A 144,179-nucleotide genomic window follows, 5' to 3' on the forward strand; every position below is an offset into this window, starting at 1 on the left:
CATTAAACAAGAATGGTTACTCAAGTGAATGAGATGATAATTTTGCTTACATTGTTTTGCTAGCATAATATTCTTGCCTCCAAAAAACCAAAAAAGCGGTGCACCACATCCATGTGGTAGTGTTCACACAATTGTACTAATTCTAAGGACCTATGTTTTAGATTTTCATGAACAAATTGCATATTATAGTTAATTTACATCCTCCAAGAGGTTTGCATGAACTATTATATACCAGGACCATGGAACCATCTTAATTCTAACCTCAACCCATAACCAAACCCATAACCATCTAGGCTATCACTTTGGGAACATACTCTTCCTTTTAAAAAAACCTAGTCTTCCCTTCATCTCTTCTTCCTGATGTATGCCTCAAAATCCTATGTTTAGTGCCAATATTGTCAAGGGATGTTTTTAACATTACAATCAAGCTTGATTTTTCAATTGCACCCTTACCCTTTAAAATTGAAACAAAAAACCAAGATCCATTATCTTTAATCTATTCAAGTCTCTATTTGGATTGCATACCCAAAATTCTTGAAGTAGTCAATACAAATCGACCTCATCACAATGGCATCACTAATGAATTTTTATAGTTAAACAAGTATTAGCTTCCTTCCTTCAAAAAGTAAACCAAAAGCTTCACCTCAAATGTAAAGATTTGGAGGAAGGTTAGAAATTAACTGAGGTAGTAAGCTTATGGCCTACTTGCATTGATGTTACCTGCCATCGGAACTTTGAAACCAACATAATTCTCCCAGTCTACTTTACAGCTATGAGTAAATCCACCGTGTGTGCTTCCAAACCTAAACCTGTCATCCCAAAGCTGCAAAAATTGTATGACTATACTGGAAGCAATCAGCAAGGTTTACCTTTATTTGATGATTAAATCAGAGAATCTGCGGGAGAGACATTCAATCAGGGAACTTGCAGGAGAGAAATTCAACCTATGCATCATGTTACTCCATGAAGTGACAACCTGTAAGATGGTTTCACATGTACCTAATGAGCAGTGTGATTTAGGCTTGTTCTCAGTCAACTTAATCATTCATCAACACAAAATATTGTCGTGCATGTGGGTGGGTGTATGAGAGAGAGAGAGAGAGAGAGCTCTAGATAAGTATAAACAGTGCCATTGGCAGATTCATGAAGCTTTCTTTGTGACCCTCAAAGGAGCATGCAATGCTCATGTCAATTGAAGGAACGTAATAATATGAACTTGTATTCAACCATTGTGCGAAAATGATTCACTTTTCACTCAACTTAATGCAATGTAAATTGGTAATCAAGGGCGGACTCTATCTATTCTCCATTCTTATACAGTTTGGCTATGTACAGCTTGCTGAAGAATGTCTTCCACCCCTTTAACTGACATGTGCGCTATATATGGAGAAAGAGATGGGCTCAAGTGATGTTATGTTCTCCTTAGCTGTTCACTTTGCATCACAGGTGCAAGACCTTCTGGAGCAGCTGAAACCTTGACATCCTCTGATTTTTTAAACAGGGTGGTGAAAATCTCACGATGGCACTGATCACAGAACCAAAAGTAGGAGTAATGGCCCTCCCCTTCCAGTTTGTGGAGCACCGCCTGTGGCACCATCCGAACTGCGAACTCGTTGATTGCAAGTGGCACCATCTGATCTTCAGTGCCCTGCAAAACAAAACTAGAAGTTTAGTGCTGTGTGTGTGGGGGTGTGTGTGTGTGTGTACACATCAACTCACCACACCAAAAAAGTGTGTATGTTCATGAAGGATTTTAAAATAAGAATAGAAATATTTACAAAGTGCCTTCTGGTCAACCAGACAGTGTCAAAGATGGGAAGAAAACATAGGAAGCCACAAGGCTACAATGACAATAAGTGGAAATCACAAAATAGGTACAGCTGGGATGGAATGGATAATCTCCATCCAATAAGTAGCCACCTCTATGAGGACTATACCAGCAGAAATCATGGAACTCACTTGCCACAACAAAAATCCTTGAACACAGCTTACATGACCATAAATACCCAAGGTCAAATAAAAAATGGTGCTGCATGTCCTCCAGATATGTAATAGACCACTCCAACACAGAAAATGAAAGAGATGGGGATGCTCCAACAGTGAAGCAGCTGTAGGTGGCATCTTGACCAAAACCCAGGAATAGATGACCGAACGTTGCCATGTCACTGAAGTCCATAATTGGGAAATGAAGCCTGTGACCTATCTAACCACTAGGCAAGAAATGAAGACATGCACAAGAGTCTCATCACATGTGGTGCAAAAGGCACATCTACCGCGAGATCTTGCGCCATCACAGCATATCACGGGTGAGGATACTCTCTATAAGAAACCTTTAGATAAAGGCTGCTCCCTAATAGGGAAGTGTAGACCACAACTGAAACAGCCAATCACACCACTTAGCTTTACTATCCTTGAAAGACAAATTTGTTTACTTTCTCAATCACTATCCCATATCTTTAACTATCTTTTGCTAAACCAATTGGGCAATCGTTTTTTAATTAAATCCACTGCACACAAAGGCCCAATCCAAACATGGGGACAAATCCTTTAATACAAGCAAAGGGGAATGTTGTGTCAGAAGTGGTGCAGCAATGGAACCGTAAACATAAGCTGTAATAAACTGCCGAAACACAAAACAAAAGAGAAAGGGAAAAAAAGAACACGATACAGATGAGAACTCAGATGTATGTTCCGAAAATAGAATCCATATATCAGACACGAGACTGTCGCATACAACAGTGAGTGCTGGTTGCGTGGGCACTGGCACCGGCTCCTCTCTCCACGGGACCTCCAAGTGGTGAACTGACCAACTGAGGAGGAGCCCAGAATAAATAAGCACAAATAATGCCATAAAATATGTCAGGTCGGCCAGCAATAAATGCCCAATATGACCATAAAACGACAAAATAAAAAAATGCCTAAATAACCTAAATAATGTGACCAAGCCTCTGCAGCTCAGACTCACACATGAGTTGACATATCTGCTAACACCCTCTCTCAGATCATGGGTGATCTGATACAATACAATGGTACAATGAGAATGAATCATAAACCATACAACATAGAACCACCAAGTAGAACCATGGATACCCAAGTAATGGGTGATCAAGCTACCACCAAGGTGCCTCGGAGAGAACCTGATGTCGATGTCAATCGTACCAGCTCCGGAAAATAGAGAAGATCATAGAATATATTTGTGTCTATCCCAATGTCTCTCGGTAGTATACATGACCATCCTGTCAAAATTACCTTTGGAACATACGTGACCATGAATTCCCTGCCTTTGGTCAGACTACCAAAGTGTCCCCTCATGTGAGCTCCAAACGAAAGCCACCTGCTCTCTGTTAAAGAACTAGCCCATCATGAACCTAGATGTTAATTCTAGCTCCGGGATTTGTACCTGCCAGACTACGATCAATGTGTCAAGGATGTCCCCCTCTGGATGATCCTGTGCATCTGTATAGAAATATAGATGAGGCATGGCTAGGGCTGCCCCATCTCACCACCCTCTCACACTCCCTCTCTGGCACTGGAGAGTCGTGAGGGATGACCTCATCACCACCACTAGAAAGCAGCTAAGGCACCACTAGAAAGCAGTTGAGGAAGGGGCCAACAAGCCCTTCCCACGATCCAAAGAAGAGGATCCCTTCCGCGCCTTGGACTTCACCTTGATAATGAATCTAAGTCAGAATCTGAGGCAGATGATGACTCGTCAGAGGCGTCCACATCGCGCTTCGTCTTCTACTCCTTTTTCTTCCTGGAAGTCGCTAACTCTTTGCAATCCTTCCGTAAATGGCCCTTCTTGCCAAAGTGGTAACACTTGGCCTTCGACTTCTTTGTCTTCAAACCCCTCTCTAAAGCTGTAAGAGTCTCACCTGAACCTCCATGGAGCTCGTCATCAGTGGATGTGCATGGAGGAGCCATCTGTAGAGGATTTAAAAGAGAAGTAGAGAAGAGAAGGTATTTGGAGAGGGAACACAGCCAAAACACAAGCACAGACTGCAAAAAACAAGAGTTCACATACAGTATAACCCAAAATTTGACTGAAAGAAGACAAAAGCTGCTGCAAAAAGTCAAAAAGTCAGTCAAAAACTGCCAAAAACAGTAAAAACGGCCTAAAGGTACAGTCGTCCAGCTAGGAAGGAGTTAAGAACACCAAAACGCAAACTAAGTACTGCCACAAAAGGTTGGAAAACTGTCGCAGCAGCCTAATTACTGAAAACGCAGACAGCGGAGGGTCTGTTGATAGCAGGCGATGGCAAATCTGCAAAAAACGCAGGTAAAACAGGTCGCCTATATGGAGCAGCAATCACATGATCAGCAAGGGTGAAAACAGTCCTGAAATCAGCAAGAAAACACAAAAAAGACACAAATCTTGAAATCTGATACCATGTCAGAAGTGGTGCAGCAATGGAAGCGTAAACATAAGCTGTAATAAACTGTTGAAACACAAGACAAAAGAGAAAGGGAAAGAAAGAACACGATACAGATGAGAACTCAGATGTGTGCTTGGAAAATAAGATCCATATATCAAACACGAGACTATCGCTTACAACAGTGAGTCACTAGCTGCGTGGGCACCGGCACCGACTCCTCTCTCCATGGGACCTCCAGGTGGTGAACTGACCAACTGAGGAGGGATCCCAGAATAAATAAGCACAAATAATGCCATAAAATATGTCTGGTCGGCCAGCAATAAATGCCCAATATGACCATAAAATGACGCAATAAAAAAATGTCTAAATAACCTAAATAATGTGCCCAAGCCTCTACAACTCAAACTCACACATGAGCTGACATATCTGCTAACATGTTGGTGCTATTCTCTAAACTGGCTCAAAATCAATCAACAACCCCAAGAAGCCCAAATAGTAATAGTCCTAAAACCCAACCATGCAAACAGCCATCGTATTAAACTTATCACATTACATGTGCTTAGTGGGCCAGTGAGGCAACATAGAGATCACTAGTACCTTATCTTCGATGACATTAGCCTCCTTTCTTGAGTCAACAGAACACCAAGTAGAAACGTAGTATCTCCTATTGAGGAGCAATGAAATGGAGAGAGAAAAAGATTGTGGTATTTTGATTTCTTAAATCAAACTTGAGGCACACATGTAGAGGCCATCCTTTACATTTCTAGCACGTAAACTTAACCTGAATAATATTAATGGGATATCCCAAGCATCTAGTGACCTGTCACCTCTCCACAAGAAACAATCCGACCCTACCCACCCAACGCATGCAAGTCTCTTCTTGTAAAATTGGTAAGAATGGACTTGTTGGGAATAAAGGCCCTCGTGCCTTTTAATGTGCTCTGGTGTTAACACACCCTTAGCACTTGTACTTTCATATATATATCTATATCTAAAAACCTAAAGTGGTACACTTGTCATTGTATCCACAAATCTTGCACACTCTCTACTCTGCTCTCTCACTCTATGTCCCTCTCTGTTGCTAATAATCCATGTGTGCCTTGATCCTTGCGCTCCCCGTCACTACAAATTGGAATCAGAGTGGGCAAGAGACAGGTCAGGTGTTGCAGAAGTCCCAAGTGGACTAGACGATCAGCAGTCGGCAATCGACTAGTGCAGAAGCAACTGCAGCTAAAGAACAGCCAAGGCGACTAGCAGGGAGCAGGCAAAGTGACTGCAGCCGACGAACGTTCAGTGGACGACTGATGCGACAGTCCGGTGCAAGCGTAACGGGCCAAGCGACTGGTCAGGGATCCAACGTGGACCACAACGACAGCAATCTTTCTTGATGGGCGACCACACAACTGTCAACCAGCGGACAGGATGACTTCAGCGGGCGGCAGTTTGGCAAGCGACGTGTCACAGACCTAAACGGTCGTTGACCCACCATCTCTCCTCTTTTTCAAAAAAAATTGAGATTATTTTTGCCTCCTCTCCTCCAGGTGTTCGCGTGCGCAAGCCTAGTGCGCAAATCTGTGCAGGTTTAGGCCCAGAAACTTAGGGCTTTTCCCGAATTTGGTGACCTTAACACAGAACTGGACAATCTGACTCAGAAATTGCAAAATCGATGCACATTTACCCGGGAATTTTGGGGCTTTTCACATTTTGGTGAAATTCTTTCAATTTCACTGAAATTAGTGTACACCGGACTTGAGAAATTTGGGGATTTGTCCACATTTGGTGCGAGCAAGACACAACACTGATATTTGTCTTAGAAATTGCAGGAATTTGTGACATTTTGCCTCCGACATTTGGGGCTTTTCATGTATATGCAAGAATTGGGCTGAAATTTACCCAATTTCTCGACATTGATGCACATTGGACCCCGTGCAGTTTGGGGCTTTTGCAGTTTGTGCAAAATTTGTGCGCCGTTTGGTCATTTTATGTACATGCGGGTTTAATTCCATGCAATTTGGACATCTAGCACTTGAAAATTTTGGGGGTTTTGCTGAAATTGCTCTATTTTGGCAAAATTAGCATGTTCTATGCATGACAGAGAAATGCAGATGTGTGGTTGATGCTTTGAGCACAAAATTTTTGGGGCTTTTGACCGTGTGTGTCAAATTTTATGCCTATGGGTACATGTACAACAGAAATTGCAGCTAAAATTTGGAATTTCTCATGTAATGTGATGTATATGCCCTTGGAACAGCTGTAATCAGTTGTGGAATGCAGTAGCACATGGTTTGGTGCTTCTGAAAATTTAATTACAGATCTGAAATCTCTGCTTCTATGTGGTCATTTATTGCTGGTTGGTACTTGTTTGTACCTTGGTCACTTGTGTGACAATTTGGGCCTGCACTTGCTGAATTTTTTGGTCACATTTGGGCTGAAAATCATGGCTGGCAACAATGACAGCAGTAATCTCATGCACATAAAGAAGCTTGAAGGAGCACATAACTTCGCAGTTTGGCAAAAACAATGCTACAATATCTTGTTGCAAAAGAAGCAGGCAAAGCTGATTAAAACCAAAGGGGGCAAAGCCCACAGACATGGAACAGGAAGATTGGGATGAGTTACATGAGCTCAACCATCGAGCTATCGATTTCTGATGCCTTGTTGTTTAACATTGAAGGTTTGGATTCTGCATATGCTATATGGACTCAACTGGAAGAACTGTATGCACAGAAGAGTGCCGCAAGCAAAGTGTATTGGCTGAAAAAGCTTATGGATCTGCATATGAAAGAGTGTACAGCAATCTCTACTCACTTGAGTGAGTTTAACTCCATTTTCAACCAGGTGGTTGCTTCGAAGTTTTTGATTGATGAAGAATTTAAGGCTATGTTTTTGCTTTGCACTCTTCCAAAGAGTTGGGATACATTCAGGACTGCTATGACCAATTCCAATGCGATTCTTTTGTATGCTGATGTAGAGAGTACTCTACTCATGGAAGAAATGAATCGGCAAAACAATGCATCCAGTAAGTCTTCTAGTGCTTTGCATACTAGGGGCAGATCACAGCAGAAAGGCAAATCTGATAGCAAGGGACGCAGTAAATCACATGGCAAAGATGTTGAATGCCATCATTGTGGCAAGAAGGGTCACTTTAAACGTGACTACTACAAATGAAAGAAAGAGAAAGGAAAGGGCAAGAAGGCAAATGATAGCAAGGAAGAGAATAAAGAGGATCAACCCAAGAAGAGTAGTGTCAAAATTGAAGAGGTGAATGTAATCACTCATGACAGTGACATTGGAAATGACGTACTTTTGGTCTCTTGACACTTTGGCGCACATGCTTTACTTGCAGATGACAGATGATGAGATGCATACCTGGATTCTCGATTCAGGTGCTTCCTTTCATGTCACCCCTCATCGAGAGTGGTTCTCTACCTATACAAGGGCTCGATATGGTGTTGTCCATCTTTGGGACAACTATGCATGTGACATTGCAAGTATTGGCAATGTGCAGTTGCAGTTTCAGCATATTTCTGTCTTCACACTTCAGCATGCACGCCATGTACCTCAACTCAAGAAGAGCTTGATTAGCACAAGGCAGCTAGATGATGATGGATTTCATACCACCTTTGGTGATGGGAAATGGAAGATTCGTAAAAGGGATCTAGAGTGATTACCAGAGGTTGTAAAAGTGATACCTTGTATCCTCTCCATGTGTCTAGTGTGAGTGATCATGTTATTACCGTGACCAAGCAGCCAAGAATTTCTTTATGGCATGGCCGGTTGGGACACATGAGTCAAACTAGAATGAAAATACTTTCTCGTTTGGGTTACTTGTCTTGTCTTTGTTATGCTGATTTTGAGCATTGTGATCATTGTGTTTATGGTAAATATACACTGGAGTCTCATAAAAAGTCTCTTTCGCTGAAATCTTCTCCTCTAGAGTTAGTACATTCAGATGTATGTCAGATGCCAGGATTATCGTTAGGGAGAAAGAACTAATTTGTCACCTTTGTTGATGATGCTACACCGAAGGTATGGGTTTATCCTATTCATAGCAAGGATGAAGTGCTTGACAAATTTAAAAAATTCTTGGCATTGGCTGAAAATCAAATTGATAAGACACTTAAGTGTCTTCACTCTGACAATGGTGGGGAATATGTTTCCAAGGCCTTTTAGGCATTTTGTGACAGCAAAGGGATCAAGAGGAAGCTCACTACCCCTCATAATCCACCCCAAAATGGAGTTGCAGAGCGTATGAATCGAACCATACAGGATAAGGTCCGTACGATGCTATCTCAGGCTGCATACTCCATGGTTTTTGGGCAAAGGCTGTTATGGCAGCCGTACACTTAATTAATCGGTCACCAAACAGGTCTTTGTTGGGGGGGGGGGGGGGTTTGGTGTGTTGTTTCCCCAAGAAGCGTGGTCGGGCAAGCCACCTTCATATGCTCAATTGAAAGTGTTTGGCTGCAAGGCTTTTGTGCACATTCGTAAAAAAAAACCCAATAAACTTGAGCCAAAGTCCTGTAAATGCATTTTCCTAGGATATGGTGACGAGGGTGAAATGGGGTATAGATTATGGGATCCCGAGAAAAGGAAAGTAGTATGCAGCAATCATGTTATCTTTCGGGAAGATCGCATGCACAAACAGCCCGAAAGAACAGAGAAAGTCCTTTGGGTTGTATTCCGGGAAGAAATACCTTTTGGACAGTAAAATGTGCCCGCTGTACAGCAGCAAATACCTGCTGTAAATGAACTTGTAAATGCAAAAAATAATGCTGGAAATGATCAGCCAGCTATTGCCCATGATAATGAGTCACTACATATACAAGAACAGCCAAGACAGCAAGTTGTTAATGCTGATTTGCACGCTGAAATGCCAGGATAGCATGTTGAAAATGGAAATTTACACGAACAGCCAGCAAACAATGATCATTGGGTTAGAAGATCATCTAGGGCTACTAGACAACCTGATAGATTTGTTCTTGGTGCAAACAATATGGCTAATTATGTCATGTTGATAAACTGTGGTGAACCGTCTTGCTTCAAGGAAGCAATGGACAGACAGGACAGCAAGAAATGGTATAAAGCCATGTTGTCAAAAATGGAATCTCTTGAGAAAAATGGCACTTGGGACTTGGTGCAATTGCCTAAAGGGAGAAAACACTTCCATGCAAATGGGTTTACAAGATGAAGGTCACTTCTGATTCCTCACCAAAGTACAAAGCAAGATTGGTTGCGAAGGGGTACAAGTAAGAATATGGAATTGACTTTGATGGGATCTTCTCTCCTGTAGTCAAAATGACTACATTGAGAACCATTTTGGGCTTAGTTGCAACTGAAGATATGGAGTTCATACAGATGGATGTAAAGATTGCATTCTTACATCGTGATCTGCATGAAGACATAGATATGTAACACCCTGAAGGGTTTGTGGAAAAAGGAAAAGAGAAGATGGTATGTAAACTCAAAAGGAGTTTGTATGGGCTGAAACAAGCACCAAGAGAATGGTATCATAAGTTTGATACATTCATGCAGTCTCAAGATTTCCATAGAAGTCAAGTGGATCATTGCTTGTACACTAAGAAGGCAGCAAATGGTAGCCTGATTATCTTGGTTCTGTATGTAGATGACATGCTGATTGCTGGAAGGGATACTCATGCCTTGGACTCGTTGAAGCACAGTCTTCATATCGCCTTTGACATGAAGGATCTTGGTGATGCAAATCACATTTTTGGCATGCGAATACTCAGAGATGGATCGAAAGAATTACTCTATCTATCTCAGCATGAGTATATCTCCAAGTTTTTGCAGCGTTTCAATATGGAGGGGGGAAAACAATTGGCGTTCCATTGCCTCCATACGTGAAACTCAGTGCAGAGGATAGTCTTATATCTGATGATGAGAAGGTTGAAATGGCCAAGATACCATATGCTTCAGCTGTTGGCAGTTTGATGTATGCTATGGTCACTACACGTCCTGACATTGCCTTTGCAGTGGGAGTGGTTAGCACATACATGGCAAACCCTGGTAAAAAGCATTGGGAAGCAATAAAAGGTATTATGAGATACCTCAAAGGCACAAAGGAGTTGTGCATCTGCTTTGGAAAGCAGAAGGCATCTGTTGTTGGCTTTACGGATGCAGACTATGCTACATGCGGATTGCAAAAAGTCCACTTCTGGGTATGTGTTTACCTTCACAGGAGGAGTAGTCTCTTGGATCTCCAGGCTACAAAAGTGTGTTGCATTGTCTACTACAAAGGCAGAGTATGTGGCTTCCACTGAGGCATGCAAGGAGGCTTTATAGCTTTCACATCAGGTGGGAGAGCTTGGCATTACAGAGTTACCTGTTCTCCATTGTGATAGTCAGTGCTAGTGGAATCCCGTCTTTCATGCAAAGACGAAGCACATACAGGTGAAGTACCACTTCATTAGAGATGTACTTGACAGCAAGAGCATTGAGCTTGTCAAAGTGCATATAGATGATCATCCTGCAGACCTTCTCACGAAGGGTCTTCCAACAAAGTAGTTTGCTCATTGCTGACAGATGATAGGAGTTGGATAGATATATGTATTTCAGCTTTGTATATACCTAGACTTAGCTTATTCTTTTCGCCTCTTAAGGCACATTGCCTTTAGGTGGGTGGTTGTTGGGAATAAAGGCCCTCGTGCCTTCTAATGTGCTCAGTTGTGAACACACCCTTAGCACTTGTACTTACATATATATATCTATCTAAAAACCTAAAGTGGTACACTCGTCATTGTACCCACAAATCTTGCACACTCTCTACTCTGCTCTCTCTCACTCTCTGTCTCTCTCTGCTACTAACAATCCCTGCGTGTCTCGATCCTCGCGCCTCCCAACACTACAGGACTTTTGTCTGTTGATATAGAGATCCAAAGCCAAAACTAAACAATCTCCAAATGACTATTGCTCGATCCAACTTTGATCTTTTAGCCTTGAGAAACATAACAAAATCATCTCCAAGAGATTGGCTAACAAGCTTAGCCCCATTGGGAAGAGTTAGACCAAAGAGATCACCATCAACCGCTAGTTTATCCAATACAGGAAGGAATGGGGGAGTCACCAAGGCAAACAATGAAGGGCTAAACGGGAAACTCTCACAAAGGGCTAAGTAAGAGCAATACCTTCAGTTATGGCCCTATTAAGCATTATACGATGTACAACACCTGAGCTGATTGTATCAATGAGGGATGTCGTTCTAGGCCCAAAAACAAGGTAGACATTAATTGGCAAAGAAATTTCAAAAGACCCATTGACATGATTGAAGGCTTTTTCAAGTACCACTTGAATCATAATAACCTCCTTATCAAATGCTTTGGCACAATCAATCCCCAACTAAATGTTCAATATGTTGTGCATAATGTTCCTTCCCTTATTAATGAATCATGTTGCCTCAGGTGAATCAGCTTTGGGAAGATTTTCTTGAGCCTCTTTGCAATTACCTTGAAGAAGATTTCATACAACAGAAAAGCTTGAAGCCAAGAAACCTTAGGCAACAATTGAAGCATTGCAATTTTAGAATCACATGGCATCTAGCCAATTCTCCAAATTTACGAACAAAGGAGATTAAGTGGAGCCTCATCGACATAAGTTGAGAAGAGTTCATTTGACAAGCCATCCCATCCTCTCTCTCTCTCTCTCTCTCTCTCTCTCTCTCTCTCTCTCTCATGAAGAAGCTTAAATTTAATGAAAGTATTTACATCAAGCATTCTGACCAACCTAAGAAAATCCCAACAATCACAAGCGAAGCCAAAAGGCCACCAAAACACAACACACAAATATCATGTGGGCCGCACAACTAGAGTGGGGTGAACAATGTGCAACCAAGGGGTAGCCGCATTAGGGAGGACCGAGTCCACTGAAACCATTGAAGAGATTTGCCATAGTAGTAATCCTGGAATATCGGCTACATGGCCATGAATACCCAAGGTTAAATCAAACCCGAAGGCATTACAAGTGCGCGAAATATACCAAAGAGCCATCCATCTAAGAAAATGGAGGCAAGAATGATTTGACTGCAAAGTGGACAAAGAAGGCATCTTGCCCATGATCCGAGAACAAATGGGCATCCATTTGTTGAGTCACCACAATCCACACACAAGAAACAAAGCTCCAAACCTGTCTTGCGACAAGATGGGAGATAAAGAGATGATTTAGAGTCTCATCACATGTAGCGCAAAAGATACTATGGCCATGGGAGATCTTACAAGCATACAACATATCCCCAATGGGAAGATAATTCTTGTCTACAAATAATAAACAAAATCATACAACAAGGCATAGACTAATAAAATAACTCAATAGGGTTAGGGTAGCTGAGAGACAATGAACAATGAAGATGAATGAGTGAATAATTAATAAATATGATACTCAATGCAACAAACACACTATGCAAGGTATATATTGAACCTCAAATTCCCCGATCTCTAGAACTGTGACACACAATATTGGCCATAAAGAGTGTCATACTTTGATGGACCCCCAAGACTACCTCTAAATGCATTAAGTAGCAGTAAATGTAGATCAAGGAAGTCTCAAGCAGTGCTAGACAAAGTTGGACAGCTCAAAACAGTAGGCAACTGACTAGAAAAGTGTTTGATGATGAAGACAGCAGCAGTTGGAGTGAAAACACAGGCTGCAAATGCTAACATGGCAGGCTGGACAGCAAATGCAGGTGCTGATGATGATGTGGCAGGCTAGGCTCAAGGCTGAAAACATTGGCAGAAATTGGTCGTACAGCAGCAAACACAGCAAGGTGATCAGCAGTCGTCGCATGACAGAAGGTGTTTGGATGCAGGCCCCAGCAGTAGAGAGCAGTTCGAACTGAGATATCCTCCTTATAAACTACCTATACGATGACCCATCTAATTTTGCACTAGCAATACCCACGCTGAGAAATATGTGAAGGCATTTAATTTATACTTTAGAAAGTATTGCCACATAAAACTGAAGAAGTCATCAACTATAAAAAGAAGTACAATGCACAATTAATGGGGGTAGTGGATGCAAGCCCGCAAAAATCAGCATGGATCAACCTAAGGGGCACCTCAGTCCTCCACTTTATGATAAGTCTGCTGAGGGCATGGTGTGTGGTGCTATTCCCCAAGTTGACAACCTTTATAGACATCCTTGTTGAGCTACAATACACTTTACAGCTGATTAGAATCTTTAAACAGCCCCAAAACACGCTTAATTAATGAAAAACACAAATTTGGTGTGCGGTTCAAGAGAATTTTAGTGGGTTCCCCAAAACCCTAATTTTTGGGACACCCTTCAACATGTATAAATAGACAGGCTACCCACCATTCAATCTCATCTCTTTTGTACAAGTTCTCATCCCTTCTTTGCAGATTTCAGCCATCAGCCTTCATCCATGTGGTGGTCTACCCTTCGTGATTGCTGCCACTCCTTCCACACCTCCTCCAATGCTTGGCACCTTCTTCCTCAGCTATCGCCCAACCACTGTCTCTAGCACCCTCCCTCCAGTTGCATTCAGCATCATTGTCATCACCAATCCCTCTTGCTACTTGCATTTGGACTCAATAGTCCCTAGCGACAGGTGGCAACCCTTCTCCATCCATCAAGTGACCTTTTGCAGCCTACATTTGGTCTTCTCCTTGTTGAGCTAAAAATGCATTAGCTTTACTTAAACAACCCCAAAACATGCTTAATTAATGAAGAAACCTTGTTTATTTCAAAGAAACGCGATCCTAGAGAGTTTCTATGTCCCATAAGTACAAACCCACTTCGGAAACTTTCCATTAATACATATGTTGCCCTCCATTCAGCCCTTAATCTCGTTTTTACAGATTTCAAATGTTTCCGCTTGTTGCCCACACCCCGTTCATGGAGGACATCTCAATCAAAGCTATCCATTCCTGTCTCCATCAGTTGGTGCTTGATTTCAAGCCCTCTTCACGCAGTTTGCAGCTGATTCCAACCAAGCGACTGTTGTTCCTGTGCAGACCTGCTGCCATACAACTTGCCACATCATCACAATCCTAAAGTCTGCGTTTTTAGTCTTTCTCTCTCCTGCATGCTATCTTACCTGCGTTTTTTGTCTCTCTCTCCAGTGATCTATGTTTTTAGTCTTTCTCTCTCCTGCAAGCTATCCTGCCTGCGTTTTTAGCCTTTCTCTCACCTGCTGCCTGCATTTTTAGTATTTCTCTCTCCTCATTTGCTGTCTGCATCAGATCCAGCTTCTCACTGTTGTGTTTGCTGGTGTTCAACATCCGAAAGCTGCCTTGCTATGATTCGGAATCTGTTCAGAGTATGACACACTCTCCAGCTCATTATTCCTGCCCTGATCCTTGAGATACAAGAGTTCGAGGTACAATATTCATTCATTGTATAGTGTGTTTACTGCATGAGCATCGTATATTCAGTAGTCATATCACTTCATTCATTCACTGTGTTCATTGTCTCTCAGTTACCCTAATCCTAATTGGGTTCTTTTATCAGTCTGTGCTTTGTTGTACAGTTTCTATTTATGTTTCTGTGTTAGGGTATTTCTTTACACTCCTCACCTAGTGACAGTTGATGTGCTTCTCCATCCTTCTGTTAGCGCCTCCTCCATTGTTGCATTTGCAACTTTCTACTGTCGCTACCCTCCTAAGGCACCATCCTAGCAATTGCCTCAGTCTCCTAACTATGTGGTGATCAATGTTTGGTGTTTTTCTCACCTTCTATCACTCCAACTAGTGGTCACAACACTTGGGATCCGTCTCTCATAGATGTGACTCTCTGACACTCCATTGCTTTGTCCTTGGGGATTCTGTGCACTCTTACATTCATTTACAGCATTCATTCACTTCAAAGTTTCTCCTCTATGTATTTGTCTCTGTGTTTGAGTTTTGAGTTTTGCATTTGGATTTTGCGTTTTGCATTTAGGGTTTGAGTTTTGCTTGTCACTGTTTGATTCTTTGTGTTGTTGGGTGTAAAGGCCCTTACACTACTCCCGTGTATATATTTATTTACACATGTGAACACACCCTTGCGAGTGCAAGTGTACCATACCCTAAGTATAAATACATTCTTTTATTCTTTGTGTGTACCACACTAGTATACACCCATCCCTCAACTCTTCACCCTCACTGCACTCAACAGCTACACATCTCAATTGACACACACATTTGCTGAGTACTTTCTCTCGCACTCTTCAAACTGGTATTAGAGCTTCAACAATAGTGTGCGTGCTTCTCAAGGACTGGACAAGCCGGTCTTTGCGTGTGAGTGTGAGTCGACAGGTAGTTGAGCTCAAAAGTCGACAGGCATGACCAGTCTGAGATCAATTTCTGACCTGGTGACAACGTTTTACAAGTTGTTGACACCAGGCGACGAACAGGTCTGCAAGCGACAGGCACGTGATAGGTGATAGGCTGGCATGGCCAATAGATGGTAGGAATATCAGGCACAAGCACGAACAGCAACGAGCAGCACATCAAATGGACACACGACAGCAGGTGATGATCAACAGGCAACGACTGCTGCTCAACAACAACACTGCATCAGTTTTTTATTCGCCCATTTTCTTATTTTATTATGTTATGTGGTCTATCCCCTACTCATTGGCAAGGGGATTCACACGTGCAAGCACAAGGCCCAAATTTGTGCAAATTTACACCTGAAAATTTGGGGTTTTTCCCAAATTTGATGTTGGGCATGCAAAACAATGACATCTGACCCAGAAATTACAAACATTGTGTGCATTTCCTTCAAAAATTTGGGGCTTTTCTTATACAAGTGAAATTTTGCTCCATTGAGTCTTGTGCACATTTGGACCCCAAATTTTGGGGGTTTTGCAGAATTTGTGAAATTTCTGCAAGATTTTCCCATATTTGACACTCAAGATGATGTATTAGTGCAATTGGGGCAGATTTATTGCAAAAATTTTCGGGCTTTTTGCATCGGTGATGCATTTTAAGCAAATTTGTGCCTTGACACTGAAATTACAGCAGATCCACTGCTGAGTGGGAGAAATTAGGACTTGGGATGTATCAAATGTTATAAAAGGACAGCTTCTCTTGATATATGCATTGTTGAATGCTCATTATGCAGTGGAACACTGATACATACAGCACTTGGGTTATTGCATTTGGGCATTACGGTGATGTATTATTGAAGTGGGAGCTGTCATTTATGCAAATGTATCAGATTTGATTCATATACATGCTGTAATCAGCACTTGGGACTGAAATCGCAACAAAATAACTGCTTCGTGGACACCTTTGAAAGTACAAGCATGTGCACTTGCTGTTATATTCAGCAACCTTGCTATTGGCTGAAAGTATTCAGCATCTTATTGTAGTTTTTTACTGCTGAAGATGGCTGGCAATGCATCTACATTTGACACAAAGAATCTTTTTGAGATTCATAAATTTGACAGCAATGGCTTTGATCTTTGGAAAGATCATATGCAAGGTATACTCTTTCTGAAGGATTGTGATGATGTCTCGGTAGAACATAAGTATGTTGCTTTGTCATATGAGTATTGGGCTAAAATGAATAAGAAACCCATTACTTACATCAAAATGGCAGTCACAAATAATAACTTGGGTTGATATCAAGGGACTCACCACTGCATATGCAATTTGGGAGAAACTCAAGGCTACGTATGAGAATACTACTTCTATCAATCAAGTCCATCTCATGTGAAAGTTAGTCAACTTAAAGCTTGATGAGTCTAAGCCCGCCTCAGAGCATTTAAATGTAGTCACTGGTATTTTGAGTCAGTTATAAGATGCAGGCTTGCCAGTTTTTGATCCTAAGCTGAGGGCTATCTTCTTGCTCATGACTTTCCCAGATTCATGGGAAGCATTGGTTGTGTCATTGAGCAACAACCCCAACTTGACATTTGATGGTGTGTGTGATTCTATTCCTAATACAGAGATTAGACACAAGGCAAGTGGGGAAAATAGTGGATCAGCCTATAATGTAAGAGGACAAACTGAAAAGAGGTCAAATGCTGCAAACAAGAACAAAAATCGCAGCAAAAGCAAGGAAAAACAGCAAGATGTCACTTGCTATCAATGTGGATGCAAAGGGCATAAAAAGCCCAATTGCAGGTACTGTAAAAAGGAGCAAGAACACAAAAGGCAAGCTAATGCAAAAGGCAAGAAGAATGAGAAGGATAGCAGCTCTACCCCTAGAGAAACAGAAAAGGCAAATGTGGTATCTAATGTTGTTATTAAGGAGACAAAAGAAGATAAAGATGTTGATTTGTTGGTTGCATCTTCAAATCCACATGCTATGGCAATGGAAGACATGTATATCACTAAAAGGGATGTGATAGATGCCTTGCTATCTACTCATGATGTTTTGTCACAATCGTGGATTAATGACAGTGGTGCTTCATTTCATGTAACTCCATCTTTGGAGTGTTTCTCTTCTTATACAAAAGGTAACCTTGGGAAAGTCTATCTAGGCAACAACCATGCATGTGATATTGAAGGAATGGGCATTATACACTTGGCTCTTGAAAATGGTCAGGAATTGATCCTTCATGATGTTAGGTATGTACCTGGCATTAAGAAGAGCTTGCTTTTTGTTGAGCAAATAGAGAACAGGGATTACTTCACTACCTTTTGTGGTGAAATGTGGAAGATACAGAAAGAGTCTATGCTAGTCACTAGAGGTGGTAAAAAGGGAACTCTATATTATCTCCACTGCAAGGCACTTCCTAGAAAGTTTGTTGTAGTTGCTGGAGTTATGGCACAAGTGTCTTGGACACATGAGTCAAAAGGGTTTATAGGCACTTTCTTCACTTTGAAGAGTTGATGTGAAAAACTCAAAGCTTGACTTTTGTGATGACTGTGTTTTGGAAAAACATGTAAAGAGTTCATATTCTCATGGAGCCTGTAGGAAGGCATGCATCTTGGATTTAGTCTATTCTGATATATGTACAATGCCAATAAAAACTCATAGTGGTTTTTCGTTATTTTGTGTCTTTTATTGATGACCACTCTTAAAAGCTATGGGTTTACTTGCTTAAGCTGAAAAGCGAGGCATTGGATGCCTTTAAAAATTTTATGCATTTGTGAGTATCCAAAAGGGCTTAAAATTAAAATGCAAAAGAACAGACAACGGAAAAGAGTATGCATCTAAATAATTCAATAAGTTTCGTGATATTAATGGAATTAAACGAGAGCTTACAACTTCTTATAAGCCATCATCTAATGGTGTGGCTGAGCGAATGAATCGCAGCAACCGATCTCCACATTGTGCACTTGAAAGTGGCATCCATGAAGAGATTTGGTTTGGCAAACCTACTTCATATGACCACTTAAGGGTCTTTGGTTGCAAATGCTATATACATGTACCTATTGACAAACAGAACCAAACTTGACATGAAATCCCATAGAGGCATCTTCATGGGTTATGGAGATGGAGGTGAAATGAGCTATAGAGTTTGGGTTCCAAGCATGAAAAAGGTACTACACAGCCGAGATGTGGTTTTTAATGAGTCAAAGCTGCTAAAGGACTCCTATTCCTTCTTTGGAATTGCCATTCAGGTTGAGAGGGGGTTCCTACCCTTCTTGGTATTCTACACGCTTCGGCACTTGTCTTCAATATCCGTCTTCCCCCCTATTGAACCTTCCCCTATGCATTGCATAATTTTATCATCCTTATACTAGGGCGCCTGGGCAAGTGAACAATTTTTTCACAAGGAACACTATCCAAGTGGCACCTGTTGCATGAGCATTCTTCAACATGTAGCATACTATGCATCCCATTGGGGAGAGCACCACTAGACGGATCCTAAGTTGTTTCCACCTACAGATTACACCACCATCCTTCTTCACATGATACATTATCACCTCTTCCCTCATTATCAACAACCTCGAGTGGATGGGTCAATTTATACTTTTTTGTGATGTGTAGGGTGTACCATCCCTACTTCCGTCTTCTGGGTCATTGTTACTTAATCGGCCACCACCCATAGAATAAACTTTCCACACCCAAAAAAAACCAACAAAAACAAAAGTTCAATAAGGTTTCATCCGCCTTTGTAGGGCTTGGTAGGCCACTGGGCAACCAACGCACCCTCTATCCGATGCTTGACTACCCTCTCTAGGGTGATTGCTTGGACTCTATTGGTAAGATAGCCATCGCCTCTGCAGTCTTGGTAGGCCACTAGGCAGCCAATGTGCACCCTTTGTCCAATACCCTGGCTGCTTTGGGGTGGGACGCCTTGGAGTGAATATTGCAAGCCTTCCCTTTTCAGCTCAGTTTTGGGCCTAAAAGGAGATCTTGAGCTAAAACACGATTTACAACTGATTAGAAGTCTTAAACAGCCCCAAAACATGCTTAATTATTGAAAAACACAAATTTGATGCACAATTCGAGAGAGTTTCAGTGGTCCCCCAAAACCTAAATTTTAGGGTACCCTTCAACGTCTATAAATAGACAAGCTGCACACCATTCAACCTCATCCCTTTTGTGCAAGTTTTCGTCCCTTCTGTGCAGATTTCAGCCATCAGCCTTCATCCATGTGGCAGTCTACCCTTCATGGCTGTTGTCACTCCTTCCACAGCTCCTCTAGTGCCTCGCACCTTCTTCCTCAACTATAACCCACTGCCTAGTGTCCTCCCTCTAGCTGCGTACTGCATCATTGTCATCACCAGCCCCTCCTACTACTTGCATTTGGACTCTACAGTCCCTAGCAATATGTGGCAGCTCTACTCCATCCATCAACTGACCTTCTGCAGCCTACATTTGGTCTTCTCCTTAGTCCATCCTCTTGGCAGCTCCTCCATTGCTGCACTTGCAGCTTTCTACTATTGCCACCCTCCTCAAGCACCATGTTGGCAATCGCTTCAATCTCCTCACTCTTTGGTGATCGACCTTTGGTGTTTTTCTCGCCTTCTGTCACTCCAACTAGTAGCCACAACACTTGGGATCCCTCTTCGATGGACGCCATTCTCCAACACTCTATTGCTCTGCCTTGGACATTTTGTACACACTTACATTCATTTATAGCATTCATTCACTTCAGAGTTTTTTCTTTATGTGTTTGTCTCTGTGTTTGATTTTATGAATTTTGCTTGTCACTGTTTGAGTCTTTGCATTTCAATCTTGGTCATACATGCTATGTTTCCCCAGTGCAAACCCTAGCATATCTTTGCAATCCTTGGATACTTTTATGCATAGAAGGCCATCAACTATATGATGGTGCGACAATTCATAAAGAGACTCATACCAAAGTATCGAAAGCAAAAATATAGAAGCTTATCATTCATAAGCTCTTGTGTGGTGGCTAAAGCCTAGAAGCAATGGAACTCAAAGCCCTCAAAGAGGCCACTAGGCTCTGCCTCATTGCAAGCAATCACTAAACCAACCTAAGAGTCTGTGGCCTCAATTGTCGTTGCAATGAAGAAAACTGAAGTGACATCCCAACCCTTGTTAGTATCGAACTTGGCACAACCTAGACCATGGATCTTGACCAAGGAGTTGCTCCCACATCAAACATTCCCGACTCCAAGGGCTCAGGAGACAAAAATGTCCTAAATAGGGGTCATGTGGTGTATGGTTCCAATATCCACAATCCAAAAGCAGGTGAAGAAGTACTTGATCAGATAGACTAGGCCTCTACGATCACCTCGTCAAGAGGCAACTCACAAATATGCACTAAGCTCGTATCCTTTAATGTCTATACAAAGACAAGGTGAGCCTCTGGTCCAACAGGCCAATTAGACATGCCCTCTAAAGTTGTGAACAAAACTAGTTGTAATGACTGGCCAGTGGCAGTGTAGGATTGAGTCCTCCACAGTCCCTACTTTTGATCGCCACCACCCTACCTCCCTTGTTGGGGGTTACCCACCCAAGGGGTGAGGGTTCTTGGGTTTGCATTGTATACCTCTAGCCTTTGAGTAACACTTGTTGTCAAAGTGACCAACCTTTTGATAATGTTGGCAATACCTATTTTTCTTAGGCACATTCTGCTACCCAAGTCTAAGGATACATAGGATGTTCCCTAGCGATTCACTTGACTGGTTTTGTGTTTTGTTTTAAATTTGTTGTTTCTTGTATTTTCCTTACTGCCCCTTCTAAGAAGTGGTAACAAGAGCCCCCTCTGAAGAGTAAGTAGATGCACTTAATGGTGTCAATGGTGATGTAGCGAAAGAAGTGGGTGGAAAGGGTGGGTTTTGAATTTGAGGTGTGGATGAAGTGGTTGTGAATGCATTAAATTGATGTCCTGGTTTTAATGATTGAAATTGAAATGTGGAAGAAGATGGAATAGCTACACAGTATGGTTGCCATCTCCAATGGCATCCCAATTAGTATTGTCTGATACTAGTATTGTACCAATCAAACTAATTATGCTACCTTTGATGCAAAAATTTTGAGCATATAATTTTAAGGCCTATACTTAATGTTGGGACTTAATACACTTCAAAATTTTAGCGTCTTTACACTGGAATTTTACATGTGGAGAGCTTGAGGATAGAGAAAATGGAGAGCTTAAGAGCAGAGGTAGGTGGAGAGCTTGAGGAGGAGATAGAGAGGTTAAGGAGAGAGTTTGAGAGTAGAGAGCTTCAAAGGACGCGCGGCATTTTGGTCAAACACACACAGAATGATATATTGGTGATGTGTGCATGTATGTTGGAGGGGAGAGAGCCTAAACAACACCTGCAACTACCCCAAATGTTCACAAATAGGCATTTTAAACAATCGAACAGTTTGGATCGGATGCCGTCATACATGATCAAACATGTTGTACTAAATAGGACAGATCAAACTTGTCCATCCGTTTGTTGGATGTGAAAAACTAGGCTACAAAGGGAAAATTTTCAATAAATAATTAAATATATAAATTAATCAAAAGGATACAAATTCGTTTTTCATTGTGTTGTGACATCTCCACAGGGGCTACAAAGATATCTACATGTACTATATTCATATGCGCAGGATAGTGGACACTTGGCCAACCTTGGCAAGCCCAAGGTTATAGTGTTTAACACTACATCACCGTGGGTCAGGAAATCAGTACTGAGCTTTACCTATGGACAGCAGTTGGTGGAGTATGTTGACTCTTGCACACATTAGGGGATCTTATTTACAGGACCTACTTTCTCTTTGAGAGAGGGAGCAGAGACTAGACTTACATGAGGACATGCAGCACTTGAGGGCTAGAGAGGATGTGCTTGGAGACAGTTCCAAAAGCCTTGCACAAAGTTATGGCTATTTGATACTTTAGTTACATCCACACTCTTATATGGATTACAGATATTGGGGCCCAGTCTTGACCATCACAGCAGATCATGCCACACATATGATGGATAGAGATTGATGGAAAGGCCACTAGTTTCCATGATTTCCAGGATGTTCAGATGTAAGGCATCGGTTCCACAAGTTTCTCCTAAGGAGTTTACTAATAGATGTTTGCCTTCTTTGAGAAAAATAACGATGAACCCCAAAAAAAAAAGTCAAGTGAAAATTTTAGCTGTGAATTCAGGCAGATGTGTTTAAGTTCAGGTGATTGACCTGCCAAATATGAATGGGTGCACTAAAACCTTCCCATTCTTCTTCTGCTTTCCTCCAATAACTTGTAAAAAAATGTACAAGACCAGAAGGCGGTACTTTCTTTCGAATCCTGAAATCTGAAAGGTGAAATCCCCACGATCGAACTTGAACCACAAATTCCTGTGCCAGGGTAGCTGCATTGCCCTGCCGGACTGATTCTTCAATATCTTTGACTAGAGCATCCAAAAAGATCTTTTGAAGCAGCAGTTCCTGATCCTGTACGGTTACAATCCTTTTAGCTATTCTACATACCAAGTTAATGAACATTTCTTTGAACAGGAAGTTACAATGAACTTAAACTAGATTGATAAGTCCATAATCTAAGAAAGTAGATCCTAAAACAACTGAAGTGTTCCACCATTCTTTCCCTGCTGACATGAGCACTCATTGCATATGGCACTTACCTTCCCAGCAGTGACCAGAAAGTCATTGGGAACCTTCTCAATTTTCTTAATAAATGTTCCTTTGAGTATTGATGGAAGTAAGGATGGAATCCATCGAGCCAACATGTATACTACTCTTCTTCGTAAAGTCAAATTTCCCCAAACCCTGGTATTTTCTTGCTTGGTCATGTTTGGCGCATAGAAATTTCCCCCAGGTGCAAATAAGGCTACACCTGAAACATGTGTACAGCACAAAAATGGTTTAAACATAAAGAACATACTGGAACTGTAAGAAACAAAGTCCATCCTTACCCGCTAATCTTTCAGGTATATATTTCATTGCAGCCCAAGCATGTATTCCTCCAGTTGAATAGCCAAGAACCCAGAATTTTTCACCTGCCCCAAGAGCATCAGCAATGCTGGCCATGTCTTGGGCAGAAGATCGCAAACTTCTTCGTAAGTGTGTGTCACTTTCCCCAAACCCTGGTCGATCAAATGCAATAAGGCGAACACCAAACTCCTTCAACAAGCTAGCTTTAACACCAGGTATACCTGCCAAGAGAATCTTTTTCAACACCAGCTACCAAACCCAAAAAAACTTCCAAAACAGATATGAGTGGGTTACTAAAGCACAATAAAACAAAACCTACTGACCTGCAAGTCGAGAAGATGGAAATCCATGAACAACCAGAATCGTATGACTAGCAATGTCTTGGGAAACTCCTTGTTCACGATAAGCAAGACGACGCCCATCAGGTAGTGTAACATGTGGAGACTTAATAGGTGGCAGAATGACTGTCTTCTGAGTTTCAGCCCCACGTTTAAAATCTATTCTAAGAGCTGCACAACTAACACAAATTAATCTTCGTCTCTCTCTTTTTGTAAACAGTAATTGTATTAATTACAGCAAAAATGCTTTTTCTGTAATCACACTCTCTCTCCATAGAGGTTGCTGAAATAAAAGAAAAACCAGATATTCGAGAGGCTGTTCTGGCCAGCATGCAAAAGCCATATTCACCACTAGGTAAAACAAAACCCAAAAAAGTCAATAGGGTGAAACCAGGAAAGAAAGAACTTTTTGAAGCCCCTGAACAGTAACAATAGCTTGCACCAGCACGCACGAGTAGTGATTGAAGTAGTGCAAATAATCTGACCATGGATCTAAAGAGGGAGCAGACTATTGGGTACCTTGCCCCTGACCAGCATTTCTCTTAACCACTATCAACCAAGGTGCTTCCCCCAACTCCTCACTTTGAGCTTATTCCCTCCCTTCACATGAAAGTAAATGCTGACCTACCTCCTTTGAAAGTTGAAACCCAAATACCATCCAAATCAACATGTTATATGCTCTTTATTAATCCAACAGGTTTAAGTTATTGCATTAGTTGTGGGGTACCTTTCATAGGCACACCTCGCTGCTGTTGTTGAACCTCTTCCCAAGGACACACTAAAACAAAATGTCCCAATCGCCCACATCTAAAGCAATGCCCTGCAATTTGCAAAGGAACCCCATTTCAGCTCATACCACAAGCTCATCCATAGAACTTCAAGGTGCAACCTATTGGACCTAGGTTTCCCAATATCCCAAAACATACAAGCCCTATTCTGATTGCAAGAAGCCAACCGAAGCTCCACCAGCACCTATCTAAGAGGTCTCCAAACTACTGAAGGTAAATGTCATAGATAAGATGGAAAATTCACCATGTCCATCCAAATGGGACAGGCTTGTCAAAGCGCATCTTAAAATTCTTCCAAAGACCTCCATCTACAGACTGACCATCCAAGAATAGAGGTGCCCTTTGTAAAATCCCAACTCTTGCTTGCAGTGTATGGAACAAAAACTCAAAGAAACCCTTGGAACCATCAAAGATATCCTCCACTACAATGTTACCGCCACCCAAGGCTGCCTCAAGCCATGCCTGTATACATCCAATCATGGGAACTTGACCCATGAAATAGAAAATAGCAGCCATCTCATGAAAGGCAGCTATCCAATGCACCATCAAATCCACACCCAAAAATGCCTCCACATCATCCCCTTCAAGTAAAGAAGCTGCCTTTGCCAAATTGATGTGAACATAGCCCTGCATAATGACATTCACATGAGATAACATGTAGGCAAAAGCCACATGTCCTTCTTGTGATGGGGTATGGACAGCAACATGTGTATCCGAATCCCCCACTTGCAACTCCTCCTATGTCAACTTTTGACGCTTACCAACATCTTCTACTTCATTCTCAAAATCCTCTTCATGAGGACTTGATGACTTTGATGTCCCCAAGCTTTGAAAAGGGGGTAAAAACCCAATGCAATTGACGAGCCCTCTTCTACTTTCACCTCTCACTAAGGTGGAGAAGAAGACTCCTATCCCTATCCTACTACACGAAAGATCATGCACACTATCCTCACCTAAGCCTGTCATCGGCTACCTCATAGCACCAACCTATCACCTCGATGATCCAAAAATCTCTCTCTCTCTCTCTCTCTCTCTCTCTCTCTCTCTCTCTTTCATAAAAGGTAATTGTATTAATTACGAAAAAGGGTACAAGTTTACATGATTACAAGATACACAATGGCTCTACCCCATCATGTGTAAAGCACACAGTCTCTCTACAAGAACCAAACGACCAAAGAGTTACAAAGTCATGGCAAAGACGCAGAGGAAATTGCCATATGCCAGGGACGTAAGTCCTCCCGAGAGAGCATGTCAAAATGCCGGAGAAGATCTAGCTGCCAATACAAGAGTCCCTTAAGCTGAGCAATATGCTGCTGAACATTATAGGCGGAATCAAAAAGAAAAGCATTCCGAATGGTCCAATTATGCCAACAGCCCCAATCTTTTTTTTTTCGTAAAAGGTAATTATATTAATTACGAAAAAAATACAAGATTACTGGATTACAAGATACATGATGACACAAAGCCATCATGTGAAGAGGTTTTCTCTTTCTCTCTCTCTCTCTTTTTTCTGATTACAAAATACACGAGGGCCCTAGGCCAACGTGTGGGGAAGCCCCGTAGTAATGCACTGAAAAAGTTACACCAATCATGGCAACGACCCAGAGGCAATTGCCATATGCCACGGATGCAAATCCTCACGAGGGAGCAAGTCGGAGTGTCGGATGATATCCAGCTGCCAATGCAAGAGCCCTTTAAGCCTGGCAATATGTCGGGGTACATTAGAGGCCGAATCAAAGAGAAAAGCATTACGCGTGGTCCAAATGTGCCAGCATCCCCAATATCTGAAAAAGTGAAATAAGACCTTCTCATGCAACTGTGGCGGTGCGGAATACATCGGGCGCACAAAAACCCAATCGAAAGGAGTTAGCGAGGATCCCACCACCGCGCGCCAAATGTGCGACAAGAGTGACCAGATATTCTTGGCGAGCGGGCAAGAGAGAAAACGATGTCGGGCCGATTCCGCCGGTGTGGTACAGAAGAAACAATTGCCATTCGAGATGCGACGCTTGGCAAGGGCCGAGGCCAGAGGAAGACCACCAATCATTACCCGCCAAAGAAAAACCTTGCATTTGAAAGGTGTCTTATTTTGCCAGCCCTCCATCAGCGTTTTGTGCCACCATGACAGCGATTTCTGCAGTCCCCAAACAGTGTTAGCTTTCTCTCCCAGCCATTGGTGATCTTGAACAAGAAGATGATACACCTGATTAGTGGAGGCCTTTTCCAGACTCAAGCGGCCTGCAAGATCCCAGTCCTGCCAAGGGCGATCCACCGTCAAGGCAGGAAAGGGTTGCCGACCCTAAAGCTTCGACGAAAGCTGCTCCCACAAATCACGGTATCCACGCGGGATCTTAAAGAGTCGGCGAGCAGTCCGAAATGAGACGAGGACATTGCGAGTAGCAAGGGTAGCATCCGCAACCGACATCACACCTAAACGGGCCATGCGATTAAATCTTGGTCTGAGTTGATGTTTATCTTCCCATGAAAGGAGTCTCGACACTGCCAACAATTCCAGCTGAAAGGAGTTAGTCTGCAAGCGGTCCCCCACTGGGTGCCAGCGGGCCTTTTGGAGCACCACTTTCCAAGAGGCGACCAAGTGCAGTAACAAAGAGGAAGAGGGACTGGAAACACGAGAGTCAGCATTAAGGACATGCCACCAGGAGGCCCGAAGCCGTGTGTTGCCATGGCGGAGCCCACTGTCCTCAAGAAAATAACAGGCTATGATGGACCAAGGGTGGTGATCCACACACATGGCACGAAAAAGGGACCAACGAAGAGCTAACATATGAGTGTGTGCATCCAAAATCGCTCCACCACCCATGCGCTTAGGGGTACATGCGTGTGACCAAGAAATCCAGGAAATGCCGGCCTGCAGTGAGTCCTTCTTCCATAGCATGAAACGGATGGGCTGAGTGAGGGCCTTCAAAGTAGTAGGAGTCCATGGCAACAATGGCAGGAAATACGTTAGCATTGGAAGCATGATTGTCTGGGCCACTTTGAGGCGGACATGGAATGGCCACGCTTGCGACTTCCAATACATAAACTTTGCTGCCAGTTTTTGTGAAATCCACTCCAGCAGGGCTTTTGGCCGTACATCCACCCCCAATGGGTATCCAAGATGCCTGACAATGGAGCCACGGGAAACCACCCGGCCTTGCCAGCCTAAGGACTGCAAATCAGGCTCCGTGCAACTGAGAAGGGCTGACTTAAGGGCATTGATGCGAAGCCCAGAGGCCTGACCAAAGAGTGTCCAAACATCTAATGCCCTTCGAATGTTGTCCCTGTCCGCCTGCAAAATCATAAAGGTGTCATCCGCCAAAGATTGGCTAACGAAGTGCTGACCCAACGGAAGAGACAGACCGGCCAGCTGGGCAGAGGCTGCCATGGAGGATAACATTGAAAGGACCGGGTGAGTCGCCAGGGCAAAGAAGAGAGGGCTCAAAGGACAACCCTGTCGGACCGAGCGTGCAAGGACAAATGGCTCTGTAACTCCACCATTAAGCATAACTCTGGAGGAAGCCTCAGCACTAATGGTGTAGATCAATCGGGACATTCGGGTACCAAAGCCCATAGCCGACATGAGGTCTGCAATGAAAGACCAGTCCACATAATCAAATGCCTTTTCCAAGTCCAATTGGATCAATACCACTTCCTGACCGGAGTGCCGCGCATAGTCAATGGCCATTTGCACATTTAAGATATTATGCAGAATGTTGCGGCCCTTAATGAAACCATATTGGAGAGGATGCACAATAGCTGGAAGGTGCTTGTGGAGCCGATTCGCCAGCACTTTGGAGTAGATTTTATACATGGAGCCCATCAAAGAGATTGGTCGCCAGTGTTGCAACTTTGACGGCGAAGGGACCTTTGGAATTAGTTTGATAAGGCCTTCTTTCCATGAGGAGGGCATGACCCCCGTTTCCCACACCTGCTGAAACATGGCCACCAATGGCTTTGCCAACTGCGTGGCCGAGGTCTGAAAGAATTCATTAGTGAGACCATCCCAGCCAGGGCTTTTATCATTTGGCAGGTGCAACAAAACATCCATAACCTCGTCCTCGCAAATATCCGTCTCCAAAGCGGCTTGCATATCAACTGGAACCTGCTGGCGGACCAGATGATAGAAGACCGCACGGGCATGCGTAACTTGGCTAGAAGGCGAGGAAGAGGAACCAAGAAGATCCATAAAATAGTTTCTGCACATAGTGACAATGGTCTGCGGATCCATGACCATGCGACCTTCCGAATCCTGGAGTCTGGTCATATTTTCGCGGGGCGGAGATGCATGCAAGGCGCGAAAGAACTTATGAGACTGGCAGGTGCTATCTTGCATTGTGTCCATCAAGTTGTGCAGCTTGGCCTGTTGATAAGATTTCAGCTGAAACACTTGAATGAGATGGGCCAACCGCTTCTCCAAAGACAGCAGAAAATCATCATCAGGGGAATCCAGGAGCAAGGAACGGACCAAGGCCAGTAAGTCTTCTGCTGCATGTCGACGTCGGCGGCAAAGCGAGGCATGATGGATCCCATACTGGCGAGCAACCCGCTGCACATTAGAGAGCAGCCGTGCAAATGAAGGCCAGCCCTCAGAGGCGAAGTCCAATAAGAACCTCTCAATCAACTGCTGCATATAGCCCTGGAAAACTGAATGCTTCAGATAAGAGGAGTTGAAACGTAAAGGGAGCCTATCCAGGAATTGCACAAAAGGTGCAATAGAGTGTGCCCGCATCTCAAGCTGGAGGGGGAAATGGTCCGACAACGCATATTGCCGCAAGACCTTCATTTCCAGCATGTCGGGAAGAAAGTCATCGCCCTGCATGATATACATTCTGTCCAGCCGCGACCAGGTAGTTGCATATTGTGCGGAATGAAAAGTAAACCCTGAAAAAGAAGGGTGAAGCCACGACCAAAGATCTTGCTTGAGCACGTGCAAAGCAAAAGAACTCCACACCCGGCTTTCCGGCGTATCCATTACCGAATGCCCTGAAGTGGACTGAGAAGAGTCGACACACATATTGAAATCTCCCATCAAGAATCCCCTTCGGCCGAGTGACATGGAGCCCTGCAAAGTGGACCAAAGATTCCGCCGGGATGCGGGATCATTCGGAGCATAGAGGCCCAACAGCCATAAAATCTCGCCTTCAAATAAGACTTCGATCACCAGAAAGCGGCCCTGCACATCATTTTTAACAAGGACAGGCTGATATTTCTCATGGACAATCATCAGCACGCCCGAATAGTGCGTAGCATGGGACCCTGCATAAAACAGGCGGAATCCATGACAATCCATCACTCTTCCTGCTTCACCATGACTTTTGTGCTCAACTGCACACAATACATCCCACTGGTTCTCGTGCAAGACGGTCCACATGGCATGTTGCTTATGGCGAGAGCAAATGCCTCGCACATTCCACGTGGCTATCTTCATGTATCCTCAAAGAAGGAAGTCAGGAACGAGGCACCTGCTGCCTCGATTTCACCTTTTCCGCGAGAGCATCCAGGACACCCTCATCCAGAAAATCAGCCAGTACTGCAAAAGAATTCTGGCGACCTGCGTTGGAGGTAGAAGGGCAATCCACTGCCTTGGGAGAGGGGCGGGGATAACGCCGATCCCAGGGTGTAATAACATTTCCTTTGGCATCGAACGCCAGCTTGGCAGGTGGGCCTCTGCGGCCGTCGGTATAGGCTCTCCTTGGAGACTGATTGCGGGGGCCCGACGGGGCCCTAGGACGCGGAGCCTGCTGTGAAGTGGCCATTTCTTTCCGGCGCGTATACGTGCGCACGGAATCCTGGGAAGCAGAAGGCCCAGGATCCGCCAGGCCTGTATCCAACTTTTTACCTTTTTGAGGACGTGCCTCAATCCAGTCAGTACGACGGGAATCCACACTTCGGACCTGTTGTTTGCCTTTGTCCATGACATGAGGAGACTAGAGGGCTTCCTGGGACGTGGCATCAAGCACCATGTCATCCTTGGGCAGCACAACCTGCGCATCATCCGAAGACGATTGCTTTTCAGGGCATTCGGCCATGAAATGCCCCAATTTACCACATGAAAAGCAGTGGCCCGCAAAGTTGCCCCATTTTAAGCGAAAATACAAAGGATGCATGCCCGAACAATTGAGGCGAAGCCACGCAGGCCTTTTCCTGGCCGTGTCCCATAGCATGCATAAACGATTGCGGTTCATCGCCCTGAGGCTTGGGGGAACCAGCACTGTTCCCACAACTGCCATTGCATCCTTCAACATGGGCCAATAGACCGCCGGACAGTTTTCCACCTCTACCCACACCGGGCATTCGCGTTGAAGCAGACGCTGGAAGTCGGCCATGGGGCGCCATGGCACAACATGAACCAGGCGGCGATCAAAGAATAGCGGCAACTTGGACAGGAGCTCAGCGCGATGCGTTTCCGATTTCAGCAGGACCTCATAAAACCCGCGAGGTCCAAGGAAAATCTCCTCAACCGACTCCCCTTGCAATAGATGGTGCAGCCACTGGCGAATATGCGAAAGCATTGGGATCCTGCCAGTGAAGAAAAGAATAACTGCACGGTCATAGAACACGGAGAAGGATCGCAAGACTGATTTGGGGTCCACCGTGGCTTCCAGCACATCATCCGTTCCCGCAACAGAAAAAGATTCGGTATTATGCTGGACATAATCGCCAAGCAGAGTATTGGCGAAGTCCAGCAAATGCTCCCAGTCGATTTCCTGCAAATCCACCGGATCAGAGGCCACTTGCGCATAGGAGCGTTCCGGAGGACTCATGGGCTCATCAGGCGTAGGCTTGGAGCGTTTGCCGGCAGGCGGCTGTTCAGAACTCGGCGGCAACTCCTCCGTGCATGGCACCATATCTTCCGGCTCCTCTGCATCGGAATCAGGGCCAAGGGCTGCCACCGTCCGATCAAGAAAATCCAAATCCAGGCCAGCCATACTGCTGTCTTCACACAGAGGACGAACTCTCTCTCTGCTGAACCGTCAACCACAGACTTGCTGCGAAGCAGGGGCGACAGGAGATCGGGCACGCAGCCGAGGGCGACGGAGCCTGCAGACGGGGCCTGCAGACTAGGACGACGGGGCTCAGGCGGCGGGGCCTGCTGACGAGGGCGGAGGGCCTGCAGACGAGGGCGGGGCCAGCAGGCGCAGGCGGAGGGCCTGCTGACGAGGGCGGGGCCTGCTGACGAGGGCGGAGGGCCTGCAGACGCAGGCGGCGGGCCTGCAGACGCAGGCGGCGGACCTGCAGACGATGGCGGACGGGCAGGGCCTGCAGACGAGGGCGGGGCCAGCAGACGCAGGCGGAGGGCCTGCAGACGAGGGCGGGGCCTGCTGACGAGGGCGGAGGGCCTGCAGACGCAGGCGGCGGGCCTGCAGACGCCGGCGGCGGACCTGCAGACGATGGCGGACAGGCGCAGAGCCTGCGTGCAGAAACGGGGCAGAAGAAAGCAGGCGCAAGCTCGAACCAGGTCGCTACAGAAGACGGGTCACGGCAGGTCGCCATCGCTCCGTTCTCCACGCTCGATCCCCATCGCGACTCTTCTCTGTCTCTCTCTCTCTCTCTCTCTCTCTCTCTCTCTCTCTCTCTCTCTCTCTCTCTCTCTCTCTCTCTGTGTGTGCGCCCAACAGCCCCAATCTCTCTCTCTCTCTCTCTCTCTCTCTCTCTCTCTCTCTCTCTCTCTCTCTCTCTCTCTCTCTCTCTCTCTCTCTCTCTCTCTCTCTCTCTCTCTCTCTCTCTCTCTCTCTCTCTCTCTCTCTCTCTCTCTTTTTTTTCGTAAAAGGTAATTGTATTAATTACGAAAAAAATACAAGATTACTTGATTACAAGATACATGACGACAATCCAAGCCATCATGTGAAGAGGTGCTAAGTACTACAAGTTACAATTTCATGGCAAGGATGCGGAGGAAATTGCCATATGCCAAGGACGGAAGTCCTCCGTAGAGAGCAAATCAGAACGATGGAGAAGAGCTAACTGCCAATACAAGAGGCCCTTAAGCCTCACAATATGCCGCTGAACATTATGGGCAGAGTCAAACAGAAAAGCATTCTGAATGGTCCAGTTATGCCAACAGCCCCAGTATCGAAGAAAGTGATACATGAGCTTCATATGTGGCTGTGCGGGAGTAGGGTATTTGGGCTGGCCCAAAACCCAATCAAAGGGGCGCAGTGTGATACCAACCACCCCTCGCCAAACGGCCGACAAAAATAACCAGACTTTCTTAGCGACGGGGCAAGAAATAAATCGGTGGCGGGCGGATTCCATAGTAGTGGTGCAAAAGAAACAGGTGCCATTGGAGATTCGTCGCTTGGAAAGAGCCGAAGCAAGCGGAAGACCCCCAATCATCACTCTCCAAAGAAAGACTTTGTATTTAAAGGGTGTCTTGTTGACCCAACCCTCCATCACAGTTGCCCTTCACCATGACCGGGATTTACGCAATCCCCATAAAGCATTCGCTTTAGTAACTAGCCATTGATTATCTTTAATCAGAAGATGATACACTTGGTTAGCAGAAGCTTTGCTCAAATGCAGCCGGCCTTGTAGGTCCCAATCCTGCCAGGGATAATCCAAAGCAAGAGCAGGAAAGGGTTGTCTGCTCTGGAGCACCGTCAAAAGCTGTTCCCATAAAGGCCTATATCCACGAGGGATCCGGAAAAGCCTCCTAGCAGTACGAAACGATATAAGCACATTGCAACTGGCAAGGGTGGCATCCGCAACTGAAGACAAGCCCAAACGTGCCATCCGGTTGAATTGTGGTCTAAGCTCATGTTTACCTTCCCACAAAAGTAAACGCGAGACTACCAGTAATTCCAATTGAAAAGAGTTAGTAGCCAAGCGATCCTCCGTTGGGTGCCACTGAGCCTTTTGAAGGACGTGTTTCCAGGAACACACCAAATGAGTAAGCAGCGATGAAGAAGAACTGGAAAACTGCGAATCAGCATTAAGAACGTGCCACCAAGAACTCCGGAGTTGGGTATTGCCATGCCGAAGCCCATGGCCCTCGAGGAAATAACAGGCGATAGCGACCCACGGATGATGATCATCCGAGCGCATGGCGCGGAAAAGGGACCAACGAAGTGCCTGCATGTGAGTTTGGGCATCTAAAATAGCTCCACCACCCATGCGTTTGGGGGTGCACGCATGCGACCACGAGATCCAGGAAATACCTGCATGCAATGAGTCCTTCTTCCATAGCATGAAGCGAATAGACTGAGTGAGAGCATTCAGAGTCGTAGGAGTCCAGGGTAACAATGGCAAGAAATATGTGAGCATTGGCAACATAATTATCTGGGCTACTTTGAGGCGAACATGAAAAGGCCAAGCCTGAGACTTCCAATACATAAACTTGGCCACCATTTTCTGAGAAATCAACTGCAGAAGCTGCTTCGGGGGAACATCAACACCCAAAGGGTATCCAAGATGCCTGACAATGGAACCTCAAGGAACAACCAGACCCTGCCAGTCCAAGGACTGCAAATCCGACTCCGTGCAGCTTAGAATGGCTGATTTGAGCGCATTGATACGAAGGCCTGACGCCTGACCAAAGAGACCCCAAACATCCAATGCTTTTCGAAGGTTATCCTTGTCCGCACGCAAAATCATAAAAGTATCATCCGCCAGGGATTGGCTAATGAAGTGTTGTCCTGTAGGAAGCGACAGTCCGGCCAACTGGGAAGAGGCGGCCATATGTGATAACATGGAAAGAACTGGATGTGTCACAAGGGCAAAGAATAAAGGGCTCAAAGGACACCCCTGTTTGACAGAACGGGCAAGGACAAATGGCTCAGTAACACCTCCGTTCAGCATGATTCGCGAAGACGCCGCAGCACTAATGGTGTAGATCAGACGAGACATCCGAGCACCAAAGCCCATAGCAGACATAAGGTCAGCAACGAAAGACCAGTCCAGATAGTCAAAAGCCTTTTCCAGGTCCAGTTGAATCAGTACCACCTCTTGATTAGAATGCCGGGCATAATCAATGGCCAATTGGGCATTCAAAACATTGTGTAGAATATTTCGGCCCTTAATGAAACCATACTGGAGAGGGTGCACAAGGGCAGGGAGATGCTTATGGAGCCGATTCGCCATTACTTTGGAAAAGATTTTGTACATTGAACCCATCAAAGAAATGGGGCGCCACTGTGTCAACTTAGATGGCGAAGGAACTTTTGGAAGCAGTTTAATAAGTCCTTGTTTCCATGAGGGAGGCATGATCCCTGTTTTCCACACCTGCTGAAACAAAGCCTGCAATGGTTTCGCTAGTTGGGTAGCGAAAGCTTCAAAGAACTCATTGGTGAGACCATCCCAACCCGGACTTTTATCTTTGGGCAAGTGTAACAAGACATCCATAACCTCTGCTTCACCAATATCTGACTCCAGAGTAGCTTGCATGTCCTGCGGAAGCTGATTGCGGACCAGGTCATAAAAAACCGAACGGGCCTGAGTAATTTGGGCTGAAGGTGGAGAAGCGGAACCGAGAAGGTCACGGAAATAATTCCTGCACATATGCACAATAGTCTGTGGATCCAGGATAAGGTGGCCTTGTGCATCCTCGAGTCTGGTCATATTCTCTCGAGCAGGAGAGGCATGGAGAGCTCGAAAGAACTTATGGGTCTGACATGCACTATCTTGCAAAGTCTCTGTCAGATGTTGCAATTTGGCCTGCTGATACGATTTTAACTGGAATTCTTTAATAAGATCGGCCACCCGCATGGCCAGTGCAAGCAGAAATGCATCATCCGGAGTGTCCACCAGCAGGGAGCGAACCAAAACCAGCAGGTCCTCCGCTGCCTGTCGACGGCGCCGACAAAGAGAGGCATGATAGATCCCATATTGCCGAGCAACCCGCTGCACATTAGAGAGCAATCTTTCAAATGACGCGGTGCCCTGAGAGGAAAAGTCCAAGAAGAATCTGTCAAGCAATTGCTGCATATAGCCCTGAAAATTTGTATGCTTTAAGTAGGACGAGTTGAAACGCAAAGGGAGTCTCTCCAGAAATTGCTTGAAAGGGGCAATGGGTTGTGCAAGCAACTCGAACTGCAGAGGGAAATGGCCCGACAAGACATATTGCTGCAACACTTTTATTTCGAGCATCTCAGGCAGAAAATCATCATTCTGCATGATATATATACGGTCCAACCGCGACCATGTTGTGGCATACTGGGCCGAATGAAAAGTAAAGCCTGGAGAAGACGGGTGTAGCCAGGACCAAAGATCTTGCTTAAGAACAGCAAGAGCCAACTCTTGCCACATACGACTTTCCGGCGCATCCATGACCGAGTGCTCCGATGTAGATTGGGAAGAATCAACACACACATTGAAATCCCCCATGAAGAAGCCCCGTCTGCCAAGTGACAAGGAAGTCTGCAAAGTCTGCCAAAGCTCCCGGCGAGATAACGAATCATTCGGAGCATAGAGGCCAAGTAACCATAGGATTTCCCCTTTGAATAAGATTTCAACCACCAAAAAGCGGCCATGAACATCATTTTTAATAAGAACAGGCTGATATTTGGTATGTACAATCATGAGCACACCCGAATAATGCATGGCCTGTGTTCCTGCATAGAACAAACGAAAGCCATGGCAATCCATAACTTTACCGGCGTCACCGTGACTCTTGTGCTCAACAGCACACAGGACATCCCACTGATTCTCATACAATGCAGTCCACATGACATGTTGCTTGTGGCGAGAACAAATTCCTCGCACATTCCACGTGGCTATTTTCATGTGTATACAAAACACAATCAGGTACGAGGCACAGCTTGCCTCGATTTGACTTTGTCGGCGAGAATGTCCAGGACTCCCTCATCCAAGAAATCCGCCAACACCGCAAAAGAGTTCTGAGGACTAGATTTGGAAGTAGACGGCATATCTGCTTGCTTGGGGTTGGAATGTGGGTAACGACGATCCCACGGAGTAATGACGTTGCCTCTGGTAGCAAAAGCCAGCTGTGCAGGTGGACCCTTTAAACGATCCGAATACATTTTCCTGGCGGGCTGATGACGGGGAGCTGAAGAAACCATAGCAGGAGCAGAGCGCTCGGAAGACATCATTTCCTTCCTGCGCATATATGTTCGCATGGAATCTTGTGAGGTAGTAGGCACAGTACTCTCCATGCCAGCACCAATCCTGTTGCCTTTTTTGGCACGTACTTCAACCCAATCAGTGGCACGGGAATCCAGACCCGAAACCTGTTGTTTACCTTTGGCCAGAACTTGGGGCGGGTGGATAGTATCCAGCGACGGAGCATCACACACCATATCTTCCATGGGCGGAGCAACATGACCCGCATCTGAAACGTGTTGTTGCTCGGGGCATTCAGCCATAAAGTGCCCCAACTGTCCACAGGAAAAGCAATGGCCTGCAAAATTGCCCCATTTCAAACGAAAGTGTAACGGATGCATGCCAGAGCAATTGAGGCGTAACCAAGCAGGCCGTTTCCTTGCAGTATCCCATAACATGCACAAGCGGTTGCGATTCACAGCCCTGAGACTGGGAGGGACCAGAACCGTGCCCACAGCGGCCATAGCATCCTTCAATAGCGGCCAATAAACAGCCGGACAATTTTCCACTTCTACCCACACAGGGCATTCACGTTGCAGGAGGCGCTGGAAATCTGCCATCGGGCACCATGGAACCACATGAACCAACCGACGATCAAAAAACAAAGGCAGTTTAGACAGGAGAGCAGCACGGTGCGTCTCTGTTTTCAAGAGGACCTCAAAAAAACCTCGGGATCCAACAAAAATCCCTTCAACACATTCCCCTTGTAGCAAACTCTGCAGCCATTGGCGAATACGGGAAAGCAGCGGGATTCGACCAGTGAAGAAGAGTATCACCGCGCGATCATAAAATACCGAAAAGGAGCGTAGGACAGTTTTTGGGTCAACGGTAGCTTCCAGAACATCGTCTGGAGCAGAGTCAGAGAAGGCTTCCTGATTATGTTGAACATATTCACCAAGCAGAGTGTTGGCAAATTCCAACAGATGCTCCCAGTCCACCTCCTGAGAGTCCACAGAATCCGAAGCAACCTACGCATAGGAACGATCCGGAGTAACACCTATCTCTTCCGGGGTATGCTTGGTACGTTTACCCGCAGGCTGGATGTCAGGACCCGGGGGCAATTCTTCAGTGCACGAAACCATATCCTCCGGTTCCTCAGCATCAGAGTCCGGGCCAAGTGCTGCCACCGTTTGGTCTATGAAATCCAAATCCAAACCAGCCATCGTGTATGACGAGCTGATCTCGACGAAGGACTGACCGACAGTGCAGATCAGGACCGCTCTCTCTCTCTCTCCCTCTCTCTCTCTCTCTCTCTCTCTCTCTCTCTCTGTGTGTACAGAGCAGGGGGCACGCTATCCCGGACACTGCCTCTCTGACGATGGTCAGGTTTAGGGTTTTACAGGAGCTGGGCGCCTCTGCACGAAAGGAGGAGCACACGCAGGCGGAGCCTCGAACAGCAGCACAGGCGAAGTTGACGGGGCGGCTGCAGACGTTTCAGCGAGACAGGCAGTAGACAAGGCGGAACGAAACAGGGCGATGCGCAGGGCTGAGACGTAAGAGACGTGGGGCTACGTGACTGAAGGGCGACGGCAGGGGTCCCCGCCCCCAGGACAGACGACTGACAAGCGACGCTTACTCCGCCTGCACGCCTGTGGGAGCAGCCAACGGATGACGAAGTAGGGCAAGCGGCAGGTCGCGACCACGATGCGCCATCATCTCCTGCGCGTTTCCGTCTCTCTCATTCTCTCTCTCTCTCTCTCTCTCTCTCTCTCTCTCTCTCTCTCTCTCTCTCTCTCTCTCTCTCTCTCTCTCTCTCTCTCTCTCTCTCTCTCTCTCTCTCTCTCTCTCTCTCTCTCTCTCTCTCTCTCTCTCTTGACTAAATGTCTGAATTACTTTAAATTTTCTCTTGCAGCGAAGATGCTTTGACAACAGCATCAATGTCAAGCATAGAGCCTCCAATTAGAAAGTTTTTCTACATCTGAAATTAACACCAAGAAACCACACAGGACGGCCGATAGCCATGAGCAGAGCACTGGCCTGACCAATACGTCTTTTAGAACCAAAACGCAGCCTCAATGGTAAGACTTCTGGAAGCGGGCACGGGCACCTCTTCCTCCGAACTTCTTAGGCTCGCAACGACGGGGATCAGCAACGAGTAGAGTACGGTCATACCTGACTAAGATGTCCCTGATCTCCTTCTTGGACTGCTCATCCACGTACTTCTGGTAGAAGGCCACAAGCATCTTGGCGATACTCTGGCGGATGGCATAGATTTGCGAAGTGTGGCCTCCTCCCAGCACGCGGATGCGCATGTCGACAGTGGAGAACCTGTTACGGCCGAGTAGGAGCACCGACTCGAAGGCCTTGTAGCGCAGGATCTCCGGCTCGACGAGCTAGATCGGACAGCCATTGATCTTGCTGAGGCCTTGCCCCCGCTTGCAATAGTAGCAGATAGCCACGGCCGTCTTCTTGCGGCCGAAACATTGCACAGACTCGATGGCAGCCATGTCGGAGAGGCAGGTCTCGACCCAGCAAGGCGGCAGCAGAGGAACAACAAGTCCTTAACAGAAGGCCTCAATGGTCTCTCCCTCCCTCCCTCCCTCCCTCCCTCCCTCCCTCCCTCCCTCTCTCTCTCTCTCTCTCTCTCTCTCTCTCTCTCTCTCTCCCTCCGTAAAAGGTAATTGTATTAATTACGAAAAAAGGTACAAGTTAACATGATTACAAGATACACGATGGCTCTAAGCCGACGTGTGTAAACTGTCAGTACAAAACCAGGAAAGAGTTACACAAGTCATGGCAAAGACGCAGAGGAAATTGCCATATGCCAGGGAAGTAAGTCTTCCCGAGGGAGCAAGTCAGAGTGCCGAATGAGATCTATCTGCCAAAGCAAGAGGCCTTTAAGCCTGGCAATGTGTCCCGGAACATTAGAGGCCGAATCAAAAAGAAAGGCATTCCGAGTGGTCCAATTGTGCCAGCATCCCCAATATCTAAGAAAGTGGAACAAGATCTTCATATGCAACTGAGCCGGTGTGGGGTATTTTGGGCATACAAAAACCCAATCGAAAGGGCTTAGTGAGAAACCAACCACAGCTCGCCAAACCACTGACAAAAGCGACCAGATATTCTTTGTGAGAGGGCAAGAAATAAATCGATGACGGGCCGATTCCACAATAGTGGTGTAGAAGAAACAACTGTCGTTAGAGATTCGACGCTTGGAAAGGGCCGAGGCAAGAGAAAGACCACCAATCATTACCCTCCAAAGAAAGACCTTGCATTTGAAAGGTGTCTTGTTCAACCAACCCTCCATCACAGTTGCCTTCCACCATGACTGAGATTTCCGCAAACCCCCATAGTGTATTAGCTTTAGTAACCAGCCATTGATGATCTTTGATCAGAAGATGGTACACCTGGTTAGCTAAGGCCTTTTCCAACTTCAACCGACCTGCAAGGACCCAGTCCTGCCAAGGACGATCCACAGCAAGGGCACGAAAGGGTTGCCTGCTCTGGAGCACTAACAAAAGCTGTTCCCATAAATCACGGTATCCACGAGGGATTCTGAAAAGCCTCCTGGCAGTACGAAACGATATGAAGACATTACGACTGGCAAGGGTGGCATCTGCAACTGAAGTCAAGCCCAAACGGGCCATGCGGTTAAATTTTGGTCTGAGCTCATGTTTACCTTCCCATGAAAGTAATCTCGAGGCTACCAACAATTCCAGTTGAAAAGAGTTAGTATGTAAGCGGTCCTCCGCTGGATGCCAATGCGCCTTCTGGAGAACCAATTGCCAAGAGCCGACCAAATGAACAAGCAAGGATGAGGAAGGACTCGAAAACCGAGAGTCTGCATTAAGAACATGCCACCAGGAGCTTCGAATTTGTGTATTACCATGCAGAAGCCCGCGGTCCTCAAGAAAATAACGGGCTATAACGGCCCACGGGTGATGCTCCACACACATGGCACGAAAAAGAGACCAACGAAGTGCCAACATATGAGTTTCGGCATCCAAAATAGCCCCACCACCCAGGCGTTTGGGGGTACATGTATGGGACCACGAAATCCACGAAATACATGCATGCAATGAATCCTTCTTCCATAACATGAAAGGAATGGGCCAAGTGAGAGCATTCAAAGTAGTAGGAGTCCAAGGCAGCAATGGCAAGAAATATGTGAGCATTGGCAGCATAATTGTCTGAGCCACTTTGAGGCGAACATGGAAGGGCCAAGCTTGCGACTTCCAATACAGAAACTTAGCTGCTAGTTTCTGTGAAATCCACTGTAGTAGTTGTTTTGGCCGAACATCAACACCCAAAGGGTACCCAAGATGCCTGACAATGGAACCACGGGGAACAACCTGTCCCTGCCAGCCCAATGACTGTAAATCGGACTCCGTGCAACTGAGAATGGCTGATTTGAAAGCATTGATACGAAGACCAAAAGCATGACCAAAGAGCGTCCAAACATCTAATGCCTTGCGAATATTGTCCTTGTCCGCACGCAAAATCATAAAGCTGTCATCAGCCAAAGATTGACTAATGAAGTACTGACCAAAAGGAAGAGACAATCCGGCCAACTGAGTAGAAGCTGCCATGGAAGATAACATCGAAAGAACCAGATGAGTCGCCAGGGCAAAGAAGAGAGGACTCAAAGGGCAACCCTGTCTCACAGAGCGTGCAAGGACAAAGGGCTCTGTAACACCACCATTTAGCATAACTCGCGAAGAAGCCACAGCACTAATGGTGTAGATCAAGCGGGACATCCGAGTACCAAAGCCCATAGTAGACATAAGTTCTGCAATGAAAGACCAATCTAAATAGTCAAAAGCCTTTTCCAGATCCAATTGAATCAATACCACTTCCTGACTAGAGTGCCTTGCATAGTCAATAGCCATTTGCACATTTAAGATATTATGCAGAATGTTGCGGCCTTTAATGAAACCATATTGAAGAGGATGCACAATGGCCGGAAGATGCTTGTGGAGCCGATTCGCCAGCACTTTGGAAAAGATTTTATACATGGAACCCATCAAAGAAATTGGTCTCCAATGTTGCAACATTGACGGCGAAGGAACCTTTGGAAGCAGTTTGATAAGACCTTCTTTCCATGAGGAAGGCATGAACCCTGTTTCCCAAACCTGCTGAAACATAGCCGTCAATGGCTTCACCAGTTGGGCAGCAGAACTCTCAAAGAATTCATTGGTGAGACCATCCCAACCGGGACTTTTATCCTTAGGCAGGCGTAACAAAACATCCATAACCTCCTCCTCACAAATATCTGTCTCCAAAGTAGTTTGCATATCAAGTGGAACCTGATGTCGGACCAAATCATAGAAGACTGAACGTGCATGCGTAACCTGGTCAGAAGGTGACTGAGAAGATCCAAGAAGATCTAGAAAATAATTCCTGCACATATTGACAATAGTCTGAGGGTCAGTGACCATTCGACCTTCTAAATTCCGGAGTCTAGTCATATTTTCTCAAGCACGAGAGGCATGCAGAGCGCAAAAGAACTTATGAGTTTGACAAGAACTATCTTGCAAATTCTCAGTCAAATTTTGCAATTTGGCCTGGTGATAAGATTTCAACTGAAACTCTTTAATAAGATCAGCCAAACGTATCGCCAGTGACAGCAGAAAGTCATCATCTGGAGAGCGAACCAAAGCTAGTAAGTCCTCCGCTGCGTGTCGACGCCACCGACAAAGAGAGGCATGGTGGATCCCATACTGCCGAGCAACCCGCTGCACATTAGAGAGCAATCGTTCAAAGGAAACAGTGCCCTCCGCAGCGAAGTCCAATAAAAATCTATCAATCAATTGCTGCATATAGCCCCGAAAGATTGAATGCTTCAAATAAGACGAGTTGAAACGTAAAGGGAGTCTATCTAGCAATTGCATAAAAGGTGCAATGGGTTGTGCAGGTATCTCAAGCTGGAGAGGGAAATGGTCCGATAAGGCATATTGCTGCAAGACTCTCATTTCCAGCATCTCAGGAAGAAAATCATCATCTTGCATGATGTACATTCGGTCCAACCGCGACCATGTAGTTGCATACTGCGCAAAAGGGAAAGTAAACCCTGTAGAAGAAGGGTGTAGCCAAGACCATAGATTTTGCTTAAGTACAACAAGCGCAAACGCATTCCACACCCAACTTTCCGGAGTGTCCATCACCGAATGCCCCGACGTGGACTATGAAGAATCAACACACACATTAAAATCCCCCATCAAAAAACCCCGTCTGCCAAGTGACAAGGAGGTCTTCAAAGTATTCCAAAGATCCCGGCGGGATAAAGGGTCATTCGGAGCATAGAGGCCCAGCAACCATAAGATCTCTCCTTCAAATAAAACTTCAACTACCACAAAGCGGCCATGTACATCATTTTTAATAAGAGCAGGCTGATACTTCTCGTGTACAATCATAAGAACACCAGAATAATGCCCGGCGTGTGTCCCTACATAAAACAAGCGAAACCCATGGCAATCCACAACTTTTCCTGCTTCACCATGACTCTTGTGCTCAACCGCACACAAGACATCCCACTGATTCTCATGCAATACAGTCCACATGGCATGTTGCTTATGGCGCGAACAAATGCCGCGCACATTCCACGTGGCTGTCTTCATGTGTATTCAAAAAGAAAATCAAGGACGAGGCACCGCTTGCCTCGATTTAACCTTTTCTGCTAGAATGTCAAGGACACCCTCATCCAAAAAATCAGCTAACACAGCAAAAGAGTTCTGATGGCCAGCTTTAGAGATAGACGGAATATCCACTGTCTTGGGAATGGAACGGGGATAACGACGATCCCATGGTGTAATCGCATTCCCTCTAGTATCAAAAGCCAGCTTAGCGGGTGGGCCCTTTGGACCGTCTATATATACTTTCCTAGTAGACTGATTACGGGGAGCAGAAGGAACCATAGTACGCGCAGCGTACTCTGAAGACAACATTTCTTTCCTGCGCATATACGTGCGCATGGAATCTTGTGAAACATTAGGCCCAGTATCCACCAGGGCAACATCAAACTTTTTACCTTTTTTTGGACGTGCCTCTACCCAGTCATTGCCACAGGAATCCAAACCCGAAACAGGTTGTTTACCTTTATCCAAAACTTTAGGTGGCTGGGTTGCATCCTGTGACGGAGCATCAAGCACCATGTCTTCCATAGGTAGCACAACATGCTCATCATCTGAAGACGGTTGCTTCTTTGGGCGTTCGGCCATAAAATGCCCCAATTTTCCACATGAAAAGCAGTGTCCTGCAAAGTTGCCCCATTTCAAACGAAAGTGCAAAGGATGCATGCCAGAGCAATTAATACGAAGCCATGCAGGCCTTTTCCTTGCAGTGTCCCATAACATACACAAACGGTTACAATTCATGGCCCTTAGGCTCGGGGGGACCTGAACAGTTCCCACAACGGCCATGGCATCCTTTAACAAAGGCCAATAGACAACCGGGCAATTTTCCACTTCAACCCACACCGGGCATTCACGTTGAAGCAGGCGCTGAAAGTCTGCCATAGGGCGCCATGGCACAACATGGACCAAAAGGCGATCAAAGAACAATGGCAGTTTAGATAGGAGATCAGCCCGATGCTTCTCCGATTTCAACAACACCTCATAGAAGCCTCGGGGCCCAACAAAAATCTCCTCAACACACTCCCCTTGTAGTAAATGATGCAGCCACTGGCGAATATGGGAAAGCACTGGGATCCTGCCAGTGAAGAAGAGTATAACAGCACGGTCATAAAACACCGAAAAAGAGCGCAAGACATTTTTCAGGTCCACCCTGGCTTCCAGAACATCTTCAGATCCAGAGTCAGAAAAAGCTTCATGATTATGTTGGACATAATCGCCAAGCAAAGTGTTGGCAAACTCCAGCAAATGCTCCCAGTCAATATCCTGAGAATCCACAGAATCAGAGGCAACCTGAGCATAAGAACGTTCCTGATGACCCATTGTCTCTTCCAAAGTATGCTTGGAGCGTTTGCCCGGAGGCTGAAAGTCAGGGCCAAGAGGCATCTCCTCTGTGCAAGGAACCATATCCTCTGGTTCCTCTGTATCAGAATCCAGACCAAGGGCTGCCACCGTTTGGTCGATAAAAGCAATATCCGGACCAGCCATGCTTCCCTCCTCTCTCTCTCTCTCTCTCTCTCTCTCTCTCTCTCTCTCTCTCTCTCTCTCTCTCTCTCTCTCTCTCTCTCTCTCTCTCTCTGTGTGTGTGTACAAATCCGTGGGCACGCGAGTCAAGACACTGCCTCTCTGACAACTGTCGGACTTAGGGTTTACAACAACTGGGTCTCTCTCTCTCTCTCTCTCTCTCTCTCTCTCTCTCTCTCTCTCTCTCTCTCTCTCTCTCTCTCTCTCTCTCTCTTTTTTTCGTAAATCTCTCTCTCTCTCTCTCTCTCTCTCTCTCTTTTTTCGTAAATCTCTCTCTCTCTCTCTCTCTCTCTCTCTCTCTCTCTCTCTCTCTCCCCCCCCCCTCTCTCTCTCTCTCTCTCTCTCTCTCTCTCTCTCTCTCTCTCTCTCTCTCTCTCTCTCTCTCTCTCTCTCTTTTTTTCGTAAAAGGTAATTGTATTAATTACGAAAAAAAAGTACAAGATAACTTGATTACAAGATACATGACGCCAATCCAGGCCATCATGTAAAGATGGGCTAAGTGCTACATGTTACAAAGTTATGGCAAGGGGGCAGATGAAATAGCCATAAGCCAGGGACGGAAGTCCTCCCTAGAGAGCAAATCAGAATGCCGGAGAAGATCTAACTGCCAATACAAAAGGCCCTTAAGCCTCGCAATATGTCGCTGAACATTATAGGCGGAGTCAAAAAGAAAAGCATTCCTAATTGTCCAGTTATGCCAACAACCCCAATATCGAAGAAAATGATACATGAGCTTCATATGTGGCTGTGCAGGAGTGGTGTATTTGGGCTGCCCGAAAACCCAATCAAAGGGGCGCAGCGTGACTCCAACCGCTCCTTGCCAAACAACCGACAAAAAGAACCAGATTTTTTTTGCGACAGGGCAAGAAATAAATCTGTGGCGGGCTGATTCCACCGCAGTGGTGCAAAAGAAACAGTTGCCATTGGAAATTCGTCGCTTGGAAAGAGCCGACGCAAGCGGAAGACCACCAATCATCACTCTCCAAAGAAATACTTTACATTTGAAGGGGGTCTTGTTCAACCAGCCCTCCATCACAGTTGCCCTCCACCAGGACCGGGATTTTCGTAGGCCCCATAAAGCATTGGCTTTGATAAGTAACCATTGTTGATCTTTGATCAGAATATGATAAACTTGATTAGCAGAAGCTTTGCTTAAAGGCAGCCGGCCTTGTAGGTCCCAATCCTGCCAGGGATGATCTGAAGCAGGGGCAGGAAAGGGTTGTCTGCTCTGGAGCATACGCAAAAGCTGTTCCCATAAAGGCCTATATCCCCGCGGAATCCTGTAAAGCCTCCTAGCTGTACGAAATGAGATAAGCACATTGCGACTAGCAAGGGTGGCATCCGCGACCGAAGACAAGCCCAAACGAGCCATCCGGTTGAATTGTGGTCTAAGCTCATTTTTGCCTTCCCATGCAAGTAAACGCGAGACTGCCAATAATTCCAATTGAAAAGAATTCGTAGTAAAGCGATCCTCCGCTGGATGCCACTGAGCCTTTAGAAGGACCCGTTTCCAGGAAAATACCAAATGATTGAGCAGCGACGAAGAGGAACTGGAGAACCTCGAATCAGCATTAAGAACATGCCACCAAGAAGTCCGGATTTGGGTATTGCCATGTAGAAGCCCATGGCTCTCAAGGAGATAACGGGCTATATCGACCCATGGATGATGATCCGAACACATGGCGCGGAAGAGAGACCAACGGAGTGCCTGCATGTGAATTTGGGCATCTAAAATAGCTCCGCCACCCATGCGTTTAGGGGTGCAGGCATGCGACCACGAAATCCACGAGATACCTGCATGCAATGAGTCCTTCTTCCATAGCATGAAGCGAATAGACTGAGTAAGAGCATTGAGAGTGGTAGTAGTCCAGGGCAATAATGGCAAAAAATATGTCAGCATTGGCAGCATAATTGTCTGGGCCACTTTGAGACGAATATGGAAGGGCCAGGCTTGAGATTTCCAATACATAAACTTGGCCACCATTTTCTGAGAAATCCACTGCAGAAGCTGCTTTGGTGGAACGCCGACACCCAAAGGATACCCAAGGTGCCTGACAATGGAGCCACGAGGAACAACCAGACCCTGCCAGTCTAAGGACTGTAAATCCAACTCCGTGCAGCTGAGAATGGCTGATTTGAGCGCATTGATGCGAAGGCCGGAGGCTTGCCCAAAGATGCCCCAAACATCCAATGCGCGCTTGAGGTTGTCCTTGTCCGCCCGCAAAATCATAAAAGTATCATCCGCCAGGGATTGGCTAATGAAGTGGTGGCCTGAAGGAAGCGACAGACCGGCCAACCGAGAAGAGGCTACCATATGGGATAACATGGAAAGAACTGGATGTGTCGCGAGGGCAAAGAATAGCGGGCTCAAAGGGCATCCTTGTCTGACGGAGCGGGCAAGTACAAATGGCTCAGTAACACCTCCGTTCAGCATGACTCGCGAAGATGCCGCAGCGCTAACAGTATAGATTAGACGAGACATCCGGGGACCAAAGCCCATAGCCGACATAAGTTCAGCGACGAAAGACCAATCCAGATAGTCGAAAGCCTTTTCCAGGTCCAATTGAATCAGTACCACCTCCTAGTTAGAATGCCTTGCATAATCAATAGCTAGTTGAGCATTCAATACGTTGTGCAGAATATTTCGGCCCTTAATGAAACCATACTGTAGAGGATGCACAATGGCCGGGAGATGCTTGTGAAGCCGATTCGCCATTATTTTGGAAAAGATTTTGTACATTGAACCCATCAAAGAAATGGGGCGCCACTGTGTCAACGTAGATGGCGAAGGAACTTTTGGAAGCAGTTTAATAAGGCCTTCTTTCCATGAGGAAGGCATGATCCCGGTTTGCCACACCTGCTGAAACAAGGCCTGCAATGGTTTCGCCAGTTGGGTAGCAAAAGCTTCGAAGAACTCATTGGTGAGACCATCCCAACCCGGGCTTTTATCCTTGGGCAAATGTAACAAGACGTCCATAACCTCTGCCTCACCAATATCCGACTCCATAATAGCTTGCATGTCCTGCGGTATCTGATTGCGGACCAGGTCATAAAAATCCGAACGGGCCTGAGTGATTTGATCTGAGGGTGGAGAAGTGGTGCCGAGAAGGTCACGGAAATAATTCGTGCACATCTGCACAATAGTCTGCGGATCCATGATAAGGTGACCTTCTGCATCCTCAAGTCTGGTCATATTTTCTCTAGCAGGAGAGGCGTGAAGAGCTCGAAAGAACTTATGGGTTTGACATGCATTATCTTGCAACGTCTCTGTCAGATGTTGCAGTTTGGCCTGCTGATATGATTTCAATTGGAATTCTTTAATAAGATCCGCCAGTCGCATGGCCAGTGCGAGCAGAAAGGCATCATCCGGAGTGTCCCCCAGCAAAGAACGAACCAAAGCCAGCATGTCCTCAGCTGCCTTGCGACGCTGCCGACAAAGAGAGGCATGGTGGATCCCATACTGCCGCGCAACCCGCTGCACATTAGCGAGCAATCGGTCAAAGGACGCAGTGCCTTGAGAAGCGAAGTCGAAGAGAAATCTGTCGATCAATTGCTGCATATAGCCCTGAAAGAGGGCATGCTTCAGGTAAGACGAATTGAAACGCAAAGGGAGTCTCTCTAGAAATTGCTTGAACGGGGCAATGGGTTGTGCAAGCAGCTCAAGCTGCAGAGGGAAATGGTCCGACAGGGCATATTGCTGCAATACTTTTATTTCGAGCAGCTCAGGAAGAAAATCATCATTCTGCATGATATATATACGATCCAATCTCGACCATGTTGTTGCATACTGGGCAGAGTGGAAAGTAAACCCTGTAGAGGACGGGTGTAACCAGAACCAGAGATCTTGCTTGAGGACGTCAAGAGCCAACGCCTGCCACATACGACTTTCCGGCGTATCCATCACCGAATGCTCCGATGTGGACTGGGAGGAATCCACACACATATTGAAATCCCCCATGAAGAAGCCCCGTCTACCAAGCGCCAAGGAGGCCTGCAAAGTTTGCCAAAGCGCCCGACGAGATATGGAATCATTCGGAGCATAGAGGCCAAGTAGCCATAAGATTTCGCCTTCGAATATAATTTCAATCACCAAAAAACGGCCATGAACATCATTTTTAATCAGAACAGGCTGATATTTGTCATGGACAATCATGAGCACACCCGAATAATGCATGGCCTGTGACCCAGCATAAAACAGTCTAAAGCCCTGGCAATCTACCACTTTTCCGGCTTCATCGTGACTCTTGTGCTCAACAGCGCACAGGACATCCCACTGATTTTCATGCAACACAGTCCACATAGCATGTTGCTTGTGGCGAGAACAAATTCCACGCACATTCCACGTGGCGATTTTCATGTATACTCCAAGCAAAATCAGGTGCGAGGCACTGCTTGCCTCGATTGGACTTTGTCAGCGAGCATGTCCAGGACTCCCTCGTCCAAGAAATCTGCCAACACTGCAAAAGAGTTCTGCGGACCAGATTTGGAAGTAGACGGCATATCTGCTGGCTTTGGGATGGACCGGGGATAACGACGGTCCCACGGGGTAATGACATTACCTCTGGTATCAAATGCGAGCTTCGCAGAGGGACCCTTAGAACGATCCGAAGACATTTTCCTGGCGGACTGATAACGAGGGCCAGAGGAAACCATAGCAGGAGCCGAGCGCTCAGCCGACTGCATTTCCTTCCTTCGCATGTATGTACGCATGGAATCTTGAGATGTAGTAGGCACATTGTTCTGCATGGCCGCAACAACCCTGTTGCCTTTTTTTGCACCTACTTCCACCCAATTATTGGCGCTAGAATCCAGACCCGCAACCTGTTGTTTACCTTTGGCCAAAGCTTGGGGCTGATGAGTAGCATCCAGTGATGGAGCATCACACACCATCTCCTCCATGGGCGGCACAGCATGGCCATTATGGGAAGTGGGTTGCTGTTCCGGGCACTCGGCCATAAAGTGCCCCAATTGTCCACAGGAGAAGCAATGCCCTGCAAAATTGCCCCATTTCAATCGAAAGTGTAAAGGGTGCATGCCAGGGCAATTGAGGCGTAACCAGGCAGGCCTTTTTCTTGCAGTGTCCCAAAGCATACACAAGCGGTTACGATTCACAGCCCGGAGACTGGGAGGGACCAGAACAGTGCCCACAGCGGCCATAGCATCCTTCAATAGCGGCCAATAAACAGCCGGACAGTTTTCCACCTCGACCCAGACCGGGCATTCACGTTGCAGCAGACGCTGAAAGTCTGCCATTGGACGCCATGGAACCACATGAACCAATCGGCGTTCAAAAAACAAAGGCAGTTTCGACAGGAGAGCAGCACGGTGCGTCTCTGATTTCAACAGGACCTCAAAAAAACCCCGGGAGCCAATAAAAATCTCTTCAACACAGTCCCCTTGCAGCAGATGTTGCAACCACTGGCGAATACGGGAAAGCAACGGGATTCGACCAGTGAAGAAAAGTATCACAGCGCGATCATAGAATACCGAAAAGGAGCGTAGGACCGTTTTTGGGTCCACGGTGGCATCCAGCACATCGTCAGGTGCAGAGTCGGAAAAGGCTTCCTGATTATGTTGAACATAATCGCCCAGCAAAGTGTTTGCAAATTCCAGCAAGTGTTCCCAGTCCACTTCCTGAGAGTCCACCGAATCCGAAGCAACCTGGGCATAGGACCGATCCTGAGAAACGCCTATCTCTTCCGAAGCATGCTTGGTACGTTTCCCCGCAGGCTGGATGTCAGGACCAGGGGGCATCTCTTCATTGCATGGAACCATATCCTCGGGTTCCTCCGCATCAGAATCCGGGCCCAGTGCTGCCACTGTTTGATCTATGAAGTCCAGATCCAAACCAGCCATCGTAGATGTTGATTTGCTCTCGAATGAGGACTGACCCTCTGTTTTGCCGTCTCTCTCGCTTTCCCTTTTTCCTGTACCGAGGCGCTGTCCAGGGGTGCACTCAGCAAGAAGAGCTAATGAAAACCGAGGTTTACCTGTCTCCGTGCAAGGGCAGACAGGCGAAACACAGGCCGGGCGGTCTCCACAGCAGGACGGGACAGGCTGGGATGTCGGTTAGGGGTCCGTCGGCAGTGTCCGGGAACAGGGCGTCAGGAGGATGCTATCCTGAATAGGGCAACAGCGAGAGGGCAGCTGGGCGTTGACAGGGCGGCCAGAACAGAGGATGCGAGCTCCAGGGGCAGGGCGACTGCTCCCGCCGGCTCCAGGAGCAGGACTGCCTGACGACGGCACCAGGGATGACGCCCGCAGCACAGGGCGCAGGCGTGGCTGGTCGAACGAGGCAGAGACGCAGGCCGCGATGGTGGTGACGAACTCGAACGCCTGGCGAACAGGGGCGACGACGCGCGTGAGGCAAACGCGGGGTGGCGACAGGTAGGGTTTTGCAGGCGGCGGCGGCGCAGGAAAACGCGCCCGCAGGTCGCGCCAGACCTAGCGAGGGCAGGGCGGCACGGCGCGGGAGCAGCAGCCCGTCATCTCTCTCTTCTCTCTCTCTCTCTCTCTCTCTCTCTCTGCTCGCCTTCTCCCTCTCTCTCTCTCTCTCTCACTTCTCTCTCTCTCTCTCTCTCTCTCTCTCTCTCTCTCTCTCTCTCTCTCGGGAGCACAAGGATAGGGACCCGCAAACCTTATGTAGACTGCGCAAGATGGTACAGGCAATTGACCAAGTCAGTGCAAAAGGACAAGCATCCCCTCTCTCTCTCTCTCTCTCTCCCCCCAACAGCAGGCACTCTCTCTCTCTCTCTCTCTCTCTCTCTCTCTCTCTCTCTCTCTCTCTCTCTCTCTCTCTCTCACAGAGCAGGGCGATGCAAGAAGAAAGGTTGCACGCCAGTAAGCCTGGCAGGTCGGGAGGGTATTCACAGGTAAGCAAGGGCAGGGTCCGATGTTACGGGCAGGGCAGAACGGACTTTGCATGGATGACGTATAGGGCAGGGCGCAACCCTAACAATGCAGGTTAGGTCTAGGTTCGGAGCAAAACGGCAGTCTTTCTGTCCAGCTGATGCAGACAAGCAAGGATCGTTACAGTCGTTGCCTCTCTTGCTTCGTCTGAAGTTGCGTGGCCATTGTACGCAACGGGGGCGGGACTAAAGTGACGGGTAGAGGTAATCCGCAGGGGGGGCGAACGGGGTGCCACTGTCAAGTCAGAGGATAGTTGGCGCAGGTCACAATCGTCGCCATCGCCCACCTCCACACACACACACACACTCACTCTCTCTCTCTCTCTCTCTCTCTCTCTCTCTCTCTCTCTCTCTCTCTCTCTCTCTCTCTCGCTCTCTCTCTCTCTCTCTCTCTCTCTCTCTCTCTCTCTCTTTTTCTTTTTTTTCGTAAAGGGTAATTGTATTAATTACGAAAAAAAAGTACAAGTTTACTTGATTACAAGATACATGATGGCACTAAGCCATCATGTGAAACGGTTCTAGTTCTAAGAGTTACAAGGTCATGGCAAAGATATAGAGGAAATTGCCATATGCCAGGGACGCAAGTCCTCCCGAGAAAGTAAGTTAGAATGCTGAAGAAGATCTATCTGCCAATACAAGAGACCCTTAAGCCTAGCAATATGCCGCTGAACATTACAGGTGGAATCAAAAAGAAAAGCATTCCGAATGGTCCAGTTATGCCAACAGCCCCAATATCGAAGAAAGTGAAACACGAGCTTCATATGTGGCTGTGCCGGTGTTGGGTATTTGGGCTCCACAAAGACCCAATCAAAGGGCCTTAGCGAGAAACCAACCACTGCTCTCCAAACGGCTGACAAGAACGACCATATTTTCTTAGCGATAGGGCAAGAAATAAATCGGTGACGGGCAGATTCGACACTGGTGGTCCAAAAGAAACAATTGCCATTGGATATTCGTCGCTTGGAAAGAGCCGAAGCAAGCGGAAGACCCCCAATCATCACCCTCCAAAGAAAGACCTTATATTTGAAGGGTGTCTTGTTCAGCCACCCTTCCATCACAGTTGCCCTCCACCATGACCGGGATTTACGCAATCCCCATAGAGCATTAACTTTAGTGACCAGCTAGTGATCATCTTTAATCAGAAGATGATAGACCTGGTTAGCGGAAGCTTTGTCTAAACTCAGCCAGCCTTCAAAGTCCCAATCCTGCCAAGGACAATCCGAAGCAAGGGCAGGAAAGGGTTGTCTGCTCTGGAGCACCATCAAAAGCTGTTCCCATAAATGCCTGTATCCACGAGGGATCCTAAAGATCCTCCTGGTTGTACGAAATGATATTAACACATTGCGACTGGCAAGGGTGGCATCCGCGACTGAAGTTAAGCCCAAACGTGCCATACGGTTGAATTGTGGTCGAAGCTCTTGCTTACCTTCCCATGAAAGTAACCGCGAGACTGCCAGCAATTCCAGTTGAAAAGAATTAGCAACTAAGCGATCCTCCGCTGGATGCCACTGAGCCTTCCGGAGGACCAGTTTCCAGGAACATATCAAATGGGTAAGCAGTGATGAAGAGGAACAAGAGAATCGGGAATCGGCATTAAGGACATGCCACCACGAACTCTGGATTTGGGTATTGCCATGCCGAAGCCCCTGCTCCTCAAGGAAATAATGGGCTATAACGACCCACGGATGATGATCTGAGCACATAGCGCGGAAAAGAGACCAACGGAGGGCCAGCATATGAGTTTGGGCATCCAAAATAGCTCCTCCACCCATGCGTTTGGGGGTGCACGCATGCGACCAAGAAATCCAGGAAATGCCTGCATGCAAGGAATCTTTCTTCCATAACATGAAACGAATAAACTGAGTCAGAGCATTCAGAGTAGTAGTAGTCCAGGGCAGCAAGGGCAAGAAATATGTATCGGCAACATAATTGTCTGGGCTACTTTGAGGCGAACATGGAATGGCCAAGCCTGAGACTTCCAATACAGGAACTTAGCTGCCAGTTTCTGAGAAGTCCACTGTAGAAGCTGCTTTGGGGGAACATCAACGCCCAAGGGGTAGCCAAGATGCCTGACAATGGAACCACGAGGCACAACGATACCCTGCCAATTCAATGACTGCAAATCCGACTCCGTGCAGCTGAGAATGGCTGATTTCAACGCATTGATGCGAAGGCCGGAAGCCTGACCAAAGAGAGCCCAAACATCCAATGCTTTGCGAAGGTTATCCTTATCCGCCCCCAGAATCATAAAACTGTCATCAGCCAAGGATTGACTAATGAAATGTTGTCCAGAAGGAAGCGACAATCCAGCCAACTGAGTGGAAGCTGCCATATGAGATAACATCGAAAGAACCGGATGAGTCGCAAGGGCAAAGAAGAGCGGGCTCAATGGGCACCCCTGTCTGACAGACCGGGCAAGGGCAAATGGCTCGGTAACGCCTCCATTCAACATGACTCGCGAAGACGCCGCTGCACTGATGATGTAGATCAGTCGAGACATCCGATCACCAAAGCCCATAGCAGACATAAGCTCTGCAACAAAAGACCAGTCCAGATAGTCGAAAGCCTTTTCCAGGTCCAATTGAATCAGTACGACCTCCTGATTAGAATGCCGTGCATAATCAATCGCCAGTTGCGTATTTAATACATTGTGCAGAATGTTTCGGCCCTTAATGAAACCATATTGAAGAGGATGCGCAATGGCAGGGAGATGCTTGTGGAGCCGATTCGCCATTACTTTGGAAAAGATTTTGTACATAGAACCCATTAAAGAAATTGGGCGCCAATGTTTCAACATAGACGGCGAAGGAACCTTCAGAAGCAATTTAATAAGTCCTTTCCATGAGGAAGGCATAATCCCCGTTTCCCACACCTGCTGAAACAAAGCCGTCAATGGTTTCGCCAATTGGGTAGCAAAAACCTCAAAGAACTCATTGGTGAGACCATCCCAGCCAGGACTTTTATCCTTGGGTAAGTGTAACAAAACATCCATAACCTCCGCCTCACAAGTATCTGACTCCATAGTGGCTTGCATGTCTTGCGGAACCTGATTACGAACCAGGTCATAAAAAACTGAACGGGCCTGAGTAGTTGGGGCTGAAGGTGGAGAAGTGGAACCAAGAAGATCGATGAAATAATCCCTACACATATGCACAATAGTCTGCGGATCAAGGACCAAGTGCCCGTCTGCATCCAGAAGTCTAGTCATATTCTCTCTAGCAGGAGAGGCATGGAGGGCTCGAAAGAATTTATGAGTCTGACACGCATTATCTTGCAAAGTCTCCGTCAGATGCTGCAATTTGGCCTGCTGATACGATATCAACTGAAACTCTTGAATAAGATGAGCCACACGCAGTGCCAGTGCTAGTAGAAATGCATCATCTGGAGTGTCCATCAGCAGAGAACGAACCAAAGCCAGCAAGTCCTCCGCTGCTTGCCGACGCTGTCGACAAAGAGAGGCATGATGGATTCCATACTGCCGAGCAACCTGCTGCACATTAGAGAGCAGTGCCCTGAGAGGAGAAGTCCAGTAAGAATCTATCAATCAATTGCTGCATATAACCCTGAAAGATTGCATGCTTCAAATAAGATGAGTTAAAACGCAAAGGGAGCCGCTCCAGAAATCGCTTAAAAGGTGCAATGGGTTGTGCGAGCATCTCAAGCTGCAGAGGAAAATGGTCCGACAATGCATATTGCTGCAACACTTTCATTTCAAGCATCTCAGGGAGGAAATCATCATTCTGCATGATGTATATGCGGTCCAGCCGCGACCATGTTGTTGCATACTGAGCGGAATGGAAAGTAAACCCTGTAGAAGACAGGTGCAGCCAGGACCAGAGATCTTGCTTAAGAACAGCAAGAGCCAACTCATGCCACCTACGGCTTTCCAGCGCGTCCATCACCGAATGCTCCGATGTGGACTGCGAAGAATCAACACACATATTGAAATCTCCCATGAAGAGGCCCCGTCTGCCAAGTGACAAAGAAGTCTGCAAAGTATGCCAAAGCTCCCGGTGCGATAAAGGATCATTCGGTGCATAGAGACCAAGTAACCATAAGATTTCTCCATCGAATAAAATTTCAATCACCACAAAGCGGCCATGCACATCATTTTTAATAAGAAGAGGTTGATATTTTTTGTGTACAATCATGAGCACACCAGAATAACGCATGGCCTGTGTCCCTGCATAGAACAGACGAAAGCCATGGCAGCCTACAACTTTTCCAGCTTCACCGTGACTCTTGTGTTCAACAGCACACAAGACATCCCACTAATTCTCATGCAATACAGTCCACATGGCATGTTGCTTATGGCGAGAACAGATTCCTCGCACATTCCAAGTGGCTATTTTCATGTGTTTTTTGTAAAAGAAAATCAGGTACGAGGCACAGCTTGCCTCGATTTGACCTTTTCTGCGAGAATGTCCAGGACTCCCTCATCCAAGAAATCAGCCAACACGGCAAAAGAGTTCTGCGGACCAGATTTGGAGGTAGACGGCATATCTGCTAGCTTGGGAATGGAGCGGGGATAACGACGATCCCACGGGGTAATGACGTTGCCTCTGGTATCAAAAGTCAGCTTAGCTGGTGGACCCTTTGGACGATCCGAATACACTCTCCGAGTGGGCTGAGGACGGGGGGCAGAGGAAGCCATCGCAGGAGGAGAGTGCTCCGACGGCAACATTTCTTTCTTGCGCATATAAGTACGCATGGAATCTTGTGACACAGAAGGCACAGAATTCTCCATGCCAGCAACCACCCTGTTACCTTTTTTTGCCCGTACTTCAACCCAGTCTGTGCCATGGGAGTCTAAAACCGAAACCTGTTGTTTACCTTTATCCAGAGCTTTAGGTGGGTGAATAGCATCCTGCGATGGGACATCACATACCATATCTTCCATGGGTAGCGCAACATGCCCCGCATCTGAAGTGTGTTGCTGTTCTGGGCATTCGGCCATGAAATGCCCTAATTTGCCACAGGAAAAGTAGTGTCCTGCAAAATTGCCCCATTTCAAACGAAAGTGTAAGGGATGCATGCCAGAGCAATTGAGACGTAACCACGCAGGCCTTTTCCTGGTAGTGTCCCATAACATACACAAGCGATTACGATTCACTGGCCTTAAACTTGGAGGGACCAAAACCGTGCCCACAGCAGCCATGGCGTCCTTCAACAGTGGCCAATAAACAGCCGGGCAATTTTCCACTTCAACCCATACAGGGCACTCCCGTTGTAGCAGGCGCTGAAAATCTGCCATTGGGCGCCATGGTACAACATGGACCAAACGACGATCAAGAAACAGAGGCAGCTTAGACAGAAGAGCAACACGGTGCGTCTCAGATTTTAACAACACCTCAAAAAAACCTCGGGGCCCCACAAAAATCTCTTCAACACATTCCCCTTGTAGCAGACTGTGCAACCACTGGCGAATACGGGAAAGCTGGGGATTCTACCAGTGAAGAAGAGTATCACCGCGCGATCATAGAATACTGAAAAGGAGCGCAAGACAGATTTGGGGTCAACAGTGGCTTCCAAAACATCTTCCGGTGCAGAGTCAGAAAAGGCTTCCTCATTATGTTGAACATAATCGCCAAGTAGAGTGTTGGCAAACTCTAGCAAATGCTCCCAGTCAACATCCTGAGAGTCTGCAGAGTCCGAAGCAACCTGAGCATAGGAACGATCCTGATGATCCATTGACTCCTCCGAAGTGTGCTTGGTGCGTTTGCCTGCAGGCTGAAAGTCAGGAGCAGTGGGCATCTCTTCATTGCACGGAACCATATCATCGGGTTCCTCGGTATCAGAGTCCGGACCAAGCACTGCCACCGTTTGGTCTATAAAATCCAGGTCCAAGCTAGCCATGGTGTATCACTGCATATACCGGTCAGAGGCCGAACGAAGATCTCACGGGAGGCAAGAATGCACAGGCCGTTCTTCCTCTTCGCAGGCAGAGACGGGCTCGTTCCCTTTGCTGGCTCACGCTGTCGCGCGCTTTGTGTGGCAACCTGGGTGTGACTGGCTGCTGGCCCTTGGTGGCAAAACGGGCAGATTAGGGCGGGCAGCAGGCAGGGGGCGACGGAACGTCCAGGCAGAGGGCGAGCGCTCTCTCTCTCTCTCTCTCTCTCTCTCTCTCTCTCTCTCTCTCTCTCTCTCTCTCTCTCTCTCTCTCTCTCTCTCTCTCTCTCTCTCTCTCTCTCTCTCTCTCTCTCTCTCTCTCTCTCTCTCTCTCTGTGCGGTGCACACTGTAGGGCGACCAGCTGTTCGCAGACAGGCAGGGGCAGGAGTCGAGCCGCAGGGTCAAACAGACCCGACGCGGGTCCGAAGGGCGAACGCAGGCAGCGCGTGAGGCAGAGGAGCACGTCGGCGGGTCAGGAGAGGCGCGTCAGATCCTCTCGCTCTCTCTCTCTGAGACGGGCACGGACAACGGCGACGGCGACTGACGCGCACGGGCACAGGCGGGCGAGCAGGCGACTGACGAGCGCAGGCGGACGAGCACAGGCGACGGCGACTGTCGCGTCGCAGACAGGCGACTGAGGCGGCGGACTGGCGATGGCGTGTCAGGCGACGGCTGCGATAGACGCAATGCCGTGTCAGGCGACTGCGGCTACAGACGCGACGACGGCGTGTCAGGGTTTCGGTCCCGCTCTCGCCATCGCTTAACTCTCCTCTCTCTCTCACCTCTCTCTCTCTCTCTGTGTGCCCAAATCTCTCTCTCTCTCTCTCTCTCTCTTTTTTTCGTAAAAGGTAATTGTATTAATTACGAAAAAAGTACAAGATTACTTGATTACAAGATACATGACGACAATCTAAGTCATCATGTGAAGAGGTTCTAAGTACTACAAGTTACAACGTCATGGCAACGATGCAGAGGAAATTGCCCTATGCCAGGGACGTAAGTCCTCCCTAGAGAGCAAATCAGAATGCCGGAGAAGATCCAACTGCCAATACAAGAGGCCCTTAAGCCTCGCAATATGCCGCTGAATATTATAGGCGGAGTCAAAAAGAAAAGCATTCCGAATGGTCCAGTTATGCCAGCACCCCCAATATCGAAGAAAATGATACACGAGCTTCGTATGTGGCTGTGCAGGAGCGGGGTATTTGGGCTGCCCGAAAACCCAATCAAAGGGGCGCAGGGTGAAACCAACCACTCCTTGCCAAACAGCCGACAAAAATAACCAGACTTTCTTTGCGATGGGGCAAGAAATAAATCGGTGGCGAGCGGATTCCACAGCAGTGGTGCAAAAGAAACAGTGGCCATTGGAGATTCGTCGCTTGGAGAGAGCCGAAGCAAGCGGAAGACCACCAATCATCATTCTCCAAAGAAAAACTTTACATTTGAAGGGTGTCTTGTTCAACCAGCCCGCCATCACAGTTTCCCTCCACCATGACCGGGATTTACGTAATCCCCATAAAGCATTCGCTTTGGTGACGAGCCATTGACAATCTTTAATCAGAATATGATACACTTGGTTAGCAGAAGCTTTGCTTAAAGTCAGCCGGCCTTGTAGGTCCCAATCCTGCCAGGGATGATCCGAAGCAAGGGCAGGAAAGGGTTGTCTGCTCTGGAGCACCCTCAAAAGCTGTTCCCATAAAGGCCTGTATCCACGAGGGATCCTGAAAAGCCTCCTGGCTGTACGAAAAGATATAAGCACATTGCGACTGGCAAGGGTGGCATCCGCAACTGAAGACAAACCCAAACGGGCCATCCGGTTGAATTGTGGTCTGAGGTCATGTTTACCTTCCCATGCAAGTAAACGCGAGACTGCCAACAACTCCAATTGAAAAGAGTTAGTAGCTAAGCGATCCTCCGCTGGATGCCACTGAGCCTTCTGGAGGACGTGTTTCCAGGAACACACCAAATGAGTAAGCAGCGACGAAGAAGAACTGGAGAACCGCGAATCAGCATTAAGAACATGCCACCAAGAACTCCGGATCTGGGTATTGCCATGTTGAAGCCCATGGCCCTCAAGGAAATAACGGGCTATATCGACCCATGGATGATGATCCGAGCACATGGCGCGGAAAAGCGACCAACGGAGTGCCTGCATGTGAGTTTGGGCATCTAAAATAGCTCCGCCACCCATGCGTTTGGGGGTGCACGCATGCGACCAAGAGATCCAGGAAATACCTGCATGCAATGAGTCTTTCTTCCATAGCATGAAACGAATAGACTGAGTAAGAGCATTGAGAGTCGTAGTAGTCCAGGGCAACAATGGCAAGAAATATGTGAGCATTGGCAACATAATAGTCTGGGCCACTTTGAGGCGAACATGGAAAGGCCAGGCTTGAGATTTCCAATACATAAACTTAGCCACCATTTTCTGAGAAATCCACTGCAGCAGCTGCTTTGGGGGACATCAACACCCAAAGGGTACCCAAGGTGCCTGACAATGGAGCCACGAGGAACAACCAGACCCTGCCAGTCCAAGGACTGCAAATCCGACTCCGTGCAGCTGAGAATGGCTGATTTGAGGGCATTGATGCGAAGGCCGGACGCCTGACCAAAGAGGCCCCAAACATCCAATCCTCTTCGAAGGTTATCCCTGTCCGCACGCAAAATCATAAAAGTATCATCCGCCAGGGATTGGCTAATGAAGTGCTGTCCTGTAGGAAGCGACAGTCCTGCCAACTGAGAAGAGGCTGCCATATGAGATAACATCGAAAGAACTGGATATGTTGCAAGGGCAAAAAATAGAGGGCTCAAAGGGCACCCTTGTCTGACCGAGCGGGCAAGGACAAATGGCTCAGTAACACCTCCGTTCAGCATGACCCGCAAAGACGCTGCAGCGCTAATGGTGTATATGAGACGAGACATCCGCGGACCAAAGCCCATAGCAGACATAAGTTCAGCAACGAAAGACCAGTCTAGATAGTCAAAAGCCTTTTCCAGGTCTAGTTGAATCAGTACGACCTCCTGATTGGAATGCCTGGCATAATCAATTGCCAGTTGAGCATTCAATACATTGTGTAGGATATTTCGGCCCTTAATGAAACCATACTGTAGAGGGTGCACAATGGCCGGGAGATGCTTATGGAGCCGATTCGCCATTACTTTGGAAAAGATTTTGTACATTGAACCCATCAAAGAAATTGGGCGCCACTGTGTCAACTTAGATGGCGAAGGAGCTTTTGGAAGCAGTTTAATAAGGCCTTCTTTCCATGAGGAAGGCATGATCCCCGTTTCCCACACCTGCTGAAACAAAGCCTGCAAAGGTTCCACCAGTTGGGTAGCAAAAGCTTCAAAGAACTCATTAGTGAGACCATCCCAACCCGGGCTTTTATCCTTAGGCAAGTGTAACAAGACGTCCATAACCTCTGCCTCACAAATATCAGACTCCATAGTAGCTTGCATGTCCTGCGGAAGCTGATTGCGGACCAGGTCATAAAAAGCCGAACGGGCCTGAGTAATTTGGGCCGAAGGTGGAGAGGTGGAACCGAGAAGGTCACGGAAATAATTCCTGCACATATGCACAATAGTCTGCGGATCCAGGATAAGGTGGCCTTCTGCATCCTCGAGTCTGGTCATATTTTCTCGAGCAGGAGAGGCATGGAGAGCTCTAAAGAACTTATGGGTCTGACATGCACTATCTTGCAAAGTTTCCGTCAGATGTTGCAGTTTGGCCTGCTGATATGATTTCAACTGGAATACTTTAATAAGATCAGCCACCCGCATGTCCAGTGCGAGCAGAAATGCATCATCCGGAGTGTCCACCAGTAGAGAACGAAGCAAAGCCAGTAGATCCTCTGCTGCCTTGCGACGCTGCCGACAAAGAGAGGCATGATAAATCCCATACTGCCGAGCGACCCACTGCACATTAGAGAGCAATCTTTCAAAAGACGCAATGCCCTGAGAAGAGAAGTCCAAGACGAATCGGTCAATCAATTGCTGCATATAGCCCTGAAAGAGTGCATGCTTCAGGTAAGATGAGTTGAAGCGCAAAGGGAGTCGGTCCAGAAATCGCTTGAAAGGTGCAATGGGTTGTGCAAGCAGCTCAAGCTGCAGAGGGAAATGGTCTGACAAGGCATATTGCTGCAACACTTTGATGTCGAGCATCTCGGGAAGAAAATCATCATTCTGCATGATATACATACGATCCAGTCGCGACCATGTTGTTGCATACTGGGCAGAATGGAAAGTAAACCCTGTAGAAGACGGGTGTAGCCAGGACCAGAGATCTTGCTTAAGAACAGCAAGAGCCAACTCATGCCACATACGACTTTCCGGCGCGTCCATTACCGAATGCTCCGATGTGGACTGGGAAGAATCCACACACATATTAAAATCCCCCATGAAGAAGCCTCGTCTGCCAAGTGACAAGGAGGTGTGCAAAGTCTGCCAAAGCTCCCGACGAGATAACGAATCATTCGGAGCATAGAGGCCAAGTAACCATAAGATTTCCCCTTCGAATAAAATTTCAATCACCAAAAAGCGGCCATGAACATCATTTTTAATAAGCATAGGCTGATATTTGTCATGTACAATCATGAGCACTCCCGAATAATGCATGGCCTGTGTCCCTGCATAGAACAGTCGAAAGCCATTGCAATCCACTACTTTTCCGGCTTCACCGTGACTCTTGTGCTCAACAGCGCACAGGACATCCCACTGATTTTCATGCAATACCGTCCACATGGCATGTTGCTTGTGGCGAGAACAAATTCCTCGCACATTCCACGTGGCTATTTTCATGTGTAGTTAAAACCAAATCAGGTACGAGGCACAGCTTGCCTCGATTTGACTTTGTCAGCAAGAATGTCCAGGACTCCCTCGTCCAAGAAATCCGCCAACACAACAAAAGAATTCTGAGGACCAGATTTGGAAGTAGACGGCATATCTGCTGGCTTGGGGTTGGAACGGGGATAACGACGGTCCCACGGGGTAATGACGTTACCTCTGGTATCAAATGCCAACTTAGCAGGTGGACCCTTTGGATGATCTGAATACATTTTTCTGGCGGGCTGATGACGGGGGGCAGAGGAAACCATAGCAGGAGCAGAGCGCTCGGAAGACAACATTTCCTTCCTGCGCATATATGTACGCATGGAATCTTGTGAGGGAGTAGGCACAGTATTTTCCATGCCAGCAACAACCCTATTGCCTTTTTTTGCACGTACTTCCACCCAATCAGTGGCGCGGGAATCCAGACCCGAGACCTGTTGTTTACCTTTGGCCAGAACTTGGGGCTGGTGGATAGCATCCAGCGACGGGGCATCACACACCATATCTTCCATGGGCGGCGCAGCATGGCCAACATCGGAGGTATGTTGCTGTTCCGGGCATTCAGCCATAAAATGCCCCAACTGTCCACAGGAAAAGCAATGCCCTGCAAAATTGCCCCATTTTAATCGAAAGTGCAACGGATGCATGCCCGAGCAGTTGAGGCGCAACCAAGCAGGCCTTTTTCTTGCAGTGTCCCATAGCATACACAAGCGGTTGCGATTCACTGCCCGGAGACTGGGAGGGACGAGAACAGTGCCCACCGCGGCCATAGCATCCTTCAACAGTGGCCAATAAACAGCCGGGCAATTTTCCACTTCTACCCACACAGGGCATTCACGTTGCAGCAGACGCTGAAAATCTGCCATTGGGCGCCATGGAACCACATGAACCAACCGGCGTTCAAAAAATAAAGGCAGTTTAGACAGGAGAGCAGCACGGTGCGTCTCTGATTTCAACAGAACCTCAAAAAACCCCCGGGAGCCAACAAAAATCTCTTCAACACAGTCCCCTTGTAGCAGACTGTGCAGCCACTGGCGAATACGGGAAAGCAGCGGGATTCGACCAGTGAAGAAGAGTATCACAGCGCGATCATAAAATACCGAAAAGGAGCGTAGGACAGTTTTTGGGTCGACGGTGGCGTCCAGAACATCGTCAGGTGCTGAGTCGGAAAAGGCTTCCTGATTATGTTGAACGTAATCGCCAAGCAACGTGTTGGCAAATTCCAGCAAATGCTCCCAGTCAACATCCTGGGAGTCCACCGGATCCGAAGCAACCTGAGCATAGGAACGATCCTGAGGAACACCTATCTCTTCCGAAGTATGCTTGGTACGTTTACCCGCAGACTGAATGTCGGGACCAGGGGGCATCTCTTCGTTGCACGGAACCATGTCCTCAGGTTCCTCGGCATCAGAATCTGGGCCAAGTGCTGCCACTGTTTGGTCTATGAAATCCAAATCCAAACCAGCCATCGTGTGACAATTTGATCTTGAAGGAGGACTGACCCTGTCTCTCTCCCGCTCTCTCTCTCGCCCGCTGGTCTGTACAGAGGCGCTGTCCAGGGGTGTACTCTGCAAAGACAGCTAATGAAAGCTGAGCTGTACCCGTCACCGTGCAGGGGCAGAAGGGCGAAACAAAGGCCTGTCGGTCGCAACGGCAGGACGGGACAGGCTGGGGTGCCGGGCAGGGATCCGTCAGGTCAAGGGACAGGGCAGCAAGGGCGGCCGTGGACAGGGCGTCTGACGCAGGGCGTCAGGGGCGGCTGTGGACAGGGCGCCAGGCGAAGAAGGCGTTGACAGCGGCAGGCGCAGGGCGTCAGGAACAGGGCGCGATGGGTTTCGCTGGCGGCGCAGGGAGAAAGCACGAAGAAGGTCGAGGACGGACGAATCTGCAGGCGTCGACGGGGCTGAGGAGGCACGAGTGACAGGCGAGCAGCAACGGACCGTCAGGCAAGCAGCGACGTAGCGTCAGGCAGCGACTGGGCGGACGCGAGCGCGCAAGGAAGACAGACGAGTCTTCAGTCTGCGACAGCGCAGATGAAGGCGACGCGAGGGCGTGCAGGACCAGGCGAGGGCAGGGCGGCACGACGCAGGGGCACCATCGCTGTTCGCTCCGTCGCGTTTTTCTCTCCTCCGCACCTCTCTCTCTCTCTCTCTCTCTCTCTCTCTCTCTCTCTCTCTCTCTCTCTCTCTCTCTCTCTCTCTGTGCAGGAGCACGTCAGCTCTCTGATCTGTGTAGGGTTGCAGTCACGTGATGCCAGGTTATGTCTCTCTTTCTTTGTCTCAGCACAGCAAGATGCACATGGCAGGCACCCACGGGCAGCAGACGCAGTGCAGAAGGCTGACGGGGCAGCGGACGAAGTATACCTGTTTCTGCAAAAACCGTGGCCTGTCGAACTGTCCTGTGGACCCCGTCTGCTCGTTGAACGGAACGATTTGTCGCGTCCCTGCTCTATGCCCTACTGCTCGCGAATGTCTGGCGGAAGCGAGCAGGATAATAGGCGCCGCTTTCAGACGGGTCAGCAGGGCGAAAAGTCAAGGGCACAATGTTGACGTCAAGGCACTCTGAACTGCGCACAGGTCTGAGGTCGCCCACGACGCAGGAAGCACGTCACATGGTCATGGGGGAACCAGATCCGCCATCGCCTGCTCTCTCTCTCTCTCTCTCTCTCTCTCCACAGGGTATGGAGGGCATTTACTTGAGCTTGGTAGTAGACATCATCTCGTTATTTATAACGGGATGGCACGATGGCCATATTCAGGAGGTCTTACATGCTTCCCACATGGGGGGGGCGAGAATACTGTAGATTATCTGCTCGGACGATCGATGGGATGCATACTATCGAGTCCTTCGGCCTTGGAAGACTTCCACTCGGTGCCGATCACACCTTTCTCAGTTTCTCACTTCTCACCTCATTACCATCACCACCTGCAGATATCATACCCCACATGCATACTACCATACACTTCACTCATGAGCTCTCACATGTTTACTAACAGCATCTGGAGGAGCACATCACGTCACTTGATCCATACGCACCCCTTGATACACTGACCACTGATATCACACGCATTCTGCATGATTCTGCTACACTCAGTTTTCCACATCACACATACACGCACCCCCCTCGGACCGCGGTACCATGCCACATGCTATCTCACGGTTACAGCATGGCCGCGCTCGAGACCAGTTTGATCTTTAGGCAGAGCATATTATATATGGCAGAGACACATTGGCTCCACTCATTGCTCACCTCTTCAACCGTGCATTGTCTGAGGGGTTCCCTGACTCGTGGACAGAGCACACCATTGTACCTATCCACAAGTCAGGGGATCCTATGGATCCTAACACATATAGGACCATCATGATTGGGCCAGTTTTGGCCAAACTTTATGGCACGGTGATGGAGGAGGAGCTCAGCACGCTGGCAGAGAGAGAGTGCATGCGCACACCTGGATAGGCAGGGTTCAGACGGGCATTTTCTACCATAGACCACATCTTCACTCTTCGTTGTCTGATCGACCAGACACGAGTGAAGAAACAGAGATTGTACTGTTGCTTTGTGGATTTCCGCAAAGCCTTTGACATGGTTCCAAGAGAGAGGCTTTTCAGACGCCTACTTGATCTGGGGGCGGACGATGACATGATGTGGGGTATTTATGCACTATATGAGCGGGTTACTGGCAGAGTCAGATGTCCGGGAGGTATATCAGATCCCCTTGTGAGCACCATTGGTGTGAAACAAGGATGCCCACTCTCACCGACTCTATTTGGGCTATACATTGATGAGATAGCAGAGTTTATTCAACAGCGAGCCGGTGGAGGTATAGATCTCAGTGGAGCCACAGTTCATATCTTACTATATGCAGATGACATTGTGTTGGTCTCAGACTCAGCTCAGAGATTACAGCAGCATTTATTAGCATTGGATGATTTTTGCATACAGAGAGGCATGACAGTGAACCTTGGTAAAACCAAGGTTCTTATATTCCATACATCAGCTCAGATACGCAGACAGAGTATTTTCATGGCAGCAGGAGGAAGTATTGAGGTCACTGGATCATATGTATATTTGGGAGTCACCTTTACAGCAGCTTCAGGGACTTTCTCGATGACACAGGCAGCTCGTGACCGCCTCACTAGAGGATACTCAGCATTGGCTCTTATGGAGCGACAGTGTCATCAGGCACATTTCCAGGAGCCCCGCACCAAGGGGTGGCTCTTTGATACTCTAGTCACTCCAGCACTGATGTATGGAGCAGCTATATGGGGGCCAGGCCTTGCCGATTATGTATGGACATTGATGGAGAGACCTCAGGTGATCATGATATCTAGATTGATTCGCAGCAAGGCCTCAGTCCCACATGACATTGTGCGAGCAGAGGTTGCCACACCGCCCATGCTAGTCGAGGCATTATTTCAGACAGTCTGCTTCCTACACAGATTTTAGGATATGGACAGAGATCGCATTGCATACAGAGCATATATGGCATCTCAAGAGATGGCTCGAGTGGGGGATACCACATCATGGTATGCACAGACTAGAGCTTGGTTTGACAGACATGGGCTGGACATTGATAGACTCCCACCTCTTCTATATGATACTCAGGCTCCCACTTACACCCTCTCTCTCTCTGAGAGGAACAGAGTCATCAGACAAGAGATATGGCATATTTATATACAGAGGACATGGGTCAGCCCTGCACAGCCACTGCCATCGAAGATGGCACATTATTATACACAGTTCTTGAGCATATCAGAGCAGGGATTCATAGAGATCCCGAGATATATGCAGATCTATATGCCACATCGATTGAGAGTTCTTATTGGACAGCTCAGGGTATCATCACATCAGCTTATGATTGAGAGTGGCAGAGCCAGTGGCATCCCATGGGAGGAGAGGATATACCCCCTTTGCAGATCAGAGGTGGAAAGTGAGGAGCATTTTGTTCTCAGATGCCCGGCATACTCAAAGTTGAGATCTAGATACACATTGAGCAGCTCACTTCAGGGATGTATGACTAATATGGATCAGAGATCATTTGGCCGTTTTCTGGGAGAGGCACGGCACATCAGAGACCAGAGCACACAGCGGGTCCCAGTCAGAGAGGGGCCCACCCAGACAACTATTACACAGTTCTTTTAGACAGACAGAGTGAGAGCTACTGTACCAGCCCCCAGCCAGACCTCCGGGCTCACACTACAGCAGGCTGAGGACCAGCGTACCCGACGCCGCACGAGGATCCGTGGGTTTCGGACCCCACAGCCACACCGACAGGAGATCCGGAGGATTCTTGATCTACATCGACAGCAGACTGAGATCCGACGACACTCGACACATTGGATCTCAGATCTCCAGTTTGCTCTTTCTCCACCGCCGATGTACCACATCCTGCATCCAGGAAGGATCACCTGCTATTAGCGACTTCGACGACTGCTACTATATCCCAGGATAGTATATCTCCCTGCATCTGTTGCATACACACATCGCACCACTTTATCACAGCCGACAGTTGTTCCCCTATCACAGCCGACATTTGTTCCCCCTTTGTAGCCATTATCTGGAGTACCAGAGCTACATACGCACATACACATACACGACACTTATCACACTCACAGCACCGTATTTTCAGTTTCCAATTTTTAGCTTTTCATTCAACACTTTTATTTTGGATAGTTGGACCTCATCAGTTGTATCACAGTTTGTCTCATAGGCCAGTTTTGGTCTTTAGAAGACGTTAATATAACTCTCTCTCTCTCTCTCTCTCTCTCTCTCTCTCTCTCTCTCTCGGTAGTTATATTATATCAAATCACAAAAGGAATACAAAAGTCACAACAAATAAACAGAAGAATTTGCCACATGCCAAGGAACCAAATCCTCCCTAGGAAGAAGATCAGCATGCTAAATGAGATCTAACTACCAATGCTCACGTGACCCAGTTGTGCAAACAGGCCAAAAATCTAAGAAAGGAACAAAACCTTCATATATGGCTACACTGGAGTCAGATATTTTGCCTTAGCAAAGACCCAGTCAGAGGGGCACAACAATGGCCCAACCACAATTCTCCAAATATCAAAAAAGAGGGTCCACATTTCCTTGCCAAAGAGCAAGAAATACATCTATGACGAGAGGATTCCACATTGGTAATGCAAAAGAAACAATTGTTGTCTGAGGTTCGGCACTTTAAAAGAGCCAAGGCAAAAGAAAGTCCACCAATCAACACTCTCCAAAGAAAGACCTTACATTTGAATGAAGTCTTGTTTAGCCAACCTTCGATCACAAGCATTTCCACCAAGTCTTTTGAAGATTGAGTCGGCCCACAAGATCCCAATCCTACCAAAGATGATCAAAATCAAGGATCGGAAAGGGCTGTCCATGCCACGATACAATCAAAATCTAGCCCCATAAGTCTGGTATCACGAGGTATCCGAAAAAGTCTTTCGGCTATGCAAAAAGACATCAACACACTGCAACTCACCAGAGTGGCATCAACAATAGAAGACAAGCCCAAAGCATGCAATACAATTGAATTTTGGTCGGTCCTCGTAGCTTTGGTAGAGCCAACAATTCCATCTAAAAAGAGTTACAAACAAAGCGATCCTCCGTTGGATGCCGGTGCACCTTCTAAAGAACTAGCTTCCATGAGGATACCAAATGAGTGACAAGAAAAGAGGAAGATGTCAAGAAATGGGCATCAATGTTAAGGATGTGCCACAACGAGCCCTGAATGATGGTGTTACCATGCACAAGACCCTAGTCCTCCACTGAAAAACAAACAATAAAGATCCAGGAGTGGTGATCACCGCATATATCGCAAAAAGCTAACCAACAAAGAGCCACCGTATGAGTCTCAGCATCCAAAATAGCCCCACCACCCATGCTTTTCGAGATGCAAACATGGCTCCAAGAAATCCAAGAGATACATGCATGCAAGGAGTTCTTTTCCATAATATGAAATCGACGTGCTTAGTAAGATCATTCAAGGTAGCGGTAGTCCAACGCAGAAGCAACAAACAATAAGTAAGCATCGGTAGCATGATAGTCTGTGCCACTTTAAGCTGAACATGAAATGGCTACACCCAAGATTTTCAATAAAAAAGCTTAACTTCCAATTTATGTGAAATCCATTCCAACAAGTGCTTTGGCTGAGCATCGACATCCAAGGGATACCCTAGATCCCTAGTGACATTGCCATGGGGTATTACCACACCCTACCATCCCAAGGACTGCAAAGTTGCACTCTAACATGGTATCAGACTTGAAGGGGAGATTTCAGCACAACAAAGTTTGTGTTTTCAACATTTAAGGGCAAGTGAAAGGCTACACATCGACACAAGGCTGAGACGAATGGTGAAGCATGGGAAATGAGTGGAGTTGCTGATTATTTTGCAGATTTTTTATGTTTGTGAAGGAGAAAAGGCTGCATATTCAGCCTTTTGGTGCAGACTTCACGTTTTTCATTGCCTCTAGAGGTTGAAATAGGTTTGAGACGAGCGGAGGAAGCACTCGCACGCTGCATTTTTGGAGTCAAAGTCAAAGGGGACTGCCCTTGTTTTTGTGCAGGTTATTCAAGCACCAATGTTGTTTGAGCTCAATGTGGAGTTTCATGCTATTATGGACCGTAAGGTCCCTATGTTCCTCAAGATTAGAAGCTCAATGGGTAGAATTATGACATCTAGCAGATAATGATGCTAGACATCTTGGAGTCCTATGATTTGGCAAAGCTCAAAACAGAGGCCATAGACCATCCTAGAACTTGTGATGTCTCCAAACTTTTTGCTAATGAGAAAGCTAAATTGGAAAAGCTACAAGCACATTGGGACAAATTGAATGCCCACATCCGATCGTTTCTATTTCTCTCTTGCACTCTGGCCATGATAGCCCATATAGAGCATTTGAACGTTGCTCGAGAGATATTGTTGGAATTGGATCGGTTGTACAAGTAGATGATTGTGATGAAGCGGGTGTCTTTGGAGGTATAGATGCGGACGTTGAACTCATCCAAGTCTACTTCCATGCGAGAGCATGTCAATAAGCTTTAGTAGTTGCAAATGCAGGTCTAGAACGCAAGGAAGGCCTTTTGGTTGAGTTTGATAAGAACTCCTTCCGAGTTCTTGATGGAGGTTCTCAACAAGTTCTCTGTGCAAGTCACAAGGAAAATGGAGTCTACAAGATGCAGTCTTCATCAGCCTTTACTTCTTTCTTCATAGACTCAAACCAAGCTATGGCATACTCAATTCGAACACCTCAACTATAAGTACCTTAGGAAGGTAGCTTGCGGTTAGCTTGTGCATGCATTGCCAAGGATTGGGGTGAGCCACCTGCCATGTATGTCTTGCATTCATGGCAAACAGCATAGGGATGTGATTCCCAGCAAGGCTTCACATAGGGCAAAGAAGCCCTTGAAGCTTGTTTCAACGGATTTATGTGGACCAATAAGGATGGAGTCCCTTAGGGGGAGTTTATACTTTATGCTAATGGTTGGTGATTTTAGCAGGAGGAAACCGACGTACTTCTTGGAGTTGAAGTTTGAAGCATTCTCACACTTTAAGGATTGGTTGATCTTCAAGGAAAACACGTCTAGTACGAAACTCAAGATACTATGTTCTGACAAAGGAGGGGATTTCTCTCCAATGAGCTAGCCAAGTTTTATGCAAATCATGACATTCACCAAGAGTTTGCCAACACAAACACACCTCAGGAGAATGACATATTGGAGCAGAAATTGCACTATGATAAAGATGGCACAGACTATGATGAAGCATCGACAAACACCTCAATATCTATGGGTGAAGTAGTGACCACTGCTGTTCACATCCTTAACTGGTTACCTACATTGGCCATGGTTGGTATGGCACCTTTTGAGGCTTATTTTGGTCAAAAGCCGCATGTGTTATATTTCGAGGCATTCGAGTGTGATGCCTATGTTCACATCCCAAAGAAACAAAGGGACAAGTTTGAGCCAGCTTTCAAAATACAAGTGTTCATGTATTATAGCTTGCAATCACAAGAATGCAAGCTTTATGATCCAATCTCATATAGGTGGTCTACACGAGTGGCGATGTTCAGTTCGTGGAGTTTCCAACTTTTTTTTTTTTGGGGGGGGGGGGGGGGGGGGGGGGGGGGGGGATTTGAGTCCCATACTTGGAGATCGAGGTAACAATAGGGCACTTGAGCTGGTGCCTTTGGAGCCTATGCCTCTTGCAGCGCAACCATCAATGGAGAAGGAAATTGCTTCACCACCGGATTCACCCATTAAGACAACATTGGTGGATGTTCGAACGACTTCATCAGAGGCAAAGCGGCAAGGGGAGTATAGGCCTCCTTCTCATTGGGCACGTGATACACCCCGTGATGCATAGATTAAGGGAGTTCTTGCGGAATGGAAACCCCGTAGGATGGCCCATGGTGATCTTAGGGGATCCAAGCACACTCCACTAAGCTTGTTTGTACTAACTATGGTTTGATGTCTCAGGCTATACAGGATAGGGAGCCCACCTCTGTGAAGGAGGCTTTGCAATCACAGCATTAGAAGATGTACTATTATATAGTTAATACTCTCAGGCACATTTGCGCATTTCCTAGATCAGGTCTGACAGTTTCATGTAGTCACCAAGTGATTTCCAGCAGTTCCAAGCAACTGCGCAGGCCAAACAGGCTATATAGGATGCCACATGTCATGCAGATTATTTAAACTGCATTTTTATGATTATTTTATTGCTGCAATTGTGTTATGCAGCAATCAACCTGTTTTTTACTGGCTGACCTGGTCATTTTTCCTATTTTTTATTGCCTATTTATAGGTTGGCCTGCCCTGGTGATTGTCACTTTTGTCGTTTTTAGGTTGAGGAGCTTCTTCATCAATGGACTTCTTCTACCACCCTTAAGTCCATTCTATCTTCTTTGGCCTTCAACCACATCCAAGATCTAAGAGGGGGTGCTAGCAGTAATGAGTGTCTAGCATAGTCATCTCCTACTTGTGAGCCTCAGTTTGAATCAAACAAGGACATTAGAAGTTCTGACACTCAATCTATCATGTGTTTTGATGGAGGAGGCAGCTCTTTCTAGAGTATGCATTTCTATTTCAGTCGGATTTAGGAGTCTTTTCACCAGCTAGTTATTTTCCAACTCACTACATTTCTATTTCAATGGAACTAGATTGCACTCACACTAGCCAAAATGGGGCAACCAGCATTTATGATGGCGGTCAGCATTTTCTTGATTTTTTTATTTAAGATGTGCAGTCCACCAGCATGTATGGGTCCTCCTAGATCAGGTCGGCCAGATTTTGGTATTTCTAGCTATTAATAGCCTACCCCTCAAGTGGCTAATCATTATCCTTTGCAAGTTTCAGCATTTATGGGTCCTCTTGGATCAGGTCGGCCAGATTTTGGTATTTCTAGCTATTAATAGCCTACCCCTCAAGTGGCTAATCATTATCCTTTGCAGATTTCAGCACACTCTGACATTCAAGGATCCTTCTCAATCTTTGGATGCTGCCTTCTGTCAACAGCCGGATCCAATGCCCTCGTTGATGCTTTGGGCTACAATGGACAGCCTATTGGCCCCAAAACTGAGGCCTCTCATTGTCCCACAAATGTGAAATTTCGATGCTTTGCTTAGCATTTGATTAAATCAAATGTGCAAAATGTGAGTTGCACATGTGATGCGTTAGTTACTTATTTCACAATGACAAGCCAAGGACCCTAAGAAGTCAATGGGTATCAAAGGCATAAGTTATAATAAGTTGCACTTGATAGGTTCTAGGTGGTACCTGGTGACGCATTTTGGCCTAGATCATTTTATTAGGCATTAATGTCAGTGGTGACATTAGGAACTATTGATTACACATTAAAGGGCTAGTAAATGCTCAAGATTGCCTGGATGACAAATTGGCCTAACTAATTTATTTATTGGCTGGTGTAGTTAATTTTTTGAGCAAAAATTAATAATTAATTAGTTTTCAAAACTAATATTCTAAAAATTAATTTAATTAGTCTGAAAATTGCCAAAAAATGAAATTAGATGGTTGCCACTAGGCAAAACTTGCCCATGCAAGTGAAAGCAAGGCTATTAGAGGCTGTTAGAGACTCATTGAAACATGGTGAAGGTTGGGAAAGAAAGAGAGAGAGCTATTGCTGCAATTTTCCAACCATTGGCGATCAGTCCAACCATTGGAGGCTATCAAAGAGCTGCCCCCAGCTGATCAAGAAGCTATCAGAAGCATATGACAGCCCTTGTAGTCTATCTACAAGTAGATGACAACAATTTTGGGGTCCATAAGGGCAGCTGACTACATGTGGGGCCTTTGTTGATGGTGGGTTGTAGTAAATCAGCCATTCACACCAAGGCAACATTACATTTCAACCAATTTTGGCGATGAAACTTTGAAATTTCTCTCTCTCTAGCTTCCTCTCCATATTCTCAGCCAATTCACAGCTTCCCTCAAGAGATCTCACCAAAATTCAATCCCAAGTGGGTGCTATTGAAGAATTTCTATTGTGAAACCCTAATTTACATCAAAAATTAGGGTTTACCAACCACCCCAAGAAGAGTGCTCAGAATTCAAGGCCTAGTACTTGAAATTTAGCAGGTAAATTTTGGGGATTTCAGAGAATTTCAAGAGGCCAACCAAGCAACATTAAGTTTGGGGCAAAATTTGTCATCCAAGGTGTAGGGTGAAGGCCAATCCCCAAGCAAACCAAGGGGCATTTGTGATAGCAAAAGGCATTTGGAAAAGTTTCCATGTGCCTCTTGGTTGGTATTGTTTCACCTATGTAAGGATGCAAATGGAGGGAGGAGGGCAACCTCGTAGATCATCCTCAATGGTGCACTTTACATTGGTGTATCTCAGTTAGAACCAATGTTGGATTGGGCTCTTTCAGGCTTAGCAAAGTATAGAAGGTCTAGAGTATTGCTCGATACTCAAGGGAGAAGTTGCACCTCCACTTCCCTAGTGATGGATGGCTCAATCATGTAGTGGATCTCAAATGTACTTCTACATCCAGGTTATTGTATACTAATAGTATTTCTATCATTGGAATCACTATTCACTGTACTAGTCACACTGAGTTGGTATGTAGATGTGTATGATGCACATGTGATGTGCACGTTAGTTATTTCACAATGGCAAGCCAAGGACCCTGAGAAGTCAGTGGGTGTCAAAGGCAAAAGTTGTAAAGGGTTGTACTTGACTAGGTAATACTTGGTGACACATTCTGGCCTAGATCATTTTATTAGCCATCAATGTCAATGGTGGCATTAGAAACTAGGCATTAATTGATTAATTAGTGCCAATTCAAGGACTAGTAAATGCTCAGGATTGCTTGGATGACGGTTGGCTCGTATAGTTGATTTTTCAAGGACCCACAAGTCTCTTGTTTTCATGGACCATGGCATGCCTCCTATTTATATTCATACAAGAAATAATGTAGTATGTTAGTTTATTAATCATAGTTGTACGTTCTATTAGTGCTAGTAGTGTGAGTATTAAAAGTGTTTTAAAAGTAAACTTAAGCAAAGTATAATGAAGTTTAACCTCTTTGTTTGTACAAATTCCTCTCCTACAAAATTGCCTCCGTATTATAACCATGGAGATCCTATGGTTAGTGTTTTTTAATCTTATCTTTATTGTTTAGGGTTCTTATAGCTAGGTATGTCAATAATACAATTGTACATTTCACATGCAAGGATATGCATCTCTAACTAACGATGAGGATCCTATGGTTAGTGTTTTTTAATCTTATCTTTATTTTTTAGGATTCTTACGGCTAGGTATGTCAATAATACAATTGTACATTTCACATGCAAGAATATGCATCTTCGTCAACTACTGTTTAGGGTTCTTATAGCTAGGTATGTCAATAATACAATTGTACATTTCACATGCAAGGATATGCATCACTAGCTAACGATGAGGATCCTATGGTTAGTGTTTTTTAATCTTATCTTTATTGTTTAGGGTTCTTATAGCTAGGTATGTCAATAATACAATTGTACATTTCACATGCAAGGATATGCATCTCTAGCTGACAATGAGGATGCCATCTATGGTCAAGATGCTCGTCATTCTCACACATGACATGGTCAGGCAATCGAACAATTGTAAATAGATATCTTGCACCCTTTGCCTCTCGGCCTTGAGAGGGAGACTCATGGTGATTATGTATTGCCTGATTGTTTGCAATCTCTAGTATTAGACATATAATCACAAACACTATGGAGAATGGGAAGGACAAGAGCTTCCTAGAGATAAAGAGGTTTTCAGCTTTTGGGGAGCTCATCACATCATAGCTCCTTCTGGCATTCCAAGCGGAGGACATGGCCTATTCATTGCTTAGGATATCCAAGTTCCACCACATTTAGAGGTGACTCTTATGTGCATCCATGGACCCGTATATAGATGGGGTCCTTGGCATCAGCAAACATGCTACATCTGTAGGATGAGCACTTATAGTTTGTGTCTCAATGCAACCTCTCTTTCAAATAGAGGCATTACTCACGCAAAGGACTAGAGACTGTGTCAGAGTGCAGCGATGTGGAAGCGTAGGACAAAGACTGAGAGAGAGTGAACACAGAGAGAGAGAGAGAAGGAGACAGTGTAAACGCAGAAAATCTGCAGTGTAGTATGCTGTATAAGAATGCAGAAATACACGGGGGCAGAGGAAATATCTGCGTGTGTCTCCCACTTGATGACCTCGATGTCTCAGCCAACAGATCTCAAGATCAGAATCTGAATCACTGAATAACAACAAACAAGTGTGCACCAGGGGCTGGCTATGTATAGCCAGGAAAAATAGCAATAACAGCAGCAGGTCGGCTGCATGAAATGCAGCCGACTGCACCTAAAATAATGCAGAATCTGTCGGACTGCCCATAAAAGTGGCGCCTGTACCTGCTGTGCCACGTGGCACCTGTACGCTGCCTGCTGTCTGACTGCTGACATGTTCTTTGCCGTACAACTGTCCAGGAAATGACTGTCTAACACCCCCTCTCAGATCCTGGACGAGTCAAAAGACTAAGGGATCTAGAATGCTGCCGAATAAGAGCTTGGGGAAGAGCCTTCATAAACAAATCTGCAAGATTATCCTCCATCTTGCAGTACTCCACATCAATAGTCCCATCCAGAAGCTTCTCCCGAATGAAGTGATACTGGATCTCAATGTGCTTCGTCCAGGTATGGAATACAAGGTTCCGTATCAAGGCAATGCAACTCTCATTGTCGCACCGTAGAAGAGTAGGACGAGTCTAGGGGCAGCCAAGCTCCTCCAACAATCTCCGAAGCCACACAACCTCACATGTGGTGGAAGACGCAGCCCGATATTCCACCCCTGTAGAAGAAAGGGCTACCGTGAGCTACTTCTTGCTACTCCAAGAGATAACACCTATACCCGAGGTAAAACAGTAGCTTGTAGTAGACCGATGGTGGTCCACATCGCCAACCCAATCCGAGTCACTCCAACCTACAAGAACCAAATCTGAAGCATCTAAACCTGCGGGATAAGAAATCCCTAAGTCAGAGATCCCCCTCAAATACTGAAGAATCCTCAGGGCAGCCTGCCAATGCACCTGTTTGGGTTCAGTCATGAACCCTGCCAAAAGACCCACAATAAAACAAAGATCAACACGAGTGTTGAGAAGCCAAATCAAGGATCCAATCAACTGACGGTAGCGTGAAGCATCCATCACGGGAGAATCTGAGTGTGAAGTGACCTTCCAATTTGGATCCATAGGAGTAGTAATGGGCCGACAAGTCTCCATCTCAAAAATCACCAAGAGCTCCTGAATGTACCTCTGCTGAGATATGAAAATCCCCCTCTGAGACTGATAAATCTCATGACCCAAGAAGAAATGAAGAAGCCCCAAATCCGTCATCTTAAATGCCTAATGTAAAGCTGTCTTGGTCTCTCGAACCTTCTGTGCATGATCCCCTGTCATAATCAAATCATCAACATACAACACAAACAACACACGACCAACCTCGGAAGTGTGCACATAAAGCTGCAATATCAGCCTTGGAGCACCGATATCCAACTTCGACTGAAGAAACGAGTCAATCTTCTCGTTCCATGCACGCGGAGCCTGATTGAGGCCATACAAGGCCTTCATCAACCTGTAAACTCTCCCATCCGAGGATCCAAAGCCAGGAGGTTGCTCAACATAGATCTCCTCCTACAAGTCACCATTCAGAAAGGCTGACTTCACATCCAACTGATAGACAGGCCATCTCCTATTGCCAGCCAAGGCAAGAACAGCTCAAATAGTCACCATATGAGCAGTGGGGGCAAAAGTATCATGGAAATCAATACCTGGGCGCTGAGCAAAACCTTTAGCAACAAGGTGAGCCTTGTGCTTGTCCAAAGAACCATCGCTAAGATACTTGGTCTTGAAGACCCACTTGACACCAATCACCTTCTTGTGAGAGGGACGAGGCACAAGAGACCAAGTGCCATTCCTCTCAATAGCCTCCAACTCGGCTTCCATGGCCTTCCGCCAATGATTAGACTACAAAGCCTCCTTCACTGAAGTGGGCTCACGATCCTACATAACATGGGTCAGCAAACAATAGTTGGAGTAAACAAGCTCCGAAGAATGTGCCCGGTTCCTCCGTGACCTCCGTAGTCCATCCTGCGGTTCCCACTCCTCAGGGACCCCCTCAATCCCTGAATCTCGGAGTGTGTCATGGGCCCAACGAGGAGGAGGACGAGCCTCTTCTCGTCGCTCTCCATCTACTGAAGACTCAGGAACATCCACCAACGGAAGCTCCTTGGGGATGGCCGGTGGAAGAGAAGACTCTGAATTAGAAGAAGAATCTCCATCAAGAGACTCTCGCTCCAAAGGAACTGTCTTGGGAGCCCAACTCTCCCCTGGATCTCCAAGGACGAGGTGCTCCTCACCCCCCTCTGTGGCTGGAACTTCCACGAACCGCACATCTCGGCTCGTGTAGACATCCCGCTTGACGGGATCAAACAAACGATAACCTTCGGACTGGAAGCTATAGCCAACAAAAACCTGTCATCAGATGAGTCCAAACTCTCTTCCGATGCTCGTGCGGAGTTGGCCAAGGCTCAGTCTCATTGGGACAAACTGAATGCCAGGATTCGTTCCTTTCTTTTTCTATCTTGTACTACAGTCGTGATAGCTCACATCGAGCACTTGACGGTGGCTCGGGAGATATGGCTGGAGCTTGATCAGATGTACAACCGGATGACCCTTATGAAGCGGGTTTCTTTGGACGTTCAGATGCGGACCTTGTCCATAAACAAGTCTTCTTCGCTGCGGGAGCACATCAACAAGCTAAGGTAGCTTCAGATGCAGGTTCAGAATGCGAGGAAGCCGATTTCCTCCGAAGACATGGCGATCACACTCTTGTCCTAGTTGCCGCCACGATTCGGTACATTCTACTCTGCCCTTATTGCTTCGGGGCGAGAGCCTACTCTTCGTTGGGAAGAGTTGGTTCCTATGGTCTTAGACCAAGAGGAACAACTAAAGGGACAGAATGCTTCCAAGTCGGAGGCACTGACAAGTCAAGCCTCTCAGAAGAAGGGGAAGGACCAAAAGAAGAAGAAGGGGGATAACAAGTCAAAGAAGGACAAGGACAAGGACAAGGACAAGGACAAAGAATCCACATGTCATATTTGTGGAAAGACTGGCCATTGGAAGAAGGATTGCCCTGACAAAGATAAGAAGGACACCAACAAGGACACCAAGGATTCTGGAGCGGTGGCTGCACCCTCATCAGCTGCATTTCTTCATCTAGCTGTCATTGAGGACTCTTCACCGAATGCTTCTGATGCTGCGATGACGGCTCCCCAGGCTCGAGAGTGGATCGTTGATAGTGGTGCCTCCCGGCACATGACTCCTTCATCAGATGGTATTGCCCAGTTGCGACCCTCGCGTAGGCAGATTCTCATTGGAGATAGCTCTTCCGTGTCTATTGCAGGACGGGGTAAGATGCAGCTTATTCCAGATGGACGTGGTGGTACCCATACCTCAGAGGTCTTGCATGTACTAGGATTAGGGTATCATCTCCTGTCAGTTCATAAGATTTGCTACCTTGGACTTTTGGTGGAGTTTGACAGTACTACGGTGCGAGTCCTTGATCGTGGGTCAAGGAAGGTTCTATCATCCGGATATGAGGAGAACGGCATCTATAAATTGAAGTCTTCCACCGCCCTCTCTACTCTTCTTCTTACCTCTCAGACACAATCAGAGTTATGGCATGCTCAGTTTGGTCACCTCAACTATGATTATCTTCGGAGGGCGTCACGAGGACAACTTGTTCGAGGGTTGCCCGATATAGTGGTGAGCCAGCAGCCATGTGTCTCCTGCATTCGTGGGAAGTAGCATAGGGATGCCATTCCCCACACAGCTTCGCGGCGGTCTACTTCACCGATGGAGCTTGTATCTACAGATCTATGTGGCCCTATGAGGAACGAGTCCTTGCGTGGGAGCTCGTACTTCATGTTGATCGTAGATGACTACAACAGGATGACATGGGCCTATTTCTTGGCATTAGAGTCAGAAGCTTTCTCCCACTTCAAGGATTGGCTTCTCTTTGAGGAGAACCGATCGGGCCGGAAGTTGAAGACCTTGCGATCCGACAAGGGTGGTGAATTTGTTTCTAATGAGTTTGCTCGATTTTGTGCAGATAAAGGTATTCACCACGGGTTTGCTAATACCAACACTCCTCAAGAAAATGGCATTCTTGAACGGAAAAACCGCAGTGTGATCGAGATGGCGCGCACCATGATGGAGCACCGACAGACCCCTTAGGTTCTGTGGGCCGAGGCTGTGGCTACTGCAGTCCACATCCTTAATCGATCCCCCACTTCGGCCGTTGAAGGGATGACCCCTTTTGAGGCTTACTTTGGGACCAAGCCCAATGTTTCTTACTTTAGGGTCTTTGGGTGTGATGCCTATGTTCACATTCCCAAGGCTCACCGTGATAAATTTGAAGCAGCTTCCCAAAGACAGGTATTTGTTGGCTACAGCTCCCAGTCCCAAGGCTATCGATTGTATGATCCCGTCAAGCGGGATGTATACACTAGTCGCGATGTGCGGTTTGTGGAGGTTCCGGCCATACCAACGGATGAGGAGCATCCCATTCTTGGAGATCCAGGGGAGAGTTGGGCTCCTGCTACAGTTCCAATGAAGCCCGTGCCTTTTGATTATGATTCTGTTTCTGACACAGAGTCTACTGTTCCACCGGTCACTCCTGAGGAGTTACCACCGGTGGATATTCCAGAGTCTTCAGCTGATGGAGAGAGACGAGGGAAGGTTCGGCCTCCTCCTCGATGGGCCCGTGACACACTCCGTGATTCAAGGATCGAGGGTTTTCCTGAGGAGTAGGGACTGCAGGATGGTCCGCGGCGGTCACAGCGGCACCAGGCACATTCTACGGAGCTTGTTTGCTCTAACTATTATTTGATGACCCATGTTATGCAGGATCGAGAGCCCACCTCCGTGAAGGAGGCTTTACAATCCGCACCGTGGAAGAAAGCTATGAAAGCCGAGTTGGAGGCTATTGAGAGGAATGGCACTTGGTCACTCGTGCCCTGCCCCCCGAATAAGAAGGTGATTGGCGTCAAGTGGGTCTTCCAGACCAAATACCTTAGCGATGGTTCTTTGGATAAGCACAAGGCTCGCCTTGTTGCTAAAGGTTTTGCACAGCGCCCAGGGATTGATTGTCATGATACTTTTGCCCCCACAGCTCGTATGGCGACCATTAGAGTTGTTATTGCCTTGGCTGGCCATAGGAGATGGCCTGTTTACCAGTTGGATGTGAAGTCGGCCTTCCTCAATGGTGATTTGAAGGAGGAGATCTATGTTGAGCAACCTCCTGACTTTGGATCTTCAGATGGGAAAGTCTACAGGTTAAAGAAGGCCTTGTATGGCCTCAAGCAGGCTCCGCGTGCATGGAACGAGAAGATTGATTCGTTCCTTCAGTCACAGTTGGGATATCGGCGTTCTAAGGCCGATCCGCAGCTTTATGTTCACACTTCTGAGGATGGTTGTGTGCTTTTTGTGTTGTATGTTGATGATTTAATTGTCACAGGTGATCGTGCACAACAGGTCCAAGAGACGAAGTCAGCTTTACATCGGACGTTCAAGATGACGAACTTGGGTCTACTCCATTTCTTTTTGGGCCATGAGATTTATCAGTCTCAGAGGGGGATCTTCATCTCTCAGCAGAGATATGTACAGGAGCTCTTGGTGTCTTTTGCGATGGAGGATTGTCGGACCCTTTCTACTCCTATGGATCCGAACTGGATGGCCACTTCCCATTCAGTTTCTCCTATGGCGGATGCTTCCCGCTATCGTCAGTTGATTGGATCCTTGATTTGGCTTCTCAACACTCGGGTTGATCTTTGTTTTGCTGTTGGGCTCTTGGCAGGGTTCATGAGTGAACCTAAGACGGTGCATTGGCAAGCTGCTCAGAGGATACTTCGGTATTTGAGGGGGACGTCTGATTTAGGGATTAATTATCCCACAGGGACAGATGGTTCAGCTCTTGTACTTGCAGGTTGGAGCGACTCGGATTGGGCCGGTGATATGGACCACAGGCGGTCTACTACAGGTTACTGTTTTACCTTGGGTGCAGGTGTTATCTCATGGAGTAGCAAGAAGCAACCCACGGTAGCCCTTTCGTCTACTGAGGTGGAGTATCGGGCCGCGTCTTCCACCACATGTGAGGCTGTGTGGCTTCGGAGGTTTTTGGAGGAGCTTGGCTGCCCCCAGACTCGTCCTACTTTGCTGCAATGTGACAATGAGAGTTGCATTGCCTTGGCACGGAATCCTGTTTTTCATGCACGGACGAAGTACATAGAGATCCAGTACCACTTCATCAGAGAAAAGCTTCTGGATGAGACCATCACTGTGGAGTACTGCAAGACCGAGGACAATCTTGCAGATTTGTTTACAAAGACACTTCCCTAGGCTCTCCTTCGAAGGCATTCCAGATCCCTCAGGCTTCTGCCCCGCCCAGGCTCTGAGAGGGGGTGTTAGAGATCAGCGCCTGTACGGTACGGGACTGCACTCGGCTGCACAGTCGGACTGTGCAGTCAGACTGTGCATTTAATGCAGCCGACCTGCCTTGGTTTTGGCCCAGTTTTCTGGCTATAAATAGCCGAGGATTCCAACAGTCTCCAACACTTCTCTGCTCGCAGATTACAGACCGGTGGCACGTGCAGATTCCGTCTCTGTTCGTAGATTTCAGACAGGAGACAGTGCAGACTGCAGCGGACTTCGAGGTGAACAGCAGGTTGCATCGTCGAGGTGGAGACATGCAGTCCAGCACACTGCGCCCGTGTATATATCTGCATATCTTTGTATTCAGCACACTTTATACAGCAGATCTTCATCTTCCACTGTCTCTCTCTCTTTTCTCTCTCTGCGTTCTCTCTCTCTCAGTCCTACGCTTCCGCACCGCTGCACTCTGACACCTCCATCTTGAATAAGCTGCATCTCACCCCGCGCAACAAAAGACATAGAAGAGCTTGTCTCCAATGAGAATCTGCCCACGCGAAGGTCCCAAACGGATAACACCAACGGGAGGAGTCATGTCCCGGGAGACACCACTGTCCACAATCTACTCACGAGCCCGGGGAGCTGCCATCGCAGCATCAAAAGTCTTCGGTGTAGAGTCCTCAATGACTGCTAAGTGTAGAAAAGCAGCTGATGAGGGTGCAACCACAGTTCCAGAATCCTTCGTGTCCTTCTTCTTGGTGTCCTTCTTGTCTTTGTCGGGGCAATCCTTCTTCCAATGACCGGTCTTTTCACAAATATGGCAAGTCAATCCCTTCTCCTTGTCTTTCTTGGATTTGTTGTTCTCCTTCTTCTTCTTTTGATCCTTCCCCTTCTTCTGAGAGGCTTGACCAACCAAAGCCTCCGATTTGGAAGCATTCTGTCCCTTCAACTGTTCCTCCTAGTCCAAGACCATAGGAACCAACTCTTCCCACTAAAGAGTTGACTCCCACCCTGATGCAATAAGAGCGGAATAAAAGGTACCAAATTGTGGCAGCAACCGAGACAGTAAAGTGATCGCCATGTCTTCGGAGGAAATAGGCTTCCCCGCATTTTAAACCTACATCTAAAGCTGCCAAAGCTTGTTGATGTGTTCCCAAAGCGAAGAAAACTTATTCACGGACAAGGTCCGCATCTGCATCTCCAAAGAAACCCTCTTCATCAGGGTCATCCGGTTATACATCTGATCAAGCTCCAACCATATCTCTCGAGCCACCGTCAAGTGCTCAATATGAGCTATCACGACTATAGTGCAAGACAGAAACAGAAAAGATCGAATCCCGGCATTCAGTTTGTCCCAATGAGACTGGGCCTTCGTCAACTCCGCACGAGCATTGGAAGAGAGTTTGGACTCATCCCTCACCGAGGGCCTGTTGATCTCCTCCATCACTAGTTCTGCCAAATCATAAGACTCCAAAATGGCCAACATCATTACCTGCCAGATGCAGTAATTGTCACCATCGAGCTTTTGATCCAATGGAAGAGCCGATAGGACAGGCACCTTCCAGTCCATGATCGCCTCAAACTCCAAATCAGTCTCTATAGACATGTTGACTTGTAATACCTGCACAAACCCAAAATCAGCCCCCTCTGACTGTGAAAACGCAGCCTTCTAGGGCTGGTTCCTCCACTGCTCAAACCTTCTTCACCCGCCGGAGGCGATGAAAAGGTAAAATCTGCAATGGAAGGCCTCAAACGTAGCCTTCCTCCCTTTCGAACAACAATAACTTGCAGCAAATTCACCTATTGGACTCCTTTCCCGCACGCCCACGCTCGCTTCAGCCTTGATCCGATGCATAGCCCTCCCGCTCGCCCTCGAATCCTAGAAACGCAGCCTTGTGTCGCACTGAAATCTCCTCTTCAGATAGGTTCAGCCCTCAGTCAGTCCATCTTCACCGCTCTGATACCATGTCAAGGTGCAGTAATGCGGAAGCGTAGGACAAAGACTGAGAGAGAGTGAACAGAGAGAGAGAGAGAGAGAGAGAGAAAAGAAAAAAAGAAAAGGAGACAGCGTAAACATAGAAAATCTGCAGTGTAGTATGCTCTATAAGAGCGCAGAAATACACGGGGGCAGAGGAAATATCTGCGTGTGTCTCTAACTTGATGACTTCGATCTCCGTCAGCCCAAGCACAGTCTGTCTCAGCCAACAGATCTCAAGATCAGAATCTGAATCACTGAATAACAAACAAGTGTTCACCAGGGGCTGGCTATTTATAGCCAGGAAAAATAGCAATCACAGCAGCAGGTCGGCTGCATTAAATCCAGCCAACTGCACCTAAAATAATGCAGAATCTGTCCAACTGCCCATAAAAGTGGTGCCTGTACCTGCTGTGCCACATGGCACCTGTATGCTGCCTGCTGTCCGACTGCTGACGTGTCCTCTGCCGTACGACTGTCCAGGAAATGACTGTCTAACATTATGTAGATGGCAGACCATATACACAAGGAAACATATCAAGTCTAGTAAATAGTAGTTGAGGAAGGAGTGCAAGAATCAATTGTACATTTGTGGAATGCGAGAATGGCCATGAACCAAGATACATGAGCAAAGATGTTCCAAGATATATTCTTGTAAATTCTATTACGTCATTATATGCCGGTGATGAACTATTAGTGAACTATGGATTTCATAGGCCTAAAGGAGCACCTCCACCTCTAGACTGAAATTAAGATGGTTTTTCTCTCTCTTGGTGGTCTTATTTTATTCGCATATACATCTCTATAAATAGTTTTTCAAATTTCTATGAATAGTTTATTATATGCCTATGGAAGGCATATAATAACAAGGCACTAGTGGAAGGCTTCCCAAACGAGTGGACCATGCATACCATTGTGCCTATACACAAGACTAGAGATCCCCTAGATCCAAGTAATTACGGACCATCATGGTGAGCCACACTTTGGTAAAGATATATAGAGTAGTGATGGAGGCACAGCTCAGTGCCTATGCAAAGAGGGGGAGACTGAGAGCTACAGGACAGGTTGGATTCTAACAAGAGTTCTCTAAACTCAACCAGATTTCCACTCTGAGAGGCATGATTGAGCAAATGAAAGCCAGGAAGAAGAGACTTAATTGCTGGTTAGTGGATTTTCACAAGGCCTTTGATACAATCCCACAAGATAGATTGCTACACAAGCTGCAAACATTTGAGATCCCATCAGACGTGATTTGGGGCATCTATGCAATGTACAAGGGTGGTAGGCCAAGTTAGATGCCTAGGAGGACTTTCAAATGTGGTCTTCGGGTTCAGCCCCAAAGGATAACAAGACACAAACAACTTCATAGAAATGCCCATACACCTGTACCACTCTCCATGAAAATCTAGTATACTCAGATTTTCAAACAGAGCTCTTAATAAGGAGATGGCAGATATGCAAACATTTATGGTTTCTTACATCTTGTTTCAGTCAGTCTGGATGTGCAGATTGGGTTGCAGGTGTTGCTGCTTTGACAAATTGTACTGTACTCCACTTGGTTAGCCATCTTAAGGGCAGAGAATGTAGACGTGCTGATTATTCTATAATTATCATATGTTGACCACTATCCTGGTACCAGTTGGATATATAGTGCACAGCCAGAATTTACAATTTGTATAAACTTTTTGTGATATCAAGCTGTCACTCAGGACTACTCTGGATGGGAATAAATTTTACAAAAGGGGCATGGCTATTTTGGGTCAACCTGGTACTTGGGTCTTAGCTTTAATATGAAATGATTGTCTCTTTGTTCTCTTTTGAAGAGTCAATCACAGTTTAAACCGGGATGTTTAGGATAACTGTTTCTTATTATCATACTTAGAACCGAAAATGTAGGAAGAGAATAACCAGCGTCATCGTTATCCTACAGACGGCCTTCATAGAAAAGACTTCTCACTGTGTCCATGGTAAAACCAAAACCAAACAATGGAAATGGAATATGAAACATCCTGCTCTATTGAACTGTCCACACACCAGTTTCACCACAAAGATCACATCATCATAGAAACAACTTCTCACTGTGTCCATAGTAAAACCAAAAACCAAACAATGCAAATGGAATATATGAAACATCATGCTCTACTGAACTCTGTCCAAACAGCAGTTTCACCACAAAGATCACATCATGTAATCAGCAAAATCATTTCCACATGAGACACACAAGACAATAAAAATGCATCAAACACAAGCTTCTCTCAGTAATCTTAGGGCCCTCAGCTGCTAAGTCTAATTTTTAGTAGATTAAAGCATAAGCTGCTATCAATACCACTTATAATGAATGTCCAAACTGTTTCTGTGACCTACTGACTGTTTCCAAATCCAAAGAGAGAGATACATGCCAAAAGTTTACCGGCAATTGCAAGGAAGAAGACCAGGATTACTACACCGCAAACCCAGAAAGGGTTCTTGTCCTCTGGCATGTAGTCAACAAGAAGCGGCTCAAGTTTCTTCCAGATAATACCAGACACTTCAACCGTGCGATTCCAAATCCTCTCCATCGTCTCATGGTCTGCCTCGGGATCTCTTTCTGCCACACCACTAGTATAGGCCGAACTTCTTGTAACATATTCCTGACTTGTGTGATTTACACTTCCCCAAAGATCCTCTGTATGTGGTCTCCACTGATGGAGACCCAAATCCTCAACTGCACTTCTTCCGTCTATTCCCAAAATCGGCCTCACCTCCCAGTCATCAGTGACCTCTTCGTTTTCTGTCATCGGGTCACTCCAGGAAGGTAAATCCAATGACTGACTCAAAACACCACCGGCAATGTCCATGCTGGTGAAACAATGTATAGGTTAGCATCTTCTGGTTGTGCACTAGTAAGAGATACTGTGTGAAGCAAGATGCATAATGAAAATTAAACAAACAACATTGGGAATTCTGTGAAATTGAGGTTGTGTCAGTGATGGGAAGCTAGATGCATGATGAAAAATTAGCAAAGAAAGGTTAGAAATTGGAGGTTGAGCTGAGTTTATTTTCAAATTTAAGGGTTATGACTGGTGAGATTATGTCCAAATTTTGAGGTGATGACTGCCAGCCCCACATTCTGACCAAGCAAGCCTCAGCCAGAAACCCCACATTGTCAGCCTAGGATCCACGGCATGGTGCAAAAGCCGGCTTTAATTCTGTGAGAGCTAAAATGCAAGGTAGTCTAAGGGTCTGTAATTTAGGACGAAAGAATGCAGCATTGCAGCAGAAAGGCATAAATTGAGCTGAGAACAGAGGAGGAAGGGCAGGAAAGAGAGGGGAGTTTAAGACGTTACCTGGGAGGAGGGGTTCAGGGGAGAGGTGGAGGCGGCAATGCTGATGGGTGTGATGAAGGAGATGGAGGTGGAGATGGTGGTGCTGGTGCTGATGGAGATGGTGGAGAGGGAGGAACGGGGTGCCCCCCATGCCCATGCTCTTCTTCCTCCCCTTCTGTCTCTCTCTCTCTCTAATGGCAGCTCCCCAGCAGCAGTAAATGAGAGAGAGCAGTAGTGGGAGAGTGGCCCTGTTGGACTTTTCCCATGCTCTCTCTTTTTATTTTTTCCCCTTTTCTTCTCTTTTTCCCTCCTCCCCTTGAAAGATTCCCCAAGGCAGGCAGGCCTCTCTCTCTCTCCTCCCCATGGTTCCAACTTCCCAACCTCCCATAATTATTTCTTAATTTAATAATAACAATAGTATATTGAATAATATGATTTTTTATTTTTACTGTTACCATTGTGAAAGAGGACAAGGGCGCTTTCACACGGCAACCTACCCCCTCCTTTTGGGTTCATAACGGCCCTAGGTCAACTTCCAAGTAGGGCATTGGATTTCAATCACAAGATCTTGTTAGAACATCATAGATAGTCCTCTAAGTCTCTAGCAGCATGGCACGCGCAAGTCTATTTACTTGTGCGTATTATTACCACCCTTGACAAAATGTTGTCCACACGCATGCAAATACTTTATAATTTGGATTGTATTAATAACATGATATTTACATCAAAGATAGGATGTGGAAAGGGCCATCTCCTTGGAAGGCAATCTTGAGACAAGCCTTATCTTTCTAATGCACTTTAACAAAGCCACGATTTCATATATATGTGAGTTGAATAGCTAGTCTTTTTTCTTATTTTGGCTTTCTACACGATAATCATGCGAGACTACACTTGCTTTAAGACCACATCCCTACTTATGTTCCAAATTCTAAGGATCTCCTCACCCAAAGCACCTTTAGCCACAAAAAGAGTAAGGCACATACCCACAATTGCATTCAACCCAACCAAGTTGGCATGGCTATAATAAGCATTCAACAAGAGTTGAGGAGAGTGTCCATGAGCACAAAGAGTGTGTGTCTTATGCATAACACATGGCATATAATATTGTGAGTTTATAAAGTATCCCTCAACAGGAGGGTCCCACTTTACTTGAGCTTGTTGCAGTTTTCTCAAAGCCAACATCCTTCCCATTGATTATGACAATCGCCATTACTGCTAAAGTAAATTCTACTTGCATGTGGAATGGCCCTTAAAGCCTTGTTTAGATTATCACAACTTTTAGTGAAAATATTTCAGTAGATACAAAAGCCTTGAGATTCTAGAAAAAAAATTGGATGAAATCAGATGTATGTACCATCTTTAAGTAAGTTAAAATTTTGGAATTGTTAAGATCCAAACATTCTTAATTGTATACTAAGGTCTTTTGGGAAAATTCTTGAGATAATGTTGAGGATGAATTTTAAAATTTGGTTAGGATACCCAAATTATAAGAATTCTCTTGAATATTATTCAAATATTTCCCCTCCTTTTTCTTTGTTTTTCTCCTCTCCCCTTTCAAGTTTCCCAAAGAGAGAACTCCTTCTCCTTCCTTGTAGTTCCTAGCTTCCCATATATTGAAAGGAGGATAAGGTCACTTTCACACCATGACTTAGGCTACCTTTGTTAGGATCTCAACATCAAAAACATTGGACCTCGTCCCAGTAGGGCTTGGTTGGAATTATAGGGGCTGCTCTTCAAGTGTACAAGCAAGGCATCTTACCAAGAAATCTTATAGTAAAGGGGCTAGTAGTTGAATGGGGGCCAATGATAACACAGTCCCTTTACCCTAGCAACAGTCGATTATGAAACACTCACCATGTATGACAAGAACACGAATCAGGGGAAATGGTTACAAGAATGCAACATGGCTTTTGGCTTTTGCAGGAAACAAGGGTCCAAACCCTGTTTTACCGTTGGCGCACATATATTTCTACTTTGGCTTGCATTTGTCATATGTTAAAAGGCTTCTTCTTTTTTGGAATTTATGGTGCAAACATTATTGTGTGATTTTTGGATCCAGATGAATTGAAATCAATTTCACCAATAGAGATAAACTTGATGCACATCTTTGTAATCTCAAACCTTTAATTTTTTTAAAAATAGTAAAAGATCCATTTGCAAACTCTTAGCTATTCAACTCTTAGCCCCTTTATCCTAAGTAGCTATTAACAAACTCCTTAAACTTGTGGCCTCTCTTATTTCAAGGAAATAGGTGCAACAAAAATTCACATTCTCTTCCTAAAATCATTTTTTCCAATGGAAAAATACAATATCTTCTTGACCCCAACCTGATTACCGGTCTAGGATGGATTGTGCAAGACTATACCTAAAGCCCTTGCTAATTGTAGGTGGGATGAGGGTCTTACAAAGGTTTTCTTTTTTCTCAGTGTAAACAAGATTGAATATCAAAGGAAGGAAAATAAGGTAAACATAGTTTCTTTTTGGCAACCAACCGCATATTTGAAACAAAAATCACAAATTCTTACATGTTAAAATGCCTTCAACTTTGTTTGGAAATCAAAAGGGGCTTTTCTTAAACTTATTGAAATGATATGAAAACCTTTGTTTTCAATAAGCATAAATGTACTATGAAAAATACATTTTAGGATAACATGTATTAATTCAATGTCGAATGAGGGGAAGTAATTTGACAGTAAAATATAAGCACATAGTTGTGATTAATTAAAATTTTGATTTTTGTAGTCATCACTTATATTACACAATAGAAACTACACATTATAGAATTAGTTGGTTAAGGTTAAAATTATCAAAAAATAAAGTAAACTAATTGAAGATAATAAGTTTCAAAAAGAGCCCCTTAACAACACATTTGTCTAAAATAGCAAGAGTTATGCATTTTCCAATAACATATCTTGAATAAAGTCCCATATCACTCATGTTCAAAATATTAAGGCCTAGTTAGTAGTCAGACATCTAACATTACTGTGTCTCCCTCCACAAACATGACACAAAGCAATGCCCATTAAAAATTGTGACAAATGATGACCAATCCATATAATCAAAGAAGCATCTAAATAGACCAAATAACATCAGAAGTAGTGATGTTATGCTACAAAGGCCTTTTTATAAAATGTTGATTGGCTATCGTCATTCCCTAACCAGTGACTCAGTCTTCTAGCCATAAGTTGTTTTAGAAATATTTACCACCCTAACAAACTAGAGAGACTTCTACAATCCCAAAAGGCATATCCTAGAAATGACTACTCAAAGCCTTTTCATGCAATGGAAAAGAAGCCAACATACCTTTTGCAACTATTAATGCCCAAGTGTTTTGCAACCAGTAAAGTTTTGAATATTTATTGCAAGAACAGATTTTTAAATAAGAATGTTTCTACCATACCTTTTTAGTAGTGGGATAAAGCTTCAATGAAATCATTTCATGTTTATGAGACAAAGGCATATACAAAGTTACTGACAAAGATGTGAACATGCATCCAAATTCTCTCAAAACATTTATTTTCAATACTTCAATGATGGCAATATTTTTAACTTAATATGTAGCAAATAATAATTTTGTGTCAAATGTATTAGTCTCAAGGAATAAAATGTTTGTGAGATGTAAGAAAAGCAAATGTAGCATGTATAATGGAGGTACAAAAAGTATTGTTGCATATAAACTAGTTTAATATTGTAATCCCAAGTGGGTTTGTGCCTTAGTTTTGCTAAAGGCATTAATTCCGTAGCTCGGGTTCAAACACACTACCTTATCTTTAAGAGACTAAATGGAATATACAACACTAAGGTTCTTAACATTGAAAGAGGCATATGGTAAGAAGATTGTATGTTAGACTCAAAGAAAAAACCCAAAGGTATGCATGTTATACTTATTTGTAAGATTCAAGAAAAAACCATAATAGATCATGTATCTATGCTAGAATCGTGAAATCAGTAGCACTTTAACATGTGAATGATCCTTTAATCCACTTCAATAATGCACTTTACTTTTTGTAGCAAAATTTATTTTCAATGCTTCATATTATGAGTAGGATTAGCATGGTGAGTGACTCTTTGGAAATTCCTACTAATGCGCCCTTTACTAACAAGAACAGCATCCCAACCACATGAATGAGTGCTTTAGTAGCTCATGGTCATTGATTCATGTTCAACTAGGTGGCTAAAGGATACCTCTAGCTTCAAGTAAAAATATATATGAAGAAGCTACGATGAAGCCATCAATTTCAAAAACATGCACACCTAAGGATTGAAAAAGGGACCTCAAGCATAATGTTTTTTCAATAGCCTCTCCAATCTTATGAGCACAAAGAAGAAGATGAGCATTCATCGATATAAGCCATTTGTTAAAAAGCTCCAAATGATTTGCAAGATCCTAGGTAACAAATTGGCTCTACCACACCTTAGGAGTTCAATTAGTGGGCCATTTCTCCCTCTTAATATCAAATATAGTTGGAGTTCATCATTTGACATGCCATTAACATACAACCTTTAGGGGGTACTTCACAAGTCATGCATTTCTCCATCTTGCTACCATTTGAAGCTAGAGTTGATTGTTAGTAAACACATTGAATCTAGATAGCTATCTAGAGGAGATGAGCTACTATGTCAACTTAAATTGCAACATGCATCCTCATGTACACACACATGCATGCACATGCCTACCCCCCCCCCCCACACACACACACACACACTTCTCTCTCTCTCTCTCTCTCTCTCTCTCTCTCTCTCTCTCTCTCTCTCTCTCTCTCTCTCTCTCTCTCTCTCTCTCTCTCTCTCTCTCTCTCTCTCTCTCTCTCTCTCTCTCTCTCTCTCACGAAATACACTTGAATTTGTGAACAATTTCTATGATTTCCTTCAAGCATAGGTGTTGGCTATATGGACTTCAAATGTTGGTATGAATATGCATGTGACACACTTTTTCTCCACTTTAATTTAAGCATAGGTATTGCCTATATTGACTCCACACCTTGGTATGAATATCCATGTGGTTCACTAAATGTACTCAAATTTGTGAGTGATTTCCCCCCTTTATTTCAAACATAGGTGTTTAGGCTATAACTTGGCATGAATCTACAAGTGACTTAGGGATAAGGGAGAAATATGCATCTCCTAGCTTTACATATTGTAGAATACAATTTAAACCATTATCTTCCTCCTTTCACTCTTGTTATAATATGTTACTCAAAATTTGTGTGACTTACTTTGTCTTTGTTTACGTTTATCCATCACTAGGTTGGTGGTAGGTCGTAGCTCAACGCAACATAAGAGCCTTCTTAGAGCTCTTAAACAAATATATGTATGCATTGAAAATGAGTCGAAAAAATCATTTTCAAACATGTATCAATGTTACTAAATGCAAGGGAAGCATCTAAAAACTAGAAAAGATACATGATGATGAAACCATCCGCAAAGTAGGTATGTGTCATTTGCTTTTATAATGTCAACACTAGAATTTTCATATGTAATTCAAGAGGAAACTTTTGTTTTGATTATGTTTTGCTCTTTTCATGAAATATGTGGTAGTGGAAGTGGATTTTAATTTCATTAATTAAAACATAATTATATTTTCCCAACCTTGAATGCCCTATGAACCAACGTATTGGGTATAGTTGTTAAATACCTAGATCCCAAATATAGGCTACATGTATATCCTTTACACGTCTAAATAAGTTCAAAAAGGAACCTAAACTTATGATGTTTAGATATATGAAATTTCAATCAAAGGACAAATAAATGTCATTTCCAAGCCCCATAATATAGTGTAATCATTTTAATATTTGACTTGATATGAAGTTTGACCAAACAACTTAGAAAAACAATCCTTTAAGCTAGTCTTCATTCATCATTATATATCATAAAGATTTTGTTCAAAACAATCCTTTAAGCTAGTCTTTATTCGTCATTATCTATCATAAAGATTTTGTTCAATTTGAAACACCTCATCAAATCTAGGTACAAGATCTATATTAACTAGACAAGTGAAGTGCAATCAAACCCTTGCAAAATGTAAGTGTGTAAATTCATAGTGTGTGGTGGTTTTGGTCAGTATTTTACCTTACAACATTTTGTTCATCTAGACATTGTGAATTGTGTTGCAAAACAAGCTCTTCAAAGAACACTAATTAGCATATGAATCAACCAATATTCACTTCACAATAAATGAACTTTAAGAGATCTGGTAATACTTTTGGATAACCACATGTCTCATGAGAAACATTTGAAATCTATTCAAAGCATCATCTATAAATGTCTACTACAATGGTGGTTACACACCAAGGCTCCACCCGCCACGTCCGTCTCTTTTTGTCTCATGAAAACAAAGATCTTTATAAATACATGGCAATTAACTTTATAAATAGATACACTAGCCATTTAACAAAGTTGATCTAGTGAAGCGGTTCTTCATGATGTGCTAGTAGGTAGGGGGCGCACACGAGCATTGAAGTCCCATATTTGACATAGTGATAATTATTTTTTTAATTCAATGAAAACATAGCCTTTGTTGGCATTGAGTGAAATGGGCACCTTAATATGTTGTGGGTTGCCATTTTGCCTAATGGAAAAGAAGGAGCTCTTTCCATGCAGCTTGATTTGTGGGCGAAATAGTTTTGTTACATGGTGCCATGGTCTTCATTTTTTGGTTGGTGACTATACACTTTTTTGGTGTGTAACCACCCTAGGTTATTTATTTATTTTTTGGTGCGTAATCACTTTGCACTTTTAAATGTATATTTTGTTAGAGTTAAGTAGTTAAAGAATGATAACCAAACATTATAAAAAGTCCCTAGTTTTTGCTTCTTCTAATGAGGTAAAAAAGAGTACTCCTACTCCTAGTTAAAAGGCAAAGCATCTCCCCAAGGAGAGTAACCACTCCATGCACATAGAGCATTGACTCTACCAACATGCACACCTACGATTAAACATTTTTCCTACATGTATAGTCTAACTCACAAACATGCAAACTTACTTGAATATTAGTCATAATATTTTTGCAAAAGATGCTACTAATAGAAGTGAAAATCCACACTCTCTAACCCTTGTATTTCTTGATATGCGTGTCTCCATACACTTCTAATTTTAAGACTCTCTTTAGGTTTCATATGTTGAGTTTTCCCCAAATTGACCAAGTTTGATTATATAATTAACAACAAAGAACTTTGTGATGTTTTTAAATAGGGGATGCCATATGAGTATGTAATAAATCAAGAAGAGGGGAGGTCAAAACAATTCTCAACTAATTAAATGTTGCTTATTTATGCTAATAGACAACATTCAATAAAAAGTAAAGGTTGCATTCTTTATAAAGCTCCATCATTCTTCGTTTCTTATTATTTGATAATCCATATGAACCATACTTTATCCTCCTAACTCTATTTTTATAATGCATACACATAAGTTGGGGTAAAGGTCGATGGTAAAAGGTCGGGAGGGCACCCCTTGTAGAATCATATATAAGTGAAGCTAATAAAGAATAAGGATAGTCTTAGTATCCATTAAAAACTTATGGATGCTCTCTCTCTCTCTCTCTCTCTCTCTCTCTCTCTCTCTCTCTCTCTCTCTCTCTCTCTCTCTCTCTCTCTCTCTCTCTCTCTCTCTCTCTCTCTCTCTCTCTCTCTCTCTCTCTCTCTCTCTCTCTCTCTCTCTATTGCTCTCTCATTCTATTGATTTTGCATCCCACCATCACCACCTCTCAACTAGTTTCAGAGTTGTATCCATGGGAGCTCGTGCTTGGAGCAAGGAGCATAAGGAGACAAGGTTTATTGCAAGTGTTAGGAGTCAAGCTTCATTGCAACATTTGCTTGTTTTTTAGACTTGAAAGAGGTATAGATCTTGTCATTGAGCTCTCCTATTTAAGTCAAATAGGTGCTTCCAATGAAGGGAACCATTGAGGCTTAGTTTGGGGCTTGCTATAGCTCGATTTCAAAGCATCTGGACAATAGTGGCTAGAAATGATGCAAAGCAATTGGCTTTTTGGATTGTTTGGTAAAGGATTTGGTTCATGTGTTTATGTATGCAAGCATGGGGATTGCTTAAGCATGGAGTCAACTTAGTGGGGGGACTAACTTGATCAATAAGCCCAAGGCTTGTTTTGAAGCAAGGGAGTTGATTTAGTCTATAACACACACACACACACACACACACACACACACACACACACACACACACACACACACACACACACACACACACACACACACACACACACACACACACACACACACACACACACACACACACACACACACACACACACACACACACACACACACACACACACACACACACACACACACACACACACACACACACACACACACACACACACACACACACACACACACACACACACACACACACACGCATGCATGCACGCACACACACACACACACACGCATGCAATGCTTAGATGTTTTGCGTGGCTTACTGTTAAGCCTTGAGCTTTAGATTGGGTGTGTTTAGAATTCGTTCTAATGCTACAAACACATTTTCTTGCCCTATGTGAATCAACATTGTCTAGTAATAAGCATGGCTATTTTTTCATGGATGGAAGGCATAAGCCTTAAGACCTACTATACCAAGACTTCTGACCTTCAAAAAATCAACCCTCTTTTACACAATGTGTGTAGATTTAACTGATTTTGTGATATCTATGCTCACATTGGCTTATATTGGAAGTAGATATTTTGAGGGTGTTTACCCATGAACTGGAAAACTAGTTATGTCTTGAAGTTAGATTCACACTACATTCACCTAGAACTTGGAGCTTGTTCAATTTGAACCATACGTGAAAATACATTGAAACTAGTTATTTTTTAGCCATCTGCAAAAAGAACTCTTTTCATATAGTGAAAGCCTAAACTCGTTATTTTTGAAAACTAGTACACTTCTTTAGTATTCACACTACATGAAGGAAATAGATTGCTTTTGAAGACATGAAGGGTTGTTTGTATTCCACTTTTTCGGGGTTCTTTTATGTTTGAAATTTTATTAGAAAATTATAGAATGTTAATATGAATTGAGGAGTGCTTGGATAGCATTTTGGTATCAAATTTAGGTTATTCTGGCATTGCTTTAGCCATTGTTTGGATGTCATAATAACACTTGTTGATTTGCACATATCACATTGGTTATGGCTTCATCATCCTCTTTGGAAAATGCATCATTTAATACTAAGAAGTTGGATGGCAGAGATGGATGAGCTTGCATACTTTACCATTTTGATAACTCTCTCAAAATAGATAATATTTAATGTGAAGGACACAATGGGTGGTGCACATGGAGTTTGGAAGAAGCTATGCAACCTTGATGAAGAGCAAAGTATCAAACTACATGTCTACTAGAGTGAAAGAAGCCCATAGACCTTTGTATGGAGGAGGGGACATCCATGTCCAAACGTTTGAATGAGTTTGACACTATCTTCAACTAGATGTTTGCTCAGCATTACCTTTAGCTAATTGTCTACTCAAATGATTGCTTTTGAGGGTTCGCTCAAAGTTGTGTTTTTGCTTGTGACATTGCCTAAAAGTTGCGATACTTTTAGGACTCCAATCAGTAATTTGGCACGTGCTAGTGAATTGACTAGCTCTAACATTGAGAGTATACTTATGGAAGAGGTCAAAACAAAAAGAATAATGCAAGTACAAAGGGTTCCAATGCACTTACATTAGGGAGCTCAAATGCAAGGGGAAAATCTCGTAATAGAAGGAACTCAAGAAGCAAGTCTAATGTGAGGAAATATGTGGAATTCTTTTATTACAACACGAAGGGTTACATTAAAAATGATTTGTGAAAAAGAAAGAGTGATGAAGATGGTAAAAAGGAGGAGAAACTAAAGGCAAATATTGAGAATGTGAATATCATATGTCTTTCCTCTTGGTGACATATTCCTTATTACTGTGGATGAAGGTAGGTCACATGATGAGATTCTCAATTCAAGGGCCAACTTTTCATGTTACTCCTCATAGCGAGCGGTTTGCTACTTATGATACGGGTAGAAAAGCCCATTTCGGCAATGACTTTCCAAGTAACATTGTTGAAGTGGGAGATGTACATTTATCACTTGCCAATGGTTCCTCTTTTGTTCTTAAGAGAATGTCCTAAAGAAGAGCTTGATTAGCACTAGATAGCTAGATGATTGTGGTTACTGTGTTGACTTTGGAAATCACTCTCAAAAGACTTATAAAGGATCATTTGTTGTTGCTAGAGGGCCAAACTTTGACACCTTATACTCTTTGCATATGTTTATTATGAAGGATCGCATTGTAGCTATGAGTGAATAACCATTTGTATCTCTTTGGCATTGCCATTTGGGTCATATGTTTAGTGGTTGAATGACCATTATTTCTCATTTGTAGTATCTTCCTTCTTTCAAAATTTGTGACTTTGAAGTGTGTGAGCATTACATGTCTAGGAAACAAACTAAAATGTCACATAAGAGGACTCTTAGTATGAAGAAATTTGAACCATTTGAATAAGTGCATAGTGATATGTGTGGGCCTATGCCTATAGTACAATTGGAAGGAGCATCTTATTTTTTTCATAATCATTGATGATATTATGAGAAAAGTATGGGCTCATCATATTTCCAAAAAGAATGGTACAATTGATGCATTCCAAAAGGTCTTGGTGGCTTATGAAAAAAGAAGTTAGGAAAGAAGTTTAAATGGTTGAGGCTAATAATGGAAGAGTATACCTCTTATGTATTCCCAAACATATGTGTGGTTTCAAAAGGGAGTTTGATATTTTTGAAAACCTGACTCAAAACGTGGTAGTAAAAAGATGAATATAACTATATGGGAAAGGTTTGGAATATGCTATCAAATGCTGGTCTTACTTACATAGATTTTGCAGAGAGAGACAAGTATGTGGCAACTCCAATAGTCACAATGTGCTTCCCTTATTCTATTGCCAGTTAAAGAATAAAGAATAAAGTGACAATTATGGGTGCCCACCATCTATAGTGTACATGTGTGCAGATATAATATACAAGTAAATGTAGGCGGCTAGAGACTGAGGTGGCCTTTAACCTCCAATAATCTCCCACTTAAAGGCAAATGTGCCGAGTATGGAGAAAATAAGAAAAATGTGACAAATTACGAAGTGTACATAGAAGTACAACATGATAAGGAATATATGCCATCTCATCCTACACCCAGCATCTTCCTAAGGAAGGCTTATCGTTCTACTGGGAGACATTTAGTGACAAATTTGTAGGATTCATATCCATAGGGATCTTGACAAGCTTAATGGACTTGTCATCTACCACCTCTCTTGATGAAGTGATAGCACACCTCAGTGTGCTTTGTCTTCACATGGAAGATCGGATATTGAATGTCACTCATCAAATATGAATGCAATGTAGGAGTCATAGTCATACAAGTTTTGCAACTAAATGGTCTCCTTGTAAGCCTTTGTAGTTGCAATGTACTAGGTCTTGATAGTAGAAAATGTCATGCATTTCTATATCTTGTACATCTAAGAGATAGCACATCCAAGAAAGGTAAAGACATACCCATAGGTGGACTTCTTATTGTTTCCATGTTTTTGTATAATCTGAGTCAATGTAGCTCGTGACTCCTATATCCTACACCATAGTAGATGCACATATATGAAGTGCCTTAAGGTATCTCATGATACCCTTCATGGTTTTCAAATATCGCTTGCCATGTGTAGCCAATATAACATATCACAACTTCCATTGTAAATGCTATGTCAGTAGATCGAGTGGCTATCATGGCATACATCAAACTACCCATTGTAGATGCATATATGTAACCTTGTCCATCTCGGCTCTCTCATCATCTAGCTAGGAACAATCCACCACCTAACTAACCTTCACATGATAAAGTAGTGGATAACCAATGGGCTTACAATCCTATGTATGGAATCACTCAACTACTCTATGAACATACTCCTTCTGGGACAAGTAGAGAGGTCCCTTAGAGTGATTGCCCATAATGCACATACCAAGTATGTGTGAGGCCTACCCCATGTCCTTTATCTCAATTCTCTTCTTGAGTTGAGTCTCTAAAGCATCCAACTAAGCATGAGTACTCCCAGTAATAGCATATCATCAACATAAAGCACCAAGATAATAATGCTACCATCACAGGTATACTTCGTGTATAGACATGAATCCATATCACTACGAGAATACCCTTGTGAATGCATGAAAGTATCAAACTTATGGTACTATTCCCTACGTTCTTGCTTAAGCTTGTAAAGAATCTTCTTCAATTTTCAGGGTAGGTGTTTCTTGCCTTTTGCCACAAAGCCCTTAGGTTGTTGCATATAAATGTCCTCATGTAGGTCTCCATGTAAAAAAGCCATCTTAACCTCCATCTGATAAAGATCCAAATCCAATTGAGTCACCAAGGCCAAGATCAAGCATACGATAGTCATCTTGACCATACGAGAGAATATCTGATCAAAATTAACTCTCTTTTCCTACTTAAAACCCTTAACAACCAATCTAACCTTATATGCTAGCTTAGGGTGACCAGGGGTGCTCTTCAACTTGTATACCTACTTGCATAGCAATGCACTCTTTCCATTAGGCAAGGAAACTAAGTACCATTGGGGCCATCCTCATATATAGTAGAATAGACAATTGGGATAGCTAGATGCTTAGGTTGAGTAGGTATTGAGATAATCTATGAGTCTTTAGACCACTACATCGAGGTACACTCCATCTCTTGATGATGTCATGGTGATAGATTGCAAAGAGTCTCCATGTTATGTTGATTCTATGACCAAGTTTGATAGTGGAATAAGTCTATGTAGTTAGAGATGAACTCTTTGGTTAAGAATGCTACTGGGATGTTGGCTCCTTTACCCAAGATGAAACATGCATTACCATGAAAATGTGTTTACAATCTTAAAATGTCTCCATTTGATATGTTGCTCAAGTAAAGGAAAGTTTGGTAGAAGTCAAGGGCTTTAGGGAGGAGGAGGGTATAGATTTTGATGAGATCTTCTCACTAGTAGTCAAGATGACCATTCTTTGTATGGTCCTTGTGTTGGTTTCCAAAGAGGACACGAAGCTTGTCAAATGGATGTTAAGATAGCTTTCTTGGTTGGAGATTTACATGATAACATCTGGCAAGGAACCGTTGGTATAAGCTCCACAAGAGCCTATATGGATTGAAGCAAAATCTGAGGGAATGGTATCATGAGTTTGATGTCTTTATAATGTCTTAAAGATACACATGGAGTGAGACAAACAATTATTTGTATACACAGAAGACTATGGATGTTAGCCTTATGATCTTCGTCCTTTATGTAGACAACATGCTTATTACTTTCTAAGTCACTTTTGGGTGTGGATGCATTTAAGAAAAGGTTGAACGAAACACTTGACATGAAGGATTTGGGGAATGAAAATCGTATCCTTGGCACGTAGATTATAAGAGATGGATGTTAGAAGGTTATCTATCTTCAAAGGAGTAGTACATTGAGAAGGTACTTAATCTTTTTGTGGGGAGGGAAAAGGCTAGTGGTGTTTCATTGCCTACATATTTGAAAGCAAGTTAAGAGGACATCTCTAAGTTAGATGAAAAGAAGGTTGAAATGGCCAATATACCTTATACATCTACTATTGGCAATTTGATGTATGCTATGACAACTACATGCCTGGACGTTACTTATATAGTGGGAGTGGTTTAACAGGTTTATTGCAAACCTTCAAAGGAAGTATTGGGAATTAGTGAAGAGGATCATGAGATACTTGAATAGCACTAGAGCTATATGCATTTTCTTTGGAAGGAAGGATTCATCTACCCTTGGATATGTAGGTACTGATTTTGCAAGTTTCATATGTACATTCATAGGAGGTGCAATCTCATGGGTCTCTCTATTGCAGCCATTTGTTGCCTTACCTACCATTGAGGCCAAATATGTTGCAACCATTGATGCTAAGGAAGCTATATGGCTCACTCATCTAGTGGGAGATTTGGGTATTGCTAAAGAGATACCCACTTTGCAAAGTGATTATCAAAGTGGATATTGCTGATGAAGAGATGTCCATTTTGCATAGTGATTATCTGAGTGCCACCCACTTTGCACGAAACCCTATTTCTCATGTAAAGACAAAGCACATTTAGGTGAAGTATCCCTTCATCAGAGAGATGTTTGAGACAAGTGGGTTGAGCTTAACAAGATTCATATAGATGACAACCTTGCAGATCTTCTCATGAAGAGTTTATCTCCACGCACTTTTCACACTATAGAAGTACAAGATGATGAACTTAAACGATACAGGTAGCAATTCTTTGGTTCAAGCAGGGGATGATTTTCGCAACGATTGGTCTTGGGTGAAGCCCAATACCACTCAAAATAGCAATGAAATTTGGAATGCATATTCTAGGATTTGTGAACAGCCTAGTAATATTCAAAATAGCAACAAAATTTGGAATGCATATTCAAGGAATTGCGAGCATCTGAACAAACTAGAGGCATGCATAACTTTGTTGCTCATAGATCAATACTTAACTTTGTTGCTCATAGATCAATACTTGAAGACAAAATGCGGCTATCTATAAAAACTTGAGAGGCTCTAGGATCAAGGCAATTCTGCTTGCACTCTCCCATGGCATACTAAAAAGGAACTCCAAGCATGAAGAGAGCAATAGGCAATCCAAACAAGATGACGGCCTCTTCCATTTGCGATTTGCAGACAATGAGCAAAGTAGAATAGGGCTTCCAAGCTGTTAATCTAATTTTTTTAAAAAAAGTTTATTTGATATTCTACTATTACAACTTTGGACCTTCTACTACTACAACTTTGTCCCTTGCTGTAAGCCAAGGGACCTTGAAGCACAAAATTGAAGGGCTATGTGATTTTGATGCAGCGTTTGGATGATAGATCAGTAGTAGCAAGTGGGAAACATGAAGTTGATGTAGTAGGCTCTTTCTATGAGTCGTTGGCATTGATATGGCTGCAAGCATTGTAATTGCAAGAAGTCAAAGTGCTTGAAGTTGTATTGTGACTACTTTGCAACTAGAGTCTATGACGTAGATTCATGTACATGTCAAGGTTGCTTGAACAAGCCATAGTTCTATTAGGGTTGCTTGAAAAAGCCAGAGTTTAAAGAAACAATCTTAGGAACAAGATAACAAATAGAGTCTCGAGATCCATTGGCCTTTGCCCCAAGATTGTACGAGAAGCTGATCCTTCAACAAATGGGGATGATTGTGGTGAGACTCTTGCTTTTGCAAGGCACAAGTGAGGTTGTAACTACAAGAGGTCTCAGTGTCTGAAGAAGTATTGTGAATGTGCTATCAGGCAGGTGTGGTTGTTCAAACAATTGTTGATGTAAAGGGTGCAAGAATTTGTATGGAAGGAAAGAAGCTTTGGAAGAATCTAAAGATAGATGTTCTCAAGTTGAGAGAGTAGATGAATAGTTAGTAGTAGATGAGATGGACATGATAGATCTTGTTGGCAATGCCACGGTGGCAATGGTTTGGATCATATTGGTAACAACTTCCAATCCACCATGATTTATAGGACAACTTTCAACTCATAATAGGCTTATACATGTTGTTGTAGACTTCTATAGGGGTTTACAAATGTATTTGTGATTTGGGGAAGTACTTGTAGGTTCCCCAAGGTGCTCACAAGTCTCCCAAAGATCCTCATTCAGTTTGATAACTTGGTTAGACCCTACAGGGTATCTGTTGTTCAAAATAGGCCTCTCACAGTTTGCAAATAGGATGTTTATTGGACTGCACAGTTTGGCCATGCATTTCTTATTACAAAAGTTTTTATAGTGACTCTTGATAATGGTTGATCAACTCTAAGTTGACCACCCACTCTTGGGCCATTAGAGGTAACCTAGAGTTTAAAAAGACCAGGAATAATCTGGCATCTCACTTAAATGAGCTATCCCAAGTGTGGGTGTTGAGAAGTTAGAAGTATGGGGTGCTGAGAACTTGACAACAAAGCAACACCTATTTGGACTACTCCTAAGGTGAGACTCTGACAATCTATGGCCCCACACCCTAAAGTTGGATAGAGTTTACAATCCTAGTTTAGGGATCAATCACTTTGGGCCCCACATCCTAAAGTTGGATAGAGTTTGAAATCCCCATTTAGGGACTAGTCACTTTGACATTCTTGTGAAAAGAAAAGGCTCCACATCACTTTTGAAGAAGATAAATTCAAAAAACAGGTTCAATCTCTCTAACATAGTGTCAATGTCCTACTTCTCTTATCAAACAACACACAACATTCCCAAAGAGCAAGAGTGTAAATCCAAGCAAGTATTTGTATCTCTTGACATAAAAAATTTGCACAATAAACATGGTGAGGTGGATTACTCACCAAAAAGCTTAGGTGGGGAGTGATAGCTTGTAACAAGCTTGCATTTTCCAAGGCATCTAGCTCATGCGACTCCAAGTCTATACCACTCTCCAGACCTTAGGTTCCTTGAGCCAGTACAACGAGGCTTGGTGACCCTTTTGGCAACATAGTATTGAGCATTTGAGTTGGGCCATACCTCTCCTAATACTTTGTTTATCTAACTCTTTTCCACTGGAAAGGATCCTTGGATCCATGGGAACCTTTATATGCCCCCTGAAACAACTCAAGGAAGAGAGAAGAGTGGAACTTGATAACTTGGCAAACACCCTCAATGCATCAAAGCACAAAGACAACCCAATTGTCATGGTGAGAAATCGGAACTACAAATAGAGGGCTTGCATATGAAGTGGCTAACCAAGGTGTGTCCAAAATTCTCAATCCTTGCCATTTGTGGATCGAAGTTAACGTACCACTCTTTGAGAGGGAGAGGTAAGTTGGACATTGACTACTTCATAGTCAATTAAAAAGCTGCAACCCTACTTTCTCATGAGATTCTTTACTATAAAAAGGAAATATTGGGCCGTTGCCCCATTTCATGTTTGATGAAGAATTTGTTAGGTACACTTATCGTTAAAAATCTTACTCAACCACCACCACACATTGATGCCTTTAGAGTGGGCTTAGTGACTCAATTTTTCCTAACAAGTAATAGTGGAGCATGTTAATGGACTTACGATGGAGGGAAATGACAATGTATAGACCCTCTATGAGGGATACGAATGTACAATCAAGTCATCTCACAAGAAACTAGAGTGATGATGATCAAACCGCCACCTCAATTAAGATGCGGCTTCTATCTATCCCCCAAGGCAAGAAGGGCCATCCATTGCCACTAAAAAGTTTGGTGAGAAACTAGAAGGTGACACCCCAAATCCTAGGAAGGATGAGTAGCATGGTCCCATTACTATAACTTGAAGGTAGTAGCCTTCAAGGAATGTAGAACAAGCTCCGAAAAATCCTTTGACAAATTCATTGCAAAGAAATAAAACTCTTGCATGAGAGACAAGTTAAGAAGCTTTGGACACACCATGAGAAACTAGATGGTGAGAGCAAGGGTATTAGCATTGAGTCACAACCCATTTAAGATCCTTCTAGGACCTTGCAGACAAAGCCAGAGATCTTAAAGAACCTTTAGTTCAAACATTACTAGAATATTTTTGGAGCAACTGACAAACACAGTATATATATTTTTCTAAAGGGGGAATAGCAACAACCTTATATTGTGGGGGGCATAGCAACAACCTTATGTTGTGGCCACAACTTTGTGAAGTTGATACCCCCATCAAATGGTTCATTTGCTATAAGCTAATGCATCACAAGGATCTCGACATTGACAAGATCCCCTTGAGGTATTCAAGCTATTAGCTAAGGACAATGGGAAGGGGAAGAAGTAGAATCTAGAGGAACCTAGAACCTAGATGGGAGAAGCCAACCTAAAGATGCTAAGGGCCATATTTGAATTAGGAAAAATACTAGACCATGTGGACACCTAGCTATTAGCTAAGGACAATGGGAAGGGGAAGAAGTAGAATCTAGAGGAACCTAGAACCCAGATGGGAGAAGCCAACCTAAAGATGCTAAGGGCCATATTTGAGTTAGGAAAAATACTAGACCATGTGGACACCTCACTAATAGTATCCATCCCGTAAGAAAGGTGAAGTAACACTAATGGATAACTTTCGTGGCATCTCTCTCATCATAGTGGTACTCAAGGTCCTCTCCTCCATTGTGGCACGATGCTTATTAATAGCCTACAAAAGCAAAAGTTATTTCTCAAAGGGCAAATTGGATTTGGACAAATTGAGAAATGCATAGCACGAGTCATTACAATGGATGAAGGTGTTAGGCAATGTCACAACAAGGGCAAACCTACATACACTGTCTATATCAATTTCCAAAAAGCATATGAATCAATGGATCATGAAGCGCTCTTCATGAAATTATAAGCTAGAAGACAAATGGAGGAATGAATAACACAATTCATTACATTTGATGAAGGTACTAGGCAACATCACAACGAGGGAAAACCTATATACACTACCTATATTGATTTCCAGTAAGCATATAACTCAATGGCCCATGAAGTGTTCTTCATGAAATTGTAAGCTACAAGAATAGAGGACAAGATGTTGAGATTCATACAAGCCCTATACCATTGATCAATAGTATGAGTCAAGAATGGGGACTCTTTATCAGACCACATCCACGTGGAAAGGGGAGTCCATCAAGGACGCCCTCTATCTCACCCACCCTATTCAACATCTTCATTAATGACATTGAATGCATGGGTAAGAATTTAGGGTTCAATGTCCTAGGGCTTAAAAGAAGCTACAAGCACTACTTTTTGTAGATAATGTGATTTGCTTTATGAATAGCCTGGAAGAATTACAACAAAGCATAAACATAATTGTTGGAAATGAAATTCAAAATAAGAAAGTGCAAAGTTGGTACGGTATTTTGTAATAATGCAGAGAAGACATCCTTCAAAGCCTAATGATTCAACAATTGTGAAGAGGCCATTGAACACTACACCAAATACAAGTACATGGATGTAACTGTGAATGAACACCTCTCTATTGACAAGATCATGAAGGAAAGCATTGGGGCTAGATGAAAGGTGATGTATGTGCACTAGCACTTCCTAACCTCACGATTAATGCTAATATAGACTAGGTGTTCCTTCTTCAAGTCTTGCATTATCCCATTAATCACGTATGTGGTGTTGAATTGATGGGGGCCCACAATCAAGGCAAGCTATGTTCACTAGAAAGACTAGTGGCAATTAGGATGGAGTGGATAATGGGGAAGAGTAAAAAATCCACTATTGTGAGAATGAGCGGGATCTAAGACATGGCAGTGAGTTATGGTGGATGGAAGGAGAAGAGTAAACTCATGATGGAGGAGACAAAGACATTGTTTGTTACACAAGTGAATTAGGTTCCAAGATTGAGACTTGGACTCATAAACACAATCTTGTGTATGTGGACAATGACACTGACACTTTACTGATAAGAAAAGAGTACTATCATTGCATTAAGAAAAGGAAGCAAGTACAATGCTTTATAGGAAAGTAGGAAACTGTAGTAGGCACCACTGTGCATATGGGATAGGTAAGCCTGTATGTCCTTGGCCCTGAAGCTCCATACAAAGAGGCTGTTAGTGAGTGTGATTGCTGAATCTCAACACCCCTTCTCAATCACAACTAGAAAGGCACAAAGTGTGTAGAGGCTGTAATGAGAACCACCTGCAAAGTGTGGGCACACCACAAACATGGTAGACAGCAGAGGCTGTCGCAGAAAAGGCTAAGTGTGGGCACCAAAACATGATGGACATCCAGAGGCTGTAACAGGGGCCTCACAAAGTGTATAGGGACTGTAGTGCCAAGTTACATGAGGAGTTTACAAAGCTTATGACAAAAAGCATTAGGGCAAGGAAATACAAGGCTTTTAAAATAGTCTATCAGAGTAATGAGAGTAGAAGGACTGATGAGTCTTGTCCTTCCGATCCTGGTGGTCTTTATCTTCATCTTCATCTTCATCTTTTGGTCCATGGTCTTCTTCTTCTTTCACAGCTGCAAGATAGGTCTTTTGGGACCTCTTCCTAGCATGACAGAACTTCTCAGTGTGTCCAGTCCTTTTGCAGAAGTCAGAGAAGAGCGGTTCCTTTTTACCTTTGTATCTGTTGTTTACATATAACATTTGTTCATCCTTTGAAGTGCTAGGCTCTTCTTTGCTTTTAAGTTTCTTTTCTTCCTCTAGCAGAGAGGCTTTAATATCAACAAGTTGAGGATCAGGCATATTGGTTAGAGTGGTTGATACATTATCATAGGCAGGAGGCATACTTTTTAACAAGACACCAATACAAACATCTTCATCCATTTTTAGCTTTATCCCTGCAAGTTGGGTTAGGAGACTTTCCATGTAATTTAGATGGGATGCCAGGGATGTATGAGGCTTCATATCAAGTCGAAAAAATTCAATCAATAGAGTATACTTAGATGACTTTGACAGTGCACCAAATAAGGTATCCAATTTGTCCCAAGTGTCATGGGACGTGTCATAGGCATCCACATGATGGACGTAGCTGTCATCCAATTCCAGCTTAATGATGGCTTGTGTCTTGTCATCATTCTTCTACCAAGTAATGGCAAGGTCCGCATCTTGAGGTTTCTTTTCTTTGCCATTTGTGATGGCCCAGAGTCCCTTCTTCATCAGGATGCGGGTTTGCCAGGTGTGAAACCCGACTCCCTTGAACCGAGCATTTGGAGAGTCTTTTCCCATGTTGGATGGTTGGAGCAGCAGCAAATCAGCTCCAAGATTCTCAAAATTTACAAGTGAAGGAGCAGATTACAATGTGTCAAGAGACACAAGTAATGGTAGTGTGAAAACACGCTATGTAGAGACTTGATGTTGAGCTTGAATCTTCCTTTCTCGGGGTTGTCGACCCTTCTTCAATCTTCTCAGGTCCTTCCCCTCCTTGATTTGGTGCTGCGACAGTAGATCAGAGTGGCAGTGGGTTGCTCCAGGTGGCAGGAGAGAGAAAATGATGAGATTTTTGAGCTTTGATGAAATTGGCTATGGCTGACAGTTTAGGGTTTCAGACAGGGGCATGGTCTTTTGCAGATTGGAGGAGCTATGGTTGATCATTTCCAAGACTTTTTTTATGGAAATGTAGCTCTTTTCAAGCCTATCAAAGCCCTATGATCTTCGTCATCATCGCGACGTGTGCAGGCAGAATTCGACGTACGAACAACAAACGACGCAGCCTGGACAACGAGCTTGTATTCACGCAATGCTGGAGTACACGATGAGCAATGTCGAACTTTGATGTGGTACAGAGGAGCGCCCACAGTAGAGGAGAAGTTCTCCAGAAGAAAGTACTCAAAGATATGCTCTGGTTTGAGAGATCCAGAAGCTCCAAGGAGGCAGGGTGCAGGTTTGGTTATGGCTGCCACAGGTCAAGTGGAGATAGAGTTTAGAAATGAGCTCATTAGCTGGGACTGAGCTGGACTTGAGCTGACCTGAGTGAAGAGGAGCTGAGAGAGGAGTGAAATGAGCTAGGCCATGCTTGATTGTGCTCTGATACCATGTGAGAATGAGCGGGATCTAGGACATGGCAGTGAGTTATGGTGGATGGAAGGAGAAGAGTAAACTCATGATGGAGGAGACAAAGACACTGTTTGTTACACAAGTGAATTAGGTTCCAAGATTGAGACTTGGACTCATAAACACAATCTTGTGTATGTGGACAATGTCACTGACACTTTACTTATAAGAAAAGAATACTATCATTGCATTAAGAAAAGGAAGCAAGCACAATGCTTTATAGGAAAGTAGGAAACTGTAGTAGGCACCACTGTGCATATGGGATAGGTAAGCCTGCATATCCTTGGCCCTGAAGCTCCATACAAAGAGGCTGTTAGTGAGTGTGATTGCTGAATCTCAGCAACTATAATAGCACATGCTACTCTTCATAATGAAGCACATGTTTCCCATGTTGTAGCCTATTATGGTGGCAGCCAAAGAGCATGATTTATAGCCAAGTACCCACACCTCAAGACATGGGTATGATAAATGACTTGAAACCTATCTTCAAAGGAGGGAATAAGGGAAATGGACATGGGAGATGAGAACTCACAACTGGCTAAAGTGACACATACCAAACACTCCACTGAACACGGTGCAAGCTCACATATGGACCGAGTCAAATAAGTAGTATGATTGCTAGTCCCTCAAGCCATACCTAGAGCACAAATAGTCAAACACCACAAGATATCTATTCCGAAAAAATCTTAAAAGATGAGCAAAACGTGGAGTGGAGTGCTAGCTACTAGTGGTGCAAACTAATGGATTGGTTCTTCAAGATAAGGTCCATCCCAGAAGACCATTAATATGCCCCAATTGTAGTATGCCAAAGGTAGGTTCTTTTGTTACTTGCATCATACTCCACTATGATATCTTTAAAGACCTTTGAGTCAAGCTTTTTGGCAACCTCATTTATGATATTTATAGGATGTTAGGCCTCAATCTCATTTACGAGGAATATAATGTTGTTGGAGCTTGGTGGTACTATGTTTGTGGTGCCTCCAATAGCTCTTTTGTGAGCAACATCTTACTATCTTATCACTCAAATAATAAAGAATGAGCATATACATATGTAGTTAGTGTTGGTGAGAAACATGGATAGTCGACCATATTGACCTTTACCCCAACAACCTTCCATTTAAAGGCTAAATCACTGGTGGTATGACTCACCTACCTGACCTAGGACAACTGGACTAGGAACTCCTATTAGGCGAGGGCTCCCATAGCCTAGTCTATAAAAGGTCACATATTTTTTCTTTTACCACATTTTTCTTCAGTAATTTATACTCAGGTGTGTAAAAAGGAGGGAGCTAAGTGCATTATGACCCAAGCAGAACAAGGCATCAGCCTCACATCTTGTCTCAGTACCCAAGAACCTACCAACGTCTTGTAAGGCAACACTAAATTCTTTTCTTTTTTCACTCACTTTTGTTTTTGCTCTACAACCATCATTAATTTTTCTAGGGCTAAATGCCACCCCTAGGAAGACAAGGCATCGACCCTAGATTTTGACTCGTCCTCAAGAATCAATCAGGCCTTCATAAGGCAATGAACATCTACTCTTGGAATTTTTTTTGTCTGTCTTCCATTATTTTCTTAGTTTGAGGGGTTAGAACCCCTTTTTACACACCTCCATATTATATATTTCAAATATATTCATTGTTTTTCCTTTTTTATTTGGTAGGTTTCCCTAGTTGCCTCACACTAATAGGGATTCTTAGAAATAGTTGCTAGCACATGCTAACAGGATAGAGTCACTACTAGGACTACTCTCAAAAATAACTCTTAGAGTGCTTGGCAATGTCTTTACAGGAGATGGAACCTTCCCAGACACACCTAACCTAACCTAACCTTGGGACTTCATGCCTTGAATGCCAGTCCCTAACAAAAGAAAAATACCCCACATACATATACACATGAAGCATAAAGGGAAAGAACTCATAAAGGAAGGATATCACCAGGACTTGGCCATAAGAAGCTTTTGCATAGCAAGAGGCTCCCTCCAAGTGCTCCGTCAACTCTATTTAATGCAGCACTAAAACAAAAAACCATTAACTGCACTTGGACCAAATGAATAAATGGCCATCCTGGCCTAATGAGATAAGCCATTTTATTGCAAAATAAATGGCCCTCTTGACCTAACAAAATCAAACATTAAATCCAACAAGAACAACCCTCTTGGCCTAATGAAAATATATTTATAAAGCACACAATTCAACAACCTACTATTGAAAGAAAACCCTTGGTTCCCACTTAAATCCTACTGAAGCACAACATTAGACCAAGGGGATGCCCTGCCTAGGCCCTACACTAAATGCATCAAATTGTTGGCTAACCCCTTGCATTAATAGCAAGGGGTGTTCGATGAATAGGCCATTGAATGATCTGATGCATCCATGATAGTATAGGAAGATGGTCAATCATTACTACCTGGCTCATAACCCATACTAACCATCGATGGCCAAAATAGGACATGTCAGCAAAGCAGTCTCTATAGTAGCTCGGGACTAACATTAAGAGGCAATTGTAAAAGCCACTTAGGACCATATTAAAGAAAGACATCTTTAATGAAGGTAGAATTAGTCAGGGAGTCATCAAAGTGATTCCACTATTGGGGAATTAGCTACTGACAAGTCACTACCTCAAAGATCTCAAGGGTGTCCAAGTTTGCACAATGGCACATCCTTAGAATGGGATCTTTCACACTATAGGTCCCATTCAATTGGTTGATCACTAATTGTGAGTTCCTTTCACCAGAAACTAGTGAATACCATCACCTCTAGCTAGATTTAGTCCCATAAGTAAGGCCTTGTATTCTGCCATGTTATTTGTAAAAGCAATGCCTAAATACACTCCTATTTTTAGAACCACTCGATGACGAGGGCTTTTAATGACAACCCCTACACTCATATGCTTGACTTAGTAGGTCCTTGAGAAGCTCCATCAAAATATAATGTGTAAACCAAGGCTTCATTGATGTACCCTGCCATAATGATCAACCTACTCATAGTGATGATAATCAAAGTCTAATTGAGAGAGAGGATGTAAGATAGTTACAATCCCTCCTTCCTTCACCGAACTCAATAGGGACTCTACTAAGAACTCTATGATAGTGGTGACAATAGACTCAAATATTCCACGTGAAAGAGTCAACTTGCCACAGTAATGTGATAATCCTTACTCCACTAGATCACTTTGCCTTGGTGGTAATACTACTCTAAATATGGATGCTCAAGATAATGATTGATTTTTACCATCCAATAGTCTTGGTATCCTTTGCAAGTTTAAGTTGGATCCTAAAGGAACTGCAAAGGCATTAAGGCCGACGTCAACCCCTATACATAATTGGGGTTCAGTTTATTGAAATTTACTTTAGTTTTTAACTCTACCCCTTGCAAATCCACTAAAAGAGCTATATTGCCATTCTTTCCTATATAAACAATCTTATGAGGACCATCCCATTTGGGTTCCAACTTACTTGGGAATAGCTCACGACAAGCATCATAATATAAAACCGATTGACCCTTGGCAGATTTATAATTCTTAGCTCGAAGATCATAAAGCATTTTCATTCTCTTCTTCCCTACTTCCTAATGTAACAAGGCTTGCAATCAAACCTAGTCAAGATGTGAAAGGGAAGTTAGCCTTTCTTGCAATGCTTTCTTTTCTCTTAAAGTATGGTTTAGAGCAAACCTTATTGTAGGCAGCTCAATCTCCAAAGGTAAAACATACTCTTTTCCATATACTAATTTAAAAGGGGTCACACTTACTTTTAAATATAGTCTCTTGGATAAAATTTCCATAAGCTACTTATTATTAGTACTCTCAACTTGCCCATTAGCTTGGGGGTTGTAAGGCGTGGTCTTATTATATTCGATCTTCAGATCTTCCATTAGAGCCTTAATCACTTTATTTAAAAAATGTGTCCCACAATCAGGCACAAGTTTCTTAGTTGGGCCAAAATGGCAAACAATCTGCTTTTAAATAAAACTAACTATTTTCTTGGCATTATCCTTCATTGTAGCGTGTGCTTTAGACCACTTTGTGAAATAGTCTATCACCATGATGATATAAGATGAAAGATGTACAGGTCCAATGAAATCAATGCTCCACTTCTCAAATGGTAGTATAGCCATGATAAGAGTTAGTGGGCGCTTCTTATTCTCCCTATTATTATGTCTTTGACATGTATCACATCTATTGACATATGCAAATGCATCCTGAAAAATGGACGGCCACCAATATCCGGCTCTCAAATATTTTTGTGCAATCAATTGTCTAGCAAAAATTTCCCTCTAGAGAAGAGGAGTCATGACACTCTTCCAAGATAGATGGAACCTCGTGAGGCATGACACATCGATGATAAACATCATCGATCCCCTGTCGATATATTTTCCCTATGATCAAGGCAAATTTCAAGGCTTGTTGCCTAATTTTTCTCTTTTCAACCTCTAACAAAGCGGCTCTAGCCTCTCTTGCAGATAGATAATGCGTTATGGTACCATATCAGGATGGAATGGAGGATATATCAATTTTGAATAGACCCTCGAGGTCATTATCTTTAGCCAAGACTTCCTTTGGCTCCCGAAATCCATAAGACATTTAACGATGCCCTGCAACTTTGGTGGCTTACTCAAAATTTGAGAAAGAGATAGAGAGTATACAACTTATAAGAGGAGAATAAAAAAATTCTTTAGCTCTTAACGACTAATACAAAGATGGCTTTGTCCACCTATGCACTTCCACTGTGAAGCTTAGATGGCCATCTAGACAGAAGATAGATGAAGAGCTTAAGGCTAATTGGAACAACTCTGACTGGGTGAAAGATAGATGATGGATGGCTGTGAAGGGGTTTAGCTTTTATAGCCCATGAAAATGGTTAGGTCGGCTTGACCGACCTACCATATGAGCCTCCACTAGTCAGCCAGGGAATATTCCCTTTACTGTTGAGCCTAGGGGGCTCTAAGGATCAAAGAGTGCGCAAGAGGAAAAGACTTCAACAGCAAAGAGGAATGATGTTGTCTTTCGAAAGCGGTTTTGGCACATCAGGAAGTGGTGCAAGAGGTGGTGTTGCTATATCGGCTATTCAAACTCTAAGGATTCATCCACCAACCTTTAGTAAAGGTAAGTTAGATGGTACAAACTACACCTTGTGGAAGTTCAAAATTACAACTATCCTTGATTCTTATGAGCTATTGGAGACTATGCTGGGAATTGACGCAAAACCATAGCCTACCCTTGACCCATCAAATTCTAGTGTGATGATTCCTCCAAATGCAGATCTTCTACGAGCTTGGAAACGAAGGAATGCAGTTGCATTGTGTGCCTTAGTTACAGGCTATTTTGATAGTGTTCTGACTTTGATTTAGCATACAACCAAAGCATCAGAGACTTGGAATGTACTGAGAAGTCAATATGAAATGTGAAACCAAACAAAGATTCAAAATATGGAGAATCAACTAGCAACAGAGAAGTTTGCTGAAGGAGAGATGGGTAAAGCATTAATCACTCGAATTAAGAATGTGCACGACCAGATAGTTGGCATTGGGATACAAAAGACTAGTGAGGAGCTAGCTCAGAGGTGTCTTTGGATTTGTCTCCACAAAAGTTTGATGGACTAGTAACTGCCCTTAATACTTAGGTGAGACCTAAAGCTTTGACTTTTGAGGAGTTTTATGTATTATTGATGGAGGAGGAGTGCCATTGTAAAAGGCAAAGGTGGTTCCTTCACCAAAAATGATGGTGACAAAAAGAAGAGGGGTAGTACGAAGAAGTTTCAGGGAGAGTGCTTCTACTGCAAGAAGAAAGGACATGCAATCGCAGATTGTCATGTCAAGAAGGCAGATGAAAAGAATGGTACCCTTAAAAGTAAAGGAAAAGAGATAGCTAATATGGTTGAAGCAGAGTTGGAGTTATTCATGGCGACCATTGAGCAAGTGTGCTTCTCGATGTAGGAAGAATCTACCACTGACTCATGGGTGTTGGATAGTGGGGTCTCCCATCACATGACCAACAAGAAAGGTCTATACAGTTATATGTAGCCTCTATAAGAATCTATCACTGTGACAGTTGGAAATGATGCAAAATGCCCTGCTGCATGCACATGTACTATTTCTTTTGTTGCTACAAATGGTGAAGTCAAAAAGCTTTCAAATGTGTTGTATGTTCCCGAAATTAGGAGAAATCTATTATCTGTTTGTTGCCATAATTGATCTTGGTCATGAAGTGAGGTTCAAGAAGATAGGTGCAGAAATTCTCAATAGTATTAGCAAAGTTGTTGGCAAAGGAGAAACAAGGAATAACCTATATGAGCTAAGTGCTCTTATAGCCACCGCAGCAGTGGGGATAAGTAAGATTTGGCATGAAAGGTTTCAGCACATCGGATTTGTAGTGTTGAAGGAGATGCACAAGCAAGGTATGGTTGCTCACCTACCTGTAGTGTGGCTGACTTGAAGGAACCATGTGAAGCTTGTATGATGGGCAAGCAATAGAGAATGGCATTTTCACAGGAAAGCAAGAATAGAGTACATGCTCCTTTAGAGTTGGTGCATGTTGACTTGTGCGGTAAGATGCCTACATAGGCCTTGGGGGGATCTTCTTATTTTATGTTGATTGTCAACGACTACAATAGGAAGATGTGGGTTTACTTCCTTCGTGATAAGGCTCAAGCTTTTGATAAGTTTAAAGAATGGCTAAAAATTATTGAGAATAAAACAAGGAAAAGTGTGAAGAAAATTAGAATAAATGGTGTTGGTGAGTTCAACTCAAAGGAGTTTGAAGACTTTTGCAAGAGCAAAGGGATCAAGCGCCAATTGACGACGCCTCACACACCTCAGCAGAACAATGTTGTGGAATGCAGGAATCGCACCATTGTGGAGATGGTAAGATGCATGCTAAAGGGCAAGGGATTGCCTAACCATTTTTGGATTGAAGCTATTAATATTGCAATCTACATTCTAAATTGGAGCTACACAAAGGCTCTCAAGGGAAAAACACCTCATGAGGTTTACATCGGTAAGAATCCATCTGTCTCACATTTCAAAATTTTTGGATGTGAATGTTATGCACATGTTCCAGATGAGAAGAGAAGCAAGTTAAAACCAAAAAGTAGAAAATGTATCTTCTTGGGTTATAGTGATAGCAGAAGGCTTACAAATTATATGACGAAGAGGTAAAGAAGATCACTGCGAGCCATGATGTGGTATTCAAGGAGTAGCCACATACAGTGGAGGAGGAGAAGGCAAGTTCTTCCACTTTATCATCAAGTGAAGAAGTAATCCACTATGAAACTATCCTGAGAGCTATCCCTATCCTTAAGGAGGAGGAAGCATCATCTTCAGACGATGAGGAAAAAGTTCACCAACCTGACATCACCCCACCAAAAAAGCCATTGCCGCGTTGGATGAAGTAGCTTTATGACCACAATAATCCTTCCTGTCCCTACATCTGTTGAGGAGAAGGCAGATGGGACCAAGGAGGTCTCAAAGAATAGAGGAGCAAAGGAGGGCTTTTGCTCACATAGTCAATATGGCCTTGATGCTGAGATTATGAGAGAAGTAAAGGAGCCAACTGACTTAGAAGAAGCACTTTCAGATCTAGCATGGAAGGTAGCTATGCAAGCCGAGTATGATAGCATGATGAAGAATGACGCTTGGGAGCTAGTGGATTGGCTAGCAAAGTGGAAGGTTATTGGCACCAAGTGGATCTAGAAGGTAAAGTACAAGGCTGATGGTACCTTAGAAAAGTACAAAGCTAGACTGGTTGCCTAGGGATTTTCACAAGTTGAAGGGTTTGATTTTCAAGAGTCATTTGGCCCAACTATTAGAATGACCACTATTCCCACAATACTTGTAGTGGACATCCACAATCATTGGCCATTTTACCAAATGGATGTTAAGTTAGCGTTCTTAAATGGTGACCTCGAGGAGGAGGTGTACATGGCCACTAGGGTTTGAGGCCCCCCATTCTGAGAACAAAGTGTGTAAGGTTAAGAAGGCATTGTATGGGCTGAAACAAGCCCCTAGAGCATGGTACCAATGGATAGATAAGTTCTTTTTAAGCTTAAAATTCAAAATATGTGCCTCAGATGCTAACTTGTATGTTTCCAGTGATGGTGAAAGTCTATAGTGATTGTTCTATATGTGGACGATCTTCTTATTACAAGTGACTATGAAGATATGATCAACCAAACTCAAAAGGCTTTGAGTTCTGAGTTTGAAATGATAAACTTAGGCTTGCTGCACTATTGTTTGGGGATTGAAGTTAGGAAACATCTTCATCTCTTAAAAGAAGTATGCATGGGAGATCTTGAAGGCATTTGGCATGATCGAGTGCAAGGAGATAGCTACACCTATGGAGGTGAATGCAAAGTTATCCATTGAGAATACATTAACACTAGCAAACATTGGGAGGTATAGGAGGTTGGTTTGATATACTTGTGTAATACCAGACCAGATATCAGTTTTACTATTGGTGTTTTGAGCAGGTTCTCAAATAAACCTCATGAGAGTCATTGGAAAGTTGGAATGCGGGTGCTCAGATACTTGAAGGAAACTCTTGACTATGGTATCACATACAGTTTCAGAACTTCTCTTGTGGGAACCGCCACTAGTTTGTCAATCATGCAATCCATACCATTGGGGTTGTTTAGAGTTGAGAAAATTGATGGTGAGGCCATACAGATTCCATTGAATGCCATGAATTGAGCACAAACTAAGCAAGCTATTGTTTCATTACCTAAGCCCAACAACCTTGATGCAACTTCAATAGGGAAGAAGAGCTATATGAGAAGGAAAAAAGGGTTGAAGCGAAGGTTATACTCAAGACAAATAGTACCACCACATTAACCAAGGGGAATCAAGTCATGGACCTAGAAGTAGAAACATTTGCTCCTAAGACAATGAAAAAGGGGAGTGCCAAGATTGGGAAGCATCTCGTGTTAAGATGGCAAGCTCGACACGTGCGGACATTGATGATGGATCGCCTAGCTAGATGGGTCCGCACGTCTATACTTAGCATGTTGGTGGTCATTATGATACTCACATGGCCACTGACTTCTCACTTATTATATTTAGGTTATTACACCTACCTACAACTGGCAAAGATATAGTGCCAGTCGATTAGTGTAGTCGGTTATGCACTGTTTGACTTAGAAGGCCACTTTCCTTTATGTTGTATCTTATCTATACTTTGTGTACATTGTATAGTGTGTGGAAGAAGAATAAAAAATCAGCAAGAAAACGTTTTGGCCTCCATCTCTCTTCTTGTGTTCTTGAGTGAGCTTCCTCTTGTGTATACAATGTGTGTTTAGCGCAGTAGATCAAGCAAAGTTCCCCACCATGCGATTATTGACATGGTGTCAGAGTTGTGCCACTGAGAGGCTAATTTTGAAGGTTGAAATGAAGGAGAATAAGCAAGATTTGAGCAACAAGCAATGGGTAAGAAGATCTCCCATTCTTCCACTCTCTCTCTTGGATAGTGCATGTGGAGGCACCAAAAGCAGGGTAGAGTAAAAATCTCAGATTGTTGTGAGATTTGTGTGTGAGTAGAGCATTGTATATTCTGCAATTTGGCCCTTTTGGGCATTCCCGCAGTTATTTTGGGTGTCTGAGGCCATTTTAGGCCCAATTTTAGAGCCGCAAGGTTGCAGACAGTAGTTTCAGGGTACACTGTGATTTCGACTGTATTGACCGAAAGTGGGTGCACAGGTTACAAATTTCGAATCTATAATTTTTGAGGTGTTTTCTAGGAAGCAAACATAAGGTTTGTCTGCAAACAGGTTGCAGATTACATGTACTATTGAGCAATCAATGAAATAGTTGCTTGGTGATAATGGCAGAGAACATTGGAAATCCCATTATTGAGAAGCTCGATAAGAACAACTACCCTTCATGGAAGTTTCATGTGGCGAACTTCCTCATTGGAAATGGCCTTTATGAGTTTGTTTCAAGTGAAGAAAAGGAGCTAGAATTGGGTATCCCTCCGACTACAGATGAGTTAAAAGCATGGAAATAATGGAATGCAAAAGACAAAAAGGTGATGTACTAGCTATCTGCAGTCATTGATAATATGATATTGGGACATATCAAGAATGCAGAAACTTCACATGCAGCTTGGACAAATTTTAAGAACATGTTTTCAGTAAATACAAAGGCACGAAAGATTCAACTCAAGCAAGAGTTGAATTCCTTGAAGAGAGGGAAAATGTCTGTTAATGAGTATGTTTTGAAGGCGAGAAGCATTGCAGATGCTTTACAACAATTGATGCAATGCCTAATGATGATGATTTGATTTCATCCACTTTGAGTGGCCTTAATAATGAGAAGGCATGGAAATCATTTGTTACTTCAGTATATGTACGAAAGCCATTTCCAGATTTTGATGAGTTGATCTCTCTCATGATTACCGAAGAGATTAATATGCAGGGTGACTCATCTGAAAGAAATGGTAAACATGTCCAAGCATTTTACTCAAGTTCAGGAAGGGGACGTGGTAGATTCTCTTCGAGAGGCCATGGTATGGGACGTTCTGGCGATAACCAGCAAAACAGGTTCAATCAGCAATTTGGTGAAATGTAGGTTTCAGGAGGTCGAGGAAACTTTAGAGGCAGGGGGAGCTCTAGAGGAAGAGGTGGATGGCATAACAAAGGTTTTGGAAATTTTGCTATTGTTTGCTATTATTGTGGCAAAATAGGTCATATTGCAGCCAATTATTATGCTAAGAAGGATGATATTCGTAATGGTAAATTGCAACAAGGAAACTATGCATCATCTTCATGACAAAATGAAGACAAAAATGAGCGTCTGTTTGTTATGCAACATATGATGAATGCAGTTATAGGAAAAGGGCACATGATGATGTATGTTATGCCGATTCTGGTGCATCTAATCATATGACCAATCATGTTGAATGGTTTAGAGAGATGCATGCCTTACAAAATCTAGATTATATGCAGACGGGTGATGATTCATGCCACCCAATTTCACACATTGAAAAGATTCCCTTGTCCTTCTATGATGGCCAGACAAAGAGTCTGATAGATATATTACATGTGCCATCAATCACAAAGAATCTAGTGTCTGTTGGCCAAATGGTAGAGTAGGGGTTGTAGGTCCGATTCAATGCAAAATGTTATTTTATAGAAGACTTTAATAATAAGTGTAGGTTGGTCGCAAAAGAAAGTAGAGTTGGCCACATGTTCACTTTAGATGTCGGAATTCCTGCAAGATGTTGCTATGTATGCTAAAGGAAAATGAGTAGTTGCAAATATTGAAATATGGCATAAACGTATTGGACATGCAAATATGCAAAGGCTGAAATTAATGCAGTGTAGAGATTGGTTATAGGGTTGCCTTCATTTAGAGTTGCAGAATTGCATAAAGTTTGTGAAGTATGCCAGTTTGGTAAGCAGACAAGACAACCCTTCTCGCATGACAGAGAAGTGAGTAGAAAAATACTTGATGTAGTGCATACAGATGTTTGGGGGCCTACACAGAATGTATCTCTTGGTGGCAGCAGATACTTTGTCACATTTATTGATGACTATTCAAGGAAGTTATGGGTATACTTCATAAAGGAAAAGAGTGATGTGCTTGAGTACTTCAAATCTTTTAAGGCAGCTGTTGAAACAGAAACAGGCTTAAAAGTGAAGTGCTTGAGATCAGATGGAGGGAGAGAGTACCTCTCTAATGAGTTTAGTGGCTTCTTGAGGACTCATGGGATAAAGAGGCAATTTACTTGCAGGTATACCCCATAGCAAAACGGGATTGCAAAAAGAAAAAATAGGCATATTGCAAAAGTCTCACGGGCATCAATGGCTGAAAAGAATATGCCCAAACATTTTTGGTCTGAGGTTGTCCATACTGCTGTCTATATTATGAATAGAATCTCCACAGCTGCAGTTCATGGGATGACCCCTAAAGAATGCTTTACTGACCAAAATCCTGATGTAGCGCACTTGAAGATATTTGGATATGTTGCATATGTTCATGAGCTATGGAAGAAGCTTGATTCAAAGGTAGGAAAATGTATTTTTATTGGATACTCTTTAGAGCAGAAAGGGTATCGTTGTTATAGCCCTGTCACAGGTGAGTTCAGAGTGAGCAGGGATGTTATCTTTGATGAGATGGGTAGTTGGTATGCACATGATGGTGATGTATTAAATGATGATAATGATCAAGACAACTATGTGCAGAAAGAAAAATAAGAATCACGGAGTCTTAGTGGACCAGAAACATCATTTGGTACTATACCTACAGTGAGCCCTTGGTCTGGGAGACTAAGGAGTAGCCCCACATCTTCAGGTGGATCTATAAGTGTTGCAGGGAAGGACAAAGGAAAGAAGAAAGTGCTGGATGGTAATGATGCATCTACCAGTCATTTAGGATTTGACGAAGATTCTAGTGGTTCAGAGAGTTTGGATGATGAGCTTGGTATTCCTTCAGTCAGGACACCAGGTGTACAGAGAGCTCATAATAATGTAAAGGCTCCATTGAGTGATCTGCAGGGTCAAATACCCTGTTAAAAGATTTGGTTTTTAAGGTTATGCAACTCACCATTATGCTTATATGGTAAAACTAGTTGAGGATGTTGAGCCCACTTGTTTTGAGGATGTTGTTGATCATGCTCATTGGGATGCAACAATGGATAAGGAGATGGCTGCATTAGAAGCCAATAAGACCTAGGATTTGGTACCCTTACCTAAGGGTAAGAAAGCTATTGGTTGTAAGTGTTTTTACAAAGTCAAGCATAATGCAGATGGTTTAGTTAGCACGTATAAAGCTAGGCTGGTTGCAAAAGGCTATGCTCAAACATATGGCATAGATTATGAAGAGACATTCAACCCAGTTGTTAGGATGGCAACTGTTAGATGTGTGATTGCCTTGGCAGCAGCCAAAGGTTGGAGTTTGCAGCAAATGGATGTTAAGAATGCTTTCTTGCATGGTGAATTGTAAGAAGAAGTGTATATGGAGCAGCCAACAGGTTATGAGGATTTAGAGCATTCCACATATGTGTGCAAGTTAAAGAAGTCACTCTATGGGCTGAAGCAAGCACCTAGAGCATGGCCTGACAAGATTGGAGAGTATCTTGTCAATATTGGATTTTGTATTTCTGATGCTGATCACTCACTTTATGTGAGAAAGAGAGATGCAGGTTTGGTCATCATAGTCATCTATGTGGATGACTTGATTATTACAAGTGACAGTGACAATGGGATTGCTGAAGTTAAGGACTTCTTGAAGAAGAAGTTTGAGATGAAAGATTTAGGTGAGCTGAGATACTTTCTTGGTATTGAGGTGATTAGATGTGATGATGGTATATGGTTATCCCAAAGGCAGTATGGCTTGGATATGTTATCCAAGTATGGTATGATAGCATGTAAGCCTCTTTCAGTACCATTGGAGCAAAATGTGAAGTTGAGTGCTGACTTTGGGGATGAGATAGAAGACCCTACTATGTTCAAGAGGATAGTTCGAGCACATCATTGGAGCTAAGAGAAGAAGACATGAATTGGTGGAGCAAGCGCAATAGAGAGCTAGAGCACAACCCCAATAGTTTCCTAGAGAGCCCATGCCACAACGCGAGGATTGCTATCCCATTAAGTGGCCCCAAGAACCGAGTATTTGGAAGCAAGGAGAGATCCAAACCTGGCCCTTTGAGCTATCATTCCTCTACCCAGAGGCCTTGGAGACTCAGTCCTACAAGTGGAAGTAGTGAAAAACATAATTCAAGTGGCCAACAACTTGGCAAATCAATGGGTTGAGGAGCATAGCATAGTTATCACTTGATGAAGGTGGGAGGTCCCAGACTACTAGCAAGACAAGGTGTACTAGATTCCCAAGACAGTCCAAGGCTATGAAGCATAGCCCAAGTGGTAGAGAAGGACTTCGTGCTTGCGAGGGTAGGGCATGTAGACAAGATTGTTTCTTTCTTCAGGGAGTGTGCAGTAGAATGCCATCCATGCATCAAGTTTGACCACACCTACAACAATGCATGAACTGGGTCCTCAAGTGTGGGACAACACCGTAGGTTTTGACCCAACTCCCAGTTCCATTAGCACTTGCACCCTCATGCACTACACGAAAAGGTAGATATACCCCTTAGGAAGTGCACAACTTTGACTTGCATCAAGATCGTGTCATATCAACCTTAGAGGGGGCACGAGGAGGGATCTGTCCAACACCATCTTCCATTTCAAAGGACAAATTCACCGCCAGGGAGGGACCCACCCCAACATCATCTTCAATTTTAAAGCGCAAATCCATCCAACACCATCCTCAGCAAGGGCTCGTATACAAACCCAAAAAGCCATATGGCTACATCCATCCCACCTTCTAGCTACTACCCATTAGTGCCATCGGACTGGCACTTGGCTAGGAGGGGGATAATGTTAACCTCAGTGCACACGATAATGTTAACCTCAACACAAGAAAAAGTAGAAAAAGCGAAAAAAATGAAAAAGTGCAAGTCAAGAGGTGAAAGAGGCAGTCCATAAGGAAATCAGACTTGGAAGGGCCCAAAAGTGCATGCATGTCAGAAGAAGTCAAAGGCGCAGCCATTGGAGCCCAAAAAGTGCTAAAAAAGAGAAGGCACGCCTTTAATGTAAAGGTGCAGCCAAAATCCTTGTAAAAGAGCACAAGGCTCCCTCCTGTGCAAATTGTAAGGGTAGACAAATGATAGAAAGGAGGCTAGGAAGATAGGAGGACAATAGGAAAGAGGGCCTAGGCCACGGCCAGCCATGCAAAAGAGGGGATGACCACCCAAAAGGGATAAGGGTTTTGTATATAAACTCAAAAAGCAAATGAGAAGCTCATTCTTGATGTGTGGTAAAAGTTCTTCTTCTTCTTCTTCTTCTTCTTCTTCTTCTTCTTCTTCTTCTTCTTCTTCTTCTTCTTCTTCTTCTTGCATTCTTGCTTGTGCTTGAGCGAGAGAGTGTGAGGGTGAGGGATCTTGGAAAAGAATCTCTCCATCATTTCCTCTCTTCTTCTTCTCTTCTCTTCTCTTCTCTTGTCTTGTCTTGCGTGGCTATGGAGGATGGAGATTGAGGGAGAGGGATTGAGGTTGCTTGAGCTTGCATCATGAATTGTGGAGTTACTAGTGTGCACAAGGGAGGAGGGTACTCAATCAGGCATCGAGGTAAGCTCATTACACTTGTAGAGAGGGATAGTGTGTCGAATATGTGAGAGATAGCCATTAGTGCTCGGCTTGAAACACTTGAAAGAATAAGCGGTCTGTGGGTCTTGGCAATTGAGCGTGAGCCCCCAACAGACCCCACCAATGCAAACCGGTTGCAACCCCTAGTAAACACACCCCAGAACACTGAGCCATAGCTCAAATGGGTATCCAAACAAAGATCACCATCGTCTAGGAGCCAACCTATATTAACTCATAATCCCACAATCTCACACCCTAAGCCTCGGAGACAAAGTTGGCACTACAAAAGCAGACAAATAGCCAAGCCGTGATGGGTCCCCAAAGCTGTATTACATGCTCAAGGATACTACGAAGGCAACACATGGATTTGGTTACCCAAGATCACAAGTGGTATGTGTGTCCCTCAAACACTGCTTTCTAGCCCATCTCCACATGACAATAAGCTAGCCAGGAATGAGAAATCAATTGGGCCAAAAGGTACCAAAACCATAGGACCACAATAGGTTTTTCAACCAAAGCTATAACCCTCTACACCAAAATCGATTCAACCTAACACTTCTAGTGTCCCAACAACTGTTCCACAAGTAGAAATTAGTGTATCAACTAAGCCGCAAGACCAACCCATCGCATAAGTGGCTGATAGACACCCTATTGACTAGTCCATGAAGTAGGCATCAACTGCTAAGTTATCTAATCTAGTCAAACCCCAACCTCTTGTAGGCCTCATACTCTCTTATAAGCAAAGATCTATCCTTAATTTGGCCTCAGACCTAGCCACAAATACGGAGGACGACCTAATCACTTGCATTCGATGCTTGGATGGCACCTTCACCATGTTTAGCTAAAAGCTTTGAACAATTGGATTTAGGCATCCTTGATGAGCCATTAGCAACAACGTATGCATGTTCTTTACCATGAACCTCGAAAGAATATGAATTGTTTGTCAAGATTCCCATGGTGGTCAAGGAATTGATTGCTAATGAGATTTCTCGAGAGCAAGCTCTCAACTAGTGGGTTGATCACCTCCTATAGCAAGAGCAAAGTCTCTGCAACAAACCAGGAGCTAGAAGAGCTAAAAAAGCTAGCCGACTTTGACTCACATCCTTCATATAAAAATGGTATGCTCTGCATCTCCAATTGGAATAAGAGGGCTACCAAATTATGATCAATGCCAATTAGAGACATATAGTCAAAACCTCTAAGTATGACCCAACATATGTGGCTCCTACCTCATTCAGGGTCTTGGACATCACTTGCAATCAACCATTAGAAGCTAAGGTTCTAGCCCACCCCTATCTAGACTGAATCCTCATAGAGGAAGAATTGCACATCACTAGCAAAATGAACTCTGGTGTCTTCCTAACTAATGTCGTGACCTACATTACACATGCATAGGCATTAGATCGTATGATATAGACTATCACACCCACTTAGAGTATAACACATAGTTCTATGATTGGCTCATAAAGAAGTAAAACCTAGCCAGCTGGCACTGTTAACACTCAAGGGGCTAAGATGGACAAGAAAACATACACGACTTGAATCTCAAACTGGATTTCAAAAGCAAAAAAGGATGGTTAAAGTAAACTTGTACTTAAGGAAAACTTTCATGAAATTCTTATTGGAATGTGTGGACTGCTTGAAGCAAATTTTTTCATTCTATACTTGAACATTTCATCGTTCCATACTATACATTTGTAATCCTCTTATCTTTTGCAAAAAGTCATTTCAAGTGAACTAATAGTGAGTTGTTGCATCATGACAGGAACTCAAGATGGTAGGACACCACGACAAAGGAAGCAAGCTTCCATTCTCGAAAGAGGAGCATGCTAAATATGGCCTTGCTATTGAAGTGAGAGCTTTTAATTAGCTCAAATACAAAAGCATTTAGAACCTAGAAGATATGGTGATAGAGGATCAAGCCGTAAAATAGATCATTGACCAGTGCAATCTCAGCAAATATTTGGAGAAGATTGGCCAAACCATCGAGTACAACAAAGTGTATAGAGTTATTGCACTCTTTCAATGCCAATAGGAATTGTGGCATAGTGGCGGTGAGGCAAGGAGAGGAGACCCAAAGGATAGTAATCGGGCTGAGTTTTGAACTGGTGGAAAGGGCTTTGGGACTTGTCAACAAGCTCGAGAAATAGCAGGAAAGAGACATCTATGCCATGTTTGGGATGGACAAGGGCCAAGTGTACACCAAGGATGGGATTAGTTTAGCCAATATCCCCAACCTCAACATTAAACCGCAGGCAAAAATGGTCCATGCATTGTTCTCTAGCTAGAGGTACAATGCTTTGATGACCACGATTAGAGTACCATTGCTTGAGAGCCTTACAACTAGGTCCTTGGATGATGTCAACTAGAACGGCTACATGTGTAAGACCATTGAGTCTTCAATAAAGGCACTAACCACGGGTCCTAGAATAGCAGGTAGGAAATCTCCAGCTTCCATAGCAGAGACAACAAGCAAAAAACTAGCGGCAAAAGTGGCCAACATAGGGTTCGGGGGTGTGCTAACTGCCATAATCCAGGAGGCAATGGGAGATGTGGAGAGGAAAGAAGTGTTGGAAGAAACACCTAAGCGCTCACCAGCCCATGGATTCCCAATGCATTCACCCATTAAGGAAGAAGTAGAATGAGTTGCAAAGAAGAAGGAAGCTCGCCTCTAAACCCAATGATAATACGAGGGTTTGAGCAATAACAAAAATGTTAGTGAGCGAGGTGAGGAGGGATCTGTTCCATTGAGCTAGGGAGGAAGGGGAAAAGTTATGTTGAGAATTATAGGTAAAAAGAAGGGAACTACAATAGAAGGGGACATAGACGTGGAAGTTGCATAGAAAGAATCAAGGTAGCTAGAAGAAGAGCAAAGGAGGAAGTAAAAAGAGGAGGAGGAAAGGCTAAAAAGAGAGGATAATGAGTAGAGGGTTTTTGCCATTAGATTGTTAGTTTTGAGCAACCCTCCCAAGCAGAAGAGTTGGCAAGGAGGAGCCTAGAAGACGCACTGTCAACAGAAGCAGCTCAAGGACCTATTGTGGTAGGAAAGGGGAAGGCTCCGTTGCACCCACCACTACCTATCATGGGTGTGATGCCTACCACCACATAGGAAACTGCAAAAGCCACGATGAACCAAAGCAATGTGATGGCTTGGGTGTAGTATCTAGTCAACAACATAGTGTAGCAGCTTGGCCCAGTGCCAAGTGGAGAAGTCATTGTGCTAGGAACAAAAAGGCTGGTTGCTGTAGATGCAAAGTCAAGGAGAAAGGCTCGAAGAAGTTGAGAATAGAAGCCTCAATGACATCCATATCCTTAGCTGTTATGCTAGTGCCAATGAGTTATGACGAATACATAGTAAAAGAGCTACTAGCCCAACAAAAAAAGTGAAGGAAGAGAGGAAGGCAGTGTTGGCAGAGTTGAAGGCACAAAGAGAGACATTCTTAGCTTATTAGCTGAAAAAGATGAAGCAAATAGCCACCCAATAGAGGCAAATAAATGACCTGAAGAAGAAGCTAGAAGCAAAGAAGGAAGAAGAGAGTGCAAAAGAGCCCCAGGGGAGGAGATAGGGAGATGGATTTCTCAATCCTCTTACAACAAAATAAGAACATGGAGGAGCACCTTGAGAAATTGAAGAAAATCAAAGATGAGCTCACCGAGGAGCTAGAAAGAGTAAAGACCTAGGCCTATCCAAAGTTCGGTAAGGAGAAACAACAAAAGGAACGGTTTGTTAAAGGACTGCATAATGCCAATGCACAAAAAGACGAGGTGTCATGGCCAAAAGGCTGGTAGACGTGGAAATCGACTCCATGTGGCCCTCTTAGAGCAAGAATGACTAGAAGAGTAGTTGAACCGCCATAAACAGTATAAGCAGAAGACGCTCGAGATCTAAAAGGAGCAGGAACAGATGGTAATGATGCTGTCTCAATGTCAAAATTAGGACTTAGAAAGGATGGAGGAGAAGGCCAGAGCTTAGGAAGAAAAGATTGTTGGAAGGCGTTGGACCTTGCCAAATGCTTTGTCTTAGTAGAAAGTGAATGAATCATGGCACTAGTAAGGGCGAAAGCAATGGAGGTAGGTATAGAAGTCCAATAGAGCAAGCCTTTCTAAACACCATGCTACACATGTCCCAAGCTAAAGGCGAAGAAATATAGAAGGGCTGAAAAGGAAGTTGGAAATTACAAGAAGAGCCCTAAGGTATGGTCTCTAGGAGTGCATCCCTGCAGCCAACACTAGCCTGTGCAAATCAATAATAGTAGTACTTGAGGTAGACTGGGCTCTCAACAAAGGAGTTGAAGGAGTTAGGGTTCGGAGAGAAGTAGTAATTAGATGCAACACCCTACTGAAAAGCTAAGGGAGCCGGTTTAGGAAGAGGGGCCAGTAGACTTTGAGCAAGGCCAAGATGAGGAAGAGCAACCACATGAACATAGCCCACCATGGTAGGAGATGTCACTTGTTGAAGTTCTCAAGGGAAATATTGTTCCAAAAAGGGTGATGGGAGCAAAAAGAAAGAGAAGAGAGATGGTCAGCCCTTCCTATCAATGATGACCTTAAACATACGCATCAATATGAAGGGTACTTGTAGAGCAAAATCCTTCCTTACCAAGTCTCTTTGGCCTCCTCACAATGTAGCTCCTAAGGAGCATCGGGATGACGTGTAGTGTGCTCCCCCAATGTATTAAATATAAAAAAAAGCAAAGAAAAGACAAAGGTGAAGCACAAGAAAAGGAAGAAATGGAATCCTGATGTGCCATTAGAGTGCCACAAACACTGCACCTAGGGACAATTATATCCCTAGTCTCTTCCTATTGGGACCTAAAACGGGCCCGACATAGGTTCTAAGGCACTAGTCGGGCCTCTACTACTCACCTAAAACCACCCCATACGGCCTCGTGGCCATGAGCGTCTATAAACTTTGCATTTGTACATTTTTCGTAGTCCAACACATAAATGTTTCCCCCACTTCTCAAAGGGAGTCCCTAAACATGCTGGTGTTATACACCACGTAGCACACACATTGGGAGTACCCCTCATTTGATCATTGTGGCTCCACTATGACTCTCCTACACCTCAGGGATTGGCCCCAAGATGCGTTGTGAACATAAAACACATTTGGAACAAAGTCCACTATTTTGATAAAAATGATCCAAGAGATGATAGATAACCTCACCAAATAATTCCCAAGGGGCCGAATATCTAGCCCTATGGCTTAGGATACCTCACACTCTCAGCATCGGGCCATCACTCATACAAAGATCTACTATGCATCCATGATACGATACCATGAGGTGCATCAATGCAAGTGCGAATATGACCATCATGCTCAAACAAATATTCATTGAAAATCAGCAACGTGAAAGTGTGAAGACAATTCTTTTCATGATTTCCTTTTCTACGCAAGTGCTTCGTTGCTTAGGGCTAGCATCGAGTTTCCTTGTGCTACTAGTCCCTTTTAATTTTAAAAAATCGCAAAATCTATATGATATACACCATGAAACATCAGCATTTAACATACCTCATCACTCAACAATCCCCTTACTCCCTACCATTTAAAATTTTGCATGCATTGATAGGTGTAGGCATGGTTTTTCATATATTTTTCTTTACTAAAAGTGATAAAAACTCACTCTAACAAAGAAATGGGACTAAAATGAGGTTAAACATCATGCTTCAGCTCCATCATATGTCCACACACATTAATCTTATTTTTATAATATGAAAAAGCTAACTTTTTTATTTTTCTTTATTTTTTATATTTATTTATAGAAAAGTACAAATAATTACTGATTTTCTAGTGTAGACTGATTTTCCCATTGAAAATGATTTTCTTAGCATGTTTTATTCCATGGGAATGGCAAATGCACACCAAAACCCCAAAAATCACATTTTCCTTAAGACCGCCTAGTCCCAAGTTTTGCGTGTTTTGCATACAATTATTATACAACTAATTTTTTATGATTATTTCAATATGACTGATCAAACAAAGGATTGGGAAACAAATCCAAGCATTACTAACCATTTTAAATAACAATTCATCATAAAACGGTAAAATCTACATTTTTCTCATAAAATTGCTTATTATGATGCATATTTTTCGATGTTGGAGGCCCTTGATGCTCTTTTCACTCTCCATCATCCTTTAACCAAAAACGCCCATCTCAGCCCATCCCCCTCTCTTTTACATTGATCCATAAGAACGGTCCACAAGAGGAGAGAGAAAGATTGAAATTAGATCTCTTTGAATAGTGCATCAAATTCAATGATATTTGTGGCGATAGGAAGTGAGAAAATGGTGGAGATCACAGCCAAGAGCATTCTCTTCATGGCTGTTGCTCAAAAAATTGATTATTTTAATCATGGAAGGGGCGCCCCCTTCCCCCCCACATTTTTGCAATTTGTGCCTCTTAGCACTTCAAGCTTAATCCGAGCTTAAAATGCAACTTTGAAAGTAACCAGTTCAAAGTTTTGAGTTCACACTTCGCTGAAGTGGGTTTTTTCGATTTTGAGGAGACAAACACACTCGGAATTGAGATCCATTTGGATGGCTGGCTTGGTGACATTGAAATCTATAAAGCTAGCCACACTTTTTGGTTTTCGGATCATGTAGCTACTTCATAACATGAAACGTTGCGGGGATTAAATGGGGGGTCAAATTGTGGGAGCCTTCGCTCAACTGCCAAGACCCACGGACCGCTTATTGCTTCAAGCATTTCAAGCGAGCTCTAATGGCTATCTCTCACCTAGTCGATGCGCCGTCAATCCTATGAGTGTAGTGAGCTTACCTTGATACCGATACGAGTTGCCTCCTCTCTCACACACCCTGTAGCTCCACGATCCTAGATGTGAGCTCAAGCATCCTCAAGCCTCCTCCATCTCCAAGCTCCATCCTCCATAGCCGTGCATGCAAGAAAAGAGAAGAGAAGAGAAGAAGAGAAGAGGAGATGGTGAAGGGCTTCACCCTCTTGATCCCTCACTCTCACACACTCACTCCCTCACACTCTCACACTCCCTCTCTCAAGAGCATACACAAGCAATAAGATGAGGAGAAGAGAAGAAGAAGAAGACTCTTGTTAGCCATAACCAAAGAATGAGCTCTCGTTCACTTTTTGAACTTTATATATACAAACCCTAAAATCCCATGGGCATTCATCCCTTTTTTACATGACCGACCCTTGTGGCAAGGTCTTTTTTCCATTTCCCTCTTCCAGCCTTATGCCTCTAGCCTACACCCGTCTAGTATTTTACAATTGGCACAGGAGGGAGCCTGGCGCTCTTTTACAAGAGTTTTTCAAGTTTTTTGAGGCGCCCTTAATTTAAAATTGCACTTTTTGCCCCGGCTTAGCTTTGGAGGTCGCCTGTGTGTCTTTGCTCTTTTTCCATGTTTTTTCTGCTTTTTCCTTCCTTTTTCCACCATCTTGACTTTGGGGTTAACATTACCCCCCTCCTAGACGGGTGTCAGTCCCATGGCACTTCTGTGTTGTTGTAGGTTGGCAGGCAATTGGCCAAATGGTGCAATGGTGAGGGCCACTTGGAGACTTAGGTGCTTGTAGGAGCTGCGAAACTTTTGTCAGAGAAGCTAAATGGGTATTGCGTGGTTGATGGGGCCTCCGAAGTCGGTGGGTTGTTGCTTTCTGTGAGTTGAAAGGAGAAGGTGCGGTGCTGTTCCTAAGAGGAGTGCTTACCTCATCGTGTTAGTGCATTGTGCTTGTGCTAATGGAATGGGGAGGTGGGTCTAACAGCAGGCGAGCTTGGGTGATGTCCCACACTTGAGGACCCCATCTGTGCCAAGGGAGGTGTGGTGCAAGTGGCTTAGGGTGACAGGTCGAGAGTGTTACCTCCCTAGGTATGTCTTGCCCTTGATGTGCCCTAAAAGCGTGAAGTTGGGGAGCAAAAGGGGGTTGGGAGTGGAGTCGGTCGACCGAAGCCACCAGACACGCCGAATTTAAGAACCCCTAGGTGCAGTGATCGTGCTTTTTGTGGTGGTAAGTGCTTCTGCAAGTGGGCAATGTTGTCCCGTCAGTGGAAAGTGTTTTTTTTTTTTTTTGGGTTACAGTAGTGGAATGATAGCCATGCCTAATTCTGTTCATCTGAATGAGGGGGGGAAGGAGGTCGGATGGATTTGCGCAAAAATTGGTGGCTTTGCATGTACCCTTTCAGGTTCATGTGGACGTGGAGAGAGGTGGTGGAGAGGAAGGGGTGATTACACCTAGTAAATTGGCTGTCATTCATGTCCTTTAGGAGGGCTAGGCAAAATGAGGGGAGTAGGCTAGCTCTCATCATTAGGCGTGCCATAGTGCAGCTATCAATAGCATTGGGATCAAAAAAGAGGGGGGGCAAGCCATTCTCTTGCGGTGTTGGATCTTGCTTGAGTAATAGCTTAAGAAGCCCAAGGTAATTACATGTAGTTATAAAGGCGGGATCTGGACAGGAGGAGAAGTCTGCGAGAAAGTGTGTCATGGAATCACTTAGGCTTCCTAAATAAAAAAGGAGGGCATTCTCGAAGGAGGTGGCGTTGGAGTTGTAGATGATGGGGAAGTCATGCTGCCCATGGAGGGTGGCAACAAAATCCACGCCTACACTACGAGGACACGCCATGAATGTGGGGTCGTTCCTCTCGTAGGGTAGGGTGTTGCAAAACGCCATCCAGGCTAGCATGTTAATATCGCATATTCACCTTCTCAAGAGAGGTTGGCAGTTGTAACCCCTTACAGTGTGTGGCACCTCGAATACTTTGTCTTGCCAAAACTTTGATTCCTCCGTGCCCCACAGAGTGGGGGTCTTTGCCCTGTCTTCCAGCCATTTTTGGCCGAATCGACTGTCGACTGCGATCACCTCCTCCATTACCTTAATTGGCAGGACCCTTCTCAGGCTGTTAGGCATGAGGAAATTGAAAGAAAAAGGGTCATTTTCGATTTCCTGCAGTTCCCAGATCACCAGCTCTGCGTGGAATTGCATTGGGAGGTCATCGGGGCATGGTGGGAGGGATGCGGATGGTTGTACGACTGGTTTGGCTTGCAACTGCCTTCTGGCTTCTTCCACTAATTTTCTCCATAACTCCTTGAGCGTGGTTTGTCTGTCTAGGGGTGGGTCGAGTTGTTGCTGTTCCTGATCGTGCGGCGAGGGGGATTGTGGGATTATTTCTTCGCTGGTTCTTCTTATGACGAATTCAATGTCAGTGTCCTCCCCCTGCCGGTCATCTAGTTGTGCCCCTTCCTCAAAGCCGAGTGCATCCGCCTCCTGGGGGGTTAGGCCGGCCAATAGCAGGTACTTTCGTTGTTCTTCTAAGCCCAGCCTAACCTCTGCAAGTTGGGGTGGCATCTGTAGCCCTACATGTAGGGCTCTGCGTGCGATGCTCAGTTTCTTCTGCACCACCTCCAACGACTCCTTTCCCTCTGGCCGGGTTGTGTCCAGTAATGTGTTGAGGAAGGCCTGTTGTTGCTGGGCAGTGAAGGCTATTTGGGCAGTGTCCGCTTTGCTTTCTGCCAAGGTTTTTTCTTTCTCCACCAAGGCGAGGCGCCACGCTAGTGCCTTCACCTGTTTCTCATTCTGTGTGGCCCATTCCTCAGCCCTTTTGCTCATTCCTTCCATGCTCTCCCCTTGCTTTTGTGCTAGGGTTACAAGCTTCTGCTCCTGGGCTCTGAGTACTTTGCTCATATTCTCGTGTTCTTTCCTTCCGAGGTGTAGTTGATCGGGGTCATGGACTCGATCTCTTTTCGCTATTGCTCCCTCTCTTGTCTTCTCTCCTCTTCTTTGGCACTTAGTTCCTCCATCATTTGCTCAATGGTGGCGGTGTTTGCCTCCAGCTCCCCATGTTGCATTAGGAGGAGCTTGTATTCTCGCTGCATTTGCACAAGTTCTTGATTTTCTTCCTCAAGCCATTGTCTGTAGCTTTCTTCCATGTCCTCTTTTGCTTTCAATTATTGCTTGAGTTCAAATATTTGATGTTGTTGCATGGCTATGATGTGGGTTTTCTCCAGTTAGAAGGCTGCCCCACTGACTCTTTCTCTGCCACCAACCCAGCCACTGCCATTCTTTTTTCCTCCTTCGCCCTCTCCAGTTGGGAGAGCAACTCGGCGACGTATTCGTCGTAATAGGCTGGTGGCGTCATTATTGCGTGGGTGGGGGTGGTTGAGGCCTCCACACGTGGACGCTTCTGGTCCTGCCTCGATTCTGCATCTGCGGCTGGCCTTTTTGGCCCCATGGTCATGGTTTCCGTGCTCTTCCCTTGGGCCATTTCTTTACTGATGAAGTATTGCATCCAGGTCACCAGGTTGGAAACTTCCAAGCTGGTGGGGATGCTAGGGGTGAGCATAGTGGGTTCAGTGGAGGGTGCCATGAGGGTGGGGATAGGATGGAGGGGTGCTTTGCCTTTTCCTTCTAGGACTGCGGGCGGCGCAGCTTTTGGTGCTTGCGTGCTGGAGCTAGGCCCTTCTTCCCTCAGCTGGTTCCAGGCTTCTGGATCATCCGCCCTGCATTGCTGCTCAATGGACTGGCGTGTGGCCTCGGCCAAGTCCTCCTCTTCCTTTCTTCTTAATTCCTCTTCCTCCTTCGCAACTCTTCTTTTTCTTTCCTTTTCGGCCTTTTTGTATTTTTCCTCTAGTTTCTCTTTTTCTTCCTGCTCTTCTCTTCTTCTCCTTTCAGCCTCTTACTTTGACACATTTTTAGCCCGCTTGACTTGATCTATTGTTTCTTCTTCTTCCTGCTTCCTCTTCCTTTCTCTCTCCTCGGCCTCCCTGAGGGGTTGTCTTTTTGCTTTTTCCAAGTCTTCCTTCTCCTTCTTGCGGCCTTCATCCTGTTTCTTTTTCTTCTACGCTGCCTTCTTCTTGGTTTCCTTGACCTGCTTTTTACTTTTCTGTTCTTCCCCTTCTTCCTTGGTCTCAGTCTTATCACTGGACCTCTCCTGGTGTTGATGAGGGGGTGACCTGTCAGGCGTTTCCCCTTCCCCCTCTTCTACATCGTGCGTCTCTTTCACGGCCTCTTGGATGAGCATTGTTAGGATGCTTCCATAGGCGATGAATGAGGCTTTGGAGGAGGCCTTCTTTCTTTCCATGGCCTTAGATGCTGGGGATTCTCCTCCTGTGGGCATGCTTCCTAAGGCCAATGCTCTAGCTGCTTGGTCGATGGTTTTGCGCACATAGCCGTTCCAATCGACTTCATGCAGGGTGTGAGCCGCCACATTCTCTAGTACTGACACATTGATTCGGTGCATCAATGCATTGTAGCGCTGGTTGGAAAAGAGCGCATGTATCAGTTTTGCCTGCAACCTGGTTTCTGCGTCGGCGAGGATTTCTTGGATATTGATGCTGTCATTCGTCAGCACGTCCTCCTTTCTCATCCCCAGCATGGCGTACACGTCTCTCTTCTGCTTCTTTTCCATTTTTGGTTGTAGTCCCAGTGCCTTTTCCACCAAGGCGGGGGTTAACCGAACCAACACTTGCTTGGCATTCTGTTCCCTTCCTATTGTGATGGTGTCGCATTCATTTTCGGGGTCGTAAGGCCTGAGAAATTCCACACAACTTGTGTGGTCGGGTTCTTTGCGAATCTTTCCAGTAGTTGTTGAAGTTGCAGCTTTCAACGACTCTCTTGGCCGCCTCTTTCTTGGCCATTAATCCTTATATATTATGAATAGTTCGAAATTTTAATTGATTGTAGGCGCGGCTCTCCAGGGTGATGCTGTACTGCACTCTCTCCTCTTTCATAAATGGAAGCCGGTGGGCACGGTCTTGTTGTGACATTTTTCGTTCCTGTCATAGACCGAAATTTTCATTAGTGCTTTCCACATAGTAATTTGCTGATTGCTGAAAAAGAGAAACTCTATGCTTTTTGAATGAATTCATTAAGAACCACTGTAGATTTTCCTTTTCAGCCTTTGACTTTTTGCCAGTTTTCCATAATATATATTTATGTGTTTCACTAATTTTGATTTGGTTGGCCTGATTTGATTCACCTCACCTCACTCACCCCCTCCCCTTCCAGCTTGAGAAGAATCCTTCATAGGATTTAGGGTCAGAAGAGCAAGGGCGTTTGGCATGGTGGCGTAGGAGTTACTTGTGAAGGAGCCAATCATAGAATTGGGGGTTGTACTCTAAGTGAGCTTCGCGGTCCAGATCAGAGGGTTGAATCCCCACTTGCGTGATGTATGTGAGAACATCTATTAGGAAGTCACCAGAGTTGACACGGCTAGCAATGTGTAACTCTTCCTCAGTCAACAAGTGGTCGAGGTAGGGGTGTCCTTTGATGTGTTCTTCCATGGGACGGCCCCGAAGAGTGGTTAACACTCGATACGAGGTTGGCGCGACATATGTGGGGTTATATTCCGCTGTTTTGATAGCGCGGCACTGCTCAGTGTTGGTCATTATGCGGCACCCTTCGACTTCCCATTGCAGCCTAAGAGTGCACCAATGCCTCAAGAATGGGGAGTTAGTATCAGCGAGCTTTGATAACACTGTGATTTCTTGATCAGTGATAGCAAAAGTGGTTTGCTGATTGTATGATGTGATGAGGCACTGTTTGATGGCTTGCTCCTTGGAGACCTCGCTGTTGAGCAATTCAGCAGCAGCAGAGAGAGAAGCGTTTGCAAATGCGAATTCAAAGGTCTCCTAGGAGTAGGGCATGGTTTGAACTTCAGTTGCAAAGGGTTCCTCCAATAATCCTAAGTCCAAGCGATCGTAGCTTAGTGCTAATGACATGAAGGTGGTGTCTAGTCATTTAATGCATTCCACCACGTCATCCCTGGTGTCCTCAGCGAGGTCGACGGCCAGCGCTAAAAAGGTTTTGCATTCATAGGAGGGTGTAAGGCCGATGGGTGATCAAGGTTTGCTAGAACTAGAGCCGGTGACAACGAAGAGTTGCGGTTGGGTGTGTGCTTGAGTCAATGGTTGAGCTGCTTGGATTATGGGTGGATTAGGGGCAGCCACGACGGACGGCCTGCTACATTCAGGGATGATTTGGGGAGTCAGGTTGACTTGGTCGGGTGATGACTCATGTGATGCAGTCTGTTGTTCGGGCCGATAGGCTTGTGTGACGCTCTTGGGTTTAGGTGTGGAAGAATTGGATGGCTGTGGTTTTGGAGAGCACTGCGGCGAATGGTTTGGAGGGTTTAGGGGACTTGGGTTGATCAAGCTTGAGGGCGGCATTTGAGTAGTGCCTTTGGCCATGTAGGCCAAAGGGCCTTAGGGATCCACGGCCAGGTGTTGCCCACGTAGTAGCCTTACGCCTGCAAGAGGGTTTTAGGGGCCCATCATTGCTTGAGCATGCGGCGCTTGCCGTGACTGCGTCTTGCTTCCTAGATTTAGGGTTTTTGGTTTTATGAGGATACGAGCGTCGATTTCTAGGTGGCGGTTGTGGATGCTTAGGCTGCCATTGAAAGTTAGGCTGTTGGGCCTCAGGTTTTGCTGTTGTGGGCTGTGATTCATGAAATTTGGGAGGTAGCGGTCGCATACTACCCTTCTCCTTAGAGTTGGTTATGGATATTTCTACCGGTGGCATTGCAGACAGTGATGAGGTTCCGCAGCCCTTGTTGAAGGCTGTGACAATGCGAATGTTGCCGATTGTTGGATGCGCTGCAACTCATAATCAACATTACAGTGAGTTTGCTTTTTGAAAGTTCGCCCCAGCAGGACTTCGTGCCTGCTTGTCTAGCATTTGGCAATACGTAAAAAACCATTGGGATAGTCTCAGACTCGATAGAAACGACGGCTCTGCACTTGCCGAGAAGTGCGTAGGAATGGGTCCCATATGGGCTTAATTTCGCAATAGTGGGTCCCATATGGGCTTAATTTCGCAATAGTGGGTTGAAGTGGTGGCCTGCCAAGCTGAGTCCAATGATTCTGACTTAAGACATTGAAGTCTGCTCCCTCGTCGATCAAGGGGTTGAAAGCGCATGTTTGTTTTGCAGCGACCGTGATATGGAGGTATGCCTCATCGTCAATCTCTGTGATTGTGGCCACTCGTATCTTGACAGGCGGTTCTAACATCCGGGGCTCATGCAAAGGATGGGTGGGAGGGTAGTACTTCTTGACACGACTGCCATTAAAGAAGCCTATGCCTTCACCGTCTAAGGTCTCAAGCTCGACATTGCCTGTGCGGTTGATCGCATGAACCTTGAAAGGCCCAAGACCTCTAAATTTCATTTTCTGCTTATGCTCCTTAACTGAGTAGAGGAGCACCAAGTTGCCCTGTTCAAAGTCGCACTGCTTGACATGCTTGTCAAACCAACTTTTGTGTCGGGCCTTCTCACATATAAGCACATGGATGGCTAGAAGGCGAGTCTTTGAGAGGTGCTCGAGTTCGACCAGGCGTTGCGCCCATGTCTCCTTCCCTTCCCATCGTTCTTGAAGTGCTATTCTCAGGCTAGGAATGAAGAATTCTAATGGTAGAACCGCTTCAGTTCCATAGGTCAGCCTAAAGGGGGTTTGACCAACAGCCGTTTTATAAGCTGTCCGGTAAGCCCACAGAGCTGCCATCAGCTTGTTGTCCCTGTCACTGCGTGAGACTGAGACCACCTTGGTCAGGACATTGATAAGAATCTTATTCGTGGATTCTGCCTGACCATTTGCATGAGGGTAGTATGGCGAGGATTTGCGATGGATGATGAGAAAGGTGGACATGAGATACACTATCACTTTGTTGATGAAGTGCGTGCCTTGATCACTAACTAGTTCGATGGGGCAGCCGAATCGCGAGATCACATGCTCCCATAAGAACTTGGCAATCATCCTAGTGTCATTTTTTCGTGTCGCTCTTGCCTCTGCCCATTTCATGAGGTAGTCCGTGGCCACAATGATGTACTTGGCCTATGAATACTGGGCCGCAGGACTAATGGGTCCTATGAAGTCAATTCCCCATTTTTCGAAGGGTTGTCATGCGATAACAGGGGTCAACTCCATCTGATCCTTGTGAATCGGGACTTTTGTCTGTTGGCACTCGTCACAATGCTTGACGAATCGGGCTGCATCGCGGAAAAGCGTGGGCCACCATAGTTGAGATTGCAACAATTTTTGTGCTGTCGTGTCTCCGCTAAAGTGCCCTCCGGCAATGCCGTTGTGCGCCTCCGAGAGCACATCGTGCATCTCATGTTCGCATACGCATCTGCGCAGCAATCCGTCTTGCCCCAGCCTATAGAGTTGGCCTGCGATCAACTGATAGGGCTAGATCTTAAGGATTAATCACCTAAGTCGGGCTTTTTCTATCGGTCGACTAGGTAGTCCGTGTTCAAGCACTTGGACTATATCATCCACCCAATATGGCATTAGATCAGCCTTGAATAAATCTTTCTCTCACTGGACAGGTTAAAGAGATGGGCCTCGGGTAATTCGTCAACAATGCCTTGTCCAACGGCTTCTCCTGTGGGAATGCGTGACATATGGTCAGCCATGTAGTGCTGTTTTCCTTTTCGTACAACCATGGAGAAGTCGAATTCCAAGAGTAGAAGGAGCCACCAAGCTATGCATCCTGTAGCGCAAGGTTTGTTTAATAGATAGAGCAGGGCTTGATGGTCCACAAAAAAGGTAAAAGGTGTGGCCAATAGATAGTGTTGGAATTTCTTCACAACAAACACCATGGCTAACCCTTCTCTTTCTGTCGTCGAGTGGTTCATTTCCGTCTTAGTAAGTTGTCTGCTAGCAAAGCTCATTGGATAGTCTAAGTTGTGTTCACCAGGTTGGTACAACATTGCCCTCACGGCAAACTTAGAAGCATTGATATGCCCGTGGAAAGTAATGGTCCAATCTAATGCTCGTAGAATTGGTGCTGTGGTTAGAGCCTTTTTCAACTCTTCATATGCTCGTTGGCATACCTCGGTCCATTCGAAGGCGATCAGTAGCTTGTACAAGGGTCTGGCGATCAATGCATAGTTCAATACAAATCGCCGATAGTACCCGTATGGCCTAGGAAGCATTGAACTCCCTTGTAGTTGATTGGGGGTGGAAGGTCGACAATAACCCTGACTTTCGTAAAGTCAATGGCAATGCCGTTCTTCGGCACACGTGCCCTAAGATGCATCCATGCTTTACCCAAAACTGGCACTTTAAGGGGTTCAAGGAGAGACGATATAAGTGACACCGCTCAAAGACTGCGCGGAGTTTGTCGAAGTGTTCGATCCAGGTCGAGTGAACACAGAGGTCGTCGACAAAGACTTCCAACTCCTTGCGAATCATGTCTTTAAAGATGGTGCACATGAGGCGTTGGAAGGTGGCAGGGGCATTTGTCAACCCGAAGGGCATGACTATGTAAGCAAAGACGCCCCACTCAGTGGCGAAGGCAATCTTGTGCCTGTCCGCAGGATGCACTTGCACCTAGTTGTACCCTGAGAAGCCATCCAGAAAACTATAGGCTTCCTTGCCCGCCACTCTCTCAAGCATGTGCTCGGTGTACGGCAATGGATAGTTGTCCCTCTTAGTAGCAGCGTTCACCTTCTTGTAATTGACGCGCACTCGGATTTTTCCATTCTTCTTCACCACGATGACTATGGGTGATACCCAGTCTGTGTGTTCAATTTCGTAAATGAATCCTGCTTCCATCAGCTTATCGATCTCCTCTTTGACAGTGTGAGCATGTTTTGGATTTATAGGGTACGGTCCCTGCTTGACCGGCGTTGCGTTTGGCATCATGGGTATGTTGTGAGTCGTGACATTTGGATCTACCCCCTTAAGCTCTTCTAAGGACTAGGCGAGCATGTTTATGTACTCTCGTAAGAGAGCGACAAGACTCGTTTCTTCTTCCTCAGTCAAGTCATCGGCAATGAAGACTGGTCAGGGTGTTTCCCCTTCCTGGGCTAGGTTCATCTCCTTGACCTTGGCTCGATCGGTTCGCTCGCTTGCCCTTGATGCTTGGCACCTAACTGAACTACCACCCTATCCCCTTGACCTTGGCTGGTCCCTTGATCATTCGCTCGTTTGTCCTTGATGCTTGGCACCTAATATAACTACCACCCTATCCCCTTTTTTGAATTTTGTAAATCGTTTAGGGAGGTCCTGCGGTTTTCGCTATTTTTTCGTTTGTATATCCCTGGGTTGTTTTGCTTTTTTCTGCCTTAATTGTCTGCGCCTTAGGTGGATAGGTAGATCCCCCTTGGTGTGTCTGGCTGTGGGTGGCCTAGGGATTTCTGGATCACTATTTGAACTAATCTCCGACTCAAAGTTGAACTCCTCGTCGTCACTAGAAGAGGTGGTCTCCCCTGGTGGGCCTAGTTCGAACGACGACTCTGTCCTAAGCACTGATGTCGTTCCTGGCTGTGCTAGGCCTACTTGCTCAAGATCTATGGCCCCTATGTGTTCCAACCAGGCACGATCACATTCCATGCGCATGACTCCTCGCTCTATCTTGAAGATACTCTTTTTTTGCGGCTTGGAGTTTGCTCTTATTTGCTCTATTTCTTTCCCCTCAGTGTCGTACTCCACGGTGTCTACCTCACCCTCACTTTCACTGAAGGATTGACAATCTTCGTATTCATCGTTAGAGTCCTCTCTGTCAGACAACTCGTCGTCTCCTAGGGCTCCGTATATCTCTTGTTGTTGGTCAGGAACTAGGGCCCAATTATACATGAGATTTAAGTCATGCACTCTGGTCCATTGCCACTTGGATTCATCTAGGAGATCCTGGAGTGGTTTGAAGTTGGTAGCTGGATTGCCAGCTAGCTTGTCCGTTAAGTATTCCAGTATCTCCTGGAGTTCCCTTTTGTTGGTTGGGACTTGGAAGTTGACAGGTTTAGGTTTCCCCCGAAGGGTTCCTGCCATCATGCAGACTGGTGCGGAGGGTGTGCCGTTAGTCTTGCCGATTGTTTTGATGGCTTGCTCATATGCCTCGTGATCAGAGAACGACAGGTCGATTGTAGCGAGAACGTGCATCCAATCCCGCTCGTCCTCTCTGGGCATGGGATATACTTGGTCAAGGGCCCGTAGGACTTCTTGACCTGGGCATTACCCTTGAGCATGGCAGAGATGCCATCTAAGTCGACTGGTGAGGTCTTCCAAGTGTCCATCTCTATTCTCACGGTGTCCGTTCTATTGCCAAGGAAGATCAAGCCGTTACCCCAATCTTCGATGACTCTAGCGTTGCGCATCTAGGTCGGCCTAATAGGATATCGTAGTCCACTCCCTTCATGACTATAAAGTCCACAGAGAATTGGACACCTGCGATCTTCACTGGCCAATTCTTAAGCACCCCGAATGGCTTGACTCTCATACCGTTTGCTAATGTGACACTAAACCTAGCAGTTTTGACAGGCGGGTTTTCCCAAGTCTGAAGCACCGCATGGCTAAGCACACTAACCCCAGCTCCCGTGTCCACGATTCCCTTTCTCGTTGTATCGCCTAGGGCTAGAACTGGTAAGGCCGCATGCATCTCAGAACCTTCCCAGAAGGCATTGACGTGTAAGGATTTAGGCATAGAGTGCAGCGTCAAACTCGGTATTTGCGTCTCTACATGATGGTCATGAGGGTCTGTCGTGACCTGCTCTCGTGACCCTTCAACCCACGGCTTAAGATCTTGCCATAGGGTGGGATGCTACCTAAGTAGATCTCCCAGGCTAAGTGTTACAGGGGTAGTCACCAACATGGTCAGGAGATCGTTGGGTGCTCATCTCTCCCCTAACCTGGATCGTCCTGACCAATGGCCGTGACTGATTCGCGGCCCTGTAGCATCAGGGGTTGGCCTTAGCGGCACTGCTTGTGGTGCAGTTGCTTTCCCCGACCGTGGTTGAGGAGGTGAGGTTGGCGTGCTTATGCTAGAGAGGTCATCGATTTTATCTTCTATGATGGGCTCAGCGTCTTTTAGATGCTCTTGAACCTCCTTCACCCATTTCTTCACTTTTTCTATGGCCTCTAACTGTCGCTTTGGATGCGGGTATTCCCCTACCTTAGCGCTTCCCTTTTCGGCCGTCTTAGGGGCTGAAGTCTTTGCCTCTGCGTCAGAGACCTTCTTTCCAGTAGGCAGAGTTGTAGCGCTCTTTGTTTTTAGTGCAATTTTAGCTTCCGACCTCTTCTTCTTCTGCCTGCGACTTTTCTTCCCTATCAAAGCTGCGTCAAGGTTGCTAGATCCTGGCAGTGATATGCCAGCCTGCTTTGTCTGGGCACGTGTCATGACCCATAACGGAATAGGTGTCGCATCCCCATCGAGGTTCTCGACTCCAAACAGCCCCAATGGGATAGATGGTACGTTGGCTAAGCTAGAAGATGGCTTTCGCTTTGGGCAATCGACGAAGAGATGAGTGATTCCTCACTCAGCATACCTTTGGTCAGCCTTGTCTCTGTTTTGCTGCTCCCTTTCAGGGCAACGTGATGAGACATGTCCTGGGTGATTGCAAGTCCAGCAGGTGATTGGCTCTTCTGTCTGCCCTCCTAGGCCTTTACCTCGTTCTCTTCCTGACGCCATCACCGAAACGGGGCGATAATCCATGAGGACAGCGTTGCCCTCATCTCATGTGAGACGTAAGGGCATATGTAAGTTTCTTCCTTATTTGGTTCTTCCACGTAGTGGACTGGAGCATCGCTCGATGGATGGGTCATGTAAGGACCAGGTAGTCTGGGTATGCCAGTAAGGTTTATGTCCATCCTAGAAACATCTGGCTTAATGTCATTAGGCGCAGGGAGGGCCAATGGGGTTCCCCTTCCAAAGAATGGCTGTGGCCTGTTCGCTAGGTAAGGTTGGCCGTAGGGTTGCGAATACGGAAGTCTTCTTGGTAATCTACAATACGCGACGTCATGACCGAACCTACCGCAGTTAGCACAAGGTCTTGACCTAGGGTCTTAACACTTGACTGGTAAGTGGTTTCCACCACAGTACACGCATTGGAT

The 144,179-nt window shown here is 44.7% G+C and overlaps 2 protein-coding genes across 3 annotated transcripts; both read right to left on the minus strand.

Annotated features, from left to right (window-relative positions):
- Positions 1–1,116: 1,116 nt before the first annotated feature.
- Positions 1,117–88,053, minus strand: LOC148020797 (uncharacterized). Of its 2 annotated transcripts, XM_087698608.1 has the most exons (8): positions 87,799–88,053; positions 86,883–87,310; positions 24,699–24,791; positions 23,957–24,142; positions 23,615–23,854; positions 23,324–23,535; positions 22,881–23,135; positions 1,117–1,648 (listed from the first exon to the last, which is right to left on the minus strand). In XM_087698608.1, exons 2-8 carry the CDS (start codon positions 87,307–87,309, stop codon positions 1,412–1,414), a joined length of 1,650 nt encoding a protein of 549 aa, XP_087554734.1. In that variant the 5' UTR covers position 87,310; positions 87,799–88,053; the 3' UTR covers positions 1,117–1,411. The 2 variants fall into 2 exon arrangements, with proteins under 2 accessions (XP_087554734.1, XP_087554735.1); XM_087698609.1 differs by lacking the exon at positions 24,699–24,791 and having other exon boundaries at positions 87,799–88,050.
- Positions 38,629–39,083, minus strand: LOC148020798 (small ribosomal subunit protein uS9). Its single transcript, XM_087698610.1, has one exon. The coding sequence runs from the start codon at positions 39,066–39,068 to the stop codon at positions 38,829–38,831; it is 240 nt and encodes a 79-aa protein (XP_087554736.1). The 5' UTR covers positions 39,069–39,083; the 3' UTR covers positions 38,629–38,828.
- Positions 88,054–144,179: the final 56,126 nt, after the last annotated feature.

Source organism: Lygodium microphyllum, chromosome 18 (assembly GCF_053477565.2).
Source record: "Lygodium microphyllum isolate KBCC chromosome 18, Lygodium_microphyllum_v1.1.10, whole genome shotgun sequence".
Lineage (NCBI taxonomy): Eukaryota > Viridiplantae > Streptophyta > Polypodiopsida > Schizaeales > Lygodiaceae > Lygodium > Lygodium microphyllum.

Coding starts and splice junctions, on each gene's coding strand:
- LOC148020798 (XM_087698610.1), bottom strand. CDS start 39,068: ATGCGCATCCGCGTGCTGGGAGGAGGCCACACTTCGCAAATCTATGCC.
- LOC148020797 (XM_087698608.1), bottom strand. CDS start 87,309: ATGGACATTGCCGGTGGTGTTTTGAGTCAGTCATTGGATTTACCTTCC. Junction 23,855..23,956: donor TCCATCTTCTCGACTTGCAG/GTCAGTAGGTTT, acceptor TTCTCTTGGCAG/GTATACCTGGTGTTAAAGCT. Junction 1,649..22,880: donor CACCCATTCATATTTGGCAG/GTCAATCACCTG, acceptor TTTGTTTTGCAG/GGCACTGAAGATCAGATGGT.